Source organism: Schistocerca americana, chromosome X (assembly GCF_021461395.2).
Source record: "Schistocerca americana isolate TAMUIC-IGC-003095 chromosome X, iqSchAmer2.1, whole genome shotgun sequence".
In the NCBI taxonomy this organism is placed as follows: domain Eukaryota; kingdom Metazoa; phylum Arthropoda; class Insecta; order Orthoptera; family Acrididae; genus Schistocerca; species Schistocerca americana.
Window position 1 is genome coordinate 20,459,733 of NC_060130.1, and position 144,179 is coordinate 20,603,911.

At 40.1% G+C, this 144,179-nt stretch overlaps 1 protein-coding gene across 1 annotated transcript; it reads right to left on the reverse strand.

Annotated features, from left to right (window-relative positions):
* Positions 1–28,039: 28,039 nt before the first annotated feature.
* Positions 28,040–87,214, reverse strand: LOC124554905 (molybdenum cofactor biosynthesis protein 1-like). The gene is made up of 6 exons (XM_047128594.1): positions 87,151–87,214; positions 86,704–86,930; positions 67,217–67,441; positions 58,649–58,794; positions 53,681–53,766; positions 28,040–28,095 (listed from the first exon to the last, which is right to left on the reverse strand). Exons 1-6 carry the CDS (start codon positions 87,212–87,214, stop codon positions 28,040–28,042), a joined length of 804 nt encoding a protein of 267 aa, XP_046984550.1.
* Positions 87,215–144,179: the final 56,965 nt, after the last annotated feature.

Genomic DNA, 144,179 nt, shown 5'->3' on the forward strand with positions numbered 1-144,179 from the left:
CGCACAAACACTTTCTAACAGAAAACCATATTTAGCCATGCAACATATTCTCGAGGAGCAGACAGGAATGGTAGATGGTTTACTCCACAGAGGGAAGCTGGCAGCAGCTTTGGAATGCCTTTTGAAGTGGTGATTCCATCATAATAATAGCCTATGTGCAGGTACGGTTGGTTCTCCACGGAACAGAAACTACTGTACTGGTCCCAACGTGGCATTGACAGCATAAAGGACATTGCACAGGAAGGAAGTATATGAATTTATCAGAATAAGTTTAGATGACAGTGTCCTGTGTAAAATTAAATGCCCATTTAGCATGAAGTATTAAATCAAAATAGTGGCAGAGCAGTTTAAGTAGCAGAGCATTGGCTTTTTTCAAGTAGTTGCTTCTCTGTATATTTATAAAAATAAAATGATGTAGAACTGATCCCCTTGAATAATTATTAATGTGAGCAGATTAGTAGTAGATGAAAATGGTTGTTAGTAGTTCAGTGGCACTTCTCACTTACTCGTTTTACACCCCTGAAGGCTCTCATCAGTGATGGAGCTGTTGGAATATTACATGTGAATGAATGGCTGAACTCGATAATTTTCAAGGTATTCAATATTCTTGTACAGTGCATTCAAAACAAAGTTATATAAAAATGAAGAGGGATGTGTACTTCATAAACTGGCTTGACAACAAGCACACAACGAAGCAGTGTGATGTAGCTTACTCAAGCACCTCAGCTTCGCAGGAGACCCTGAGGCAAAAAGTACACGCATCATGTTTGCACACTGTTTTTTATTGCCTGTGCTCGAGCACAGTATGAAATGTATTAATTTCCTTCTCCAATCTGTGGCTGCTTCCCATCTCTAATTAATTTGTCGTTAACAGGATGTTAATTGTAATATTCCCTTTAATGAACTCATTTTCAGCAAATTGCTAAGCTGGTAATCTTCCTTTTTGTATTGAATAATAATAGTAACTCTGACATTTACATGAAGAGGCATACCAGCAGCAGCAGTTAGCTGTCTTTTAAACTTCATTTGATGCATCCAGAACATTGGAGATATACTGCAACGTCAGTAGGACATATTTACTGAGAAAAATCATACACGACACACTTGCCTCCACTGAACGCATCCACACCCATTAATGTACAGGCAAAAATCCACAAAACCTAACATTCTAGAAGTGGAACAAAATGAATAATATTTTTCAAATACAGTGCTTAAAAAAGTTTCACACTGCCCCCACAGCTTGCATACTTTGTTTGTAACCCATTTGTAGGCACATTTTTTGTAGCAGCCCTGTAAAGTTAATTGTTTTGGTATCATTTTAGAAGTTTCAACTAAATTTAATTTTTGATTATTTTATTTTTGTGATTTAGGAACAAAAAACTATAGTAGTAAGTATACTTCCCACTGTCTTTAGTAAGCTGTTATGAGTTACTACTACATGTGAAAAAAAGGAATTTTCTGTTTTTATTTGACTATCTATTTTACAATCCTAGAAACTTCATTTAACACTGCTTAAAGAAACGAGCTGAGACAAGTCACAATAGCATATATTGCAGAATGAAACAATGTGTTCTGTTGTAACAAGTGACAACAGCACTGATGTCATGACAAACAGACACCAGTTGTTTAGCATATTATCACAAAAGGTCAACCACATCCAGAGGAGGTACAACATTTTCCCAAGAGCATAGTAAAACAACTAAATTAGTGGTAAGTATGGTCAGTTGGTGGTAAGTATCTTTTCTGCAGTCCAAAAAAGAAATTAATTTTGTGGTAAGTATATTCCCCTTGTATCACGGAAAAATTACTTTGGTAGTAAGCATACTTCCCAGTGGCCTTCAAAACAACATTATTTGGTGGCACGTATATTTGCAACTGCTTCTGAAAGGAACAAGTGACATTTAATGACAATTAAAAGCTACATTTCATAACAGACAGAAAGTTCAGCTGGTGCAGCAAACTAACATCAGGTGCCAGGTGCATACAGAGCTCGTATGATGTGTTCTCAGGAATACAGTAAAGAAATACAGTTGATGGGAAGTACACTTCCCACATCCTGTGAAATGGTTAAATCAGGAACTTCTCTCAAAATATATCGAGCGAGGTGGCACAGTGGTGAGCTCACTGGACTCACATTCAGGGCAACTAACAGTTAAAGTCCATGCATTACTCTCCTGTGGCAACCTGTTCATCTCAGAGTAGCCCTTTCAACCTGAGACAATGTAGGTCGAATGAATGACGATACAGCTACAGTAGTTTGGTGCGTGTGGTAAACATAGCCGTTAAGCTTTACCACGTAGTCATTGCTATGCGTCAGGCTCTCCATCCATATTTATACTAGAGAGCCTTTTTCACGTGCGTCGTCTGGTTTGAATTGATTGCTTATTTTTCTTTGATCTGATAAGTGCCGTTCTCTTTGTTATAGGTGTTTCCGTCACTCTAAGCTCAAAACGCATTATCATACTGTGCCATGCATTGTTTGTCGCATTCTGATTATGCGTGTTTACGGCCTGTCGCCGCTCGCGTGATGGCTTGCTTTTGCGCACGCTACTGCCGCTTACAATTAAAAAAAAAAAAAAAGAGAGAGGAATCATCTCATCAGTGAAACAATGGCAAGAGACTGCTATTTGTTGTTACTTACACTGCTGGTTTCTTTGATAATGATCAACAAGAACCATATAATAGACTGCATATGATAGATGTTCCAAACGAAAGTTTAGCGAAAAATTTTCTCCGTTTGAAAATTTTTGCAGACGCCTCTTTAGTGCATTACATTCTGCACAGAAATTAGAGCCATCTTAGGTTTAAAAATCTAGTCAGTTGCCGTGCTTCATTTCTGACTGTATCACTATTCAGCATAGGAATAATACGAATATAAACATGACATGATATATATATTCTTCCGCGTTTGCTGTCGTCTCACTCTAGTTTCGTAGTTTATTAGGAAGACAGGATTTAAATGAGATAGCAGGAAACATGTAGGAATACATGGCAAAATGTTTACATTCGAATTATTCTTATGGTGAAGAGAATACTGGATGTGATTCACAATTCATAAAAGTTGCTATTAACAACCATCTCTTGTCACAGGTAGGACAAAAATTCAGAACATAGACTTGGCCATATTGACAAACATCCCAAACAGTCTTCCAGTCGGATTTTCATAGTACATTGAAAGGCTGCAACATTCGGAGATGAAGAATACGGAATTTGTATTTACTTCGTTGGATAAAGTATGGAAATGCAGTGGTTGAACCTTGGGGCAGAGAAAAAAGCTCGTCTTCCACCCCCACCCCTGTTTTATTTTAGTTTGTTTACTGACGCATAGGTTTTGGCGCCAGTATTTATCTTTGTGCCTGCAAAGCACGCCTGTGTAGTGCTACATATATTCGACGGCAGAAGTTAGTTGTGGCGGCACCTACCAACATTTTTCAGAACTTCCGCTTACTTTGCACTTGATTCTAAGCCGCAGGCAGTATTTTGGATTACAAAAACCGGAAAAAAGTGCAGCTTAGATTCGAGTAAACACAATTATGTCTTTTGTGAATCTCGGGAAGCATACTTGCCAACCACTTAGTGGTTTTACAAAGCTTTTGGGAATATATATTACCATCTGTAGATGTACCTGGTATCTTGTGATAGTACACTGTACCAGATGCATAAAAATTGCTACAACAAACAGTTTTTGTTTATTGTCAGATCACTACTATCGTCACTTGTGTAGTTGGAAAAAAAAATTGCCTCATTTTCACAGAGGAAAATAGCAGCTCACAAAAGGGCTCTAGGAGAAATACACTACCACTACAGTTTTTGTACTAAACCACAAAAATAAAATTACAAAAATAAATAAATAAACAAACTGATCACATGTCCAATATAACATCAAAAAATTTGACGTTGCAAAGGGATTAAAGCGTTAATGCTTAAAGACTGCCCAGGCATTGTTACTTTACAGTAAGAATGCTTGTCAGCATGGAAAGTTACCACACAATTGCCAAACGCTACAGCGACATCAAATGAACGTTCCACAGCCTTTGCAGTAACAAAATGTTAAAAATCAGCACTACAGAGATTGCTCAGAGCCAACAACAACTGACGACTGCTAACTTCAAATTATAGCTGACAGGTAGTACCTCAGGAACTTACTGTAACTGCACTGTGACTTTTTTGCAGATAATGGGGAGAGCTGTGTTGACTCACACGGTACACAACCATCTCGACACATTCAGTGGGGTCTCTAGGTGTCCATTATGTACTACAGTACAAACCCCCGAGGAATGTAGTGCACAAAGAATCGTGGTGTACATGGAAACCGGTGGATGGCAAGCGACAATCTTTTTAAGGAGCACTAGTGAGAAAATTTAGAGAAATGGCTGTTGACGCTGACTGCAGAACAATCTACTGCGACTAATAGGCATATAGACAAGTCATTTTGCCCTCACTCTGTTTGTGGTGCAACAGGAAAGGAAATTACTAGTGGTGATACAGGGTGTCCTCCAGCGGAACTTGGATCAGTGGTATTGTATTCCTTTCACAATAAGTGAAGCATTTCTTTGATACCTGATGATCCTTGTAGAAGGGTGCGGAAATGGCCAGGTACCAATGCATGTCTCAAGTGTGAAGACCCACAGATTCAGCACATAGTTGAGTCAGTCTGGTTTTGGTCTGGTGTCACCTATGGATATCAAATGCCTCTAACAACTAGTAAGTATAATTTGAGAGCTGTGCAGTATCAGAACTGAATCCTCCAACCTACTGTCTAGCCAACATAATGTCAAAATTTCAGCAATGGGTCTCGCGACTAATAGTGCACTATGGCATAGGTCCTGTTCTTAGCATGCATTTATTGTAATTTCCTGCTTAATGCAAAGTCCTAAGCAATTGGAAAAAAGCACGGTAATTCCTGTATATAAGAAGAGTAAAAAAATGGACCCACAACATTACAATCCAATATCCTTAACAATGGTTTGCTGCAGAATTCTTGAATGTATTTTCACTTTGATTTCCACAAGACAGAAAAGCTTCTGTTCACAAATCAGCACAGATTTAGAAATCATCGTTCGTGTGAAACTCGACTTGCCCCTTTCTCACAAGATATCCTGCAAATCAGCGATGAAGGGAACAGGCAGATTCCACATTGCTGCTTCCAGAAAGTGTTTGCCACAGTGCGCCACTGCAGACTGTTGATGAAGGTCTGAAATTACAGATTAGGTTTCAAGATATGTGAATCGCTCGAGATGACTTCTTGTGTAGTAGAAGCCAGAATGTCGTCCTTGATGGTGAGTGTTCATCAGAGGCAGGGGTATTGGGGTTATTCTCAGGAGTGCCCCGGGGAAGTATGATAGGATCACTCTCATTCTCTATACAGGGTGTTACAAAAATGTACGGCCAAACTTTCAGGAAACATTCCTCACACACAAATAAAGAAAATACGTTATGTGGACATGTGTCCGGAAATGCTTAATTTCCATGTTAGAGCTCATTTTAGTTTCGTCAGTATGTACTGTACTTCCTCGATTCACCGCCAGTTGGCCCAATTGAAGGAAGGTAATGTTGACTTCGGTGCTTGTGTTGACATGCGACTCATTGCTCTACAGTAACAGCATCAAGCACATCAATACGTAGCATCAACAGGTTAGTGTTTGTCAGGAACATGGTTTTGCAGTCAGTGCAATGTTTACAAATGCAGAGTTGGCAGATGCCCATTTGATGTATGGATTAGCACTGGGCAATAGCCATGGCGCGGTACGTTTGTATCGAGACAAATTTCCAGAACGAAGGTGTCCCGACAGGAAGACGTTCGCAGAAATTGATCGGCATCTTATGGAGCACGGAACATTCCAGCCTATGACTAAGCGACTGGGAAGACCTAGAACGACAAGGACACCTGAATGGACGAGGCAATTCTTCGTGCAGTTGACGATAACCCTAATGTCAGTGTCAGAGAAGTTACTGCTGTACAAGATAACATTGACCACGTCACTGTATGGAGAGTGCTACGGGAGAACCAGTAGTTTCCATACCATGTACAGCGTGTGCAGGCACTATCAGCAGCTGATTGGCCTCCACGGGTACACTTGTGCGAATGGTTCTCCAACATTGTGTCAATCCTCATTTCAGTGCAAATGTTCTCTTTATGGATGAGGTTTCATTCCAACGTGATCAAATTGTAAATTTTCACAGTCAACTTGAGTGGGCTGACGAGAATCTGCACGCAATTGTGCAATCACGTCATCGACACATATTTTCTGTGAACGTTTGGGCAGGCATTGTTGGTGATGTCTTGATTGGGCCCCATGTTCTTCCACCTACACTCTATGGAGCATGTTATCATGATTTCATACCTGTGCTGCTAGAACATGTGCCTTTACAAGTACAACACAACATGTGGTTCATGCACGATGGAGCTCCTGCACATTTCAGTCGAAGTGTTCGTACGCTTCTCAACAACAGATTCAGTGACCGATGGATTGGTAGAGGCCGACCAATAGCATGGCCTCCACACACTCCCAACCTCAACCCTCTTGACTTTCATTTATGGGGGCATTTGAATACTCTTGTCTACGCAACCCCGGTACCAAATGTAGAGACTCTTCATGCTCATATTGTGGACGGCTGTGATACAATACGCCATTCTCCAGGGCTGCATCAGCGCATCAGGGATTCCATGCGACGGAGGGTGGATGCATGTATCCTCACTAATGGAGGACATTTTGAACATTTCCTGTAACAAAGTGTTTGAAGTCATGCTGGTACATTCTGTTGCTGTGTGTTTCCATTCCATGATTAATGTGATTTGAAGAAAAGTAATAAAATAAGCTCTAACACGGAAAGTAAGCGTTTTCGGACACATGTCCACATAACATATTTTCTTTTTTTGTGTGTGAGGAATGTTTCCTGAAAGTTTGGCTGTACCTTTTTGTAATATCCTGTTTAGACTGGTGGTCCAAAACATTATGACCTGCTTAATAGCTTGTTTGTCCATCTTTGGGACAAAATACATCACTGATTCTGCATATCAGGGATCAGACAGCTTGTTGTTATGTTTGAGGAGGTATGAAACATTAGATGTCTACACACAGGTCTTGTAATTAACGTAAATAACATATCACTGATTTGCATACGTGGTAATGATGCTTGATAGCGATCCAGATGGGTTCTTTAGGTTTACATCAGGCAAATTTGGCCACGAAGACATCAACATGACGTCACTATAATGCTTTTCAAACCTCTGTAGCATGATTCTGGCTCTGAGACACAGACATTTACACTGCTGAAAGATTACATCGCTGTCGGGGAAGACATCAAGCATGAAGGGACATAGGTGATTCACAGCTGTCAGCATGTCTTCGATTACTACATGCAAGTGCAGGAGAATGTCTCCCAAGCATAATGCTGCTCCCACCGGCCAGCATCCGTGGTGTGCTGCACATTTGGAGCTGCCATTCACCTCAATGATGGTTTTTGTGGAGACACCTACCAACCTAGTGTAGCAAAAATGGGATTCACCCAAAGAGCCAACATTTCCATTGATTGATGGTTTAATCCGAATGGTCCTGTGCCCACTGCAATCACAACTGATGATGTTGTTGGGTAGACATGTGAACATGTAGGAGTGGTCTGCTGCGGAGCTCCGTGTTCCAGAATTTACAATGAACAGTGTGCTATGGAACACTTGTGTGTGCACCAGCATTGTGCTACAAATCACCATCTATCCACATTGCAGCCAGACATGCCTCCAAACCCCAAGTACTGTGAAGAGTCATGGATGTCTAACCATTTAGCACCTAGTGATAGATAGCTCATGAACATTTGACCAGCACTGCCGCTTTTGAGATGTGTGTCACAGGCTCAGCATAATAATAATCTGCCATTTATCAAAATCACTTATCTCAACTGATTTCCCCATTTGCAGCCCATATCTTCCCTAAAGTGAGCCCCCATCTGCGTCTGCTCTATTTACATATTTTTGTTACTGCATCACATGCCCCCAATGCCACCAGGCAGCATCCAACTCGCAGTGGGCAGTGGTCATAATGTTTTGGCTAATAAGTGTACATTAAGGATCTGACAGCCAACGTGGCCAGCACTATGAGGCTGTTTGCTGATGATGCTAATGTGTATGAGCAAATGTCGCCATTGAGTGACTATAGGAGGATATAAGATGACTTGGACAAAATTTGTGATTGGTGAGATGAATGGAAGCTTACTGCAAATATAAAAAAATGTAGGTTAATGCAGATGAGAAGGAAAAAAAATCCCATGATGTTTGAATACAGCATCAGTAGTATGCTGCTTGACAGTCATGTCAATTAAATACCTAGGCATAATGTTCCAAAGCAGTAAAACATGAAACAAGCAAAATTGGTTGTAGGGAAGGCAAATGGACAAATTGGTTTATTGCAAGAATTTTAGGAAAGTGTAGCTTATCTCTAAAGGACACAACACTAGTGTGACCCATTCTTTAGCATTGCTTGAGTGTTTGGAATCTGCACGACATTGGATTAAAGGAAGACATTGAACCAATTCAGAGATTTGTCACCAGTAAGTTTGACCAGCACATAAGTATTATAGAGATGCTTCATGAACTCAAATAGCAACCCCTGGAGGGAAGATGATATTCTTTTCACAAAACACCATTAAACTATTTAGGTACCTCGTACTTGAAGCTGACTTTAGGTCGATCCTACAGCGACCAATTTACAATTCATGTAAAGGCCACAAAGACAAGAGAAATTAGGGCTTGTACAGAGGTATATAGACTATCATTTTTCCTAGCACTATTTGTCAGTGGAACAGGGCAAGAAATTACTAAGGTGGCTTGTGGGGTATGTACATAATTTTAATCAGCATGATAGATACATTTTTGTACATGTTTACTTTCAAGGAACTTTGTTGTGCTGTTCTTTTTTAATAAAAACAAATACAAAGCTCATGTGGGGTATGTACATAATTTTAATCAGCATGATGGATACATTTTTGTACATGTTTACTTTCAAGGAACTTTGTTGTGCTGTTCTTTTTTAATAAAAACAAATATGAAGCTCGTGCTTATTCACTCCATTCCTGGCTGATGAAAGTATCTATTGTAATTATCATCTTTCTCATGTTCCCAGTACCTCGGAAACTCTCTGTCAATTGCATTTCTTTTTATTTGGCATTTATGGTGTGGACATCTTGGAATTCACGAGCATCTATTCTGTTATCAGAAACATTACATTCTCTTCAGACCATTCTGCTGCTCAAAGATCTTGAGTTGAAGACAAAAGTTCACTCATGAAACACCAAAATTTAGCTCTTTCTCTCCTGCTCTCACCAATGCAGAGATGATGGAGACTTCGTTTGACAGTTCATCGAAGGACTGATAATGGGCAGAACATGAGTGAACACCTGTGAATGCTAACCAAATGCAACAGAATGGTGTCTGCTTGTGCTCAGCTACTGTTCAGAGCCACAGAGAATTCTTGTTCATTTGTGTCCGCTCCAGTGAAAAATGAGTTTCAGACCTGCAGTCCAGTCTTTTAAGTTTAGCAGGCAGATGGATCAGTCATGTTTTGGGCCAGTATGGTATACAGATGTCTGACACATATCATTTCTAATGAGGCTATTTGAGGGCTGTGCAATTTGATGACAGGATCCTCGAAACTACTGACCTGTCATATAGTCGACATTTGGATGATCATTGGTTGTGTTTCAAGATGACAATGCACAAGTACACCATGGGATATGAATGATGGAGGAAATCAAAGTCTAAATGAGGGCAGCTCAGTCTGTATTATTGTAAAATATTAGGAGAGAGAGAGTCACGGACATGATATGCGAGTTGAGATGGTAATCACAAAAAGAAATACTTTTTTGCTGTGGCAAGATCTTTTCACAAAATTCCAGTCCCAACTTCATCCTCCAAATGCAAAAACATTTTAATTTTCATAGCACTCACCTTCATAGGGAAAAATGATCGTTATAATAAAACACAACAAATCAGAGATCACACAAAGCAATTTAAGTGTTACTTTTCCCCACACATTGTTCAAGAGTGGAACGGTAGAGAAACAGTATGAAAGTGGTTTGATAAATCCTCTGTCAGGCACTGATTTGTGAAATGCAGAGTAGTCATATAGATGCAGACATTTCATATCCCATAAGCACGGTGGTTGTGGTGGTCTAGTGGGTAGCGCACTAGACTCCAATCAGGAGGTCCTGGGCTCGATTCCCCATAAAACATAAAAGGTGGGGATTTTTCCTTGTTCCAGTGACTGCAGGATCGCCCCAGGTGACACCAACCTGCTATCAGATGACTCCTGGGGATGTTTCCCAGGGGTAAAAGGAAGCTGGGGTGATCGGCCATAACCCTCTCCCTCCTAGTGCCACGGTGAACAAAGGCTGCACCCTACCTGCTGTCAGGACAACAGCCCAGTCACTGCCTGCCATCATAGACCTTACTTTAACTTTTATGTTGTATGCGTCTGAACAATTACTTTAACACAGAACAAATACAGAAATGAACAAGACCAGAATAATTAACATACTCTGTTGGATTTTCTGTTGCGGCTATATCATAAATTAAACAACAACAGAAAGACATCTTCAATTAATTTTCTAAAATTCATGACATAAAAGTATTGTATAAATCATTAAAACTCTACTGTACTCTATCGAAATTGTAATACTCCTGGGTAGATGCCAACATTAGCATGCAGCTAGAGCCAGTGTTGACATGATTTTTAGGCTGTTGTCCACATCCAACTAGATGAATAGCAGACTGGTATGCACACCCCACATCAGTTACATGATCCTCAAACATTTTGAAAACATTCTCACACTTTCACACACGATAATATTAGATACATACAGATACAGGGTACATACCTTTCACCCTGGTGTGGGTTGGAAGGTTGGGGGGGAGGGGGGAGGTGGCATGGAAAGGGCATCTGGCCACAATTTACCACTAATACTGCCAAATCCACATTAACATGCTGAGACTGTGATAGCAGGGGATAAAGACTAAGAAAAAGAAAAAGTAAAATGTATCAAAGTTGTGAGGTAAAAGTTTGTGCCCACTGCCAGAAGAAAATTCACTCCAGATTTAATGTTGCAACAGTGCATATGGAGTACATGAAATGATCACATTTACAGATCAATACTGCAAATGCTTCTCAGCTAGCATGTATCGACCCATGCCAAAACACACACATTAGTATGTGGTGTAGCCCTCACTGGTGACAATGCAGGCACTGACTATAGCATTCAGTCGATAGTACAGATGGCAAAAACTGTCCTGAGATAAATTATGTCACACATGCTCAATCTGTTCAGATAGTTATGTAAGAGTTGTTGGTTGACAAGTTGCACGAGTCACTTCTCATCCCATGTCCCCACATGTGCTCGGTTGGAGACAAACTCGTAGAACATGGTGGCCCGGGAAGTCACTGTTCATCTTTCTGAGAACACTGAGTTTCGTGGGCAGTGTGTGGGTCAACACTGTACTGTTGGAACAGTACATTACCTTCCAGTTGCAAGAATGCAAAAATAACGGGTGTAACATCATTCTGTATGTACCAAGTGCAGAAACACCACAGACGAATGAGAGTTGTAGTTTATCGCACCCCAGACCATAAGGCCTGGGGTGGGGCCACTGTATCTTGGACTAATGCACTCTACAAGAGAGTGCTCACCAGATTTATGTCATTTGCTGATACGACCATCACTTGTCTGCGAGCGGAATCTGCTTTCATCACTTACAACCATGGCGTGCCATGCCATCCTCAAAGAGATCCTCTAATGGCACCACTCGAACCATGCATGTCAGTGCTGAGGCACGATTGGAAGACAGGATAGATGTGTGCATGTCCGTAACGCAACTGGCAATAACTGCTTCGCAATAGTTTGTGTTGACACATCTGGGGCTCACAAGACCTTTTATCTGTGCTGTGGTAGCCGTACGATCTGCAACTGCTGCCCTTTCAGTACAACAATCCTAGTGAGCATCTGTGCTGTGTGGATGTCCAGAACCTCGACTACGTGTGTGAGAATGTTCACGTGACTACTGATACTAGCAATGTTGCATAACTGACGCAGCACATCCAACTTGTGTGGCAATTCCCCCGAAAGGACCATCCTGCCACTTGGAAGCCCACAATTTGACCCCATTTTAAACTCACTCGTTGGCTATAAGAATCACGAGTGTGCCTTCCTGGCATGGTTGCCTGCTTGCTTCACATGTCTGCATCACACTGGCTGTGAGCATTTCCTATTAAAGGGTAGACACATATAGCACTCTGATAGCTATGCCATTACACTATCTGTTGGCGGATGACACTGAAACCATTGCAAGTACAGCTACTATTCCCAGGTGACATGTGTTGTCATCAGAACAAAATTGACATTGTGTTTCCAGGTGTACAATATAAGCTGTATCAGCAGAAACATGTGACTAAAAAGATGCTAGCCTTACATTATTCTTGCACATTATCATTATCTTTGATGTTAATATGACAAGAAACATGAAAAATGCAATATTGAAAGTGAAGTTCATGGGAGAGATCTATGAACCGTTCAAAGTAAAGACAGGAGTGAGGCATGAGGATGGCCATCACCCACTCTATTTAACTCAGTTTTGGAGAAAATAATCAGGACATGGGACAAAAGAGACAGATGGGTGAAGACTGAACTGTCGCCCTCCAAGTGCCGTGCCAAACAAAGACTGCACTCTACGTGTAGTCAGATCATGTCACACACCACACCATGACTTGCGAAATATATATGCACATGTAGATAAAATGTCTGGCCTTTGCTGATGATATAGCTATCATAACAAATAACAGAAAAGAAGACAAAAAAGCTCTACAAACTCTTTATCAAATCTCAATCAAAACGGGACTACAAATCTCAAATGAAAAAAACTTGTACATTGACACAATGTAAAGAGACAGACACCCACTGGTAACAAAGTATGGGAAGATATCACATGAAGAAAGTTTCCAGTGCCTGGAAGAGATTACACAGAAAATAAGACTGAACTCAACATCCAATGAAAAAAGAATCACAAAACTACATAAGGTATTCAGACTTATATGGAACAATTATAACAAAAGAAGTTTTTCCATCAATGCCAAATTAAGACACTGTAGTACAGTAGTTACCACAGGCCTTGTACACCTCAGAACAACAGCCATGAAGGGAAGAACAAAAATCAAAGAGATGGAAAAACAGAAGGAAAGATCTACAGGCCAGTTCAGAGAGAGGGGATCTGGATAAACATATTGACAAAAGAACTGTACAAATACAAACAGAGGATTAAAAACAACACCAGGTAAAGAAGGACAAGGTTCTAGAGACACATACAAATTATGCACAAAAACAGACTTACCAAGAATATTTTTTTTTATAGTTATGACTAATAAAGTGAAAACCAACTGGGTATAGGAAACCATGGAGGACCTCAAGAAACAAAACCTCTCCACAGAAGACATCACAGACAGGAAAAAATACAGAGTAAAAAACTGGAAAACAGAAATTTCAGCAGATATTGAAAGAGAAGAAAATGGGGAAGAACGGTACAGAAGAGAGGGAGAGGAATCACAATGAATATATGAGAAGTTTTTGAAAGACAAGTGAAAGAGACAGAAAAAAAGCCTTGAAAATTGATGGTGCTCTCCTTAAGGGGGTATTAATTAACAATAATTCAATATAATAATAATAATAATAATAACAATAACAATAATAAGAAGAACTAAAAGAAAAATATAGACAAAGATTAACAGAAATACTGAAAACAGAATTGACAGCAAGAAACAAGACAAAAGCTATAAATACTTATGCCATACCAATATTGACCTACTCATTTGGAGTAGTGAAATGGAGTAACACAGACCTAGAAGCACTCAATACACTTACACGATCACAATGCCACAAATATAGAATACATCACATACATTCAGCAACAGAAAGATTCACATTAAGCAGAAAGAAAGCAGGAAGGGGATTTATCGACAGAAAAAAACTACATTATGGACAGGTAGACAATTTAAGAAAATTCTTTCTAGAATGAGCAGAAACTAGCAAAATACACAAAGCAATCACTCATATAAATACATCGGCTACACCACTGCAACTTCATAACCACTTCTACAACCCTTTAGATCACATAACATCAACAGATACGAAGAAAGTAAATTGGAAAAAGAAAACACTTCATGGCAAGCACCCGTATCATCTAACACAGCCACACATCGATCAAGACGCATCCAACACATGGCTAAGAAAAGGCAATATATACAGTGAGACAGAAGGATTCATGATTGCAATACAGGATCAAACAATAAACACCAGGTATTACAGCAAGCATATTATTAAAGATCCCAATACCACAACGGATAAATGCAGACTTTGTAAACAACAAATAGAAACAGTAGATCACATCACAAGCAGATGTACAATACTAGCAAATACAGAATACCCCAGAAGACATGACAATGTCGCAAAAATAATACATCAACAGCTTGCCTTACAACATAAACTTTTAAAACAACATGTTCCTACATACAAGTATACACCACAAAATGTACTGGAGAATGATGAATACAAATTATACTGGAACAGAACCATTATAACGGATAAAACAACGCCACATAACAAACCTGACATCATACTCACCAATAAAAAGAAGAAATTAACACAACTGATCGAAATATCCATACCCAATACAACAAATATACAAAAGAAAATAGGAGAAAAAATTGAAAAATACATCCAACTGGCTGAGGAAGTCAAAGACATGTGGCATCAGGATAAAGTTGACATCATACCAATTATACTATCAACTACAGGAGTCATACCACACAATATCCACCAGTACATCAATGCAATACAGCTACATCCAAACATATATATACAAATACAGAAATCCGTAATTACTGATACATGTTCAATTACCCGAAAGTTCCTAAATGCAATATAACACATACCGTACAGTTAAAAGGAAGTGACGCTTGATCAAGGTCCGCGTCACTCCATTTTTAACCGGACTTAATGTTTGAGAAAGTAAAGAAACAATAATAATAATGACACTGTCTCTGTCTCAAGAAACTGATCTTCGAAGATCAGCTGAAGTTATCTCCCATGTCTTACTCTGCCTCTGTCCATGTGAATAACAGTAAAATTTAGGCTTATTTGGGAAAACAGCACCAAAGAAATTGTTTATTACAAATGGAACAACAGTATTATAGATTGCACATGACAAAGATTTATTGTCACAAATTGATGTTATCACCACTCTTGATAAATCCTGTTAATACAGTACAATAAAAATAACAACACCCGATAAATCTCTGTACACACGCCACATTACCACAAGTGAAAACTACATGGAGTGGATACAGGGAGATACTACGATGCAAAATTGTTTCCATCTTATGACCTTTTTGTTGTTGCTGTGGTAGTCTGAAGATTGGATTGCTGCAGCTCTCAATACTAATCTATCCTGTGCAAGCCTCATCACCTCCACCTCTACATATCTATTACAACACCCACCCATTTAAACCTGCTAGTTGTCGTGAAGTCTTGATCTATTTCTACAGTTTTTATACCCCTTCCCTTCCAACACACACACACACACACACACACACACACACACACACACACACACACACTAGCCACCAAGGAAGAGCCTACAGCTTTGATTCAACCTCCCCCCAGTCATACCCTCATACCTCCCTAACTATGCTTTGTTCATTACTCCATCTTCCACAATCACTACGAATTCCTCCATCCTCCACGAGATATATACATCCTAAGCACCAATCCTGTAAAACTGTTGTCAACCTTTCTGCCACAACTCTTAGCCCTGCAGAAGTCTTGGTACTTTCTAAAGGCCTCACCTTTAGCCCAAAACCTGAATTCAAGTGTGCTGGACTTGTAAAGGACCTTCTTTCCTTACCTAATCTCTGCAGCTGAAATTTCTTCAATGTGCATTAGAGAGGTATGAGGGTATGACTGGAAGAGGGGTGGGGGGTTGAATCAAAGCTGTAGGCTCTTCCTCGGTGGCTAGTGTGTGTGTGTTGGAAGGGAAGGGGTATAAAAACTGTTGAAATAGATCAAGACTATGCTCCAGACTGAATGCGGAAAGGCATAATCAGTCTTAAATGATGATGATGATGCATCCCACTAATAACAGCCAACAAAAACCTCACATAGAACCTTGCTTAAAACAGTTCCAGCCTCCCTCCCTCCCTGAACCTCCCATTCCAGCCAGTCATCTCTTGGTTATCTTTCAGGAATTCATCACTTCTAACCCGGCCTTACTTTCCTTTCCTAAATCCTCCCTAGTGAGACCAACATCACTCCTATGTAACACACAGCTACCCATATCCTTAAAATCAATCCGTGCCTTATCATCTTTCCTACAGATAAAAGCTTCATCACAGTGTTCATGAATCATAGTGACTATGTGGCTGAGAGTCTTCACCAACTTTCTAACACCTCTGCATACAAACCTTACAACCATGATCACATCCGTGAATTCCAACAAGACTCCAGCAGCTCTCCAAGACCTTAAGTCCATCCCATAACCTGACTCCTGGATCTATCTCCCTCCTCACACCACTCCTTCCTTTTTACCTATTCGCCAACCCAACTACACAGGTCTCTCCACTTGCCCAACTGTGGCTGGGTACAATCCTCCCACTGAACATCACATGCAAACCATTGTCTGTAACCTCCCATCCTACAGTGAAGACAATGCTTACTTCCTTCACCGCCTTTCTGCAGTTCCTGTTTTGCTACCACATGACTCCTTGCTGGTTACTATGGATGCAACATCATTTTACAACATCCCCCATGCCCATGGCCTCACTTTCCAAACATCCTCCTGATACCAAACCCACCACCTCTTTCCAAATCCCCTTCCCCAAACACATCCTGACCCACAATTATTTCACTTTCGAAGACCAAGTCACAGGGTGAAATGCCTAAAGCTCGCACCACAAGTATGAAGTGCTATTGATTTGCGGCTTTGACTGAATGGATTGGTAGACAGGGACTCATTACTGTTACCCAATCAACAGATTGTAAAAATCCTTTCTTGTGCAGATGTACACTTTTTAAATGAAACTGTGCTTACTGACATTAACAAACTAAAAATATGGTAAATCAGAATGTCAGTGGGGTTTGTTGCAGGATTCTAGTACAAGTTGTCAATGAGATACAGTATTTTTAAAAGTTTCCACACCAATACTAGTTTGTGCCACTCAATCTGGGTAGTTGCTAGGTATGATGTTGTTTGCTTACAGTGTGTTTGTGTGTGTGTGTGGGTAGTTGCTAGGTATGATGTTGTTTGCTTACAGTGTGTTTGTGTGTGTGGGTAGTTGCTAGGCAACCTCTTCAACCAGTTATGTGGAAGTCATAGCCTAACTCTTAGCAACATAACAGATGAAACAAGTAGTTGATCCACATGTTACCTCTTGCACAATCGCATGTGGAAATGGCATTAATCGGGCAAGTGTTCTATGCATTCTCCATTGATATAGGTTTATCCCTTTCTATAAAGAGCTGCATGGAATTGATCAAGAGAATTGTGTTAACTTCCATACATGGGCATTAAGACAGGATACTCCAGATGTATCATGTATCTTGTTTAGCGGTGAAGGAAATTTTAACAATCGTGGCCTGGTAAAGTGCTGAAATAAGCACAATTGGTCTGTTAACAATTGTCTTTGGCTGTGGCAGGTGGAATCTCAGCATCCTTGGAGTGTAAACGTGTGGTGTGAGGCAGTGAACCATCAGCTCATAGGCCCGTTTTTCTTAGAAAGAACACTGAATGCGCACAAGTATCACAGCCTCCTAACAAATCATCTTCCACGGATGCTAGAAGAGATTCCTCTGCAGACTAGGAGCAACTTGTGGTACCAATACGATGGCTGTACAACCCACAGTGCACGAAGTACAACATGGCTTCACAAACTGTTTACAAATCATTAGATTGGATGCAGAGGACCTGTATCTCGGTTGATCCATTCGCCAAATTTCATGCCTGGAGACTTTTTTTCTATGGTGGAAGCTGAAAGACTGTCTACAAGGGCATACCAACTACATCTGATGATATGCAATGATGTATTACTGCAGCCTGTCAGATTGTCCCTGCTGAAATACTGGTATGTGTGCAGCAGTCTTTCCATACCAGAATGGGAGCATATACTGGTGCTGCCAGTGGTCATTTTGAACACAGCCTGTGATGGTCAATTGTCTCATTACTGGTCACAATCCACATAACTAGTGTATGGACTTGCACTGTTCTTTGGTGTGTGCTACCGCAGCTAATGTACAAGTGTTGGTGTGGGAACTTTACAGCTAATGTACAAGTGTTGGCGTGGGATCTTTTCAAAATATGATATCTCATGAATGGCTCACACTAGACTCCTGCAACAAACACCGCTGATAGACTAACTTACCCTACATTTAGTTAATAACGATAGGCATAGTTTCATTTAAAATAGTTTATGTTTGCTCAAAAAATGCACTTTCTAATATCACTACAACCTGTTGGTTGGTTACTAGCATAAGCCCCCAACTACCAATCCATTCTGTGAAAACCACACATCAATAGCACTTTCCATTTCTGCAATGTTTGCGGTGCAGGTTTTAAGAGATTATCCCTGTATAAACAAATCTGTAGTACTGCCATGGGTACTCGCATGGTGCCATCCTATACCAGCTTTTATATTGGCCATCAGGAGAAGTCCTTCCTATCCTGTCAACACCTAAAACCCATTGTCTGATTCAGAGTAATTGAGACATTTTCATGATCTGGACTCATGGTATAGACTGCTTCTTCCATAACCTAAAAACCTACTCCCAAATCACCTTAACCTGATTATTCTCAACTCAATGCGCCATATCACTAGACATCGATATCCATAAATACATGTCAAGTGGACCAACCACCAACAGTACCTCCCTCCACTTTGACAGCCGTCACCCATTCCATGTCAAAAAGTCTCTTCCATGCAGCCTTGTCACACGTGGACTCACTATCCCCAGTGGAAAGCAGGAGTTGTCTAAATATGGCAATAGCACTACCAGAGCCACAGTATCCTATCCGTCTCATTCATAAATAGATCTCCCGTGCCATCTCCTCATTTCACACCTGTAACCCTGCTAACCAGACAATGGTCAGCACTCACCTAATCACCCAGGCCTTGAAAAGCTCAACCACATCCTTCACTGGGGCTTTGGCTATCTCAGATGGGGTATACTGTACTCAAGATACTACCCTATTCCTGCAAAGTAATGTTCCACTGCCCACACAATCTAGAGAACATCCTTGTCCGCCCCTAATCCTGTGAGTGACCCAGGTGCAAGACCTGTCCCACAGATCCACCCACCACCTCCTACAGCAGTCCAGTCGCAGGAATCTCCCACCATATAAAAGGCATGATCATGTGCAAAAGCAACCTGTTAAAAATCAGCTATGCTGCAATTACCATACAATTTTCCATGTAGGGATGACAAGTAACCAACTGTTCACTCGCAGTAATGTTCAGCACCAAACTGTGGCAAACCACAGACTTGACATTGCAGTTGCCAAGAGGCTGTACACCACTTCAACAACTGCTTCACTAGACATACCATTTGGATATTCCCTTCCAGTGCAAGTTTCTCTGACCTACGCAGGTGGAAATTGTCTCTCCAGCACATCTAGTGCCATCCACCTGACCTAAACCTCTGCTAATTTGTTTCCCACTGTATCACTTCACCTTTTCCCTTCTCTCTTCTGTACCCACCAATCTTTTCCCATTCAGACAATGTACTGTCTTCTCCAATCACTCTGCCCCCCCCTCCCCCCCCCCCCAACCCCCCCACCCCACCCCGTGCAGCTACTGCGGGTGTGTACATTTGGGTGTTTGTGTGGTTTCCAAACTAAACCATGTGCATTTTAGATATGTTAGATCCATATACTTTACCTGAAACTAATTCTCTGAGGTACTGAGACTACTGCTTCCTGGCTCTATTTTCAGCTAACACAGAAGTATTGTCTACAAACAAAAGTGTATGGGACAGGATATTTACCAGTGAATCATTCACACGGGACACCAAAAAGACTGTTGTGTGGCATGTAGACAACCCCCGAGATGGTCCACCAAGGCAGTGTGACTGCAGGAGCATACAGCAAAAACTCTACACAAAAGATGGTCCAGCACTTCTCAGAGCTTACAGTCAAAAATTATCAGGCAAGGTGTCCATATTATGCAAATTAACGTAGGATTAACAAGTTACAAATGCAGTTACCAAAGCAAATTAGATGATGAGCATGCCATCAGTATTATAGCTCTATAGGAAATGCATTTAGGTGATAATTCAGCAGCTACATGCAAGATTACGCAATATAAAGCAATATCAATACTCCTCTCAATTGTTAGGTGCTACCACAATAAATGAAAAAAGAAACAGCTCTTGGATTATGCTGGCTTAAGCTGTCAGAAAATTAGTGATGTAGAAGTAATTAGAATAAAACTCAAAGGCCTGGTTATTACATCAGTCCACAAATCACCTAACGGAAAGTGTCTGACACTAGTCTTACACACAGCAACTAGACAGCACGTATATGTTTAAGATTTTAATTCCAAAACACAACCCGGAGATACATAAATAGAGACAAAAATAGAGAACCATTGTTCGAATGGATCAACACACAAGAAATTATCTAAGTTTGATGCCAAGGAATTTAAAACGTTTTGGGCAGGCAGATGGAAACTGATACAAAACCTTACCCATCCATCTTTTCCACTGATGAGAACAAATTACCACTGAATCACTCAATAGTAGTACTGAAACATTTTTCAAGGAGTGTACATTGGCTCACAAAAGTTATCATTGGTGCTGAAATATCAGTTACAAAATACATTGATAAACCCACATGGAAATTTGAAAAAGCTAACTCGATACAATACACCCAGGAAGTGGCGTCGAGTATGCAAGCAGTAGTAAATCGTGCCGTAGAAAATCGTATTACATTTAGTTTAAAGTGCATAGTCTGCCAAAACAGTATTCATAGCGGTATTTGTTTGTGCTCTTTTTCACATATATGGATCCATCTATCGTGTATGAACAACAGAAAAGTGATAAATCCGAATTGTGTATGTGGCTTTGTTCAGTGCAGTGGTCGAAAAAGTGCAGTCAAGATGTATAATGCTGGTACTGAAGAACTCATCTCTGATGTGCTGAAAGAAGAACTCGCAATAGCTAAAAAATATATGAATGACATCGAATCGTTAATTAATTCTTTGAATGTCGATTTTAATCCTTTTGTGAAAAATGTACAAAGTGAAAACTACAACACTCTCAAAGAAACCGTTACTGAAATTTAAAGTGCTCCAATATCTGCTATAGTTACGAAAAACTCGTTTGTGCCCATTGCACAAGAGAAACACCGACAAATGAAATTATTGAGAGAAGACGAGACAAAACCAAAAGTTTATATCTTTGCAGACAGCCATGGACAAGATTTAGCCACTATTCTTACGAATATGCAATCTAAATTTTCCGTTACTGCCACAGTAAAACCCGGGGCTCCTTTCCAGCAAATAATTAAAGATTTAAGCCCTCAACCAAACGATGTTTGTGTAATTATTGCTGGAGCTAACGATGTTTATAAAAATGAGTCGAAAAATGCAATCACAGCATTGCGAAATGCACTGGAAAGAATCTCGCCAAGAAAAACAATCATCATTAGCATCCCATATAGACATGACCTAATAAACAGTTCATGTGTAAATAATGAAATAAAATTCACAAACAGAATGTTTCAAAAGGTATGCAAAGCATTCAAGGACGTGAAGTTTTTGGACAGTAATTCCGAAGAGAGAAACCATTTTACTCGGCATGGAATGCACAGGAACTGGCTAGGAAAACGTGTACTCGCTAAAGCATTATTAGCAGAAACATTCAAACTATTTGAAAACACCACTCCTCCAATCATTCTAAAAGCACCTGTGCCCATTGAAACTGTACCATTGGAAGAAATACATACAGTGTCGTCAAAATACTCCTTCAAACCTAATGGAACAGCTGAAGGGAAGACTTCATATGCAGCAGCACCTGTATGTGAATCAACACAAACAGGTCTTTTATACAAAAGCAAGACAGCACCAGCAGTTACAACTCAAGTGGGAAACGTTAGTCCACCGCCAACTTGTGAAGCAGCAGCATTTAAGGAGGAAGAACAGTCATCAATAGCAGAAACAGCAACACCAACCCCCACAGGATCAAGTGTACAAGCCGACAGTGTAGAAACCTCACCAACAGGAGATCCACCCTCTATGGCAAAAAGGAGCACAGTAGTGACTGCAGCTGCTCCACATAGGATGTGCCTGAGATCAAGAAAGTCCTCAGCTGCAAATGGGGATTTTTTATGGTACTGGGGCAGAAGGGGGAAGGTTCCAATCAGAATGTAAGTAATGTAGTTAATAACAACAAATGTGGGTGTTACCAGCACAACAGCTCCCTCTTCCCTGCAGAAAACTGTTCCTGTAATACTGGTATGTCAAAAGTAATAAAACTCAGTCCTAGCAATGGTAACACCACAACTAATCATGTAATTAAAAATGAGCTCAAAATTTTTCACCAAAATATTCAAAGCCTGCTCTGTAAGTTAGACCAATTTATTGTAAATATTGATGAACCAACAGGCGCAAATTGTGCTCATATTCTCTGTCTGACAGAACACCATATCACTTTTGGCATTGAAATGCTCAATATACCAAATTATGTTTTAGCTACCTCATTTTGTAGAAAGCATATGTGCAAAGGTGGGGCAGTTATTTATGTGAAAAACAGCCTGTCCTTTGATACAATAGATGTAGAGAAATATTGTGTAGAGAAAGACTTTGAGGCATGTGTCACAGAAATAGTAGAAGGTAACAAGAAACTGGTAATCGTAGCAGTATACAGGGCTCCATCTGGTAATTTTAAAGTATTCATGAAACAATTAGATTCTGTGCTATTGTATCTCACAAGAAAAAATAGGGACATTATAGTGACTGGAGATTTTAATATAGATTTCCTAGGAAGCTCATCTTCTAAGACAGAGTTTGCAAACTTAATGCATACCTACAACCTTGTCTCCACTGTCAGTTTTCCCACAAGAATTACTGCCACTTCCAGCACTCTAATAGACAATATCTTTGTAGATATGAGTAAAACTAATCACATCAAAGTTGAAAAAGTCATAAATGGACTCTCTGATCATGATGGGCAAATACTCACAATTGACAACTTTAATACAAATCAGAACAAAGCTAGTGCACAGTGGAAAACCATTAGAAACATGAATGAGGAAAATATCCAAAAATTCAAATCATGCATTCGGGAGACTGACTGGATGTATGTTTATCTTGCAAATGATGTTAATACAAAATATAATTTATTTACTGATGAATTATCAGGTATATTTGAAAATGTCTTTCCAAAAAAGGTCTGTAGACTACAGAACAGGCAATCAAGCAAAAAACCATGGCTCACCAAGGGCATAAAAATATCACGCCAGAGAAAAAGGGAACTGTATATAATATCTAGACAATCCAATAATCCCCTGCAGATGAAATATTATAGGACATACTGCAAAATCTTAACTAAAGTCATTAAAAAATCTAAAAGTATGTGCATGCAATCTAAAATTAACTGTTCAAACAATAAAATCAGAACGATTTGGAATGTAATAAAGAGGGAAACAGGTACTTCACCATCTGACAATGAAAAATCTGCTGTCCTAAAAATTAACGATTTGGAAATAACTGATAGTAAACAGATAGCAGACACATTTAACAACCACTTTCTAAGTGTCACCTCTCAAATAGGTTCAGTGGTGACCTAAGAGAAGCTTTAGATATTCTGAAACTTAACCTCCCACAATGTTTTAATGATATAAATGTAACACCCATAACTGTTAATGAAATAAAAAAAATAATTCACTCATTGAAATGTAAAGGATCTTCAGGTATAGATAACATCTCTAATAAACTGTTGGAAGCCTGCAGTAATGATGTAAGTGTAGTACTTGCTCACATTTGCAACATGTCTCTTTATGAGGGAGTTGTTCCAGAGAGAATGAAATATGCCACTGTGAGACCTCTTTTCAAGTCTGGCTATGCTACAGATGTAAAAAATTATCGTCCTGTCTCTCTCTTAACAACATTCTCAAAGGTTCTTGAAAAGGCAGTGTATAACAGGATTGTGGCACATCTTGATAAACTTAATATTATTAACCACAGACAGTTTGGTTTTCAAAAAGGGGTTTCCACAGAGTGTGCCATATATTCACTCACAAATGATGTCTTGGAGTCTATTAATAGTAAGAAGTCACCAGTTAGTGCCTTCTGTGATATTTCCAAGGCCTTTGATTGTGTAAACCACAAGATACTCTTGGAGAAGGTCTATCATTACGGAATCAAAGGGCCTATAGGTAACTGGCTAAAATCATATCTTCAAGACAGGAAACAAAAGGTGGTTCTACATGGCTGCAACAAAGGATCTCCTAATCTAGTGGATTCTGAATGGGGCAAAATTCAGCATGGAGTTCCCCAGGGATCTGTCCTTGGACCCTTGCTGTTTTTAATATATGTTAATGATTTACCCTTGTCCATTAGTAAAAATTGTGAATTCACAATGTTTGCTGATGATACAAGCATTGTCGTTGATGGTCAGTCTACTGCTGATATGGAGACTGATGTTAATGATATACTCAGAGAAGTTACAGCTTGGTTTTCAATTAATTCTCTTTCAGTTAATATTAAAAAAACTAATTTTATACAGTTCCACACAAAAATAAAACTCTAGAAAGTATAGTAATTGCTCATGACAACCAGGAACTAGAACAGGTGCAATCCACTAAATTCCTGGGGGTTCACATTGACAGTAGGCTCAACTGGGAACAGCATGTGTCCCTTACTCTAAAAAGGCTTTCATCAGCAACTTTTGCTCTAAGAATAATTACTCATTTTGGGGACATCAACATTTTAAAATCGTCTTACTTTGGGTACTTTCACTCATTAATGAGTTACGGAATAATATTCTGGGGTAATTCACCAGCCTCAAAAAAAATCTTAAATGCTCAGAAGAGAGCAGTCAGAATCATGTGTGGGGTTCCTCCACGAACCTCATGTAGAAAACTTTTTATACAGTTAGGTATTCTGACCACAACATGTCAGTACATATACTCTCTGATGAATGTAGTTAATAAAGACTATGCTCAGTATGAAACAAATTGTTCATACTATAACTACAATACTAGAGGTAAAGATGATCTACATGTTGAACTAAAAAATTTAACACTTGTACAGAAGGGAGTAAAGTATGCGGCTATAAAGACTTTTAATGCATTGCCTAATTATATTAAATGTACAATAGAAAATGAAACGCTGTTCAAAGGTATGTTAAAAAAATACCTGCTCGACCATCCACTGTACTCGTTAGATGAATTCTTTTCCAGAAGTAATGCCCTCCCTTAATAATAGATGTATTTAGTCTCTTAGTTATTAGATGGATGATACAATATTATGTTAATGTTATAGTGTTAATGTTATAGTTATAATGTTATATTGAGAATTGCTATACTAGTTTAATGACAGCTTGTAATATCTATATCATTGAATTATATTACTATTCTGTAGCATTAATTGTATTTGTACAATTGTATTGACACGTTCCACATCCAGGCGAATCACTCGCATGTACGGATCTATGGAATACGCATATCAAATAAAAAATAAAAACAACCCGCACTGGACACCTCAAAAGGCAGAACATTGGGAATTATTGTAGATGTAGCTAAATGGAATATCTGAAGGGAGGTAACAAAATAATGTGTACTAGGATGGGACAAACCTGCCCAAGTCCTCTACAAAGGATACCAAGGGTCTAAATAATGTTTTGATAACATTTTGTATTTAAAAATATTTGTGTGTATAAATTGTTCATGTTGATGTAAATTTGACAATTTAAGAAATGGTCATGCTTAGGAACAATGTAAGAAATAGGTGTTATGTAAAAGCCAGTGTGCTTTTGTTTGAAACGAAAATAGCTGTGGGGAGTGGAAAAGGTGCGAAAGGCGAATTGGCGTGCTACCTTGAGCAAGTGTGGGAAGTAAGTCACACAGTCTGTAGGCAGCAGTGATTGAGGTAACTCCTTTGTGGAGCAGAAGCTTTGCCTGCAAATTTTCATAAAAATGCCTCGGTTGAAGACTGCAAACAGCTTACAGCATAGCTGCGAGTTGTTGAGCTACTGTATGTAAAACTGAATGAAGCCAAGAAGAGAAATTGAGCCCATACAGCAAGAAACTTGCAGGCCATAGTGTGGGTAGTGTAGCCGTCATAACTGTTCGCCAAACCCAAGCCTGTAGCCACCAGATAAGATTTTTTTCTATTTTTACCTTTGTACAGCATGAACCATTAATTTAAACTGTGATTTAATAATCATTCTTGAAATTTACGGAAACTGGCTCACCCTGTCATTTCATCCTAATCATACATCTGTATAGGGTTCCTTCCTGGTGTTTGATTGATCCGAGTGTCCTGTTTTACAGACTTATGAAGTGCCAAGTTAATATAAAGAGGAACCATTTAAATTGCTTTAGTGTAAATAATAAAAATGTTTTCTTAACTATTGCAAAGTGTTATAGTTTGCTTACATAAAATTCAATCAGAGTGAAGTGCCAAGTTAATATAAAGAGGCACCATTTAAATTGCTTTAGTGTAAATAATGGAAATGTCGTGTGGCTAGGGCCTCCCGTCGGGTAGACCGTTCGCCTAGTGCAGGTCTTTCGATTTGACGCCACTTCGGCGAACTGCGCGTTGATGGGGATGAAATGATGATGATTAGGACAACACAACACCCAGTCCCTGAGCAGAGAAAATTTCCGACCCAGCCGGGAATCGAACCCGGGCCCTTAGGATTGACAGTCTGTCACACTGACCACTCAGCTACCAGGGCGGACAGTGTAAATAATAAAAATGTTTTCTTAACTATTGCAAAGTGTTATAGTTTGCTTACATAAAATTCAATCAGAGTGAAGCCAAGTTACTAGAACCTGTTACATGGCTATACAGAATTAGTTCAAAGAATAATAGCTTTTGAAAGTAAATTCCACCAAGAAAGAGGTTTTCTTTAAGTGAAATGTTCAGTTAAAAAGTGTGTGCTTTAGTGTCTAAGTATTTAAGTTTCTTGATTATGGAAAGTGCTTTTCTAAAGGTTGTTCCCCCCATCCCCGGCTAATTTTTTTACCTTCCTTGAAGTTATCTACTGGGCTTTTTCTTTTTTTAAATCATAATGTATAAAGATGTAGCCCAAAATTGTTTAAGTGGGGTAATTTATTCGAAGAGCCAAACTAAACAGTAGCAAGAAAGTAGGCAAAATTCACATTTCTGCTTCTCCAATACTTCACTATTTCATTGCCAGGATAGGTTGGTGACCATTAAGTACATGTTTTAAACCACTAAATGAACTTGGAAATGAGTTGTCCTAGCTTCAGTATATTATTATTCATACTGTGTTTCTATCTAGCCACTGGGTAAGATCTTAGGAAAAGAAGTGAACAGTCCAATTTACTTATCCATTAGACGGAACACACGGTAAATCCTGTAAGAAGGATAACTCTATTGATTATCTTTTCCTATAAACAGGACTATCCGTCCACAGTGTATTTTATTTGGAAACTAAACTAAATTTTAGTAAGAGGGTTATACGTGGCAACATAGAGACAGGGTTTCTGTTATTTACATAAAAGCATACTAATATCATAATGGTAGTGTTACGAGGTCCTATTAATGTGTGGTCATCACGTTTGTTAAATGTCTCACCACATTCCTATTGAAACTATTTACTCTTCTTGTAAATAACACCTATGACAAATTTATACAAATGTCCACTAAGACTTTGCTCGTCAACTTTCATTTAGGTAACAGCGATCTTTTAGATGTATTTAAATCAGTACTGTTAAGAAATACTGACTAGCTTTATTTTCAAGAATCTCAAGTTTAAGTTATACATACTGTTATCCTCCAATAAGAATCATTGGCCGATTCTTCATCTTTGACAGGTTCAGCATGCCTGCAATGCAAAACATTACCTTTTGTATTAACACATGAAATCCAATTTTTAAATTTAATAAATGCTTATACAAACATAAAGTTTCTTCAAAAAATGTATTTCTGACAACTTCCTGTCACAGATAATTTTCATTGAATGTTTCAACCCAGTTATATTGCTGATGAGAAGCAAATGTTGATCTTTTCCCTCTCTTCCTTCACCATCTCCTGTTTTGTTCACCTTGACATATTTCTACCAAAAAGACTACCCCAATGGATCCACTGCTTATATTTAACACACAGCAAATTCAGTGCAAATATTTCCTTAACACAGGATGTGCATTGACGAGCTTGAATTAATCAGAAAAATATAAACAGATACTAACCATTCCACAGCTCTTACAAAATACTTGCATTAAGTAATCATCAAAGCTACTTTTTGTACAGCAAGAGGACTAACAGTCAAAATGGTGCTACATGCTACAGGCAGTGCAATACAATTTATTTTACTCATTGCTACAGCAATAAATGTACTTATAAAAATATTCAGACTTAGACTATAATCAAATACAGAGAGAGAAAATATTCTAACTAAAGAGATATAGCAGCCATAGGCAGAAACAAATAAAAAAAGTGATACTAATCTTAGCTTTGAGGACCAAAAGTTTCTTCATCTGGAAAATGTAAAAAGAGAAATGAGACTGTTCAAGAAATAAGGATGAAAATTTAGGATCTTGAGTCATGGAAGACGGATGGTTAAATGAATGAAAAAACTAGACTGGACATGATGAAATTCAGATGCGAAAGAGCAGCAGATGATGTAATTTTAAATGCTGAGAAATAAGATCTCTTCAAGAGGAGCCACCAAAAGGTCAAATAAGTGAAGAACAAGCTGAAAATACCGGTAAATGGGCTAAAATGGTGGCAAATAGATAAACGAAACAGAAAGATAGTGCTGAAGAACAGGCAACCAAACAACAGCAACAATAATAATAACAGCACATTGTAGCAATATATAATAGCAGTCCCACAAAATCTGGAGGAAGATTTTCCACTAACAGAACAATAAATTCATGAAGCCATCAAATCATTCCAAAACTTCAAAGCAACAAATGAAGACTCCACTACAGCAAAATTATTGAAATAGTCAGAACACACAAATGATCTACGACTGCTGTTTGAGAACATTTGGAAAGCTGAAGAGATTATTGAAAGCATTAATCCACAGTTATGAAAAAAAGGGGACACACAAAATGTCAACAATTGCAGAGATGCCTGACTTCTGCCAGTGGTATACAAAATATTATCAAAAATTCTCTGGACAGAGTTGTAGAAACTTTAGACAAATAACTGGGAGAATCTCAAGGAGCTCTAGAAAGGGAAAACCCTTCACAGAACAGATGTTTATTAGAAAATTGATAATTCTCCACAGACTGTTAATCACCAAACCAATAGTAGTATCACGTATTGGTTTCAAGGAAACATTTGATTTGGTAGGCAGAGAAATTATGGGTAAAATCATCAAAGAATTTTGTGTTAAAGCAAACATAATCCTCAAAACACTAGCAAATAGGGTGACTGAAGCTAAATTTATGGGAGAAGTATCTCAACCATTTGAAATAAAAACTGGTGTTAGACAAGGGGACAGTTTATCACCTTTACTGTAACACTACATTCTAGAAAAAATAGAAAGTTATTGGAATTTGGAGAAAAAAAATCACAAAATTGAACCAATAATTTTAGGACGAAAAACAAATGGAATTAAGGTAAACTGCCTGGCTTCTGCAGATGATTCTGATATACTTTCAAAAAATCTGACAGACAGTTATTAAAAGAAATCTTTTGGAAGAAATAGCAAAGAGAGCTGGTCCCAAAATTTCAGCCGAAAAAACAACATTGATGACAATTTCAAACAATGCATCAACATTCTTAGAAAAACAAAAATGTAAAATAGCATTAGTAAGTAAATTTAAATATACTGGACAAACTGTACAACAAAATGGACTAGAAGAATTAACAGTAGATGCAAGAGTCAGCAAACTGGAGAGAGCAAATCGTTTGACAAAGGATATTTACAACAAGAAATGTACAACTAAAAAAAACAAATTTAAACACTATCCCACAATGGTATGACCAGGATGTTTACATGGATGAGGATGCCTAATGATGAACTATAAGCTGGACAGAACAGAGGTTCCACAAAGGAGCATTATTAGAAAATAATGGTTGCAATACAAGCTACAGATGGCTGGAAAATGAGAAGTAATGAGGAGATATACAAAAATTTTGAGAAAATATCAGAAGTAATGGCTAAAAGAAGATTAATCTTTTTTTAGAGACCTCTACTGAATGAGTAGTTCTGGAAGAAGGAATCAATGATAGCATGGATTACAGAAATAAGAAAGAAACAACATCAAACAATCAGAAATAATAGAAAGAAACCTTTTTACAGATAACATACTGAATGTAAAAGGATCATCACCTCTCCAAGATCAAAATTAATTTCATCCCTCTCAATAAGACTGTGAAAACCGGAAATAAATTTCATAAATATGATACTGCGAAGCTCAAAATCAATCAAAACGTATTGGAACAATGCCACCAGTAACTGACAGTTGAATCCCATAAATGGGCAGACATTGCCTCCATGATCCAACAAGCAGCTAATACTACAATCCTGACAGCTAAAAAGAGGAATCATACATGGTGGAATGAGGTTTGTGGTGAGGTGGTGGCCCAAACAGCAAGTGCATGGAAATAGTGGAACTCTACCAGGAGACCTGATGATTTTGATGTATTCCATGAAGTTCAAAAATATGCAGCCAGAACTCTACTGCATGAGAAACAGCAGTTAGAACAGATCGATCAGCGTTTCCAGATAAAGAATGTCAGAGACTTCTATCAGACGTTCAAATCGAATTTGAAAGGATACCAAGCCCCTAGTTTTTGTTTTAGAGACGAAAATGGAAAGCTCAGTGTTGTGTACATAGTTCCGCGTATTCAGCGCGTACACAAATTTCCCACTAGAGTGCACCCCGCTAAGCACAACAGCGCAGGCGCAGCACTCGTCCATCTCCCCACTATGAGATGGCGCTGCCATAGAGACGGACCAAATTCTGCTTCCGCCGATCCGCGTATTAATATGTAACGCAGCCAATGAGATTGCTGCTAACATAGAACACTTTCTCCTCGCGCATCACACTCACGCAGTGATACATGAACGTGCGAGGTATTATAACGGGTGTAAAGACCTTCGATCAGTCAGTCTGCATTTGTCTGCACCAGTCTGCATTAGTCTGTACCAGTCTGCATTAGTCTGTACCAGTCTGTATGAGTTCTACAATTGTCTGTGCCAGTCCATAGTCAAGATCCAGTCTGCACCTAATAAGATTACCATATTCCTGTACATAGCCATGAAGATAAATGTATAGACACTTTTGTCAAGTATTCGAGATATATGTAAGAATAGGATTAACGTACCAATACCAAAGGAACTTCAGATTGTCAATTGTAAATAGCATCCAGAACCAAGTTAAATAATTTTTATATTTGTTATTATTTTAATAAATGTGTGTGAAAATTAATCAAGTTCTATTTAAAGTTGGTCACCATCAATCTGCTACTCTAAGTGTGCAAGTGGCATTTCTATCGTCTGACCTAATGGCAGAAGATAAACATGCCATGATAAGACCACGAGACATATTGCTGACACTCGCTTACTTCGTTAGAGCAACAAGTCAAATAATCTGATGGTGTGTGTACTGAAGGTCTTACAGTACGCACACCACACTCGGCCTGACCAACAAAGAGAACTGCAAGATAATGTCTCGTTACTTTGAAAACCTACTTAATTGTGATGAACCGAAAGAAAGATTCCCTGTATGTGCCCCAATCCACAAACTACCCCTCATCTCCATCTAGTAAAGAGGAGACCAAAGAGATCATCAACAACTTTAAGAATAATAAGGCAGCTGGAGAGGATTCAATAGTGGTGGAACTACTGAAGCTGGCAAATAATGAAACTCTAGATATACTAGTCCAACTTTTTGAGGAGATCTGGAGAGCTGGGATGATACCAACTGAATGGCAGTCAGCTTTAATCCATCGTATACACAAAAAAGGTGATAAATAGAATGTCAATAACTATAAGGGTACCTCATTAGTATCTGTTCCATATAAGATTCTCTCCAAAGTGATACAGAATAGAATAGAAGATCATTGTAACCAACTGATTGGGGACTATCAAGCTGGTTTCCGAAAGGGCGATTCTTGCGCAGAACAGATCTTTAACCTGAAGAACATGATCAGGTACAAAAAAAATTGGAAAAATAACTATGTGGTCATATTTGTTGATTTTCAGAAAGTATATGACTCCATCGACTGACAGGCAGTAATGAATATTTTGGAAAAGTTTGGGGTGGATAATACATCAAGAAAGCTGATCAAACAAACTCTTACTAACACAGTGTCAAAAATTAAATTTATGGGTGAGGTATCTGAACCTTTTCAATTGTGTCTTGGAAAAGGTCATTCAAGAGTGGAGAAAGTTATTAGCCCAAGGAGAAACAAATGAAGAGTGGTTCAGACTTGGTCCTAAGAACAAAGGGGTGTGCATTGGCTGGTTAGATTTTGCGGCTGACCTAGCCATTTTTGCTAACAACATAGAGTCAGCAGTCAAAAAGATAAATAGGCTGTCAGAAATTGCTGAAAAAAGTTAGACTCCAGATCTCTATTCAAAAGACAAAACATATGACGAACATCTGTGATGGACCTGAATGGATGATAACCAACCTGGGAAAAAATTGGATGAGTTAAGAATTTCAGGTATCTCGGTGAAGTCATCCACCTGGAGAATGGATTAAAAGAAGAAGCAATTGTCGGGATGAGGAAGTTAGACCAAGCATACCAACTGACAAAGAATACTTATAACAAAAAGTCTATGAGTATATGGGCCAAGTTCCAACATTATAATACAGTTGTAAAACCTGAGGGCTTATAAGCATCCAAATCTTTGACCACAAATAGACAAGGTAAGCTGAGCGGCTGGAAAAGCGTGAGTGTAGGATATTAAGGAAAATCCTAAGGTAATAGATGGGTCGATGGACAATGGCGAATGAGAGCAAATGAGGACTCGTGCAGCAAGACAGAACCTATCACAGCATCCATTATGAAGAAATGATTGTTATTTTATGGTATCTCATGAAAATGGACGGTGATCGACTAACAAAAAGAATATGGAGTTTCATCCCATCTAAGAAAACGAGACCGAGATGGTTCAAAGAATGTGAAAAAGATCTTAAGCAGATTGGTATCTCAGAGAGAAATTCCTGAAAGGAACAAATTTAGAGGATTGGTGACCAACTACTAGGGTTTTAACATGGCATCAACATACGAAATACAGTGAGGACCATTATGTGAAGAGCATAAAAAGGCACTTCTTGGAGGGGCTCAGAAGATACTGGCAGGAAGTCAAAGCTGGAGCAAGAACAAGACCTGGACACTAGAGTGAAGTCGGTTGTTACCACGCAGTCCGTAGAGACTCACCTCAATAAAAAAAATAAGTAAATAAAAATAAAAGGCTTTCAATGCAGAAGAAATAGGGGATTGAGAACAACACGAATAGAATAAAGGGAGAAAAACATGAGGAGGAGATGGACGAGTACTGGAAAAACAGGAGACGACAAGGGAAGAAGAAGAAGTGAAGTTATTACATGATGAGAGATGGTGATTGGATTTGATTTGATTCAGTTTTCATTACATACACCGAAAAAATGAGATGATTCTCGAGGGTGTGGAACATGTCAGAATGTATAACACAAAACATTTTAATATAATGAATACTACCCTGATCATTTGTCATGAGATTGTCAAAATAGGTGAATACAATACAATAAACTGGAAAAGCTAATATTTACAGAATTAATACGCTGTCAGAATGAAACATTGTTATGCACTATTAATAAATTTATCATACACAAAATACCTAATTTTGACTGTTGCAACCAAGTGCTGTCAAAACTTATATCTAACATATTTTTACTTAAGCTGGCCTAACAGTCTCTGTTAGGATATTCATCTATAGAGTAGAAGGCATTGCCTATCAAAAAGTCATTCAAACTCTGTTTAAACTGTGCTTTATCTGAAACCAAGTTTTTAATGGTTGCTGGTAATTTATTGAAAATGTGTGTTCCTGAATATTGGACCCCCTTTTGGACCAACATAAGTGATTTTAGGTCTTTATGTAGATTTTTCTTATTCCTAGTATTGATAATATGTATTGAGCTACTTGTTGGAAATATAGATATATAACTTGCAACAAATTTCATTAAGGAGTAAGTATACTGAGAAGCAATGGTTGGAATTCAAAGTTCCTCGAATAGGTTCTACACAATGTTCTTCAAAGACTGGTCCCAGATACTCCATTGCGCCATTCACCGAACCTGATAACCCCGAGCCGTCAGTAACAAAAATTAAGTCTTGCTTAAGAGATTTACAACACTACATGCACTTGTTACCAAAGTCTCATTTACTTTTAGAGCTATCTGTTCCACTTTCTTTTTGGCCCCACTTCTCTCTGTCTTCACTATATCTGAAACAGTTCTTATTTTATTGCCCGATACAATTATCTTTTTCTCTTAATAAAGCTACTTCGATTTCTGGATTGCTTGATTCAATATTTTGCAGTATTCTTTGTAATGCATTACAATTCTAATATCAGAAACGTTCCTAGATAGTAGGTACAGTCTCCTTTTTGCCCCACATGATATCTTTATTCCTTGTATAATCCATGGTTTATCTTTTGACTTCTGTGTGATCTGAGTTACCTTTAGGGGAAAACAATTTTCAAAAGAGGAGGTAACTTTATTAATAAATGCTTTGCATTTTCCATTTGAGTCAGGTAAACATCTCTCCAGTTCATGTCTTTGAGCAATTTCCTGAATTCCTCAATTTCTGGCTTATTTATTATCCTCCTGTACTCAGATTTAATATTTTTTTATCCTGACAAGTTTTAACATTTAACACAAGATGCTGCACGTCGTGATCAGATAGTCCATTTACTATTGGTTTTGTGATATGACGTTTTTCCCCTAGATTTGTTCATAAAGATATTATCAATAGCAGTCTCAGAGCATTTACATATCCTAGCTGCAAAGTTCACAATAGGAACTAAATTGAATGATAGTGTTAAAAACACCAGCAACCACTATTTCCCCTTCTTTTGTTTTTTACACAAGCTATTCCTTTCGCTTTGTGAAATGAAGCACTGCCTAGTTCCAAAACACAGGACTACTATGACAAGGTGAAATGTTCTCAGAGTGCTACATGTATGATAGTAAATGTAATCAGCACTATAGTTGTTTTCTGAGTAGTTATGCTGTGTGTGTTTCATTCAATCAGATGAAATGGAATAAAATCATCTATTTATTTAGTTGGGCTCTTTATCACCAAGATACATTCAATGTTGGTTGAGGTTTATCTTTTGAATTCACTCCAGTGTAGATTGTCAAAATTTTATCAGTTGTCAATGTACTTGTAACACAGTTTCCGAATTTACTGCCATCCAGGAAAGTATCGCACTCAAATTATTCTCAGAGACTGAGAGATGGCTGAAACCGAGAGCAGAAAGCTCTGACATATTTAGTGATTAATGGAATATATATCAGAAAGGCAGGTTAGACACTGTAGGAGAGGGAGTGTCCATTGTCTCTATTGAGGTCAAAGCTGATTGTGACAGTGAAGTTATCTGGTTGCGTATAACAAGTCTAGATGAAATCACGTTAATTAATGGATAATCAGCCACCCAGTTCTGCTATGACAGTTTTGGAGCCATTCACAGAAAGTCTACAGACAGTAGCACGTAAATACCTAGATCATGCAATACTAGTTGGAGGTGAATTTAGCCCACTGAGTATAGATGGTAGCCTATGGCTTCATTGCAGGGGGTGCAGTCAATCTTGTGAAGCACTTTTGAATGTGGTTTTCGAAAATTGTCTTGAGCACCTAGTTTGCCATGCCACATGCAATGGAAATATCTTAGACCTTGTAGTTACAAACAGGCCAGATATCATCAATGACTTCAGCATAGAGATGGGGATTAATAATCATGATAACATCATAACAACTAAGGTTACAAAAATTAATAAATCAGTCAAGAAGGCTAGGAAAATGTTCATGCCAGAAAGAGCAGATAAGCAGATGTTAGCATCTTACTTAGACAGAACTGACACCACTTAGTTCCATTAAGATGGACGTAGAGAGATTATGGTCAAAGCTTAAACAGATCGTGAATTGCACTCTCAACAAGTCTGTACCTAGCAAACGAATTAAGGATGCAAAAGAGCCACTGCGGTTTAACAATGAAATTTGGAAAATACTGAGGAAGGAAAAGCTACTGCACTCTTGGTTCAAAAGAGAATGCCAAATGGCAACAAGGAAAGGTTACTACCACTGTCATACCTCAGCAAAAGATCTGGCTGAGAAGCAGGGGAATTTATTGTCCTATGTAAAATCACTAAGTGAGTCAAAGAATTCCATCAAGTCACTTGACCAGTCTGGTGTGGCAGTAGGAGATAAATGTTTTAAATTTTGCATTTAAGAAATCATTCATGCAAGAGAATCATATAAACATACCGTCATTTGACAATAGCACAAAGACACCTAACAACAATCACCACAGGAGGCCAGCACTAGCACAAGTTGTTCACATGATATTCGTTGGACTGTTGCCTGTAAACCCGTCCCATGTCAGTGCTCTTGGAAGAGAGCTGTGGCAGTGACACGGCTCTGTTGTTGTTCCTGTGCAGTGATCTGCAAAGACGCGACGGTACGGGACAGGGGGTCGGGTCGAGATTCAAGCAGTGATTAAATACTTCATAAAGAAAGGTATGAAAGTGAAGGACATTCATGCCGATTTCCAGAAAACACCAGGGGACTCTGCTCCTTTGTCTTCAACTGTTGCCAAGTGGATAAATGAATTTCAATTTGATCAGGAGAGCTTAGATGATGATCATCCATGAATAGGTCAGCCAAAACGTGTCACTACTCTAGAAATCATTGCAAAAGTCCGCATAATGATCAAGGAGGATCACCAATTTAGAGTGCATGAAATTGCTCACGCTTGCCAGATGTCATCTGAAAGGTATTCACAAGATGGGTGCCGCGACTCTTGACGCTGTGTCAAAAACGCATGAGAATGGACATATCACAACAATGTTTGGCCTGTTTTAGGAGAAACAAACAAGATCTTTTGTGCTGGTTTGTGACCACGAGGAAACTTTGGTTTACTACTATACCCCAGAGACAAAGCAACAATCAAGGCAGTGGAAACATGCTGAATCTCCGCCGCCAAACTCCTTCAGCGGGGAAGGACATGGTGTCAGTGTTCTGGGATGCGCCACCAAATTCCTTCAGCGGGGAAGAGCATGGCATCAGTGTTCTGGGATGAGAAGGGGATTCTGTTTGTACATTATCTCCCCACTGGGCAAACAATTACTGGAGAATACTATGCTAACCTTCTGGACAAATTGCAACAAATGATATGCGAAAAAGGCCAGGTTTAATAAGGAAGAAAGTTGAAACTTAATGGCAGATTAAAACTGTGTGCCCGACCGAGACTCGAACTCGGGACCTTTGCCTTTCGCGGGCAAGTGCTCTACCAACTGAGCTACCGAAGCACGACCCACGCCCGGTACTCACAGCTTTACTTCTGCCAGTACCTCGTCTCCTACCTTCCAAACTTTACAGAAGCTCTCCTGCGAACCTTGCAGAACTAGCACTCCTGAAAGAAAGGATATTGCGGAGACATGGCTTAGCCACAGCCTGGGGGATGTTTCCAGAATGAGATTTTCACTCTGCAGCGGAGTGTGCGCTGATATGAAACTTCCTGGCAGATTAAAACTGTGTGCCCGACCGAGACTCGAACTCGGGACCTTTGCCTTTCGCGGGCAAGTGCACTTGCCCGCGAAAGGCAAAGGTCCCGAGTTCGAGTCTCGGTCGGGCACACAGTTTTAATCTGCCAGGAAGTTTCATATCAGCGCACACTCCGCTGCAGAGTGAAAATCTCATTCTGGAAACATCCCCCAGGCTGTGGCTAAGCCATGTCTCCGCAATATCCTTTCTTTCAGGAGTGCTAGTTCTGCAAGGTTCGCAGGAGAGCTTCTGTAAAGTTTGGAAGGTAGGAGACGAGGTACTGGCAGAAGTAAAGCTGTGAGTACCGGGCGTGGGTCGTGCTTCGGTAGCTCAGTTGGTAGAGCACTTGCCCGCGAAAGGCAAAGGTCCCGAGTTCGAGTCTCGGTCGGGCACACAGTTTTAATCTGCCAGGAAGTTTCATATCAGCGCACACTCCGCTGCAGAGTGAAAATCTCATTCTGGAAACATCCCCCAGGCTGTGGCTAAGCCATGTCTCCGCAATATCCTTTCTTTCAGGAGTGCTAGTTCTGCAAGGTTCGCAGGAGAGCTTCTGTAAAGTTTGGAAGGTAGGAGACGAGGTACTGGCAGAAGTAAAGCTGTGAGTACCGGGCGTGGGTCGTGCTTCGGTAGCTCAGATGGTAGAGCACTTGCCCGCGAAAGGCAAAGGTCCCGAGTTCGAGTCTCGGTCGGGCACACAGTTTTAATCTGCCAGGAAGTTTCATATCAGCGCACACTCCGCTGCAGAGTGAAAATCTCATTCTGGAAACATCCCCCAGGCTGTGGCTAAGCCATGTCTCCGCAATATCCTTTCTTTCAGGAGTGCTAGTTCTGCAAGGTTCGCAGGAGAGCTTCTGTAAAGTTTGGAAGGTAGGAGACGAGGTACTGGCAGAAGTAAAGCTGTGAGTACCGGGCGTGGGTCGTGCTTCGGTAGCTCAGTTGGTAGAGCACTTGCCCGCGAAAGGCAAAGGTCCCGAGTTCGAGTCTCGGTCGGGCACACAGTTTTAATCTGCCAGGAAGTTTCATATCAGCGCACACTCCGCTGCAGAGTGAAAATCTCATTCTGGAAACATCCCCCAGGCTGTGGCTAAGCCATGTCTCCGCAATATCCTTTCTTTCAGGAGTGCTAGTTCTGCAAGGTTCGCAGGAGAGCTTCTGTAAAGTTTGGAAGGTAGGAGACGAGGTACTGGCAGAAGTAAAGCTGTGAGTACCGGGCGTGGGTCGTGCTTCGGTAGCTCAGTTGGTAGAGCACTTGCCCGCGAAAGGCAAAGGTCCCGAGTTCGAGTCTCGGTCGGGCACACAGTTTTAATCTGCCAGGAAGTTTCATATCAGCGCACACTCCGCTGCAGAGTGAAAATCTCATTCTGGAAACATCCCCCAGGCTGTGGCTAAGCCATGTCTCCGCAATATCCTTTCTTTCAGGAGTGCTAGTTCTGCAAGGTTCGCAGTAGAGCTTCTGTAAAGTTTGGAAGGTAGGAGACGAGGTACTGGCAGAAGTAAAGCTGTGAGTACCGGGCGTGGGTCGTGCTTCGGTAGCTCAGTTGGTAGAGCACTTGCCCGCGAAAGGCAAAGGTCCCGAGTTCGAGTCTCGGTCGGGCACACAGTTTTAATCTGCCAGGAAGTTTCATATCAGCGCACACTCCGCTGCAGAGTGAAAATCTCATTCTGGAAACATCCCCCAGGCTGTGGCTAAGCCATGTCTCCGCAATATCCTTTCTTTCAGGAGTGCTAGTTCTGCAAGGTTCGCAGGAGAGCTTCTGTAAAGTTTGGAAGGTAGGAGACGAGGTACTGGCAGAAGTAAAGCTGTGAGTACCGGGCGTGGGTCGTCCTACGGTAGCTCAGTTGGTAGAGCACTTGCCCGCGAAAGGCAAAGGTCCCGAGTTCGAATCTCGGTCGGGCACACAGTTTTAATCTGCCAGGAAGTTTCATATCAGCGCACACTCCGCTGCAGAGTGAAAATCTCATTCTGGAAACATCCCCCAGGCTGTGGCTAAGCCATGTCTCCGCAATATCCTTTCTTTCAGGAGTGCTAGTTCTGCAAGGTTCGCAGGAGAGCTTCTGTAAAGTTTGGAAGGTAGGAGACGAGGTACTGGCAGAAGTAAAGCTGTGAGTACCGGGCGTGGGTCGTGCTTCGGTAGCTCAGTTGGTAGAGCACTTGCCCGCGAAAGGCAAAGGTCCCGAGTTCGAGTCTCGGTCGGGCACACAGTTTTAATCTGCCAGGAAGTTTCATATCAGCGCACACTCCGCTGCAGAGTGAAAATCTCATTCTGGAAACATCCCCCAGGCTGTGGCTAAGCCATGTCTCCGCAATATCCTTTCTTTCAGGAGTGCTAGTTCTGCAAGGTTCGCAGGAGAGCTTCTGTAAAGTTTGGAAGGTAGGAGACGAGGTACTGGCAGAAGTAAAGCTGTGAGTACCGGGCGTGGGTCGTGCTTCGGTAGCTCAGTTGGTAGAGCACTTGCCCGCGAAAGGCAAAGGTCCCGAGTTCGAGTCTCGGTCGGGCACACAGTTTTAATCTGCCAGGAAGTTTCATATCAGCGCACACTCCGCTGCAGAGTGAAAATCTCATTCTGGAAACATCCCCCAGGCTGTGGCTAAGCCATGTCTCCGCAATATCCTTTCTTTCAGGAGTGCTAGTTCTGCAAGGTTCGCAGGAGAGCTTCTGTAAAGTTTGGAAGGTAGGAGACGAGGTACTGGCAGAAGTAAAGCTGTGAGTACCGGGCGTGGGTCGTGCTTCGGTAGCTCAGTTGGTAGAGCACTTGCCCGCGAAAGGCAAAGGTCCCGAGTTCGAGTCTCGGTCGGGCACACAGTTTTAATCTGCCAGGAAGTTTCATATCAGCGCACACTCCGCTGCAGAGTGAAAATCTCATTCTGGAAACATCCCCCAGGCTGTGGCTAAGCCATGTCTCCGCAATATCCTTTCTTTCAGGAGTGCTAGTTCTGCAAGGTTCGCAGGAGAGCTTCTGTAAAGTTTGGAAGGTAGGAGACGAGGTACTGGCAGAAGTAAAGCTGTGAGTACCGGGCGTGGGTCGTGCTTCGGTAGCTCAGTTGGTAGAGCACTTGCCCGCGAAAGGCAAAGGTCCCGAGTTCGAGTCTCGGTCGGGCACACAGTTTTAATCTGCCAGGAAGTTTCATATCAGCGCACACTCCGCTGCAGAGTGAAAATCTCATTCAGGAAGAAAGTTGTCTAGCATCAAGCAAATGCACGCTCGCATGCATGTACCATCGCCATGGTAAAATTACACAAACTAAGGTATGAATTGTTGCCACACGTGCCTCTTCCCTAAACTTAAAATTTTTCTTTGTGGATGAAGATTCACTTAAATGAAGAATTGATAGCCTGAGTTGACAACTATTTTATAGGCCTGGAGGAAAATCATTGTCGAGATGGGATCAAGGTATTGGAACACTGTTGGACCCAGTGAATTAATCTACAAGCAGGGTACATTGAAAAACAAAAAAGTTTCAGTGACATAAGTACATTTTTTCTATTCTGTTTCAAGAACTTTTCAAACCACCCTCGTAAGCATCCCCGACGCCTGAAATAATTAAAAACAAATAAGTCGCCAGTTGCAGATGGAATTTCAATTTGGTTTTACAAAGAGTGCTATATGGCACTGGACCCTTACTTAGCTTGTATTTATTGTGAATCTCTCACCCAGCAGAAAGACCTAGCAACTGGGGAAAAAAATACAGAGGCGTCTCCTGTATATAAGAAGGGCGAAAGTACAGACCCGCGAAATTACAGACCAATACCCGTATCATCAGTTTGCTGCAGAATTCTTGAACATATTCTGGGTTTGAATCTAATCAGTTTCATAGAGACCAATAAGTTTATGTCCACAAATCAGTACAAAGCATCGCTCATGGGCAACTCAGCATGCCCTTTTGTCATACGACGTCTGTTCAAAAAATTCCAAAACTTTGTCCACAAAATTTTCTATGCTTATCTTTTAATTACTATGGATTGTCTCCTTCGAAATACTCTCCTCCACAATTGATACACTGCTCCCAATATCATTTCCACTTCCAGGAGCAGTCTTGACACACCTCTTGCTGGGTCGCATAAAGTGCCGTCTGCGAATTTTCTTTTATCTCATCTACCATTGCAAAACTTCATCCTTTTCAACTTTGGAAATAAAAAGAAGTCTGCAGGGGTCATACTATTCTCGCAAGGAACATCTCATTCTCATTTGTGAGATCCAAAAGTTTTTTTGGTCTTGACTCATGAGCCGTGGAATGAACTTGGCGGCAACACAATGCATTCCAAGATGCTGTGTCATTTCATAACATGATCCAATTGAAATGTTACATTCTTCTACAATCTCTCAGACAGTGTATCTTCGACTGCCACACACAATTTCTTTGACGTTCCTGACACAAGCGTCATCAGGGGACATCTAAGAGCGTCCTGAACAAGGATTATTTTTGACTTTTGTAAAGCCATTTTAAAACGTGTGAATAATACATAACACCAAGTATGGCTTAAGCACTCATCGCTATAGGCTCCCTGCATCATTTGGTGTGTCTGTGTAAAGGTTTTCTTGAGTTTCACGCAAAATTTAATGCAGATGCATTGCTCCTCTAACTTTGCCATCACAAAATTCACAAACCCAGATTCCATATTTCTTGATTTCCGAGAAGCATTTGACATAGTGCCTCACTGCAGACTTTTAACAAAGGTACAAGCACATGGAATAGGTTCCCAGACATGTGAGTGGCTCAAAGACTTCTGAAGTAATAGAACCCACTACATTATCCCGACGGTGAGTGTCCATCAGTGACTGGGGTATCATTAGGATCATTCCAGGGATGTGTGATAGGAGCGCTATTACTCATATTTTCTATGTGCATAACTGATCTGATGGACAAAGTGGACAGTAATCTGTGGTTGTTTGCTGATGATGTTGTGGTGTATGGAAGGTGTCATCGTTGAGTGATTTAGGAGGATAAAAGATGACTTGGGCAAAGTTCCCAGTTGGTGTGATAAATGACAGCTAACCCTAAATGTAGAAAAATATAAGTTACTGCAGATGAGTTGGAAAAACTAATCCATAATGCCAGAATCCAGCATTAGTAGTGTCATGAATGAAGTCACATTGTTTCAATATCTGGACATAACGTTGCAATGTGATATGAAATGGAACAAACTTGTGAGGGTCATGGTAGGGAGGGCGAATAATCATCTTTCGTTTGTTTGGTGGATTTTACTACAGTGTGGCTCAGCTGTGATGGACATCACATATAGGATGCTAGTGTCTGGGATCCACAAGGTGTCGAATTAAAGCAGACATTGGGGTAATTCAGAGGCAGGATACTAGATTTGTTAACAGTAGGTCGAAACAACAACATACAAGTATTATGGAGATGTTTCTGGAACTCAAATGGGAATCCCTGGAGGGATTTTGAGGAACACTGTGTTGACTGCAGAACAATTCTGATTGCACCAACATACATTATGCGTAAGGACCACGAAGATAAGAGACGACAAATTAGGACTCATAGAGAGGCATATAGACATTCACTTTTTCCTCAATCGATTGGCAGATGGAACGGAAAAGGAACTGACTACAGTTGAAATAAAATTACTTGATAGTTGGCACTTCAAACGCCAATAAGAGTAGTCAGCGTCACACTTGAACTGTCTGCTGTTGCCAAACTCCACCAAAATTGGCCAGTCACTTCCAATTCCTGGTTCAGCATTCTTTCTTGATGTATTTGTATCCCGAATTACGAGCCCGACACTTTTATTATGTATTTCATGACACGCGATAGCTACACCAAAAACAACACACATTAACAATGCTAATGAAAGACACACATTTCATTCATAGCACTAACCAAACACTACCGAATAACTCAGCACAAGGTGTAATTCAGTATCATACATATAGTTATCATATTCACAGAGATCATCTTACATTAGATAAGCTTTTCACTACATTGTGTGAAACTGAAATTTTTAAGGTTGCAGTTCATAGTTGCAACTGGGTCACTACATTCACATATATAAATACTTCATGCAGTGCTGTGGCATAGCACAATGGTTGGCAGATTAATCTAATGTGTAGCATGTCGTAGGTTTGAATCTCATTAATGTAGCAAAATTTTTATTTCTAAATCTAACCAAAAGAGTGTGATTATTATTTTCATTCAATTAATTGGTTTAAATGTATTTTTTTATTTTGAATACTATGCTGCATCATTTTTCATCATTGTTTTGACTGTTCTATTTGGTCTTATTTTTCTTCCTGTCACTATTTCTTCATTTGGAATCTGCCTCAGTCATCTATAATCCACGAACAAGTGCCCACATGGACTGTTCACTGGTTTCTAACATGGCAGCATGTGCAGCTAGAGTAAGGATAGTTACAGGTAACAAATGAAACGGAGAAATTTTAATTTGCTTTCAGCCCTGAAATTGTGTTTTTGTTGTCTTGAGTTTACCCTTAAGCGTTAGCTTTAATCGCCATGAACAAAGCGATCATGATATTAGTACTGCTGCAGACTGTTGACCACAATTTTCTCGGCTGGGTTAGGACACAAGTTTACAGTCAGGGATACAAAACGGGTCGTCTTCCCCAGTTCAGTCACTGGTCACTTTAAATCAATAGTCGACAGAGTATCCAACATTTCTGACATACCTTGCACCAGCCACTAGAAAAATTGCTCTGTGTTAAACGTTTAACATAATTTGTGAAGTGAGCCGCTTGTTTGTTGTCACCTGTAACCAAACGGTAGCTGGTAGCCAATGTGGCAACATTGTTGCGGCAAGTGATTGATGTCAACTATCAAGTAATTTTATTCAGACTATTGTAGTGAGACAGGGTACCTTCTGCCATGCACCATATGGTGGCTAGTGGAGTATGTATGTAGATGTGGAATCAGTCTTTCCTTCTCATCCCATCTGGAAAGTCTCCCCTGATCTGCAGTTCTGGGTAACTTTCTCAAAATCTACAATTTTTCCTAGACCTATCCTTCACCCCTCTTCCTTCCACTTCAACCCTTCTGCCTGAAGAATGAGCTACTGGCTCTGAAAGCTTGCCTAATTATAATCTTCTTTTATGTGTGTGTTCTGCCGCCACTTAGCAAGTAGATTGTTTATCTATCCAATTCAATTATCATGTAACCAAAAGCTGCATTTAACACACCAAGTCTCTTTTACCAATCACTTTTAATATGTCCTACAGAATGTACTGTCTATCCTGTCCTTTTTTGAGATTACTGTTTTGTTGTACTTTTCTACAGGCATCATCTTACTTATTAGGAGTCAGTTCCTTCATGTTGTTGTTGTTGTGGTCTTCAGTCCTGAGACTGGTTTGATGCAGCTCTCCATGCTACTCTATCCTGTGCAAGCTTCTTCATCTCCCAGTACCTACTGCAACCTACATCCTTCTGAATCTGCTTAGTGTATTCATCTCTTGGTCTCCCTCTACGATTTTTACCCTCCACGCTGCCCTCCAATGCTAAATTTGTGATCCCTTGATGCCTCAAAACATGTCCTACCAACCGATCTCTTCTTCTAGTCAAGTTGTAGAGCTGCATGTACTCGGGAAAAATTACGGCTATAGTTTCCCCTTGCTTTCAGCCGTTCGCAGTACCAGCACAGCAAGGCCGTTTTGGTTAATGTTACAAGGCCAGATCAGTCAATCATCCAGACTGTTGCCCCTGCAACTACTGAAAAGGCTGCTGCCCCTCTTCAGGAACCACATGTTTGTCTGGCCTCTCAACAGATACCCCTCCGTTGTGGTTGCACCTACGGTACGGCCATCTGTATCGCTGAGGCACGCAAGCCTCCCCACCAATGGCAAGGTCCATGGTTCATGGGGGGAGTTCCTTCATAGTCAACAGTTAAGGAATGGGTGGCTGAATTCATATGTAGCATATGTCTCTGTAAGATGACTCATGAACAACTTCCTAGAATTACAATCAAATATGAAAATGCTGAGAAAGAACACAGTGTGATATTGCAAGATCAGTAATTAAAAAGATGTGCAAAACATTTGATGCCGTGGCCATACCAGGAAGTGTGTGGCATGTCTGTTGAAGCCTGACTACAACCCAATGTGAAAAACAATTTGGGACAATCTGACACACAACTGATTCTATGCACCAATCTGTTCCCGTGGATGAGAGATGACCGAAATGAAACAGCAGTTGCACAAAAATAGCCAAGGTGACTTCATCGGAGAGAAAGAGTGGTCATTGTTTTCTAGGATGCAAAAGGGATTTGTATTTTAGATTAGCTTGCAAGACTGAAACAATACCTCACAAATACAATGCAAGTATTCTGACTCAACTGGATGAAAAAATATGGAGCCAAGACCCAGGGGGAAAAAAAAAGTTTATTGTCAGTGAAATGCATATGGTCACAAAGGCACTTTCACAATAGGAAAACTGGGAGTTTCAAGTGTGAAGTCTTCAAATATCTATTCCATTCTCCAATTTTTTCACATTCTGACTTTAGCTTCTTCTTCTTTTCTTTTTGTATGAATGATTCACTTAAGACTACATACGTCACAGCTCAAAACCGTTTTGTGAGTCAACAACTGGATATGTTTTCACTGGTCTGTCTCTTGTAACTCCGTTGGACATGGAGGTAGCAAATGAGGATGTAGGATGTCCATGACATACTGCTGTGCTGTCAGAGTGACCTGAAGTCGTATCCGATGCTGCCCCACACGCCCTCTCCCTATGTCGTTGTCATACTCACTGACAACTGTCATCGCGGGTCTTGCAGAATGTGACTCACTGCTGGTCACATGACAGGTGCAGGTGTGAAAGGGTTACTATGTGCTCGGCGTACATTACAGCAATTCTCCCATGGGCTCGTCAGACACGGTAAACCAGAAGCTTGCTGACAAGCACACCACCCTTACGTTCCCAAGCAGTCCAACATGGGGCCACTACCACATCTGAATGACTCACAAATCTGCATATTGCATAATTCAATCAGCCTGGCAAATGGAGACACCCAATTAGGCCCCTTCAAATTTTGTTGCGTGCTGATAATGCTGACTCACAGAAGTACAGGGCATCTGTGTCCTTCACAGGGATCACTCAACATCTTACACTCTTCACATCTCTTATAGCTCCTACCATTCTTGGTAACAATCCGAGACACAAACAAAGCTAATGCAATCTGGTGGCCTTTGTATCCATTTCAGAGAGTTGCGACTCTCATAATTTACCACTGGTATGCACACTCGTGAAACTACGTTGCTTCAGGGAGCTTCCCTTTTTTTTCTTCAAGCTGTTTAGTTCTTTGAATCCATTTTTCTTGTAGCTCAGAATAATTATTTTATTGTGTAGCAAACTTACAGACTAGCATTCTGGTCTGAGCTGTCGGAGTTGGCGGTCATGTGTGTGTGAGGTGTGCTTGCTTGTGTGAATGAATGGTGTGTATTTCTATTTCTTTTTCTGATGAAGGTTGTGGCCAAAAGCTTATGTGTAAGTGTCTTAACTGTGCCTGTCTGCATTTTAACGTGCCATCTTTATGGTAATTAGCACTCTATCTTTTCCTACACTGCTGATATTCCAACCTGGAGTTTCCATTGTTTGAACTTACGGTCTACTGTTTTATGTTGCAGTGCACTTCTACAAGTGTAATACACAAATGTTGCCTTAGGAAAGAGTCACAATAACATCCATGTCTACCGTTTGCTATTTTTTACGAAATAGCACGTCACACTCGAAATTTAACTTAGCCAATGAAATAAGTTTGAAGATTTATTTTGTGTAAGAGACACGAGGGCCCACTGTGTGGGAAATGTGGGAAGTTCTGTGCAGAGATGGAGTTATCCACAGACGCAGTAAGTCTTGGGAGCTATACGGGTGTTTAAACATCGACACCTGCTGGGATGAGGGGCCACTTACTCTGAGGTGGCGCTGTGCCAGCAACGAGCTCGACCCATTGATTAGCACCACAGATGACAATGAGCAACCAGCTGCTTCTCTGTGCAGAGATATAAAATTTATCGATTTTGGACATCTTTTGACAATCTGTCACATGGAGAACAATGTTTACTCTGGCCATTTTAACACTAATCTAGTGTTCTGCAACATATTAATGTGAAATGTTGTCTATGATGTTGAAGAGTGTAAGTTAAACTGATATCTGAGAATTTGTTGTTTTTGTGGCATTATCTGGAAAATGGCCTCTCTTGCAGCTCCAAGCATAAATGTCAAGTGAAGAAGAATAATTAGCACAGCACACTGGAACCGAGTATGGATCCGGTTTACTGCTCGGCCACTAATTTAGCATATCGTGAGTACACCAGAAGAGACGCTGTACACACTTGCATATACTACATACACAAGTACAAGCATCGATCAAGCTACTGCGAAACTGCACTCTGTGTGACTCATCACTACATCAGAATACTGTAAATGTGGTGATTCCAATTTCTTAAGGTCTCTTCCTGTTTGTTTTCATCAGTAGGATCTTATTTTTCAAGTATGTGGGAATCCAATGAGCTGCCTGTTTGGATACATTCTTTCTGTATGTCCCACAAGTTGGATTCCTTGGAGACACATTGTAACAAGAGCTTTTAGGAATTTGCCTGGAGATTTCACACTGGGTTCTGTGTGATGTATCCCATCCTTTATTCTTGGACCTAAGATTTTTACTACAATTTTACATTCTTCTAATTCAGTTTGCTGTTTTCATGTCTTGTGTTGGACAAAGAGTCTCTCTCATGCATAAAGAAATTCTAATTTGATCACTGTTGTACAATGTTAGATTTTAGAGTTCCAGGAAAAATACTTTTAGTTAACTGAGAGACAGTTTGTACTTTCTGAAGTCTGGATTCTATGGCCTTCTTTTCATTATGATGTTCAGTGGTCTTTTTCACCAAATTATTTAAACTATTTAACACCAAATACTATGTCATTGCCTATATAAGTTCACCCAGTGCCATTTTGGTATCAGCCAAGAATTTTTTCTCCAGGTGAAATTAGTAGTCCAATTTTCCTAGCTTGCTCCCTTAATATTTCAAATTGCTTTAGCATATCAGTGATGTTTTTGTCAATTAGTATTATGTCATCGGTATAGGTTACACAATATAATTCTATCTTTAAGTTTACGTTCTAGTCAGTGTAATAGTGCACCTGCTCTTCTCCATTATCTTACAATTTTCTTAGGGGCATAGTTGAATAGCAATGTGATATGCCATCCCATTTTCATATTCTTATGTCTGTCTTAAATTACACTGCTTGAAAAAAAGTGAGACACTCAGAAGGTGGGGAGAAAACAAATTGAAACATAGCTAATTTAGAGGGTATGTGATGTTATTTCAGTGATAACAAAACAGAGTCAAATTTACACAGAACTTATCAGTTTGAGCCCACTTATCAATACAGCAATGCACCCTGTCTGGCCTGGACAGTGCGGGAGGATGTCGTAAAGCTGCTGCATACCCTCCTGAGAAAGGTGATCCACAACTGTTGTAACTGGACATTGCAATCATGGATACAGGCAGTGGGATGGAGTTGACATCCATGTTGGTCCCATAATGTTATATCGGGGACAGATATGGGGATTTTGCTGGCCACAGGAGTATATCAACATCACACAGACAATTTAAAGAGACACATACTACATGTGGACAAGCACCGGCCTGTTGAAAAATAGCACCACAATACTATTACACACTGCTGTACCATCAGAGTTCCCACGGCCATTACAAGCCGTGACCTGAAGTCATACCCAATGGCTCCCCACACCATGGGACTCCTTTGTGACCCACCCCCCCCAAAATGTGGAAGAATGGGACCTCTCCCCATCTCCCCGGGTCACTGTCAAACTTCTCCACGATAGTCATTTGGAGCAGTGCAGGACTGGGACTCATCAGTGAACATAATGTGACGCCATTCATTAGCAGTCCGTACTTCTTGATCATGGCACCACTTCACATGCAGTCATTTGCTTGGGTGTTAATGGCAGCCTATGCGCAGGACGGCAATTCCATAGTCTGGCTGCTCCTAGCTGTATGACACAGCATGTTGCAAGGAGACTATTACAGTGAACTCCTGTTTATCCGAAATGATCAGGACGGTGGTCAGTTCCGATAACGAAAATTCCAGATAAATCAAAGTCCCCCTGTTTTCACATGTGAACACTCCAAATTGCGTCAATATTGCGAAATACGATCGTAAAACGTGCGTAGGGTATGTAAAACATTACTGATATGGTTGCAAATAACCCTACACTTTTTTACTGAAAAAATTGTGTTGACATGTTAAAAAGGCACCAAACTATGATTGAAAACTCAAAGTTTTTAAATGCTGTATAACAAAGCTCGTTTATTTTGCATTCTTACAGAAAAAATCTCCCTTATTTGGCAGCAGGAAAAAACAGGAGTTTTAATTTTATTACCTACTCTTTTGAATAAAAAATAAACTACTGAACAAAATTATGAAACAAATCTAGAGATTACTCAAAGGAACGAAAAGTCTGTTCAGAGGAACTTTCAAGAAAAGTAAAAAAAAAAAAAAAAAAAAAACTTTTTAAGTTATGGACATAGAAGTTCTAGGATGCTTCATTAGAGTTTATTTTTTGGTAACGAAGTCACGAATGTCTTTTTTTCTTTTGTTTTTTTGCTTGAGAAACTATTGCTGCAACAATACATCTCCAACGTTGAAATCAAACTATTTCAGGACAAATCGTCTCCTCCTGTTGGCTGATGTACTCCAGGGCAGTTTGGATCACTTCGTAACAGAATGTGTGAGGAATATTTTTCTCTGATTCATCATCAGAAACATAGTCTTCTAACGCGTTATGATCGGTCACAATTTGGACGATTTCATCCTCAGTCACATGAAAAAATGCCATTTTCCATCCACTCTTCAATGTCTTCGAAGTGTGTGTCTTTACAACCAGCTTCTCCAGTAAATTCACCAAAATTATGTCAGCTTGAGTTTCGGTGTTGTCTCCTCCTTCCCACCACTTAGGTTGCCTTACGATCTAAGAGTTTTTTCCAAGACCTAACAAGAGGAACTGGAGGAATTAGATTCCAAGCTTCAGCAATCAGTGAATGACACTTAAAACATCGATTTTTTTAAGAGCTTCCACAAAATCATCTGCAGCATCAATCACACCTATTAAGTATTCCAGCATCTTGTGTCTGTAATGTTTTTCCATCGCCTCAAGAATACCTTGGTCCATCGGTTGACATAGAGATGTGACATTTTGTGGAAGAAATACAACTTTGATATCCCCATCTTGCAGATCACCTGGGTGAGAAGGAGCATTGTCCACAAGAAGTAGCGCTTTTCAAGGAAGTCCTTTTCCTTCCATGTAATTTACTACAGCTGGAACAAACTCTGCCTGGAACCACTCTCTGAAGATGGCACGGCACTGTTCATACATGCCTTAAGACTGATTCGTGTACCTCAGTGGCAAAGCTGGTTGGTTGGTGTCTAAATGCTCTTGGTGTTTTGGATTTGCCAATTAAAGTAAGACACAGTTTATGATTGCCAGTGGCATTACTGCAAGCGAGGACAGTAAATCTTTCTTTGATTTTTTTGTATCTGGAAGCCATTTCTTCTTCTTTAGAAGCAAGGGTTTTCGTTGGCAGCATTTTGTAATTCAACCCAGTTTCATCACATTTGTAAAGTTGATTGTCAGTATAACCTCCTTTGTCAATGATTGTGTGCAGTTTCTTCTTAAAATCAGCATAGCAGCTTCATCCCCAGATAATGATTTGGCACTGATGGCAACTTCATGGATGCCAAGCTGCTTCTTGAAATGATCGTGCCAGCCATTACTTCCGAGGAATTCTTGCTTCTTTCCTTCTATCAGCTCATTAGCTCATTTTGACAAATTAGAGGACCTGAAACTGACACACCTTTGGCTCTTATTTATTCGTGCCACAAAAATAATGCCTCTTCTAACTGAGGATGTGCACCTTTTCTCATTGTTTTTCAAGATTTCACTGCGCTGCCCAATGCTTGGATGGAACAAAAATTTTTCAATTCCTGATCGATTTGTCTTCCGATCAGTAATTGTACTCCTACTCTGCAGCAACTTTTGTGGGTGGCTCACCAGCATCAATTCTCTGCAAAGTGTGATGCTCTTTTCCCAACAAGATCACATTCATTTTATGTTACGTGCCCGTAGTCACGTTCAGTGTTCTTTTTACAGACACTCGACTGAGTCCTTTATGGTTTTTGGCCCCTTTTATCTCTGGACACTTTAAGGCACATAGTGGGAGCACAAAACCTCAAATCAGAAACACACAAATGCACAACTTGACAACACTCGAGATGCACTAGACAAACTTTTGATTTTTGAAACCAGGCTGTGGCAGCCATCAAATGAAAGCATTCGATACATCTATGCCATTTCCTCTGTTCTACCCAAGCCCACGTGGCAACACAACAGGGTGTTGTACATTCACTGTTAAACACTCAGCTTTGATGTACCGACAACAAGTGGAAAGTGTTAGGCGGCGCACTCTAATTGTCAGTTTCGACAGGCCTACGTTGCGCTCCATAGAACAATACTGTATGTACTGTACTTCCAAGGAGTTCCAATAGATGGCAGTGGCATGAAACCATGCAATACGAATAAGAAACGCACTAGAGCTTCAACCAACACACGCACGAATTGACGATACTTGGACTTTTGACACGCACCAGTGCACTGATTAGCAGTAGATTGCCAAAAAACACCAGCAAATGCTTGGCTCCAGGTGCACGCAAATTGAAACTTGTCAAGTGTCAATCTAGCTAGCCAAAAGTGTAGCTGCACGAGAGTTTACTGTACTTGTTCTCAGATGGCAGTCACAGACGTGAACAGGTTACAATGTACTCAGTACACTACACAGTGATGCTCCCTTGTAGTGGTCTCATGTAGTCAACTGGAACATTGATGATGAGTAAGCCCTTACTTTCCAACATCAGGCCACTGTCAGATCCAAATACTCCAAAAATACAGATGTTGCAAGGTTTAACCAGGGGACCAAATGGACATCCACAATGAGGTTTCTTTCAAACTCTCATCAGATAATGCTGTCTCACACCAATATGCAGCACCTTCATATCCTCCAGAGTGATGATTCAACATCTGACGCTATTCACATCCCTTATATACCACACGATGCTTGCTAAACAGCAATAAAAAAAAAAGAACACTATTGAATAATGAAGGAAAAGACAGACTGTTACTTACCATAAAGAAGATACCTTAGGCTGCAGATGGGAAGAATTAAAAGACACTAACATAAAGCTTTCAGCCACAGCCTTCATCAGTAAGTAGTAATCTGTCTTTTCCAACATTGTTGATATTCCTACTGGAGTTTCCATTGTTTCAAGGACACTGATGCTTTTCTGTGAGTGTTTGCTTTATGATGTTTTCTGCATTTTAGCTTTTTTTTAATAAAGAAAAAAAAAGAAAGAAAGAAAGAAAAAAAAAAGATTTGTTGCTGGAAAACTTCTGAAGTCCAATAAAGGAGTTACAACAGCCATATATGGTTATCTGGTGGACCTTGCAGAACCAAATTCTAGGGCTGAAATATACTGTTGACCAATGGGCATTAATCAGAATGAATACTAAATAAAAAATTAAATCCAAGTTTACACAAAAAACACAGGTTCTATCACTGTTGCTTTTCATTCTATTTTGCTCTTATGTTTGCTATGACTTGTTAAGCAGAAATTTTCTTTCTATCTACAGAGTTACATTTGCTGTAATGTATCTTACCTTCATGTTGTTTCTTCTTTCTTCTCACTGCTGCCCCAATCATGGCAAGCAAGTCATCCTCACTGCATTTGCTTCGTATTGCATCTCTGAAACAACAGTTAAAACACCCGTTGAACAGTACCAGGCAATTACCACACAGTGAAATGTTGGTACACTAAAAAGGAAGAAAAACTTTGCAGAAATCTTCAACAGTAATCTTGTAGTCTGCAGTAGGCAACAGCAGGATAACAAACCCACTGGACAAGAATGGGAAAGTCATGATAGAAGTTACTTTCATTTTTATAAATAAACAGGTATCTTACACAAATGCTCAAGAGTATACATAGGATCTCGGGCTGAAGAGGTGGAGCAGAAACTGACATTAGTTTTGTTGAAGAGGGAGTACTGGAACACAGCACAATTTCTTGCAAAATGAAGCCAAATTTATTGATAAACTCTTAATTAATTGCCAAGCTCACTAATGTGACCATTTTATAACAGGTACTTACTGCTTGGAGTATATGTGACTTTTCAGGCTTGCCTAATAGATCTGTTGCAAAAACACTTTGGGTTCCCCACCAGATAACATTATGCAAGCCCCTCCCTCAATATTTCAGTGACACAACGGTTTGGCATCTTCAGGTGGTGGTGATTTCCACCATCACTGCTGCAAGATGCAACTGGCAATTTCCACGTGACAGCTTTGAAATTTATCATGTGGATGACTATGACCATCATATTTAGAATTCAGAGGATTTCATAGAATACCTGAAGATGCTTAAACTAGAACTTTCAGATCTTTTAGTTAGCTCAAATGTTATATCATTACTTACAAAAGTGCCCCTGCAGCCCTCATTAGAGGTTATTAGCAGCAAGTTTGAGAAAGAAATTGTGATGCTGTTTAAACATGTGCATACCTCATCCTATTTCTTATGTAACACCAACTACTTTGATCAAGTGGACAGTGTTCCCATGGGAGATCCTCTATTTCCCTTAGTAAATATCCAACATTCCTCCTTCTGGCAGAATGCTGAAGAGACATTTGTGGTGTGGCCCACATAATACAGACACTACCTATGTTCCTGCAGCATTTGCACTCGCTCCATCTGAATATTCAGTTCACTGTGGAAGTACAAAAAGATAGCAGCTTACCATTCCTGGATGTCACGGTTAGAAGAAAAGCTGACATAGCACTGGGGCTTAGTCTCTACTGCAAACTGATACACGCAGAGTTATATTTGAGGTCCAAAAGTTGCCGTCACCCTGCACAATTTGGTAGTGTCTTACACTCCCTGGCACATAGAGCACACGTGATTTCAGATACCGACAGTCTGCCTGGTGAACTGTAACACCTAAGAACAGTGTTCCAGCAGAATGTTTATTCTTGTAAACAGATTTGCAATGTGTTCTGAGCAAAGCAAGTTCAGTGTAGGGATGTAAATGAAGATACTTAGACAAGCACTGCAAATGGCTTTCTTGCCATATTTCAGTAGCATGTTTTCAAAATTAAAAGAATCGCTAAGAGAAACAGAATCAAGTGTGTTTTTCGTCTACCAGCAAAACTAAGGAATTGTTTGTGTTCAGTTAAAGACAATCTTGACCTTAGAAAACACAGATCATATATAAGATCTGATGCCATTATGGGAAACCTTATATAGGGCAGACACCTCACATTGTGCAAGAACACTGTGTTCAACAGCGCTGACAAAAATGCCACCCAGTAAATTAATGGTAGCAGAGCACTGCCTGAATACAGGGCACCACACGTTTCCCAAGAGGACTGAAATTTTATCCTCAGCATCATCACTCTAGGACTGTGTTTTTAAGAATGAGGCATGTATCCATACGGTGGGCAATCTTACCAACAGGAATATGGAATTTTGACTAAACACTGCCCAGAATCCAGCACTGACTGCCATGAAATTAAAACAGTAGAAACCAGATCCTCCGATGTATGACCTGATGCAGTACCTTGCAGAGAGTTAATTCAGCTCTTAACCACACTAGTGTCCAGAAGTGCAGTCATTGCCCACAACACATAAGCAGAAGGCTACTATGAATGGCATTTACATCCAACTGGGAGTGCCTGTCCACACATTCGTACTCCTGCTTCTAGCCTGACAAATTTCAATTCTGCTGTGCGAATATCACCAGCCACATCTTGCAGCAGTGATGACAGGACCCACCACTACCTGAAGATGACGAACAGTTGTGTTGGTGAAATATTGTGAGGCTTGGACAAAGTTATTCAGTGGCAAATCTGAGAAGATTTGTATACATTATTTTTCTGTGACGCAGGTAATGTGCAGCAAAATGTGATAACTTTCTGCATTTTCCTTTTTGTACATTTCAAAATACCCCAAAAATTGGTGAGAAACACTGAACATATGACATAACCAGATGACACACCCCACAGCATGTGCAGCAGTCGGGGTTGAGTGTAAATGAATGATTGAGCAGTGCAATACTTTCATTTGAGCAAACAGAGCAAATTTCGAAAACATTTTGTAAATATGATCTGTTGTAAATGTAGATGTTAAAAATTATTGTCCCTGCTGTAATCAAGCAAAAGCAGTTCTGATTTTGTGTTTATTGCTTCTGTCCCTTCTCTTGTTAGTAAAGAAAACATAGGTCATTTAATGGCGATGATGCTATTCTGAAGTTTATACTCATCTACTTGTTATGCAATATGGTAGGTTTTCATTGTACTGTACTTTGCAAGAAATCAAGGAAACTGCAAGACCGGTAAATAAAATAATAAACTTCTATATATAAAAACAAAGATGAGGTGACTTACCGAACGAAAGCGCTGGCAGGTCGATAGACACACAAACAAACACAAACATACATACAAAATTCAAGCTTTCGCAACAAACTGTTGCCTCATCAGGAAAGAGGGAAGGAGAGGGGAAGACGAAAGGAAGTGGGTTTTAAGGGAGAGGGTAAGGAGTCATTCCAATCCCGGGAGTGGAAAGACTTACCTTAAGGGGAAAAAAGGACAGGTATACACACGCACATATCCATCCACACATAAAGACACAAGCAGACATATATATGTCTGCTTGTGTGTGTATGTGTGGATGGATATTTGCGTGTGTGCGAGTGTATACCTGTCCTTTTTCCCCCTAAGGTAAGTCTTTCATCTCCCGGGATTGGAATTTTACTATCATTACTTTTTTTTTTTTTTTTTTTTTTTTTTTTACTTGTACCACACATATTCCACACGGTTCATGCTCACTCCTTCACTGATACTGCCCATCCTTCTCTAGTGTGTGAGTTGTCCCTGCTTTCCTGCATGTTTGTTGGTTTAAACACCCTTGTTTCAAAAGAGAGTGACAGCTTAGAACAGTCTTGTCAACATTTTGTATTTTTATTTAGCAATTATTGTTTGAGCCTTATAGGTGAATGTCACAAGATATTGTCAACCACTGCATTCACTAGATTGGAATGGGGTTCATGGGCTTCATGGGGTTCATTTTTTAAGTTGCTGTTATCTTTTTCATCCTATCTTGGACTAGCTTTTCCATACTCCCACTCTATTTTACGTAGCCAAACAGTTATCTGCCCTTGCAAACTTGCTCCTTTACTACCAAGTCAACTAATACTGGGCAGCATAACAGAAGTTCCAATATCCAGTCTTTCACCACAATTCACCTACACACACTTTTCACTCACTGATTTTCTTTTTTCAATGTCATAAATATTTTGCTTTCACAGGCTGCTGCGCTTTGAACATAAAATTGTAGGAACATCTGCCTCACATGTCTTTTTTTTTTTTTTTTTTAATTAAAGAATATGTTCCTTGCTTATTCCTATTTGCTTCTGATACATTTCCATTCTCACTTTTATTTTGTTTTGATCCATTTCTTTTTTCTTTGATAGACAAGTCAAACAACAATGGCAATATGTTGCAGCCCCCTGTGTTTCACCCTACTTACTATGAACTTACTTTTCTTAGCTTCCAATATTATTAGTCATTTGGTTTTTAAGATACTTAAATTAATTGTTTGACCCTGTATTTTTATATCTTATTTTACCTTCGGTTGATAAAGGATTTCTGGTATGCTCACAAAGAGAGAGCTGATTCTTCCCACCCCTCACCCCCCTTACCATGTCCTGAAACAAACTTATCGCCAAGTCTTAGTCTAGTCATCAATTTAAAAGTGTCAGTTGTTGGTCCCATTGTCTAATAATTTGTACATTTATACACATGAAGTTCCAATTTTTATTTGGAACATATAGACTCTGATAATCATGAATCACAGTTGAAATGGCTCTGGGCACTATGGGACTTAACATCTGAGCCAAGGCAGGATTCAAACCTGCGACCGTAGCAGTCGCGCAGTTCTGGACTGAAGCACCTAGAACCGCTCGGCAACGGTGGCTGGCGAATCATAGTTACCATCGCATGGACAGAAATACTGTGTTAACTTTAATACAACACAGGGACATAGCCAAAAATGTCTTTACATAATTTCCAGTTCTGATTACTTTCCTTTAATTTAATCTCACAAATAGGTTAGTGTAACATGATGTTGACAGAGGCAAATTATATATACTCACAAATTATTTAGCTAGAGGTATCTGGTTTGTATGTCTGGGAGGGAGGAGGGTGCAAGCTGAAAACTTCAAGAAAAGATTACTCATTTCATACCTGCTGGATTTAACTGCAGTTTATCTCTTCCATATACCAACCACATACCTAATGTGCATGGCAAACAGTTTGAAAGTATTATTCTATACTCAGCATTTGGAACTATCAGTTCCTTAACGAGAGAGGAAAGAGGGATAAGTTTCTGAAGGTCTCAAAGGTCACTTGGACTCCATGACTAATGTGAGGACAAGAGGAACGAATGTGTCTATAAGAAGTTTTGGAATTTCACCTCCTGAAGGTAAAATACTGATCAGTCTGTCAGTCTTCTAGTAATTTTATGGTTTCCTCGCATGAATTTTCACTTGGACACGATTATTCTATGTTTCATCACTCACCTGAGAGATATCTCTGAATTCCCAAAGAGACACACCTCCAAATTGCCATCAGCTGTTATCTGTAAACGGTTGCACGTGCCACAGAAGTGTTCACTCATTGAGGTAATAAATCCCACACGTCCCTTGAAGCCCGGGACATGGTATGCCTGCAAAAAGAAATTGTAAGAAAATAGCTACTGCTGTTGTGTAAATACTATAAATGTGTTGCTCACCAAGTGGAGGAAAGAGAAAATGTGCATTAAGGGGAGTTTGAACGCCCTATCCTGACAATGTTAAATTTGGTGACTTAACTTCCCCGTATTTCAGGAACAACTGTAGCCATTGACAAGAAACTTTTACAGGACATTAAACTATATGTTCTGAGTCTTACAATAATTGCATTTCAGCCACTGCTTTTGGAAATGCAATTTTTTAATTACACAGTTAAAATTTTGTGTACTTTTTTGTATGTTATTCTAAATAATTTTATTTATGCATAATATTATGTTCTTCATTTAGTTCAGAAGACTCAGAATACGTATGTTATTACTCCCTGAAAATTGAATTTGCTACTCGAAGTAGTTTCTGAGATTTAGCGAAAAATGCAAGAGAAAATCTAAATTTTCGAGAAGAGTTTTTAAAGTTTTAATAGACTGTAACTCAATATATGCTTAACATTTTATTTTTAGTCACTCAGAAGCACCCTGCACCATACTGTATATCATCCTCTTGACCTTTTTTAAGTTTTTTCTTGTTTTCTTCTTTCTGGACTCCGTAGTGGCCAACTGTGCTGCATACAGTGCTTTACCATTGCAAACCTTGTCCATCCATTCAAATTCTCTGATGCAGTTTGCTCCAGAATTAATTCTCATATGTTGTAGCACTTTCACGCTACCAATGTTGCCATCATTAAAAGCAATAACAGCATGACTGACCCCCACTTTAGTGTCTTCATTACAAGAAAAACATTTTTTGGTCTACATCTACATCTACATCCATACTCCTCAAGCCACCTGACGGTGTAGGCTACCTTGAGTACCTCTATTAGTTCTCCCTTCTATTCCAGTCTCGTATTGTTCGTGGAAAGAAGGATTGTTGGTATGCCTATGTGCGGGCTCTAATCTCTCTCATTTTATCCTCATCGTCTCTTCGCGAGATATACGTAGGAGGGAGCAATATACTGCTTGACTCCTCGGTGAAGGTATGTTCTCGAAACTTCAACAAAAGCCCGTACAGACCTACTGAGCGTCTCACCCGCAGAGTCTTCCACTGGAGTTTATCTAACATCTCCGTAATGCTTTCATGATTACTAAATGATCCTATAACGAAGCATGCTGCTCTCTGTTGGATCTTCTCTATCTCTTCTATCAACCCTATCTGGTATGGATCCCACACTGCTGAGCAGTATTCAAACAGTGGGCGAAGAAGTGTACTGTAACCTAATTCCTTTGTTTTCGGATTGCATTTCCTTAGGATTCTTCCAATGAACCTCAGTCTGGCATCTGATTTACCGACGATCAACTTTATATGATCATTCCATTTTAAATCACTCCTAATGCATACTCCCAGATAATTTATGGAATTAACTGCTTCCAATTGCTGACCTGTTATATTGTAGCTAAATGATATGGGATCTTTCTTTCTATGTATTCGCAGCACATTACACTTGTCTACATTGAGATTCAATTGCCATTCCCTGCACCATGCATCAATTCGCTGCAGATCATCCTGCATTTCAGTACAATTTACCATTGTTGCAACCTCTTGATATACCACAGCATCATCCGCAAAAAGCCTCAGTGAACTTCCGATTTCATTCACAATGTCATTTATGTATATTGTGAATAGCAACAGTCCTACGACACTCCCCTGCAGTACACCTGAAATTACTCTTACTTCGGAAGACTTCTCTCCATTGAGAATGACATGCTGCATTCTGTTATCTAGCAACTCTTCAATCCAATCACATAATTGGTCTGACAGTCCATATGCTCTTAATTTGTTCATTAAACGATTGTGGGGAACTGTATCGAACGCCTTGCGGAAGTCAAGAAACACAGCATCTACCTGGGAACCCGTGTCTAAGGCCCTCTGAGTCTCGTGGACGAATAGCGCGAGCTGGGTTTCACACGATCGTCTTTTTCGAAACCCATGCTGATTCCTACAGAGTAGATTTCTAGTTTACAGAAAAGTCATAATACTCGAACATAATACATGTTCTAAAATTCTACAACTGATCGACGTTAGAGATATAGGTCTATAGTTCTGCACGTATGTTCGACGTCCCTTCTTGAAAACGGGGATGACCTGTGCCCTTTTCCAATTCTTTGGAACGCTACGCTCTTGTAGAGACCTACGGTACACCGCTGCAATAATGGGGGCAAGTTCCTTCGCATACTCTGTGTAATATTGAACTGGTATCCCATCAGGTCCAGCGGCCTTTCCTCTTTTGAGTGATTTTAATTGTTTCTCTATCCCTCTGTCATCTATTTCAATATCTACCATTTTGTCATCTGTGCGACAATCTAGAGAAGGAACTACAGTGCAGTCTTCCTCTGTGAAACAGCTTTGGAAAAAGACATTTAGTATTTTGGCCTTTAGTCCATCATCCTCTGTTTCAGTACCTTTTTGGTCACAGAGTGTCTGGACATTTTGTTCTGATTCACCTACTGCTTTGACATAGGAGCAAAATTTCTTAGGATTTTCTGCCAAGTCAGTACATAGAACTTTACTTTTGAATTCATTTAACGCCTCTCGCATGGCCCTCCTCACATTACATTTCGCTTTGCGTAATTTTTGTTTGTCTGCAAGGTGTTGGCTATGTTTATGTTTGCTGTGAAGTTCCCTTTGCTTCCGCAGCAGTTTTCTAACTCGGTTGTTGTACCACGCTGGCTCTTTTCCACCTCTTACGATCTTGCTTTGCGCATACTCATCTAACACATATTGTACGATGGTTTTGAACTTTGTCCACTGATCCTCAACACTATCTGTACTTAAAACAAAACTTTTGTGTTGAGCCGTCAGGTACTCTGAAATCTGATTTTTGTCACTTTTGCTAACCAGAAAAATCTTCGTACCTTTTTTAATATTTCTATTTACGGCTGAAATCATCGATGCAGTAAACGCTTTATGATCACTGATTCCCTGTTCTGCGTTAACTGTTTCAAATAGTTCAGGTCTGTTTGTCACTAGAAGGTCTAATATGTTATCGCCACGAGTCGGTTCTCTGTTTAACTGCTCAAGGTAGTTTTCAGATAAAGCTCTTAAAAAATTTCACTGGATTCTTTGTCCCTGCCACCCGTTATGAAAGTTTGAGTCTCCCAGTCTATATCCGGCAAATTAAAATCTCCACCCGGAACTATAACATGTTGGGCAAATCAACTCGAAATATTTTCCAAATTATCCTTCAGGTGCTCAGCCACAACAGCTGCTGAGCCAGGGGGCCTATAGAGACATCCCATTACCATGTCTGAGCCTGCTTTAACCGTGACCTTCACCCAAATTATTTCACATTTCGGATCTCCGTCAATTTCCTTCGATACTATTGCACTTCTTATTGCTTTAAACATGCCTCCCCCTTCACTGTCCAGCCTGCCTCTGCGGTATACATTCCAATCTGAGTTTAGAATTTCATTACTGTTTACATCTGGTTTCAGCCAACTTTCTGTCCCTAGTACTATGTGGGCATTGTGACCGCTTATTAATGAGAGCAGTTCTGGGACCTTTCTATAGACACTCCTGCAGTTTACTATTAGCACATTAATATTGTTATTCCCTGTTGCATTTTGTCTACTCCTACCTTGCCGCATCTCAGGAGGTGTCTTGTCGGGCCTAGGGAGGGAATTCTCTAACCTAAAAAACCCACATGTGCACTCCACATATACTCCGCTACCCTTGTAGCCGCTTCCTGCATGTAGTGCATGCGTGACCTATTCAGGGGGACCCTACATTTCTCCACCCGATAGCGGAGGTCGAGAAATTTGCAACCCAGATCTCCGCAGAATCGTCTGAGTCCCTGGTTTAAGCCTTCCACTCGGCTCCAAACCAGAGGATCACTATCGGTTCTGGGAACCATACTACAAATAGCTAGCTCAGATTCCACCCCGCGAGGCTTTCCGCCTTCACCAACTCCGCTAACCGCCTGAACGAACTGAGGATGACCTCTGAACCCAGACGGCAGGAGTCATTGGTGCCGACATGAGCAACAATTTGCAGTCGGGTGCACCCAGTGCTCTCTATCACTGCCGGCGCGGTCTCCTCCACATCTCGGATGAGACCCCCGGCAAGCAGACAGAGTGAACACTGACCTTCTTCCCCGACCTTTCCGCTATTTCCCTAAGCGGCTCCATCACCCGCCTAACGTTGGAGCTCCCAATAACTAATAAACCCCTCCCCCCATGTGCCTGCTCGGACCTTGCTGAAGGAGTGGCCACATGTCCACTCACAGGCAGAACGGGCGATGCCACACGGCCAGCCTCCACACTTACCCTCCGTCTCGTGCGCCGCGAACGCCGCTGAACCCGCCACTCCCCTTGGGAAGAGGGTGGCACAACCGCGCCCGGTATCCGCAAAGATGTGTCGACAGCAGGGTCAGTGGGTGAAGCATGTAACACCTGGGGTGTACCATGCAACGCACCAGACTCACCACTGCCTGAAGACGGCTAACCGCGGCCATCAACACGTTCAGCTGTTTGCGAACAGTGGCCAGCTCCTCCTGTGTCCGTACACAGCAGTCTCACATCCTATCAATCTTAAGAAATCAATTTACTGTAGAGAGTTAATCAACTTATAACTAGACTGCTAATTCACTAAAGGCGGCTGATAGTTGACTAAACTGTGGTTACTAGACACTTCCTGTAGAAAACAATGAAAATAGCACTACCTGTCTCTGGACTGTATTGAAAACAAACACTAGCACTACTGGCACTATGGCTGACTAAACGGACTTTCTCTGACTGTATTCAAAACAAACACAAAATTTCAACAGCTGCACAGGCCTCCGTACGACTAGTTGTCCTTCATAATATCTGTCACAGATATGCCCTTCTTCATTCCCTGATTTATACTTATAAGAATGTTTGGTTAAAATCTGGAAATCTATTAGCTTTCCAGTATCCACCACTGGTCACTGTAGCAACAGAATTCTTAGAACTTCAGCTGCGCTTCTACCAAGTGCCCCAAAAGCTACTGATATGTCAATCATACCATCGTTTATTTCAGCAGCTTCATTTGCAGCACCCTTAATTGACTCACATGCAGTGGATTTCACAGCAGCTCCAATAAATCCTGCATACTTGTCCATTTTACAAAGTGGGCGTGGCATATACATCACGACACACATTGTTTCTGCTGCAGTGTGTCCTTTGCCAATAGCTCTCAATCCATAAAACCACCTAACATTTATTTCAAAATAATTATCTTTACACTTATCAGAACTCCAAAATGAATGAGTATATTTACAACTGGCAGAATTAATGATAAGTTTCCTGGCTAGTCCATATGATACCTCAATGTCTTCATGTAAACTAACTGGCCCTCCACATACATACAGCACACACATTCACATAACACCCCTGTTACGATGTGTAGATGTATCAGAATATAACCTAACCTACCATTTACGTGAGTTTTGTTTTGAGATAACTGTGTTATCACTATGTTTTATTTTAATCTTCGAAGCACTAATGGGTGTTTCTCTAGATACTCATGAGTTTGCGAGTATTTCATTGTCTGTAACTTCACACACCACATGCTGAACACAATTTTTCTCTTTATTCAAAAATTTATTACCATGAAACCCACATTTCTTAAAAACACTTCATTTTGGAGTCATACTTTTTGAGAGATTTACCAGTCTATTCGTCACTATTCCTCGGAAAAATGTTAGCACTTCGATATACAAAGCATGTTTATACTATGAAAAGATACGATACTATTTTTGACAGTGCTACCAATACAAACATATAATTTAACCTTTATAACACAGCAATCCACAGCTTTCTACAGGGTGGTCCATTGATAGTGACCGGGCCAAATATCTCACATAATAAGCATCAAATGAAAAAACTACAAAGAACGAAATTCGTCTAGCTTGAAGGGAGAAACCAGATGGCGCTATGGTTGGCCTGGTAGATGGCACTGCCATGGGTCAAACTCATATCAACTGCATTTTTTAAAAATAGGAACCCCCATTTTTTATTACATATTCATGTAGTACGTAAAGAAATATGAATGTTTTAGCTGGACCACTTTTTTCGCTTTGTGATAGATGGGGCTGTAATAGTCAAAAATGGTTCAAATGGCTCTGAGCACTATGGGACTTAACTTCTGAGGTCATCAGTCCCCTAGAACTTAGAACTACTTAAATCTAACTAACCTAAGGACATCACACACATCCAGACTGTAGCGCCTAGCACTGCTCGGCCACTCCAGCCAGCTGCTGTAATAGTCACAAACATATAAGTATGTGGTATCACATAACATTCCGCCAGTGTGGACGGTATTTGCTTCGTGATACATTACCTGTGTTAAAATGGACCGTTTACCAATTGCGGAAAAGGTCGATATCGTGTTGATGTATGGCTATTGTGATCAAAATGCCCAAGGGGCGTGTGCTATGTATGCTGCTTGGTATCCTGGACGATATCATTGAAGTGTCCAGACCATTCGCCAGATAGTTACATTATTTAAGGAAACAGGAAGTGTCCAGCCACATGTGAAACATCAACCACGACCTGCAACAAATGATGATGCCCTAGTAGGTGTTTTAGCTGCTGGGGCAGCTAATCCACACATCAGTAGCAGACAAATTGCGTGAGAATTGGGAATCTCAAAAACGTCGGTGTTTAGAATGCTACATCAACATCGATTGCACCCGTACCATATTTCTATGCACCAGGAATTGCATGGTGGTGACTTTAAACGTCATGTACAGTTCTGTAACTGGGCACAAGAGAAATTACAGGACGATGAAAGATTTTTTGCATGCATTCTATTTAGCAATGAGGCATCATTCACCAACAGCGGTAACCTAAACCGCCATAATATGCACTATTGGGCAACGGAAAATCTATGATGGCAGCAACAAGTGGAACAGCAGCGACCTAGGCAGGTTAATGTATGGTGTGGCATTAAGGGAGGAAGGATAATTGGCCCCCATTTTATCGATGGCAATCTAAATGGTGCAATGTATGCTGATTTCCTGCATAATATTCTACCAATGTTACTACTAGATGTTTCACTGCATGACAGAATGGCGATATACTTCCAACATGATGGATGTCTGGCAAATAGTTTGCGTGCGGTTGAAGCAGTATTGAATAGCATATTTCATGACAGGTGGATTGGTCGTCAAAGCACCATACCATGGCCCGCACGTTCACCGGATCCGACGTCCCCGGATTTCTTTCTGTGGGGAAAGTTGAAGGATATTTGCTATCGTGATCCACCGACAATGCCTGACAACATGCGTCAGTGCATTGTCAATGCATGTGCGAACATTACGGAAGGCGAACTACTCACTGTTGAGAGGAATGTCGTTACACGTATTGCCAAAGGCATTGAGGTTGACAGACATCATTTTGAGCATTTATTGCATTAATGTGGTATTCACAGGTAATCATGCCGTAACAGCATGCGTTCTCAGAAATGATAAGTTCACAAAGGTACATGTATCACATATGGAACAACCAAAATAAAATGTTCAAATGTACCTACGTTCTGTATTTTAATTTAAAAAACCTACCTGTTACCAACTGTTCGTCTAAAATTTTGAGACATATGTTTGTGACTATTACAGCGCCATCTATCACAAAGCGAAAAAAGTGGTCCAACTAAAACATTCACATTTCTTTACGTATTACATGAATATGCAGTAAAAAATGGGGTTCCTATTTAAAAAAACACAGTTGATATCAGTTTGAGCTATGGCAGCGCCTTATAGCAGGCCAACCATTGCGCCAGCTGGTTTCCCCCTTCGAGCTAGACAAATTTCGTTCTTTGTAGTTTTTTCGTTTGACACTTATTTCGTGAGATATATGGCCCGGTCACGATCAATGGACTACCCTGTATATAAAAAATTACCGATTTTATTAGGTCTTGAAGTAATGCGTGTAAAAATTTTAACATTTTCAACTAGTGTAGATTATATTTTAGAAAATAAAATAAAATACTTCCCACGCAAGTTTATAAGTAATATACATATCATTTTATTTGGAAAATTGCAAATTTTATAATCAGGTAAAAACCCGAAAAAGTGAAAAAGAATGTTTTCCCCTTCTAACTCCCCTTAAAGTTATGGAAATGTGCAAGCTTTCGGAGCCAGTGGCTTCTTCTTCTGGCAGAAACAATGAAGGGGAAGGAAAAGGGAAGAAAGAAAAGGATTGTCAAGGTTTAGGAAATGGGGAGAGTTGTAGAAAAGCTGCAGAGAAACCCAGGCCAGGACAGACTTACTGAATGGGATGAGAAATATGTAACTAAACCAGTCCATCTCTCATACCACCAGCAGATGTGAAGTATTCTTGTGATTGGTAGTAAGTCATAAACATTAAATTATTTTCAATGTATGTTCATATGTAATACTGCACGTACCTTTGAGGTATCATTGGGCCCATTGGGCAGAGGATCAAAATTAGGCCACTGCTTTCTAATTATTTGGACCATTTCACTAAATGAGACCATCTTCCCATCATTCCATTTGTTGCCGCTGAAAGTCATGTACTCGATAAATCTTACATCAACATTTTTCTCTTTTGTTAACTCCACAAAACTGCACACTTCATCTTCATTAAAACCTCGCATTACAACACAATTTATCTGTGGAAGAAAGACACCATTAAAAACTTGGTATCAGATAAAGCATGGTTTAAACAGAGTTTGAAAGACTTTTTGATAGGTAACTCATCCTACTCAATAGATGAATATCTTAACAGTGGATGTTAGGCCAGCTTAAATAAGAATGTCTGTTAGATTTCAGTTCTGAGAGCACTTTGTCATAACAGTCAAGATTATGTACTTTTTGTTTGATAAATTTATTAATAGTGCATAACAATGTTTCAGTCTGACAGCGTATCAATTCTGAAAATATTAGCTGTTCCAGTTTGTATTGTATTCACCTAGTTTGACAATCTCCTGACAAATGATCAGGGTATTCAAATGTTTTATATTTTTTATGTTATACTTTCTGGCATGTTACTCACCCATGAGAATCGTCTCATGTTTTGGGTCTTGGAACAAAAGCTGAATCTAATCTAATCTAACCTACAAAGTAATGGTTCTACAAGTCTGTAGTTATATTTGTATACCTCACTGATTCTGTTAAATTAATCTTTTTCTCTCTTTTTAGAGAATGTCTGAATTTATCTTAGCATGCCAAGCTGTTAACCTTCTTAACAATTTATGAAAATTAAACTAAATACATCTCCAATCTTTTTCCCCACTCCAACGCACACATCTTTTGCTGAAAGTATTATTTTAACAATTACATGAAACTGTGCTGCCATTTGTGAAACAAAGTTGAAAGTGTTCTCAAGATAAAAGGTCTTCACAAAAGGAGCATTTAGTATCTCTGCAGGTGGTAATACTGACAGCCATCATATAAACAAGCCCAAATGGTAGAACATCCTGCTTTACACATACACGCAATGGCAGAAAAAAGGAAAAGAGCACACCTTTCATTCAAGCATTGAATATATAAACTGATGAGACAAAACACTATGACCTCCTGTTTGATAATGTGTTTGTCCACTGTTGGAACACAATACAGCAGTGATTTTGTGTGGGACAAGTTCAACAAATTTCAGGTATGTTCCCAGCATTATGTGAGGTATGTTCCCAGCATTATGCAGCACCGCATGTCTAAGCACAGGTCATGTAATTCCCATAAATTGCAGATCAGTGGTTTCTGGGTGCAGAACTGGTATCTGATAGCATCGCAGATGTATTCCATCAGATTCAGAAGGGGTGAATTTGATTCTGGCCTCGTGACACTGAAAGTCATATTGTTGAAACATGTCACCTTCATTAGGGACAGGGTGCGGACAGTGCACAATAATGTTCACACAGAACAAAGCTGTTATGGAGCCTTCAGTTACTACCACAGGACCCATAGAAGACCAGGTGAATGTCCTCCATAGCATAATATTGCTCCCACTGGCCTAAGCCTGTAGCAAAGTGCACCTTTCAAGCACCAATTCACTCTGTTGACAGTGTATGTGCACAAAACCGTCAAGTAGGTGTAATGCGAAACTCGAATGATTCAACCAGATGACACATTTCTATTGATTCACTGCCCAATCTCAATGCTCCTGAGCCACAGAAATTGTAATTCAACTGTGTTGTCAACATGGGAACATACAGGGGTTGTCTGCAGCAGAGCCCTATGTTTAACAATGTGCAATGAATGGTGTGCTCTGAAATACTCGTGCTTCCACCAGCACTGTGTCATCAGACATGCCACAGAAATTAGCTTCCTCAGCCGAATGTCATCTTTTTCAAAGGAACCATCCCAGCATTTGTCTTAAATCATTTAGGGAAATCAAGGAAAACCCAAATTTTGATGGCCCGATGGGATTCGGGTCCGTTGTCCTCTGGAAGTCAAGTCCACTGTCTGACCACTGTGGTGGCATGACCTAGTCTTAATTAAGCCAGAAAATCCTGGGAAATGCTGACATACTTATTGATTTAAGATATAACAATTTAAAACAATCCTCTCATGAATTTCACTACAATTTTCCGCTCTTTTGAAAAAAAATTTCTTTTGACTGTTTTGATGTTGTTTAGTATGTTTAAATAATGATGGCAGTCTCTATAAAAGGGCAGTTTGACTTTTAAGTTTAGTTATACTGTTTTAAACTACATCCTTCATCTATTTGTCCACCCAGAAGTGCTATAGGATATAACTTGAAGACTATGGTGAGGTGGTGGGGGACAGTCATGTGTTGAGAAGGAGGTGCTGCCAGAAATGAAGTGTGTGAGGTGACGTTATTGACACTGCATACAGGGAGAATAAAAATACTCTATTCCATATTCATTTACAATCTACGTCTGGCCCCCATATGGTTTTACTTTTCTCCAATAAGAAAAAAGAAATTGTCAGTAACTGTCTTTATAAGGTCTTAAAAGGAAACAAACAATAGAAATCTAGGATGGAGTAATGACCATATTATAAAAAAGATACATTGCTATTCACTGTATACAGGAGATGTTAGGTCACAGACAAGCACAACAAAAAGACTACTAAACACGTAAGCTTTCCATCAGAAAGTCTTCTTCCAAAGTGGACAAAAAACACACACACACACACACACACACACACACACACACACACACACACACGACCGTTGTTTCTCCCATGATGCACAGTTGCTCCCAGTCTGGCCCTAGCAGCCGGAGACAGTGGTCATGTATGTGTGATCTGCATTTGCGCGCATGTGTGTGCGTGTGCGTGCGTGTGTGTGTGTGTGTGTGTGTGTGTGTGTGTGTGTGAGGGAAAAGGGGGGGGGGGGGGTTGCACCAAAAGCTTACGTGTTTAATAATAGGTGGTGTTCCTTTCCCCCCCACCCCCCCCCACCCCCCCCCACCCCTGCCAGCAACACACCTACACTATACAGTGAGTGCCAATCTATCCTTTTCATAATACTGTCGTTACCACCTTGCCAAGAGGCATATTGTGGAGTAATCCGAAGGGCTCTACTAATTTGTACAAGAGGAAGGAGAGCACAATCTCAATGTAAGTTTTTAGAAAACTGGTATGTGCATTACTTCTGCAAACCTTTCAGAAAGGACACGGTATGCACTTCATTCAGCAAGATGAGTAATAAACAATATTAGCAATACTGCATCAAACTTGTTCACTTTCATCTTTGGATTAAACATTCGATTTCAGAGAGTACAGAATTTGGCAGAATCAAATTTTGGGGATATGTGGAACTGGGACAATGGCATATTTTTTACCCATTCAACAAACTAAGCACTGCTGATTGCTACTTTTATTGTGTCTGCTGCTGCAATGCATATATGAAACTATAAGTGCAGCATCTATGATGGAATAAAATGTTATACAAATGAAACATACAGGTACAGTGAAATAGAGTAGTATGGCTCATCATTTCGGTCTCACAGATTAGCAGGTGTTGACTTGAAATCTAATACTTAAGAAGTTGAATCCAAAGGAGAGGATGTACCGTATTTACTCAAATCTAAGCCGCACTTTTTTTCTGGTTTTTGTAATCCAATAAACCGCATGCGGCTTGGAATCGAGTGCAAAGCAAGTGGAAGTTCTGAAAAATGTCGGTAGGTGCTGAAACAACTAATTTCTGCCGTCGAATATATGTAGCGCTACACAGGCATGCTTCGTAGGCACAAAGATAAATACTGGCGCCAAAACCTCTGCGTCAGTAAATAAATTAAAAAAAAAAGGTGGAAGACAATTTTCATACATTATCCAATGAAGTAAATACAAATTCCGTATTGTTCATCTTCGAATGTAGCAGAACTTCAATGTATTACGAAAATCCGACCGGCAAGACTGTTTGGGATGTTTGTCAATATGGCCAACTCAATGTTCTGAATTTTTTCCTACCTGTGAGAAGAGACGGTTGCTAATAGGAACCTGATGAAATGTGAATCACATGCAGTATTCTCTTCATCATAAGAGTAATACGAATATAAACATTTTGCCACGTATTCTTTCGTGTTTGCTGCTATCTTATTTAAATCCTGTCTGCCTAATAAACTACGAAACTAGAGTGAGACAACAGTCAGAAATGAAGCATGGCAACTGACTAGATTTTTATATCCAAGATGACTCTAATTTCTGTGCAGAATTTGATGTACTAAAGAAGCGGCCACAAAGATTTTCAAATGGAGAAGAATTTTCACCTAACTCTCGTTCAGAACATGTTCTATCATACGCAGTCTATTATTTGGTTCTTGTTGATCATTATCAAAGAAAGCAGCAGTGTAAGGAACAACAAATAGTAGTCTCTTGCCATTGTTTCGCTAATGAGATGATTTCTCTCTCTTCTTTTTTTTTTTTTTTTTTTTTTTTAATTGTAGGCAGCGGTAGCGTGCACAAAAGCAAGCCATGCCACGAGTGACGACAGGCCGCAAACACGCACTATCAGAATGCGACAAACAATGCATGACACAGTACAGTAATGCATTTTCAGCTTAGAGTGACATAAACGCCTATAACAAGGAAAACGGCACTTATCAGATCAAAGCAAAATAAGCAATTGATTCAAACCAGATGAAGCACATGAAGAAGGAAGGGTACCAGTATAAATACGGATGGAGCGCCTGATGCTTAGCAAAGGCTACCTGGTAAAGTTTAACTGCAAAGCTTACGACTCGAACCAAACTACTGTAGCTGTATCGTCATTCATTCGACCTAAATTGTGTCTCATATTACAATGGACTGACTTTGTTTCGATTTGGAGGTGCGGCCTAAAACTTTTCTCTCCCCTTGAACTTCGAGTCTCAAATTTCAGGTGTGGCTTAGATTCGGGAATTTTTTTTTTTTTTTCTTTCCTTTATTTCGAGTCTCATTTTTCAGGTTTGAGTGCGGCTTAGATTTGGGTAAATACGGTAGGTGGTATTTCAACTAATTCTGACTATGAAATAAAACAAAGTACAGCAGGGAGCTCTGACGAATCAAAGAGCAGCGATGAAGATTCTGACGAATAGTAAAGTATGAGTTAAGAAATAAGATGCTACTGAGATCGTAAATTTTTGTTGTGTTGATGAATCTGTTAACAAACATATTCAAAAATGCACTGAAACATTGGCACATGTAGTGTTGGGAGGTGATAAACTGTCATTACTGTTAGAGGAGCTACGTATTTCTTGCTGTTCTACTCCTAAATGACACTGTATCTGAAGGTATAGAATGAATCTTCACTGGCTAGAGAAATGGGTAACACAATTTTACAAGTCTCTGCTGTCATGTAATCTCTTCAGGGAAATCATGACTGTACTAAGATTCGGTTTGTGGTTGACAAGGTCAGAGTCATTAAGAAATGCAAGGCAGCTACCATGTCAGTCCTAGAAGAGAGAGACGTAGCAAACTGTCAAAGCATGTACAGTCCCGGTCCATATGTTTGTGGTGATGTACTAACCAAGTAATACTGTGTGTCAGGCAGCGCATTACTCAAGAACCATCATGGAAAAAGGTGGAGTGGTAATTTATGTAAAAAACAACATATTTTACAATGCATTAGATTTAAAGAGCCATTGTATAGAGCAACAAATTGAAGTATGTGGTGTTGAGATTACTGTAAATGACTTCACGGCTGTAGTGTTAGCACTGTATAGATCTCCCTCAGGGAATTTGAATGTATTTCTTAAGCACTTAGATTCTTTATTATCCATACTGTACTCAAAGTCCAAGAACTTGATAATTACTGGTGACTTTAATGTTGATTTCCTAAATGAGAGCAATAGTAAAGCTGATTTAGTACATTTAATGGAGTCTTATAATCTGATGACAATAGTAGATTTCCCAACTAGGGTTGCTGTTAACAGTGAAAGTCTGATAGATAATATATTTATAGATAAGTCTACATGGAATGAGATCACTGTACATCCAATCCTTGGCCTTTCTGATCATGGTGGTCAATTGCTTAGGCTCAATTACATCAGTGTGTGCAACAGTTCCGAGCATTCTTGGAAATCTTTTAGGATAATAAATGAACAGGGCCTTAAAAAATTCAGTGATAGCCTAAAAGAGATAGACTGGAGCCGAGTTGATAGGGAAACAGATGTAAACAAAAAGTACAATTCATTTTTAAATGAATTCATGTCTGTATTTGAGTCCATCTTTCCCAAAAAAAGTAGTTAGAAATAGTCATATAGGCAATGCCAAGAAGTCTTGGATCACTACAGGGATAACAACATCTTGTAGAACAAAAAGGATGTTATACAGTTCTCTCAGGACTTGTAATGATCCAAAGAAATAACAACACTACAAACTTTACTGTAGCATTCTCAAGAAGGTTACAAATAAATCTAAAAGTATGTGCATAAAATCAGAAATTGAAAGCTCAGAGAATAAAATTAAAACTATAAGGAATGTAATAAAGAAGGAAACTGGCAGGACAACAGGGAACATGTCTCAGGTGGAGATTAAAACACGGGACAGTATCATAAAGAAACCTGAGTTGGTTGCAGAAATATTTAATAACCACTTTTTGAGAGCAGCAGAGAAGACAAGCTGTAATGGTTCTATGGAAGAATCATTGTCCCTCCTACAGAAAGCTATTAGCAACAGAATCCCACAGTTATCCTTATCTCCATTTACTGTAAGCGAAGTCATAAGAGTAATTAGATCATTAAAAAACAAAAATTCTGCTGGTGTGGACAATATTTCTAGTAAAATACTGAAACACTGTTATAAATTTGTTAGTCCCGCCTTATGCAACATATACAATGCATCCCTACAAGATGGGATTGTCCCTGACAGACTTAAGTTGGCTGTAGTGATTCCTCTCTTTAAAAAAGGGGATAAAAGCATTGTTACAAACTATCGCCCAATATCCCTATTAACTACCTTCTCGAAAATTCTAGAAAAACTCATGCACAGGAGGATTGTAGACCATCTCAAATTCCATAGTATCTTAAGCAAAAATCAGTTTCGTTTTCGTGCCGGTCTTTGTACTGAACAGGCAATATTCTCTTTCAGCAACCAAGTTTTGGAAGCCATTAACTAAAAAATGTCTCCAGTGGGTATTTTTTGCGATCTTACGAAAGCCTTTGACTGTGTAAACCACCAAATTCTTTGGAAAAAGGCAGAATACTATGGTTTAGGTGGTACTGTTGGCTTGTGGCTACAATCATATCTACAGGATCAGAAGCAGACTGTAATGCTAAATGGCTCTTCTGGAGAACCTGCCTCATCTGAATGGGGCATGATAACGTGTGGTGTGCCTCAAGGCTCCGTTTTGGGCCCACTGATTTTCCTCATCTTTATTAATGATCTTCCTCTTTGTTCTGAGACAAACAGCAAATTTACCCTGTTTGCCGATGATACCACAATTCTAATTGACGATTTGACTGATCATGATCTTGAAAAAACTACAACTACTGTTTTTAATGACATCTTAAATTGTTTCTCCTCAAATGGTCTCTCACTCAATGCAGATAAAACTCATTATATGAGGTTCCATACATCACAAAGTAATCCCAATGAAATTGACATAAAATGTAGAGATCAACCAATACAGAAAGTTGAAGAAACAAAATTCCTGGGTGCTTACATAGACAGTAAATGTAATTGGTCAGTTCACATTCTTCATCTATGTAAAAAACTTAGCTCGGCAACATTTTCACTACGGGTAATTTCTTCAGTGGCTGAAGTTGACACTATTAAGGTTGCCTACTTTGGCTACTTCCACTCATTGATGTCATATGCTATCATATTCTGGGGGAACCAACCACTTGCAAAACAAGTTTTCACCATCCAAAAAAAAAGCAATCAGAATAACGTGTGGGGTTAATCAAAGACACTCTTGCAGGCACTTGTTTCGGAAGATAGGTATCCTAACAACTGCCTCACAGTATATTTTTTCCTTGCTGACCTTTGTGTGCAAAAATTATTTCATCTACCAAGACAACAGTAAATTCCATGGTTATAACACCAGAAACAAAAACAATCTACATTTAGAAATGAAACGTCTCACTCTGGTACAAAAAGGAGTTTACTACTCCAGCATTAAGCTGTTCAATGCTCTACCACTACATATCAAATGTGTTCATACAGAACTGCCAAAATTTAAACGAGTTCTCAAAGATTACCTGACAGAGAAATCTTATTATACTGTGGATGAATACCTGAAAGAAAATGTATACCATCACTAAACTTATTGTGTCTAGAAGTAGTTCAATTGATTTTATTGTGCATTTGGGAATTAGCACACTTTTTGTAACAACAGATTGGCTGTACATGTATTTACTCTTGTAGGCCTAATATCTGATTTAACTTTGTGCTTTTGCCTTTAACCTTTATTTGAAACTCCTTTTTCTGTCAAATGGTTGTTATGTTATCTAGCTGATATTGTATCTGTTACTGTATTTATAGTATGTCTTACTTAAACTATGTACAATTTGCCATTGAATTGCCCTTGTATAGTTTAAATTGATACCTGTACAATTTGACACGTTCCATATCCTTGTGATTGACTCACTAACTGGATCTATGGAACAAGAAATAAATAAATAAATAAATACTGAAGTGTGATCCAAGTCGCACAAATATGGCTTTAATAATAACCTCCGAACAATATGCCTCTAAGGACTCAACAAGATCAACAAGACACAGAACACTGATGTGCACATTACAAACTACAATCACACAGAGAGTCAGTCAGCACTGTTCCACACTAATATATGTGCGAGTCACCAGCAGATGGCACGGCAGGGACCGCACGGCACGCTTGGCTCCCAGAGACGGCCTCCAGCAGCCAGCCTGCAATGATCAGTCGGTGACCAATTTAAAGACGCATGTACGGCAACACCACTCTCGGTGCACTCACACTGACATGTACTAGTAGCACGATACAGCAGTGATGAGTAGTAGTACCCCTCCTGTCTCGTGCGCCTTTTATCTGGCTCTACAATTTACTTTCCTAGACCCACACAAATGCCTGATCCTCCTAATTCAATTTGCTCTGCAGACTATTTAAAACTTTTGAAGAAAAAGGAGCCACAATTGCACTTTGTGTGCCAGTTACTTTCCAATACATTGGCACCAGCTGATCTTATTTAAGAACACTCAACTTTTGTAGCCATACTTACAGCACATCCTTTGCTTCCTGGCCTAAATCCAAGTTAACTCCCAGCCCCCCCCCCCCCCCCACACACACACACCCCTCTCTCCCCCCCTCGCAAATCAGCTAGTTGTGTGCTGTTATCTCACGTCACACCCTAGTCTATGAGTGCCCAGCTGTCTGGCACCTGACCCCTCTAACTGCACCCCTAGCTAGCCCACAGATGGCTCCCCACTCTCCCACGAGCCACTAAATGCTTCCCTCCAAACCCCTCCCATCTCTCTCCATCTCTCACATTGCCTCAACCCACCCCATCTTACCCCACTCTAAAGCCCCACCTCACTCCAGAACACTCACCGTGGGCCAGTAAAGAGCTGGCAGTTGAGCGACCACAGCATAAGGAGACATGCATGCGCATGTGAGAGAGTGTGTGTGTGTGTGTGTGTGTGTGTGTGTGTGTGGGCGCGCGCACATGTTTTCCCTACAGCTAGAAAAAGAAAGTGCATTCTGGAAGCTCGCCAAGTAACGTACCTTTTAGTTTGGAAGGTAGAAGACGAGGTACTGGTGGAAGTAAAGCTGTGAGGACGGGTCGTGAGTCGTGCAAGGATAGCTCAGCACTTGCCCACGAAAGGCAAAGGTCCCAAGTTTGACTCTTGGTCCGGCACATAGTTTTAATCTGCCAGGAAGTTTCATATCAGTGCACACTCCACTGCATGGTGAAAATCTCATTCTACATACCTTTTGTTCGTGTGCCTATCGATGAGACAGTGCTTCTGCCTTTTGGTGAGCCATCTCCTTTATTCCTAAATAATTCGTAATTTTCAACAGAAACATTCTGTACCTTATTGTTGCATCCTACATTACAATATGCAATTTCCACAATATGTGGTCATCTGTGAATATAATGGGGGTAACAACTGTAGGAGACCAAAAACTGACTGCAGTAAGCAAGTTCAAGTTATTGTACGCTGCAGTAGTTACCCAGAGGTGAAGAGGGTCACAGAGGATAAGCTAGCATGGGCAACTCCATGAAACCAATCTTCAGATGGAAGATCACAACAATAAAAACATTTGATTCAGCATACAACAGGCTCCAAACAGCATACACAACCTGTATGCTCAGAAACACAGAAAATCATATTGGTTCCATCAGCAGGAAACTTCAGCCCGTAATTGTTATGGAACACTGCGGCGATTTTGTTCATTAATAAAACCCAAAACTGGGGAGTAATAAGAGAGTATTGTTGTAACTTCTTATCAACCTGGTTACCAAAATACATATTAAGAAGACTGGTAAAGTGTTATTTTGAAGGGGTCACTCCAAAGCGCCACGAAAGTATTTGGGCAATGTATAAAATTAGAGAATCAGTGCACAATATTGAAAGCCTATCTACATTATCTATATCTGCATGACTAGTCTGTAATTCACAATTAATTGCTGGCAGAGGGTTCAGAGAACCACCCTCAACCTATTTATCTACCATTCCACTCCCCTACAGCATTTGAGGAAAACCAAACACTTCAATATTTCCGTACAAGCTCTGATTTCTCTTATTTTATTACAATGATCATTTCTCCCTATGTAAGAGGGCTCTAACAAAATATTTTCACATTCGGAGGAGAAAATTAATGATTGAAATTTTAAGAACCTGCTCCAGCAAAATGCTTTTGCTTTAATGACTGCCACCCCAATTCACATGCGATATCTGTGGCATGCACTTTCCTGTTTCCCAATAATACAAAATGAGCTGCCCTTCTTTGAACTTTTAAATGATGTCCTTTGTCAGTCCTATCTGGTAAGGATCTCACACCATGCAGAATACTCCAAAAGAGGACAGACAAGTATAGTTGTAGATAGTCTCTTTAGTAATCCTAACCTTCTAAATGTTTTACTATCAAATCACAGTCTTTTGTTTGCTTTCCCACCGCGTTATCTATGTGAGCATTCCAATTCAAGTTATTTGTAAATGTAATTCCTAAGTATTCAATAGACTTCACAGCCTTTAGATCTGCGTGAATTATCATGTAACCAAAATTTAGTAGATGCCTTCTACTACTCATGCGGATGACATAACAATTTTTATTATTTAAGGTCAGTTACCACTTTTTGCATCATATGGATAGGTAGCCTAAATCATTTTGCAGTTTGTTTTGATCATCTGATCACTTTACAAGACAGTAAATGATATGCAAGACTGTAAATGATAGCATCATCTAAGAGGACTGCTCAGATTCTCTCTTAAATTGTTAATGTAGATCGGCAACAGCAGGTGGTCTATAACACTTCCTTGAGGAATGTCAGATATCACTTTTGTTTTACTTGACGATTTTCCATCAATTACTATGAACTGTGACCTTTCTGACAGGAAACCACACATCCAGTTGCACAACTGAGACAATACACCATAGGCACACAATATGATTAGAAAATGCTTGTGAGGAACTGTTTCAAAAAGTCTTCTGGAAATCTACAAATATGGAATCAATTTGAGAGCCCCAGTCAACAGCACTTATTACTTTGTGTGACTAAAGAGCTAGCTGTGTTTTAAAAGGTCAATATTTCTGAATCTATCTTGGCTATTTATCAATGAATCATTATCTTTGAGATAATTCATAATATTCAAACACAATATATGTTCCAAAATCCTAATGCAAATCAACATTAGTGATATGAGTCTGTTATTTAGTAGATTACTCCTCTTTTCTTTCTTGAGCATTGGTGTGACCTGAGCAACTTTTCAGTCTCTAGGTATGGATCTTTATCAAATGAGTGGCTATATGTTGTTGTTGTGGTCTTCAGTCCTGAGACTTGTTTGATGCAGTTCTCCATGCTACTCTATCCAGTGCAAGCTTCTTCATCTCCCAGTACCTACTGCAACCTACATCCTTCTGAATCTGCTAAGTGTATTCATCTCTTGGTCTCCCCCTACTATTTTTACCCTCCACGCTGCCCTCCAATACTAAATTGGTGATCCCTTGATGCCTCAGAACATGTCCTACCAACCAATCCCTTCTTCTGGTCAAGTTGTGCCACAAACTTCTTTTCTCCCCAATCCTATTCAATACTTCCTCATTAGTTATGTGATCTACCCATCTAATCTTTAGCATTCTTCTGTAGCACCACATTTCGAAAGCTTCTATTCTCTTCTTGTCCAAACTATTTACCATCCATGTTTCACTTCCATACATGGCTACACTCCATACAAATACTTTCAGAAATGACTTCCTGACACTTACATCTATGCTCGATGTTAACAAATTTCTCTTCTTCAGAAACGCTTTCCTTGCCATTGCCAGTCTACATTTTATATCCTCTCTACTTCGACCAACATCAGTTATTTTGCTCCCCAAATAGCAAAACTCCTTTACTACTTTAAGTGTCTCATTTCCTAACCTAATTCCCTCAGCATCACCTTACTTCATTCAACTACATTCCATTACACTCGTTTTGCTTTTGTTGATGTTCATCTTATATCCTCCCTTCAAGACACCATCCATTCCGTTCATCTGCTCTTCCAAGTCCTTTGCTGTCTCTGACAGAATTACAATGTCATCGGCGAACCTCAACGTTTTTATTTCTTCTCCATGGATTTTAATACCTACTCCGAATTTTTCTTTTGTTTCTTTTACTGCTTGCTCAATATACAGATTGAATATCATCGGGGAGAGGCTATAACCCTGTCTTACTCCCTTCCCAACCACTGCTTCCCTTTCATGTCCCTCGACTCTTATAACTGCCATTTGGTTTCTGTACAAATTGTTAATAGCCTTTCGCTCCCTGTATTTTACCCCTGCCACCTTTAGAATTTGAAAGAGAGTATTCCAGTCAACATTGTTAAAAGATTTCCCTAAGTCTACAAATGCTAGAAACGTAGGTTTGCCTTTCCTAAATCTTTCTTCCAAGATAAGTCGTAAGGTCAGTAATGCCTCACATGTTCCAGTATTTCTACGGAATCCAAACTGATCTTCCCTGAGGTCGGCTTCTACTAGTTTTTCCATTCGTCTGTAAAGAATTCGTGTTAGTATTTTGCAGCTGTGGCTTATTAAACTGATTGTTCGGTAATTTTCACATCTGTCAACACCTGCTTTCTTTGAGATTGGAATTATTATATTCTTCTTGAAGTCTGATGGTATTTCGCAAGTTTCATACATCTTGCTCACCAGATGGTAGAGTTTTGTCTGGACTGGCTCTCCCAAGGCTGTCAGTAGTTCCAATGGAATGTTGTCTACTCCAGGGGCCTTGTTTCGACTCAGGTCTTTCAGTGCTCTGTCAAATTCTTCACGCAGTATTGTATCTCCCATTTCATCTTCATCTACATCCTCTTCCATTTCCATAATATTGTCCTCAAGTGTATCGCCCTTGTATAGACCCTCTATATACTCCTTCCACCTTTCTGCTTTCCCTTCTTTGCTTAGAACTGGGTTTCCATCTGAGCTCTTGATCTTCATGCAAGTGGTTCTCTTATCTCCAAAGGTCTCTCTAATTTTCCTGTAGGCAGTACCTATCTTACCCCCAGTGAGATAAGCCTCTACATCCCTACATTTGTCCTCTAGCCCTCCCTGCTTAGCCATTTTGCACTTCCTGTCGATCTCATTTTTGAGACATTTGTATTCCTTTTTGCCTGCTTCATTTACTGCATTTTTATATTTTCTCCTTTCATCAATTAAATTCAATATTTCTTCTGTTACCCAAGGATTTCTACTAGCCCTCGTCTTTTTACGTACTTGATCCTCTGCTGCCTTCACTACTTCATCCATCAAAGCTACCCATTCTTATTCTACTGCATTTCTTTCCCCCATTCCTGTCAATTGTTCCCTTATGCTCTCCCTGAAACTCTGTACAACCTCTGATTCTTTCAGTTTATCCAGGTCCCATCTCCTTAAATTCCCACCTTTTTGCAGTTTCTTCAGTTTTAATCTACAGGTCATAACCAATAGATTGTGGTCAGAGTCCACATCTGCCACTGGAAATGTCTTACAATTTAAAACCTGGTTCCTAAATCTCTGTCTTACCATTATATAATCTATCTGATACCTTTTAGAATCTCCAGGGCTATATATGATTTCTAATGGAGCTATTGTATCAGCATTCTCTGAAAGAAACATAACTGCTTTATGACACTGAGGAGAGCTACTACTAAGTTACTCACAGTTGCAGTTATTCTTGATTTGAATACTGCAATAATAACTTTGTTGTCTTTGGTGAAGAAATTTCAGAAATCCGTGTTTAGTAACCCTGCTTTAGTAGCACTGTCATCAGTAACATTACCACAGCTATTGCGCAGTGAAGGTATTGGTTGTGTCTTGCCATTGGTGTACTACACATGCAACCAGAACCTCTTTGGATTTTCTTCCAGATTTCAAAACGAAGTTTCACTATGGGAACTATTAAACACATCTTGCACTGAAACCCACCCTAAGTTTCGAGCTTCAGTAAAACATCGCTAATCTTGGAGATTTTGCATTCTTTTAAATTTTGACATGCTTTTTTTCATTGCTTCTGCAGCTGAGTTTTGACATATTTTGTGCACCACCCTTTTAATTTATTTGGTATCCTTTCAATTTATTTGGTATATATCTCTTAATTGATGTCGATACTATTTCTCTGAATTTAAGCCATGTCTGGTCTACACTTACAAAGTCAGGCTTGAAGGAGTAGAGAGTAAGTAGAGACCGTCTCCTTGGAAGGCATCAAGTTAATTTTTATATGCTTTCTCATTAAATGCCCTATTGTGTAGGGCTGAAAATTAATAGGGATAAGGTAAACAGAATGTGCAAAGTAAGTGGAAATTACTCGTCTCTTCCCCGATTACAGTGCAATAGAAGATAATACAAGATGTTGACAGATTGCCATATCTCGATAGCTTTATATGTAATAATGAGGTCACAGATGCAGAAATCACCAGCAGAACTGTAAAATCAGTCCATATGGAAATTAGGTCTGTAATATGCCAACAAAGCTTTGACTGCACTCCTTTATCGTTTATATGTGTGAGACTTGGAAAATGTCAGTAAAATCAGCACACAGTCTCCATGTTTTTCACCAACAATGCTAGAGATGAATTCTGAAGATGTTAACCCAACCAAGTTACAAACGATGAAGTGCTGAGAATAAGAGGTCTACACAGCCTGCACAAAATTATTGTTGAAAGAAGACTGAGGATTGCAGGTTATGTTCTACGCATGTAAGGTGGAAGAATCCCAAAATCAACACTGTTGTTGAAATCAATGGACAGATACAGATGTACAGGAAGACCTTTTAACACCTGGAACTTTTGCAATGAATCTTCAATCCATGGACACAAACTTGGAGGAAGGTGAGAACTTGGCAGCTGATCAAGTGAACTAGTGGAAACCAGTTCCTTGTATGGTACACAGCAAATCTGAGTAAGTTTGTAAGTAAGTAAGTAAGTAAGTAAAGTAAGTACAGGAAGACCTTTTAACACCTGGAACTTTTGCAATGAATCTTCAATCCATGGACACAAACTTGGAGGAAGGTGAGAACTTGGCAGCTGATCAAGTGAACTAGTGGAAACCAGTTCCTTGTATGGTACACAGCAAATCTGAGTAAGTTTGTAAGTAAGTAAGTAAGTAAGTAAAGTAAGTACAACTGGGGATTTTGCAAAACTGTTGGATGATCGATATTATTGTCTAGATTTGACACTGTTGGACTTCTACCTTTTCCTTGATGTGTATTCTTCAAATTGTGAGTTTTACGAGAAAGCTGATAGATACTTACCAATCAACCTTCCCTGACAAGAACTGACATTGTCTCTTTATAAATTCTACTGTGCTAACAATTATCTACTGAGAATCCTCGACTAGGTCTCCGCAGCTCAAATGAGCCAGTTTCTTTTAAATTTCTGTCTTTGGCTATAATTGTCTTCCAAGTATGGTGACACAACATCCTGTCATGAAACTTTTGCCTTTACACTTGTTTACTTTTCTGGACACTGCCTTTTTCTGCACTGTGCACTAAATACACTATGTGAGTAATGTCCAATCTCCAACAACCAATCGTGAACTGTAAACAGCTGTACACTCTACCAGGGCACATAACAAACAATTAACATTTGTGTTTTAGTGTTCTAAGCTGTGAGGTCATCAGCGGACAAATAATTTAGTACCTATTCCTGGACAGCCAGAGTGGCCGTGTGGTTCTAGGCGCTACAGTCTGGAACCGAATGACCGCTACGTTCGCAGGTTCGAATCCTGCCTCGGGCATGGATGTGTGTGATGTCCTTAGGTTAGTTAGGTTTAATTAGTTCTAAGTTCTAGGCGACTGATGACCTCAGAAGTTAAGTCGCATAGTGCTCAGAGCCATTTGAACCTATTCCTGACGTGCTGTTGTTTGGAACAACAACTGACATGATCCAAAATATTACTTTCTTTTATTATAGCTTCACTTTTATTTTGTCTAATGATTACTAATTTCAGTATCAAATTCCATCATCAAGCCACTATATGATCAGAAAGCATAGTGTATCGTTAAAATAATGTTTAATAAACAGATTACCATTATATCATCATTCCTTAAAGTAATGTCCAAAGTGGAAGGACAGATGATTAATTTTGAGTATATACTAAAGTCAGAGTACTGAACCGGATATGAAAGAAGGAAAACCAGAAGGGCAGTGAGAGACGGGTGCCTTCTATCACCTTACTTCCTTAATATGTTCATCAAGGAAGTAATAACAACAACAAAGAAAAGATGACCAGAATCAAAAGGTAATTTCTGGAATACGCCATGGAAATGTGATAGGACCATGACATTTACAATGTATATAAATGATCCAGTAGAAAGTGTCAGAGGCTCCTGAATATTGTTCACAGGTACTACACTTGTCCATCAGAAAGTAGCAATAACAGAAGACAGTATCAATTTGCACAATGACCTGCAGAGGATTGGTGAATGATGTAGGCTCTGGCAGTTGACCCTGCACATAAATAAATGTAACATATCACACACACACACACACACACACACACACACACACACACACACAGGAAAAGAAATCCAATACTGTACAACTACACTATTAATGACAAATTGCTGGAAACAGAATCTACCATAAAATATCTAGAAGTAACTATCCAGAGCAACCTTAAAGTGGAATGACCACATAAAACAGCAATAGAAAAGCAGATGCCAGACTAAGATTCACAGGAAGAATCTTAAATGAATGTAAATTACCCCTGTGTCCTTACCCAGTAAGACTGACAGAAGAGAGAAAGAAGATCCAATGAAGTGCGGAGTGTTTTGTCACAGGATCATTTAGTCGCTGTGAGATCATTACAGAGATGCTCAGCAACTCCAGTGGTAGATGCCATAAGAGAGCAGTTGTGCATCACGGAAAGATTTACTACCCAAATTTCGAGAGAGTAGTTTCCGAGAAGAGTCTGACAACATAATAGTTTCTCTCATATACAATTCACGAAATGATCACGAGAAGAAAATTTGAGAAGTTAGAGATAATACAGAAGTGTACTGACAGTCATTCTTCCCAAGCACTGTTCACAAGTGGAACAAGGCAGAGGGGATCAGTTGGTGGCATGAGACGTACCCCCTGCCACACACAGTTAGGTGGTTTTTGGAGCATGATGTCGATATGGAAACTTAATTGCATGCATATACACTGCAGATTGATGACATCGCAATAGTAAATCAGAGTAGGAACTAAATAAAATGTTTCAGGCCTTAAATCATGAAGTGGTAAAACTAAAGCTAAAAATGAATACAAAGAAGACAAAAGTTATGGCTACAGACAAGAAAGGAGGAGGAGGTAGGACTGACACAAGAACAGGCAATGAGCAACTCAAGAAAGGAACTGAAATTCAATATCTCAGTAGCATTTTGCAAGAAAACAATCAATATTTCAAGGCATTCAAGAAAAGAATAGCACAGGCGAAGAGTTCCTTCCAAAATAAGAAGAAGCTGCAACTGAATAAACATATCAGCTTCCACATTAAGAAAATATTTGTAAAGACCTTTGTGTGGAGTGTTCTGACACACAGATGCAAAATCTGTACATTAGAAAAGCCAAAGGAAGCTCGCCTCAAACCTGCTGAAATGTGGTTCTGGAGGAGAAGTACAAGAACTATCTGCATTGACAGAAAAATTAAAGGAAATAGGAGAGAAGAAAGAACCACTGAAAGTTATAGGCCAGGGCAAAGCAAAATACACTGGACACTTAACTGGAGACGATAATCTTTTAAAAAACATTTCTGAAGGCAAGATCGTAGGTAAGAAAACAAGGGGATGACTGAGAACATCCTACTTAAACAATATGATCAATGAATGGGATTTTCTTCACACATGGAGATGAAGACAACTGCTGAAGAGAGGAAGCTGTGGCTGCAGAGACAAGGTTTAACCTTTTGGAAGAGTAAGGACAAACTAATACAAAATATGAGTCTGCATGGTAGCTACATATGGAATAAATGACAACTTCTTGTGTGCAGTCATCAAGTCACTTACCTCAGTAGGTGTCTTATCTACTAAAAGTAAAGGTCACTGTTGTGCTTTCAATAGATGTGAACTGCACCCTGAAAATGATATGTCTAGTTTGCAGTTGTACAGAAGCTTTTTATTTTGCAAAATGGTTCAAATGGCTCTAAGCACTATGGGACTTAACATCTGAGGTCATCAGTCCCCCAGACTTAGAACTACTTAAACCTAACTAACCTAAGGACATCCCTGCCTGAGGCAGGATTTGAACCCGCGACCATAGCAGCAGCACAGTTCTGGTCTGAAGTGCCTAGAGCCGCTCGGCCACAGTGGTCAGCTTTTATTTTGCACAGAAATGTTTGATAATAAGATGAACTGATGCTGGCACTTGCTACTGAAACCAGTAGTACTTAGACACAACAAAAATGTGACTACAGAATTAAGAATAATTTTTCCAAACAATCGAGTATTTTTACCAAAACAACACCACAACAGTGGAAACTTATTTTAAACTAAAGACACAAAAGAAAAAAAGAGAAACTGTAAAGATCTTGAGTCTCATAAGACTCTCTTGGGAGGAAAATATAAGATTTTTAATTGGTAAACTTGCAAGGCATCCTTTTTATGTTGTATAAACTACGAAACTGTTAGCATCGTCAGCTAAAATTTACTTCTTCTGTCTTAATATACCTTCCTTCACTTACAGCTGCAGTGTGGAGACAGCGGTGAGGGTGGGAGCGGGGATGGGGGCGAGGGTGAGGGCATACTGCTTTAAAATGGTGATTCTTGTATTGATATTCTTAACAACAGATTTATATCTTTTGTTTATGAAAGTCTGCATGCGATGACAGCTGCACTAGTAATACCTTCACAGGGTCGTATTCAAGTTGCAAGGCTAGATCTATGCCAACCATGACACGCTCCCAGCCTTTCCTCCTCGTGATCTGGTTGTAGCGTTGGGACTGCAGGGTGTCTAAGCTGATGTTCAGACCGTCAAGCCCTGCCCTCTGCAAGGCAACCAGCTGTCTTGTCAACATGAGGCCATCGGTTGTCATTAAGACACTTTCGAGATCTTTCATTTCCTTCAAGGCACCTGTAAAACAGCAAATTATTCTAAAGAAACTGAAACAAATAATTTGTAACATTGCTGCTGCATATGAAACAAAACTCCAGTTGATAAATTGAAAATACAAATTCCTCAAAAGTTAATTGTACATTTGCCCTAATACAAAGAGATAAGAAGGGTTAATAAACTGAATTGAAGAATGCAAGTTAAGATAGCAATGAAAAAATAATTAGAGGCATAAGATCACCTACTGCAACAGGGAAATGGGAATCAATATGAACCATTACCCAGCTACTGTCAACTGATTCCATGTCTCCATGCACACTGTATAAACCACTGTGGGTTTGTCCGACAAAGTACATTGTTGTACCACACATTATGGTTTATCCCCATTCAATGCTCATGTGGAGTGTGGGAAGAATGATTCTTTAAATGGTTCTGTGCATGCTGTAATTAATCTTGCCTTCATGGTCCCTATAGGAGTGATACATATGCGGTTATTGTATAATCCCTAAATACCTCACTTAATACATGTTCCTGAAATTTCATAAGTTAGGTTTTGTCATATATTTGGCGTCTATCTTCACTTGTCTGGCATTTCCAATTTTTAGTAGCTTCTTGATGCTCTCCCATGCATCAAATAAATCTATGATCAATCATGCTACACTATTTTGTATACATTCAATGTCTGCCATTAGCCTTATTTGTTATGGGTCATACTTAAGCAATATTCTAGAATGGGCCACACAAGTATTTTGTAAGCAATGTCCTCTATAGACTGATTGCATTTTCCAGTATCTTACCAATGAATTGAAGTCTGCATTCTCTTTGCCTACAAGTGAGTCTATGTCACCATTTCATTTCATCCAGATATTTGTATGAGTTGACCAATTAAAACTGTGATTATTTGATAATGTAGTCATACAATACTGTCTTTTTTTTGTTTTGTGATGTGCTCCAATTTACATTTCTGAAAACTTAAACTCAGTTGCCTATCTTTGGACCAAATTGAAATGTTATGATCTGACTCAAATTTGTGCAGATTTTTTTCAGGCAATAATTCATTATAGACAACTCTATCATCCAGGAAAAGTATGAGGTTCCTTATAATATCGTCTTCCAGAACATTAAGGTACAACATTAATGTAATGGTATAAATTACTATAACTGTATAAATAAGTTTATAAGTGTGTAAAATACATTGAACTATTTGTTACAACAAAATATTGTACCGGTATACTCAGCAAGATGTTAAATCAGCAGATAGCTACATTTTATGTTCAACATTTTGTGTACAGCATATATGCTGGAAAGGATTTATACCCAAATTAAATAAATCTGAAGAAATGGTAGTGTGTGTCTGGAAAAAAAATCCGTAAAAACTCATACAGTCCAATTTGCTATTATGTCACTGTTACTGAAATATAATACAAAGTAACTGAATTCGATGAACATTCTCAGAGTGCAATATGCCTCAGAGTGAAATGCACAGTAACGTCAACATTATTTTTTAGGCTATGTTTGTGAAAATGGATGAAAGCAAACCACACATTTTGTTCTCAATCTGCGGAAGCATTATGCACTGTGAAACACTGTACTGCTGTTATACATAAAAACTGTCTCATTGCCAACATCTTTCCCCTGCTGGCTGTTCTACACTTCTCATAACTAATTCAACACGTTGTAAGATATTTTATGCTGTATGACACCACAGTCCAATCTGGTTAGGATAGCATAAAAATAATATATGAATTTCAGTATTGAAACTGGAACAGCAGAACAGCTCTCATCACACTGGATATCAAATCGAGGTTGGACTACAGCCATGGGTACATCATTTCATGCTACTCAACTGAATGTCATATGTCAGAGTTCTTCAACTGTAGTGGCTGGTGACTGGTGGCTGGCGACTGGTGGCATACCCATCTCTTGGCATCCTGTGAACAGACGTTCTCCACAGGTGACAGATTTGAAGAAAATGCTGGATACGGCAACAGTGGAACACTCTCTGTATCGAGGTAGCTCAGTACAGCTCAGGTGATGTGTAGTCTTGCATTATCTTGTTAAAAGATAACATCAAAGAAAGACTTGTAAGGGATAGAACAATTTATCAGCTTCCTGAACATCCTTCCAACAGCGAGGAAAACAAAATAAACAAGAAAGAAGAACGAAAATACAACGCTGCTGACATTCCTAATTTAAACTAGAGGTATGTGATGCTGTAAATATGATTCCCAATTACCAAATCGTGAATACGCCCGATTTAAAAATTTATCACCATAATGTGCAATCCCTGCGTAATAAGATCGATGAAATTAACATTCTATTAACACATGAACTTAATGATATCTCAGTGTTATGCATTTCTGAGCACTGGCTTAACCCAGAATTAATCCAGAATACTAAAATAAACAAATTTGTCTTGGCTGCTTACCACTGCAGGAAAAACAGCAGACAGTGTGGGGTAGCAATTTACACAAAGGATAATGTAGATTTTATTACACTACCTGACTTAACTAGGGCAAATGTCGAAAAGGATTATGAAATTGCAGCTATAAAAATTACTCAGTTCAACCTGGTTATTGCTACAGCTTACCGATCACCGTCTGGGAATTTTGAACTTTTCTTAAACAAAATGGAGTCATTGCTAAATAAAGTAAATAAAATGGATTGTGAATTTATAATCTGTGGTGACTTCAATATTGACTTCCTCACGAATAGTGGAAATAGGGAGACCATTTTGAACCTTGCAACGTCCTTCAATTTAAAGGCTGAAGTAAAAGCAGCTACCCGAGTATCAGAAACTTGTCAAACAGCTCTTGATCAGTTTCTAGTAAATAAGAGTTTACACAACACCTCACTAAAAATTTTCAATGCAGGTTTTAGTGATCATCTTGCTCAAATATTAAGCATAAAAGTACAAGGCAGTATTATTAACAACATGTCTTTTAGAACAGCATATCGAAGCTATAATCAGCATAATGTGAACTACTTCAACAACTTATTACACAAAGAAAAACGGCTAGGAGTGTACAAAATGAATGATATAAATGAAAAATTCGACACTTTCATTGATACATTAACCCATTTCTTTGAACTTGCATTCCCACTGAAAACATTACCCATACGGGGAAACTCTAGAACAAACAGCTGGAGCACAAAGGGAATAAGGGTTTCATGCCAGAAGAGAAGACTACTTCATGAAATATGTAACTCGAAAAATTCCTCACCTGTAGTACGCGCATACTATAAAAAATACTCCAAAATATTAAGAAAAGTAATAAAAGCAGCAAAAATAATGCATAATGATGAAATCATTTATAATTCAGCTAATAAATCAAAGGCTATGTGGAGTGTTATAAAAAAAGAATGTGGAGAATACAGACAACCTTGGAAAAATATAACACTATCACATAAAAATAAAAAAGTAACAAACCCCTTAGAAGTAGCTAACACATTTAACAACTTTTTCACAGGTGTTGCTGAAAATATGTTACAATCAAACTTTAAGAGCATCCAGGCAAATGAATATAAAATAAGTACATGTAGAGGATCAATGTACATCGGTTCTGTTTCACAAGATGAAGTAGCTAAAGCAATAAAAGGACTAAAAAATTCCAAATCGGCAGGTATTGATGGTATACCTGCAACAGTGTTAAAGAAGAGCGCATCAAACCTAACTGAAGTACTCACACATTTATGCGACTGCTCACTTCAGGCAGGCACTTTCCCTGATGTGTTAAAAACATCAAAAGTTATTCATGTATATAAAAAAGGGGATAAAGACAATGTAAATAACTACAGACCCATCACAATTTCCTCCTGCATCTCTAAAGTACTGGAAAAAGTTATGTATGAGAAACTTATGAAATTTATAAATAAAAACAGCATCCTATGTAATGAACAACATGGATTCAGAAATAAGAGGTCAACGACAACTGCTGTCTATGAGTGCATCAATTTCATCCTAAACCTGATGGACAAAAAACAGGAAACAATAGGAGTCTTTATTGACTTGTCAAAAGCTTTTGACATGGTGGACCACAAAATTCCGCTATCAAAGCTAGAAAGATATGGTATTCGAGGTCTGTCCAACAAGTGGATCAGTTCCTTCCTGACAAATCGTATGCAGGCAGTGTGCGTCAAGCACACAAATATTGAACTAAAAACTGTATCTAATCACTTATCTGACTATAAACAAATAAAATGTGGTGTACCCCAAGGATCCGTATTGGGACCCCTTCTGTTTCTTCTGTACATAAATGATCTAAGCTTAAATATTGATGCACACAAATCAATCATATTTGCAGATGACACCACGATTCTACTAAAAGGAGACGACGATGAACAGTTACAGCAGACAGTAAACACAGTCACGAAACAACTTAGCAGCTGGGCACAGAGTAATCGGCTTGTAATAAACAGTAAGAAAACCGTTGCTCTAAAATTCCACAATGTTCCTAACAAGGACATGTTTATCCCATCAGTCTCTATCAATGACGAACCAGTTGGTAACAGTACTGAAACCAAATTCTTAGGACTTTGGCTGCAGAGTAAGATCAGATGGAACAAGCATATTGAATGTCTCAATGCAGAACTGACCAAAACACGTTATCTTCTTTGTTCATTAAAATCATGCTGTAGTGAGAAAACAGTATTGAATGCATATCATGCGTACTTTCATTCTCGTCTTAGATATGGGGTCACCTTCTGGGGAAACTCTAAAATAGCTAATAGCACTTTTAAACTACAAAAAAGGGCCATTAGAATCTTGTTTGGGTGCAAGCCTAGAGACTCTTGTAAACCCCTGTTTAATAAATCTGGTATTCTCCCATTACCGTGTGTATACATTATGGAAACCCTTCTGTTCTTTAAATTAAATGTAATAGGCAAGGACCAGAGGCTAAAAAAAACTGTGATATACATGAGCACTTTACCAGACAAAACAGGAACTTACGTATGACTCAAATCAGCATAGCACTGTGCCAAAAAGGTACTTTTCACATGGGAGTTAAGCTTTATAACAAACTTCCTGAAAACATAAAAGCTATCACTGAGGTCAATACATTTGGAAAATCTCTAAAGTCATATTTACAGCATCACTGCTTTTATTCCATTGAAGAATATTTAAATTTATGAAATGTGTTATACAAATACTTGTGTGTAAAGTGTATTATTGTAAGCTTAAATATGTATGCTTTGAAATTACTTTCAGCCTGTATATTTATAACTTGACTTGTCCAATGTCTTATGCATAAGCTGCTATGTAGACAACAGGACCAATAAAATACAATCTACAATCACGGAGCCCTTGAAAATAGGGCACAGCGATAGGCCTTAACAAAACACAAATGCAATGACTGCTGTCCAAATTACTGGATATGTGAACCAGAAGTTGTGACATGTATCCAGTTGCACCCCATACCATCACATCACATGCTGGACCCGCATGAGAATGACAGGTACAATCTGGCCAGGTCTGTTGGCATCAGAGCCTCCAAACACATGTACATCAATTGTGACGATGTTGCAGAACCGAGACTCGTCTGACACGATGACACAGTGCCATTCCTGTGTCTGGCATTGTTGTCAGTTGCACCGCTGTCAGTTCACCTCTCTCTAGAGCTGCATTAAGGGCTTGACAGTCTGTGCTGCTCCAGATGCCATCACATTGTCTGTGTGGATATCTGTCTCACTGTATACAAGCCCACTTCCTGACTAAATGTACACAACTTCACTGCAGGATCACGTACGCATGAGCGAACACTTGTCTGCCCTCTCAGGTGCTAGTTGGGTGGCACTACTGAGGCCCTGCAAGGCATTTAGCATGGCCCTCCTGAACCTACCAATTCTATGTTTGCACAAAATGAGATTCTGAGCAATGCAAGCAGCAATATAGTGAAACAATAAACCAGAGTCTCAGCAGACCATGAGCCTGCCACTGCCAAATCTGGAATGCTGATAAACATTTCTCCTTCTTCCATTATGCTTAACACGGTCTTCGTGTAAACAACCAACACTGAAATAGAATTTCTGAATGAGAAACCTGCTCCATAAGCTTTTCTTGCATACAGAATATGCATGAGAGTGCTGAAAAGTAATGCCTCTGAATTTTTTATTCTGTTCTCAATATTGGTCGAGGTATGACACGTCACGCATATTACTTGGTCAACTTTCCCACTTCACTGACTCATGGCACACCCACCTCCCGCAAACAGATGGAGTCGCAATAGGCAGCCCACTCTGACCAGAGATTGTGAATATGTTTACGGTGCACTTCGAGGAAGAGGCCCTGATGTCAACCAAATGGAAATCCATCTTCTTCTTTTCTTCTTCTTCTTCTTCTGTTATGTGGATAACACACTTGTCATCTGGCCTCATGGAAGAGACAAACTTCTTGACTTCTTTGTACATCTGAACTCCACACGCCACAAAATCAAATTCACTATGGAGACCAAAGAAGAAGGAAGACTACCATAGCTGGACATCATAGTCAGGAGAATAATGGACAGCACCCTGTGCCACAGCGTGTATCTGACTCTATAAAACACATAAACTCAGTTCTCCCTATGGCACTGTGAATAATTTCAATAACAAAGAGTGAGATGAATGTTGCAGCTTACATTTAATTTCCACTTTGGCTTTGTATTCAAGATCAGTCTTACCTGAGAGTGCAACATTACATCTTTAGTTAATTTAATTATATGTTCATTAGATTTTGGTTATAAGGCACGTTTTGCTGCCTAATGTTTCATCTCCAAATACTGGAAACAATCCATGGAGGAAGAGGAGTATGTAAGACATTGTTGGACCAGGTTGGAAGAATCTGTGAATTTCAATACTCTGTAGAAGAGCTCAATCATTTGAAAATAACTTTCAGACCTTGTGGCTATTCTAACAGATATACATAGGGCACTACATTCTAAAATATTTGCATCTTTCAGTGAAAAACAAGCAACTAGAGGAAAAGTTCTCTTGCCACTTGTAAAAACAGTCGCAGATCGCGACCTCTGAGTGCTATAAAGAGAAGGTATTGACGCAGTGCTTAAACCAAACAGAAGACCACAACTGCAGCCATACTCAAGCAAATTGCTATGCAGTAGTTTCAGTGAATTTGACAATGATGTGGCTGCTTTCATAGTGGCCCAGTCATATTGTGGGCTACGGAATGCCAGTGACAGGGCTGGAATTGTAGGTGACAGATGGGTTTTTGGCAAAGCCTTGTATCAATACCTCCTTAATTATTGAGCTGAAAAACTGTAAAAAACATTCATGCAGTAAAATCACACAAAAAAAATTCCTATTTCTGCAGGTATTGTGCCTTCTGGTTCTTTTTCATTACAAAAACATATTGATTCAAGTTTATAAAGTCACAACTATGTCACTGTGATTTGTGTAACACACATTCTGGAACATGTTCCAGGAATGTCATGAAACAGACAGCTTTAAATAATTACTGTAGCTCATCTTTCAAGACTTGCATACCAACAACAACACCATCTATCCAATCTCTTTTTATTTCACTTTCATGAAAAGATTTCTCCACAAAGGATATCATCTGCCATGTAGGTAGTGCAAGAGGAAATTCCACACTAACATTTGGGTAATCAAGTGGATTCTGTGTCTTGTCAGAACCAAGTACAATCAACCCAATTTCATCTTTACCACTGGTAAATATCTGGAAACATATTAAATGGTAAAAATAAGTTTTGTTTATAACAAGTTGTATACCAATAAAAACATCACACACAGATACTCTTTATAAAATTATTTAATTGGATAGATAAAAAATCTACTCACCAAGCAGTGGCAGAACACACACATAAAAGAGTGTTGTGATAGGCAAGCGTTTGGAGCCAGTGACTCCTTCTTCAGGCTGAAGGGTTGCAGGGGAAGCAAGAAGGGTGAAGGAAAAGGACTGGAGAGGTCTAAGAAAAGGGGTAGATTTTGGGAAAGTCACCCAGAACCATGGGTCATGGGTGACTTACCGTACAGGATGAGAAGGAAAGACTAATTGTTGGGGACTGCATCGGGCAAGATTCGGAAACCTGAGAGCTTAAAGGTCGAAGACAGGGTAATATGCAAGACAGAGATTACTACTAAAACTGTATATGGTTAATAAGAGTGAGAAGGTAAGTGTATTGTATGCAACAGTTGTGGGAGGGGGCAGTGAAAATAGACGGGAAAGACAATGAAAGATGTAGAAAGCTAAAATGGAGTGAAGCAGAGAGTAATTACAGTGAAGAAAAGCTGAGACAGGAGAAATTAACGTAAATTAAGGCGAGTTGGGTGGTGAGAACCAAGGACACGTTGTAGTGCTAGTTCCCACCTGCGGAGTTCTGAGAAACTGGTGTCTGGCGGAAGAATCCAGGTGGCATGTGTGGTGAAACAAGTGCCGAGGTCACATATGCCATGTTGTAGAGCATGCTCTGCAACAGGATATTGTGAGTTTCCAGTATATACACTATGCCTATGCCCACTTATCCTAACTGATATTTTGGTGGTAGTCATGCAGATGTAGAAAGTTGAACAGTGTTTACATAATAGCTGGTATATGACATGTGTCGTTTCTATTTTTCGCCTAATCCGAAGTTCTGGGTGACTTTTCCAAAATCTACACCTTTTCCTGGAACTCTCCAGGCCTTTTCCTTTACCCTTCTTCCTTCCCCTTCAACGCTTCTGTCTGGAGGAGCCACTGGCTCCGAAAGCTTGCCAATCACAAATAATTTATTGTTTTTGTTGTTATAGTTACTCTTTATAACCTACTTAAAATACATCACGTACCCTCCTCTCCACAATTCTTCGAACACATAGTTTTGCCTTTTGCAAAAAATCACTGCGTTTCTGTATAACATACTTGGAGTCAAAGTGTCCAACATCTATTACAATTATAAACAGAAGAAAGAAAGTCATTGTATTTATTGGCAGTATTACGCAATCAAATATTTTGAAAGAGTTCCAGTGGTATAAATTTACAAAATCTTACAAATAAATATATACGTTTATTCTTTAAATCAATTCTTAGCAATAACATAATAGTATAAATTGCAGAATCAATATAGCCAATTTTAATGTAATGACTGCAATACAAATACAATATAACAGTGGTAAGTTATAACAAATGAGAGAGAGAGAGAGAGAGAGAGAGAGAGAGAGAGAGAGAGAGAAAGAGAGGCATTTAGACAATGTTTCATTACAGTGTGAAACTTATTAGAATTAAAATGAAGCCATAGTGAATTATTACATTCCAAAACTAATAATTATTGTGTTCTTTCACCCCAAAATAATACATTCATTAGGCAATGTATACTTTTAATTTCAGAAATTTTTACAGCTCTGAACTTCACTGCTTCGATGAATTTATTACATGTGTCAATGAATGAGGGTTGATAACACTGCTTTAGTCATTCAATTGTTCGTCATGTGATATTCGCAATGTTCTTAATAACTTCTTATGTAAAGTTCTATCATCAAAAAGATAATCTACGTAAGTTTTAAAAGTCGCGAATCTTTAAACAACAACTTGAAAATGGGTATATCAGTATTTTGTATACATTCTAGCATTGCTAGATTTACTTTTAAATTTTAAAGTATATGAGCAGATTGAGCGACTTTCCATCCAGAAAATTTGCTGTTGGCAAGACCTCACTACAAAGAAAAATGGTCTTTCTGGAGTCAAATGCTAAAAAATTCATAAATACCAGCATTGTAAGTGATACAAACAGGTATTAAGCACCGGGCATAAATATCATTCTGCTTGACGAGAAAAAAAGTAGGTAGATGAAAGAGTAAATTGGGTGCAAGGATTGAACATAAACTAACCCAAATTGCACAAAAAAAAACCATGAGGATCACTGCTCAAGAATTGAGAACTGCCCCCCCCCCCTTTCTTTTACAGGCTTGCTTTCACATTTCAGATGAGACCATGTCCCCCATATGTGAAGAAAATAGCCAATATGTAAAGAGAATTACAGATAAAGAGTTTTCTAAAATGAGATTTTCACTCTGCAGCATAGTGTGCACTGATATGAAACTTCCTGGCAGATTAAAACTGTGTGCTTGACCAAGACTCAAACTTGGTGATCGTAGCCCCAGACCTGTGTTGCCGTTTTGGGAGGTAGATCTCATATCTGGAAAGAGGAGATGACAGTTAGGGTACTATGGGTGAGCAGCTGCCATCAATTTTTGATGGTGCAGAACCCACAATAGTGGAACTGCTGCCTAGTCCAAAGGCACCTGTTACCAGTCTTACCCCACAATAGTGTATCGAATCCAGACGTAATGTCGAAGCTGATAAAAAGTCATATGAGAGATTCCTGTAATCTAGGTGTGACTGCACCAATGCTGCATACAGCCATATCAAAGTAGAGTGGACCACACCGCTGAGGCATAGAAGAGCATTCAGGTGCGACCTACATGTCTGCTTTAGTTGGCAAAGACGGGGAAGCCATGTCAACTAGGCATCAAAGACCGGACCTAAAAAACACGATGACAGAAATGCATAACGTAGGTCATGGCAGCCAAAAAATGGATGCTATGAGTGAAAGCCCAGGATTGTGCTTGGTGTATTGCTCCCTGCATTCTGCCTCCAGCAATAGCCGTCGCGGACGAACAAAAATGATGGGGACAAAATATGTCATGCAGCTGCCGCCAGATCATTGATAGCCACAAAAAGGAGAGTGACACTCAAAACAGAACCTTGTGCAAGCCCCTTCTCCTGCAGGGGAGGGATGCTACAGGAGGCACCAACCTGTACCCAAAAAGTGTGACATGGAAGAAAGTTCTGGATAAAAATCAGGAGTGGGCCATGGAGGCCCCACTCCTTTAAGGTGGCAAGGACGTTATGGCACCATGTGGTATCATAAGATATACATGCAGATCAATGAAAACTGCAACAAGGAACTGATGCTGAGCAAAAGCTGTTCAGATAGCACACTTCAAGTGGACTAAATTATCTTCAGTAGAGCGCCCTTGGCGAAAAGCACCCTGGATCGAAGCCAAAAGATCCGAGGATTCAAGGACACAATACAGCCTTCAACTAACCATATGTTCAAGTAACTTGCAGGACACTGAGTAAACAATCTGGACGACAGCTGTCCATTTGAAGAGGCAATTTATGTGATTTCAAAATTGGAATAACGGCATTTTCTCGCTACTGGGAAGAGAATTCTGCATTGCCCCAGGGATGGTTAAAGAAAGGCCAGGTACACTGACGGAAAAATTTGCAACACCAAAAAGTAATTAATGTAGAGTAATGAAATACCAGGAATATATTTGTTGAGACAACGTATGTAAAGTGATTAACGTTGCAGGATCAATGGGAGTGTGAGACAAGCCACTGCAAATGTAAATGCAAATGCTGGTACGCTATTGTACACGTGTCATGTGTCAGTTTGTGGGATGGAGTTCCATGCCTGTTGCACTTGGTTGGCCAATATAAGGACAGTTAATGATGTTTGTGGATGGGTTGAAGCTGTCATCAGATGATGTCCAATATGTGCTCGATGGGAGGTAGAGCTGGTTATCGAGCAAGCCAAGGAAATATGTTGACACACTATAGCATGTTGGCTTACAACAGCAGTATGTGAGCAAGTGTTATCCTGTAGGAAAACACCTCCTGGAATGCTGTTTGTGAATGGCAGCACAACAGGTCAAATAACCAGACGGACATACAAATTTGCAGTCAGCGTTCGTGGGATTCATACAGACAGTTTTGTCAGTGGAAAAGCGAAAGCCATTGTCGATGCTCCACGAGTAAAGACAATCAAGACATCGCTGAAGATGCCACTAAGTGAGACAGGTTCATAGAGAATTGCAATAGAAGGCAAAATCGTCAAAAAAAAAGAGAGCCGGAGATGCCCAGTGGGAGACAGGCCATTATAGGGTTTATGGTGATAGCAAAGAGAATGACACTCAGAATGGAACCCTGAGACACACCATTTTCCTGGATAAAGGTGTCCGACAAGGCAGACCCTTCATGCACCTGGAAAACTCGGTCTTTTAAAAATGTCTGAAGGAAACAGGGTAGGTGGCCACGGAAGCCCCACATGTGAAGAGTATGGACGTTACTAGCTCTCTAGCAGGTGTCATAGGCCTTCTCCAAATCGAAAAACACAGCGACAATCTGGGATTTCTGCAGAAAACCATTCATGACATGGGTGGGCAAAATAATGAGACGGTCCACTGCAGAATGCCGTGTTGAAAGCCACACTGTGCATTCATAAAATGTTGTGAGACTCGAGCCACCATATCATCCGAGCATGAATCATATGTCCCATCACCTTGAGAACACACTGGTAAGAGAGATGGAGTGGTAGCTAGAAGGAAGAGTGTGTGTGTGTGTGTGTGTGTGTGTGTGTCAGAGAGAGAGAGAGAGAGAGAGAGAGAGAGAGAGAGAGAGAGAGAGCTAATTTCGGCAAGAGCTAGATTTCCATCAATAAACTGAGTTGAAGCTGCTGTTGTGGTCTTCATCCAACTACTGCTTTGGTGCAACTCACCAGCCTATTCCTGCCTTTGTAAGCCTCTTCATCTCTGCATAGTATTTCAGCCTAAATCCACTTAGAATGGTGAACCACCATTCAGAGAATAACTTTTTAACAACACAGTTTGACTTCTGTAAAGGCTTCTATACTGAGAATCCAACATAATATCTCACAAATTCAATTCCAGTAGAATTAAGTAGTGGAAATTATCCCCTCTGTCATCTTGCCAAAGCCTTTGACTGTTTAGATTAAAAAATTCTGAGAGGGGAAGCTAAAATAGTATGGCATTAAAAGTCTTCCCCTTGCATGGATTGAGATGTACTTTAACTACAGAAAATGGAAGGTCACATTAACAAATGATAAGACAGGAATAAGATTAAACTCAAAAAGGGAGAACATAAAATATGGTGTGGCACACAGTGTTTGCTGCCAAGTCCACAAAAATGATTTACTTGGGGCACTGGAGGGCTTTGGAAAAACTCTAATGTTTGCAGTGTCACAAACTTATTGATGCAAGATCTAAACTCATCCATACCAGAAACATCCAGGAGAATAACAGAACAGGCTTGTATAGATCCACAGGTACCAGCTTAATGCCTAAAAACTTGTATTGTGCAGTTCTAAAGAAATAAAAGCGACTTACAGATACGAATATCAAAAGTAGGGATAAATGGGCAATTAGGCTCCCGTGTTCTAAGTTCCTCGGAATGCAGATACCAATCAGGTGTGAGACCAGCATGTGGGTCAGTTAACCGAGAAGCTCAGTTCCGCCCATTTTGTGCTTAGAAATCTCTTACTGTATCAAACTGGACAAAGGATTGCTAACACACTTTCACTCAGTTTACTCATATGGCTTAATCTTCTGAGGTACTTCAGCTAAGCGGAAAAAAATATTTATTCTACATCTTGAAAAAGCTTCTTCAGGGACCCATGGATTCTCACACTTACATGCCTATAGAAGTTATATTCCCTAATGGTATATGTGATTAATAACAAGATTTAGTTTAAGATGAACTCAGCAATTCAGAACTGCAATACTAGAAGCAAAAATAATTTCCATATATAAAAACCTAAAATCAGGTTTGCCACAAGTTTCTCCAAGTGAAATTGCCTGATATTTCTCTGATTCCACAGACACGTTTTAGAATTTTTCCCCGACAAATTTTGAGGTCTCAAGGGGAGGTAAAGACATAAGTCGACAAAAGAATGTAAGGGCTTTGTATTTCTCCCCCATTTTGTTTTAGGGCGCAAAAACAACTAGGGTCATATGTGTCCATGCCAAAACTGTGAAACACAAAGATGAAGAGAGGAGTTAAAAATGATTACATGTCAACGTTTAATGACGGAAGATAGGACAGCTAGAAACAGGGACGTGGAGAAAGGTCTATGAAGTACGCAATAGTGAAATGGAGGCCCAGAACTAAAAATTAAATGGCCTTCACTATATTGCTACAACTGATAAAAAGTAAAACAGAGTCGACAGCCCACGCATTGTTCACTAAAATGGCCAATAACTCAGATGGCAAACCCAAAAGGGATTGTAAACGGTAAAAAAAAAAAGGGCATCCCCTCAGGAAACGGCAGACAGTTAAAAGTTGGGTGCAATGTGCAAAAAGTAGTAGGGGAGCACCACTTAACAAATGGTGATGGCTAAAAAGGCAGTGCCCAATATGCAACCTAGTTAAAATGACCTCCTCGCCACAGGAGGACTGAGAGGAGGTTGTCCAAGCCACTGGGAGAGGCTTAATAACCCAGAGCTTATTCCTATGAATGGAGGACCAGTGGCGATGCCAAAGTGACACCACCTCCTGACAGAAAGTAACAAGAGATCATCAGAGGGAATGCAAGAATTATTGGGCTGAAGTACGAGGAATGCAGCCTTGGCAGCAGTGTCAGCAACCTCTTGGACCGATATGACCTGGAACACACATAAACATCACAGTGGCTCCATAAAAAGTGAGCAAGTGGAAGCTTTCCTGGAACCGGTGCACTAAGGGATGGACAGTCTACACTGCACAGAGGCTTTGAAGGGTGCCAAGAGAGTCTGAGCAGTGACACAGTGAAAAGAGTATGTCAGCAGATGTACTCCATGATCTGATACAAGGTGAAGAGCTCTGCTGTAAATACTGAGCAATGTGCCGGACGTCAGTACCAAAAAATGTTGGTTGACGTTGAAAGCACACCCGACACCATGGTCAGTCCAAGAGCCATCAGTGTACACAAAGATACTACTGCAAAATTCCATGCATAGGTCGTGAAACTGAAGGCAATAGACCGAGCCTGGTGCAGTGTCTTTAGAAAGTGAATGAAGGTCAAGGTGAAGATGGGCTGCCGCACGAAGCCAAGATGGTGAAGGGTTCACACCCATCGAAAAAGCTGCAGGGAGCATGAAGTGGGAGGACCAAGATAGTTTTGTATAAAGCAGGAGCCTCAGGAATTTTGTAGTTTCAATGAATGGAAGAGCAACAGGCCCAAGATGTAAAAATGGTGGGAGAAACCAGCTGTGCTGCCAGAAATTCATACAAATGTTTTTGGCAGTAGAAAAACTTAAGCCACTGTCCATGCTCCATAAGTAAAGACGATCAAGACATTGCTGAAGACACCACTCAATGAGACAGGTTCATGAAGAGCAGCAGTAGATAGCAAAATTATCAACAAAAAGAGAGCCGGAGATGCCCGGCAGGAGACAGGCCATTGTAGGGTTAATGGCGACAGCAAAGACGACAACACTCAGGACAGAACCCTGAGGTACACCATTTTCCTAGATAAAGGTGTCCGAGGAGGCAGACCCCATACGTACATCGAAAACTCGTCTTTTAAAAATTCCTCAAGGAGATGGCGCAGTTGGCCACATGTGTAGAGAGTACAAACGATACCAGTCCTCCAACAAATGTCGTAGGCTTTCTCCAAATTGAAAAACAAAGCCAGTCTGGGATTTCCACAGAAAACCATTCATGACATGGGTAAACAAAGTGGGTGATAGCCAGAAGGAAGTTGTTTGTCCTTACTGGGCTTAGGTGTGGGTATGACAGTGCCTTCACAACAGTGGCTGGAAAACATGCCCTCTGCCCAGGTCCGGTTGTACGTATTAAGCAAAAAGTGCTTGCCCACAAGGGAAAGGTGCTGCAACACTTGAAAGTTAACAGTGTCTGGTCCAGGGCGGAGGATTGAGATGAAGTGAGAGCGTGGTCTAGCATCCTCATAGTAAAGGCAGCACAGTAACACTCAGGATTCTGAGAAGAGATGTTATTGCCCGAGTCTTCTCTGCTCATCTCCAATAGAGGTAGGCAGGATGATAGTGGGAGGAGCTCAAAATTTCTGCAAAATGGCGACCCAAGGTGTTGGAGATAGCAATAGGGTACACGATGATATTGTCTGCTACTGTCAGGGTGAAAATTGGGGAATGGATCTTGCTCCCAGAGAACCGTCGGAGGTTGGTGCACACGATGGAAGAGGGGGGTGAAACTGTTAAAAGAACTAGTGAATGAAGTTCAGCTGCCTTTTTGGTTATCCCGAAGAATGCGAATTGCATTGCAGCTGGCTTCAGTCCACCAAAGGACTGGGACACAGCATGGTAAAGAGGAAGTGTGAGGAATGGAATGTTCTGCGACGGTAAGGATAATGTTTGTAGGAAATACCACCTGGTCATGACAACTGCGGAAATCGTGTTCGTTGAAGGTCACCAGGGAGGAGTAAAGTCTCCAGTCAGCCTTAGTGAGCTGCCATTTCGATGTGCACGGAGGTGGGGTAGGAGTTAGCAAATGGATAGCACACAGGAAATGGTCGCTCGAGTAGGTGTCAGAAAGAATGGACCATTCAAGATGATGTGCAGGACAGGCAGTGAAGAAGGAAAGGTCCAAATGGGAATAGGTGTGTGACGAGTCTGAAAGCAACATGGGTGCTTCTGTGCTAAAGAAGGAAAGGTTAAGTTGATTAAGAATGGCAGCGAAGGGGGCACCTCTCAGATAGGTTCTGGAAGAGCCCCAAATGGGATGGTGTGCATTAAAGTCCCCAAGCAGCAGAAATCAGCAAGGAAGCTGTCCAATAAGCTGGAGGAAGTCGAACCTGGTGACATCGAATGACGGAGGGATGTAAATGGTAGAAAGGGAAAAGCTCAAGTGAGGAAGGAATAGACAAACTGCAACAGCTTGATGACAGGTAGTCAGGGAGATGGATGGGTTGACTATGAATGTCATCCCATAAGAGCAGCATGACTCCCCCATGAGACAGAATGCCAACCTCGAGCGGAAGGTCAAAACAGACCAGGAAGAAATGTGAAAGCTCAAAGCAGTCGTGAGGATGAATTTTGTTTCCTGAAGGCAGAGTACAAGTAGAAGCTGCAATCCTAAAAGCAGTCATAAATCCTCTTTGTTGGATCAAAGGCTGCAAAAGTTCCATTGGAGGACAGTCACGATGAGGACAATAGGAAGGGGTGTCACCTCGGCAGCTGCCGACTGCCAGTCTGCGAAAACTCACTGCTACAGGGCACAGAGGCAAGAGGATCCTGCTCCATGTGGTCCTACAGAAGTGTCGGCTTTCTTCTGCTGTCGACATGAGGAATCCAGGGCACAAGAAAGGTTGGTGGGGCACACTGGCGAAATGGTGGCCGGCCAGGAGAAGGTATCACATGGCGACACCGTCAAAGAGGATCTTTGGGTCAGCGAAACAGAAGACCATTTGCCTTTGTTGGACTTTTTCGAGCCTTTCCAGTTGGCAGAGGGAGACTCATGTGTTGATTGGCTGGAGGGATGTAGCAAGTCTTCAAGGGAGTCTTCCTTCTGTCCTTTCCGGCCTGCCGGTTGTGTAGCTGGTGAGTTGCACAAATACTCTGAGAATCAACGCTAATGAGGATAGTAGCAACTCACGGTAAAGATGATTGCTGAGCCACATCCAGGCATGTAAAAAAGACAATAACATTCTCACAACTAAACTTCCGCCATACCCTTTGTCAGAAAACAAGAGCACACAGATATTCAGACAGTCACCCAGACACAACTCATGTATACGTGATCACCACCTCTGGCTGCTGCGTCAACAATCTCTGAGAATCAGATTCAAATAACCACTCCTCCTGCCTCCCTGTCTCTTGTCGATAGCTGCTAGGCTAGTAGCAAGAAGTGGTGGTGGTACTGATTGCAATTCGAGGGGAGTGGTATAAAGGGGAGAAGCAGTAAGAATAAGGGAGTACGGAAGTTACGCACGTACTCAGCTGCACCCAGCCAGTGATGACACATGACATCTCAGTAAACAAACCATTTCATCTACTGAGACAAAAACAAGATTTTTCCAGTGCTCTTTTCAAAATTCCCTGATACATTTGAAATTCCCTGATTTCCAGAACATGTGGCAACCCTGGAAATACACATGATTGATGTGCCATAATAATATTTATTTCATATTAATAACCATCTAAGCTATATTATTACACATTTATTGTGTTATGACCAGATTTGTTCACTAAACATATTCAGGTGGCCTACATGTGCAAAGTCATGACACAAATGGGCAATTTGAAGATGTTCAATCAGTGAAACCAACTGCAACATGATAAATATGTAATAACACATATAATCATTAATATTGGTCTCAGCTGTGGTGCTCAGCATGATCAAAGTCATTTATTTTACAGTTCGATATGAATCAGATTTTGGCTTTTTTGGACATCATCAGAAATTGTCTGAGGATGGCACAGAATGCCAAAAGCTGGTTTATAACTGACTATAAAACAAATACTATTGTGGAAAATCAATGATGTGAATTTAAGCATTAATATATCTATGTTCCCTCAAGTACCAATGGCATATTTCCATGTAGACTGTGCACCTCTCCGTACGGTTCAGATTACAGCTTTATATTCTGCTAGAAAAGTGTAACAGTATGACAAGAGACGGACAGGCAAACAAAAATCCCCAAATCCTTAAAAATGAAGTAAAAAAATACCCCATGAGACAAGGTGTCCATAATTTATAAGAATACCTGGGCTCCAGAATGTAAATTCTGCATACTAATACTATTATATAGATCCTGACTTTACCCATATATAGAGAGCTGACAGTAGTCTGCGTCCCATTACATGAATGTTTTGTTTGAAGTATTATATAAAAATAGCAGCTAAATAGTATAGGACGAGCAGTGGATATTTTCAAAATCGCTGTTTTACCCCTGACATAACAAATCTACAAGTAATTTCATAATTATCAATTCGAGCAGAGTAGCACTAGCCATAATTTGTTGTTAGCATATTTTACAGACATAGGCAGCAGGGGATTACCAAAAGTTCTTGTTCTCTTATTTGCTTTAACCCGTGGCATCTTCAAGATGGTGACACTCCTATTTCAAGCGTTTTCAATATGGAGACCACGACATCTATCACTACACCCATGAACAAACATAAACAGGCCCTAACAAGTGGAACATTTAACACCAGAAATAAAGTGAAACTAATGGGGGAACCGCTCAAAGTAGGGGTTTTGGGCAGTGTCAATCACCACACACAACAATAAGGATGATGACACCATTCCAAAATATATATCAAACCAAAAATTATGCACACAAAATCCTCAACAAACCCTCAACAATCATCCCACCCCAAAACTGCGAATAACAGCTATTGGTATCATACATTTTGCCTGAACTAAACAGCTCCAATGAAGACAGTGATACTAGAAACCCACACATACACTGAAACTTTCACTTGGTCTATACGGCTCAAACATAGCCAGAGATACCATGAAACCAGACACAAAAACCTGGTACTGCAAATTTCACTTGACCTATATAGCTCAACCAAGGTGCACAATACTACCAACTGCCACAAATCAACAACACCAGACCACACTCCATAAAACCCACCGATATAAGCAAATAAATACCCCCAAAAAATAATACCAAATTAATCAAACATAAATTACCTCAATGAACCGTAAACAAATCCACTACATTACAAAAAGGAAAAAGGTCTTACCAACCACAGTTTCCCCCCCTCCACTCTCTCTCTCTCTCTCTCTCTCTCTCTCTCTCTCTCTCTCTCTCTCTCTCTCTCTCTCTCTCACACACACACACACACACACACCTAAGCACCACTTACCAAACAACTGATGCCCATCCCATACATACATACACACATACACACATCAAAAAATGTTTTGCATCCCCTCGGTTCCTGAACCTGTGCAGAAATTTGCAATAGAGATCAACATCGTTTCCGCCCTTTCTATTGATCATGAAAACCACACAGTGCATGTTGTACCACCATACAGCGAGACTCTCAGAGGTGTTGGTCCAGACTGCTGTACACACGGGTACCTCTGATACCCAGTAGCACGTCCTCTTGGATTGATGCATGCCTGTGTTCGTCGTGCCATACTATCCACAAGTTCATCAAGGCACTGTCAGTCCTGATTGTCCCACTCCTCAACGGCGATTCGGCGTAGATCCCTCAGAGTGGTTGGCAAGTCACATGCCCATAAACAGCCCTTTTCAATCTATCCCAGGCATGGTCGATAGGGTTCATGTCTGGAGAACATGCTGGCCACTCTAGTCGAGTGATGTAATTATCTTGAAGGAAGTCATTCACAAGATGTGCACAATGGGGATGCAAAATGTCATCCACAAAGACGAATGCCTCGCCAATATGTTGCCAATATGACTGCACTATTGGTCGGAGGATGGCATTCATAAAACTTTGAACATAGCTGCTAAGGTTCAGTGCCCGTGTCAGAATTATATTAGAACAAATAAGCCCTCGGTCACAAATATTAAGTCAAAATTGAGCAGGTTTCGATGCTACTATGAGCGTCGTCTTCAGAATTAGCCTGACTGTTCTAAAACATATTAGGTATATAATACATTCATAAAATTAAAGTTTGTACTTCATCTTTTCCAGTCAGTACAAACTTTAATTTTATTAATGTATTATATACATAATATGTTCTAGAACAGTTAGTGTAATTCTGAAGACGACGCTCATAGTAGCATTGAAACCTGGTCAATTTTGACTTAATATTTGTGACCGAGGGCTTATTTGTTCTAATATAAGGATGGTATTCACTTATAGCACAGCTGTCATGGTGCCTACCATGACCACCAACAGTGTGCATCAGCCCCCCATAATCCCACCCAAAACAGCAGGGAACCTCCACCTTGCTTCACTCATTTGACAGTGTGTCTAAGAGTTCAACGTGACCGGGTTGCCTCCAAACACATCTCTGACAATCGTCGGAAGGCATATGTGACACTCATTGGTGCAGAGAACGTGATGCCAATCCTGAGCAGTCCAATTCAGCTTGTTATTGGGTTCATCTGTACCGTGCTGCACGGTGTTGCAGTTGCAAAGATGGACCTCGCCATAGATGTGTGGAGTGAAACTGCACATAATGCAGCCCATTGCACACAGTTTGAGTCGTAATGTGATGTAAGGTGGCTGCACGAAAAGCATTATTCGACACAGCGGCATTGCCGTCAGGATTCCTCAGAGCCATAATCCGTTGGTAGTGTCACCCACTGCAGTAGTAGCCCTCGGGTGGCCTGAGCAAGGTATGTCACCGACAGTTCCTGTCTCTCTGTTTCTCCTCCATGTCCGAACAACATTGCCATGGTTCACTCCACGATGCCTGGACACAACCCTTGTTGAGAGTCCTTCTTGGCACAGTGTAATAATGCAGATGTAGTCAAACTGCAGTATTGATCATCTAGGCATTGTTGAACTACAGACAACATGCCCTGGATTCCTCATGTCGACAGCAGAAGAAAGCCGACACTTCTGTAGGACCTCATGGAGCAGGATCCTCTTGCCTCTGTGCCCTGTAGCAGCGAGTTTTCGCAGACTGGCACTCGGCAGCTGCCAAGGTGACACCCCTTCCTATTGTCCTCATCGTGACTGTCCTCCAATGGAACTTTTGCAGCCTTTGATCCAACAAAGAGGATTTATGACTGCTTTTAGAATCGCAGCTTCTATTTGTACTTTGTCTTCAGGAAACAAATTTCATCCTCACGACTGCTTTGAGCTTTCACATTTCTTCCTGGTCTGTTTTGACCTTCCGCTCGAGGTTGGCATTCTGTCTCATGGGGGAGTCATGCTGCTCTTATGGGATGACATTCATAGTCAACCCATCCATCTCCCTGACTACCTGTCATCAAGCTGTTGCAGTTTGTCTATTCCTTCCTCACTTGAGCTTTTCCCTTTCTACCATTTACATCCCTCTGTCATTCGATGTCACCAGGTTCGACTTCCTCCAGCTTATTGGACAGCTTCCTTGCCGATTTCTGCTGCTTGGGGACTTTAATGCACACCATCACATTTGGGGCTCTTCCAGAACCTATCCGAGAGGTGCCCTCTTCGCTGCCATTCTTAATCAACTTAACTTTTTTTTCTTTAGCACAGAAGCACCCATGTTGCTTTCAGACTCGTCACACACCTATTCCCATTTGAACCTTTCCTTCTTCACTGCCCGTCCTGCACATCATCTTGAACGGTCCGTTCTTTCTGACACCTACTCGAGCGACCATTTCCTGTGTGCTATCCATTTGCTAACTCCTACCCCACCTCCGTGCACATCGAAATGGCAGCTCACTAAGGCTGACTGGAGACTTTACTCCTCCCTGGTGACCTTCAACGAACACGATTTCCGCAGTTGTCATGACCAGGTGGTATTTCCTACAAACATTATCCTTACCGTCGCAGAACATTCCATTCCTCACACTTCCTCTTTACCATGCTGTGTCCCAGTCCTTTGGTGGACTGAAGCCAGCTGCAATGCAATTCGCATTCTTCGGGATAACCAAAAAGGCAGCTGAACTTCATTCACTAGTTCTTTTAACAGTTTCACCCCCCTCTTCCATCGTGTGCACCAACCTCCGACGGTTCTCTGGGAGCAAGATCCATTCCCCAATTTTCACCCTGACAGTAGCAGACAATATCATCGTGTACCCTATTGCTATCTCCAACACCTTGGGTCGCCATTTTGCAGAAATTTTGAGCTCCTCCCACTATCATCCTGCCTACCTCTATTGGAGATGAGCAGAGAAGACTCGAACAATGCCTTTCTCTTCTCAGAATCGTGAGTGTTACTGTGCTGCCTTTACTATGAGGAAGTTAGATCATGCTCTCACTTCATCTCAATCCTCCGCCCTGGACCAGACACTGTTAACTTTCAAAAGTTGCAGCACCTTTCTCTTGTAGGCAAACACTTTTTGCTTAATATGTACAACCGGATCTGGGCAGAGGGCATGTTTCCCAGCCACTGTCGTGAAGCCACTGTCATACCCACACCTAAGTCCGGTAAGGACAAACAACTTCCTTCTGGCTATCACCCACTTTGTTTACCCATGTCATGAATGGTTTTCTGTGGAAATCCCAGACTGGCTGTGTTTTTCAATTTGGAGAAAGCCTATGACATGTCCATCCCTTAGTGCACCCGTTCCAGGAAAGCTTCCACTTGCTCACTTTTTATGGAGCCACTGTGATGTTTATGTGGGTTCCAGGTCATATCGGTCCAAGAGGTTGCTGACACTGCTGCCAAAGCTGCATTCCTCGTACTTCAGCCCAATAATTCTTGCATTCCCTCTGATGATCTCTTGTTGCTTTCTGTCAGGAGGTGGTGTCACTTTGGCATCGCCACTGGTCCTCCATTCATAGGAATAAACTCTTGGTTATTAAGCCTCTCCCAGTGGCTTGGACAACCTCCTCTCAGTCCTCCTGCGGCGAGGAGGTCATTTTAACTAGGTTGCATATTGGGCACTGCTTTTTTAGCCATCACCATTTGTTAAGTGGTGCTCCCCTACTACTTTTTGCACATTGCACCCAACTTTTAACTGTCTGCCGTTTCCTGAAGGGATGCCCTTTTTTTTTACCGTTTACATTCCCGTTTGGGTTTGCCATCTGAGTTATTGGCCATTTTAGTGAACAATGCGTGGGCTGTCGACCGTGTTTTACTTTTTATCAGTTGTAGCAATATAGTGAAGGCCATTTAATTTTTACTTCTGGGCCTCCATTTCCCTATTGCGTACTTCATAGAGCTTTCTCCACGTCCCTGTTTGTAGCTGTCCTATCTTCTGTCATTAAACATTGACATGTAATCATTTTTAACTCCTCATTTCATCTTTGTGTTTCACAGTTTTGGCATGGACACATATGACCCTAGTTGTTTTTGCGCCCTAAAACAAAATGGGGGAGAAATACAAAGCCCTTACATTCTTTTGTCGACTTATGTCTTTACCTCCCCTTGAGACCTCAAAATTTGTCGGGGAAAAATTCTAAAACGTGTCTGTGGAATCAGAGAAATATCAGGGAATTTCACTTGGAGAAACTTGTGGCAACCCTGATTTTAGGTTTTTATATATGGAAATTATTTTTGCTTCTAGTATTGCAGTTCTGAATTGCTGAGTTCATCTTAAACTAACTCTTGTTATTAATCACAAATACATTCTTTTGTCGACTTATGTCTTTACCTCCCCTTGAGACCTCAAAATTTGTCGGGAAAAAATTCTAAAACATGTCTGTGGAATCAGAGAAATATCAGGGAATTTCACTTGGAGAAACTTGTGGCAAACCTGATTTTAGGTTTTTATACATGGAAATTATTTTTGCTTCTAGTATTGCAGTTCTGAATTGCTGAGTTCATCTTAAACTAACTCTTGTTATTAATCACAAATACCATTAGGGAATATAACTTCTATAGGCATGTAAGTGTGAGAATCCATGGGTCCCTGAAGAAGCTTTTTCAAGATGTAGAATAAATATTTTTTTCCGCTTAGCTGAAGTACCTCAGAAGATTATGCCATATGAGTAAACTGAGTGAAAGTGTGTTAGCAATCCTTTGTCCAGTTTGATACAGTAAGAGATTTCTAAGCACAAAATGGGTAGAACTGAGCTTCTCGGTTAACTGACTCACATGCTGGTCTCACATGTGAGTGGTATCTGCATTTCCAGGAACTTAGAACACGGGAGCCTAGTTACCCATTTATCCCTACTTTTGATATTCGTATCTGTAAGTTACTTTTATTTCTTTAGAACTGCACAATACAAGTTTTTAGGCATTAAGCTGGTATCTGTGGATCAGTACAAGCCTGTTCTGTTATTCTCCTGGATGTTTCTGGTATGGATGAGTTTAGATCTTGCATCAATAAGTTTGTGACACTGCAAAACATTAGAGTTTTTCCAAAGCCCTCCAGTGCCCCAAGTAAATCATTTTTGTGGACTTGGCAGCAAACACTGTGTGCCACACCATATTTTATGTTCTCCCTTTTTGAGTTTAATCTTATTCCTGTCTTATCATTTGTTAATGTGACCTTCCATTTTCTGTAGTTAAAGTACAACTCAATCCATGCAAGGGGAAGACTTTTAATGCCATACTTTTTTTGCCCCCCTCACAGAATTTTTTAATCTAAACAGTCAAAGGCTTTGGCAAGATGACAGAGGGGATAATTTCCACTATTTAATTCTACTGGAATCGAATTTGTGAGACATTATGTTGGATTCTCAGTATAGAAGCCTTTACAGAAGTCAAACTGTGTTGTTAAAAAGTTATTCTCTGAATGGTGGTTCACAATTTCTAAGTGGATTTAGGTTGAAATACTATGCAGAGATGAAGAGGCTTACAAAGGCTGGAATAGGCTGGTGAGATGCACCAAAGCAGTAGTTGGATGAAGACCACAACAGCAGACTTCAACTCAGTTTATTGATGGAAATCCAGCTCTTGCTGAAATTAGCTCTCTCTCTCTCTCTCTCTGACACACACACACACACACACACACACACACAAAAACACACACACACACACACACACTCTTCCTACTAGCTACCACTCCATCTCTCTTACCAGTGTGTTCGCAAGGTGATGGGACATATGATTCATGCCCGGATGATATGGTGGCTCGAGTCTCACAATTTTTGATGAATGCACAGTGTGGCTTTCAACAGGGCATTCTGCAGTGGACCGTCTCATTATTTTGCCCACCCATGTCATGAATGGTTTTCTGCAGAAATCCCAGATTGTCACTGTGTTTTTCGATTTGGAAAAGGCCTATGACACCTGCTAGAGAGCTAGTAACCTCCATACTCTTCACATGTGGAGCTTCCGTGGCCACCTACCCTGTTTCCTTCAGACATTTTTAAAAGACCGAGTTTTCCAGGTGCATGAAGGGTCTGCCTTGTCGGACACCTTTATCCAGGAAAATGGTGTGTCTCAGGGTTCCATTCTGAGTGTCATTCTCTTTGCTATCACCATAAACCCTATAATGGCCTGTCTCCCACTGGGCATCTCCGGCTCCCTTTTTTTTGACGATTTTGCCTTCTATTGCAATTCTCTATGAACCTGTCTCACTTAGTGGCATCTTCAGCAATGTCTTGCAGTGGCTTATCTCACACTCACATTGATCCTGCAACATTAATCACTTTACATACATTGTCTCAACAAATATATTCCTGGTATTTCATTACTCTACATTAATTACTTTTTGGTGTTGCAAATTTTTCCATCAGTGTACCTGGCCTTTCTTTAACCATCCCTGGTGCAATGCAGAATTCTCTTCCCAGTAGCGAGAAAATGCTGTTATTCCAATTTTGAAATCAGATAAATTGCCTCTTCAAACGGACAGCTGTCGTCCAGATTGTTTACTCAGTGTCCTGCAAGTTACTTGAACATATGGTTAGTCGAAGGCTGTATTGTGTCCTTGAATCCCCGGATCTTTTGGCTTCGATCCAGGGTGCTTTTCGCCAAGGGCGCTCTACTGAAGATAATTTAGTCCACTTGAAGTGTGCTATCTGAACAGCTTTTGCTCAGCATCAGTTCCTTGTTGCAGTTTTCATTGATCTGCGTGTATATCTTATGATACCACATGGTGCCATAACGTCCTTGCCACCTTAAAGGAGTGGGGCCTCCATGGCCCACTCCTGATTTTTATCCAGAACTTTCTTCCATGTCACACTTTTTGGGTACAGGTTGGTGCCTCCTGTAGCATCTCCCTCTGCAGGAGAAGGGGCTTGCACAAGGTTCTGTTTTGAGTGTCACTCTCCTTTTTGTGGCTATCAATGATCTGGCGGCAGCTGCATGACATATGGTGTCCCCATCGTTTTTGTTCATCCGTGACGGCTATTGCTGGAGGCAGAATGCAGGGAGCAATACACCAAGCACAATCCTGGGCTTTCACTCATAGCATCCATTTTTTGGCTGCCATGACCTACGTTATGCATGTCTGTCATTGTGTTTTTTAGGACTGGTCTTTGATGCCTAGTTGACATGGCTTCCCCGTCTTTGCCAACTAAAGCAGACATGTAGGTCACACCTGAATGCTCTTCTATGCCTCAGCGGTGTGGTCCACTCTACTTTGATATGGCTGTATGCAGCATTGGTGCAGTCACACCTAGATTACAGGAATCTCTCATATGACTTTTTATCAGCTTCGACATTACGTCTGGATTCGATACACTATTGTGGGGTAAGACTGGTAATAGGTGCCTTTGGACTAGGCAGCAATTCCACTATTGTGGGTTCTGCACCATCAAAAATTGATGGCAGCTGCTCGCCCATAGTATCCTAACTGTCATCTCCTCTTTCCAGATACAAGATCTACCTCCCAAAACGGCAACACAGGTCTGGGGTTACGATCACCAAGTTTGAGTCTTGGTCCAGCACACAGTTTTAATCTGCCAGGAAGTTTCATATCAGTGCACACTATGCTGCAGAGTGAAAATCTCATTCTAGAAAACTCTTTATCTGTAATTCTCTTTACATATTGGCTATTTTCTTCACATATGGGGGACATGGTCTCGTCTAAAAAGTGAAAGTAAGCCTGTAAAAGAAAGGGCGGGAGGGGGGGGGGGGGGCAGTTCTCAATTCTTGAGCAGTGACCCTCTTTTTTTTTTTTTTTTTTTATCCTTTGCAGTTTATGTTCAATCCTTGCACCCAATTTACTCTTTCATGTACCTACTTTTTTTCTCATCAAGCAGAACGATATTTATGCCCGTTGCTTAATACCTGTTTGTATCACTTACAATGCTGGTATTTATGAATTTTTTAGCATTTGACTCCGGAAAGACCATTTTTCTTTGTAGTGAGGTCTTGCCAACAGTAAATTTTCTGGATGGAAAGTCGCTCAATCTGCTCATATACTTTAAAATTTAAAAGTAAATCTAGCAATGCTAGAATGTATACAAAATACTGATACACCCATTTTCAAGTTGTTGTTTAAAGATTCGCAACTTTTAAAACTTATGTAGATTATCTTTTTGATGATAGAACTTTACATAAGAAGTTATTAAGAACATTGCGAATATCACATGACGAACAATTGAATGACTAAAGCAGTGTTATCAACCCTCATTCATTGACACATGTAATAAATTCATCGAAGCAGTGAAGTTCAGAGCTGTAAAAATTTCTGAAATTAAAAGTATACATTACCTAATGAATGTATTATTTTGGGGTGAAAGAACACAATAATTATTATTTTTGGAATGTAATAATTCACTATGGCTTCATTTTAATTCTAATAAGTTTCACACTGTAATGAAACATTGTCTAAATGCCCCTCTCTCTCTCTCTCTCTCTCTCTCTCTCTCTCTCTCTCTCTCTCTCTCTCTCTCTCTCATTTGTTATAACTTACCACTGTTATATTGTATATGTACTGCAGTCATTACATTAAAATTGGCTATATTGATTCTGCAATTTATACTATTATGTTATTGCTAAGAATTGATTTAAAGAATAAACGTATATATTTATTTGTAAGATTTTGTAAATTTATACCACTGGAACTCTTTCAAAACATTTGATTGCGTACTACTGCCAATAAATACAATGACTTTCTTTCTTCTGTTTATAATTGTAATAGATGTTGGACACTTTGACTCCAAGTATGTTATACAGAAACGCAGTGATTTTTTACAAAAGGCAAAACTATGTGTTCGAAGATTTGTGGAGAGGAGAGTACGTGATGTACTTTAAGTAGGTTATAATGAGTAACTATAACAACAAAAACAATAAATTATTGATAAAATTATTTAATTGAATAGATAAAAAATCTACTCACCAAGCGGCAGCAGAACATACACATAAAAGACTGTTGTGATTGGCAAGCTTTCGGAGCCAATGGCTCCTCCAGACAGAAGCGTTGAAGGGGAAGGAAGAAGGGTAAAGGAAAAGGCCTGGAGAGTTCCAGGAAAAGGTGTAGATTTTGGAAAAGTCACCCAGAACTGCGGATCAGGCGAAAAATAGAAATGACACATGTCATATACCAGCTATTATGTAAACACTGTTCAGCTTTCTACATCTGCATGACTACCACCAAATTATCAGTTAGGATAAATGGGCATAGGCATAGTGTATATACTGGAAACTCGCAATATCCTGTTGCAGAGCATGCTCTACAACATGGCATACGTGACCTCGGCACTTGTTTCACCACACATGCCACCTGGATTCTTCCGCCAGACACCAGTTTCTCAGAACTCCGCATCTGGGAACTAGCACTACTACGTGTCCTTGGTTCTCACCACCCACCTCGCCATAATTTACGTTAATTTCTCCTGTCTCAGCTTTTCTTCACTGTAATTACTCTTTGCTTCACTCCGTTTTAGCTTTTTACATATGTCATTGTCTTTCTCGTCTATTTTCACTGCCCCCTCCCACAGCTATTGCATACAATACACTTAGCTTCTCACTCTTATGAACTCATGTACATTTTTAGTAGTAATCTCTGTCTTGCATATTACCCTGTCTTCCACCTTTAAGCTCTCAGGTTTCCGAATCTTGCCCGATGCAGTCCCTAACAATTAGTCTTTCCTTCTCATCCTGTACGGTAAGTCACCCATGACCCACGGTTCTGGGTAACTTTCACAAAATCTACCCCTTTTCTTAGAAATCTCCAGTCCTTTTCCTTCACCCTTATTGCTTCCCCTGCAACCCTTCAGCCAGAAGAAGGAGTCACTGGCTCCAAACGCATGCCTATCACAACAGTCTTTTATGTGTGTGTTCTGCCACTGCTTGGTGAGTAGATTTTTTATCTATCCAATTAAATGATTTTATAAAGAGTATCTGTGTGTGATGTTTTTATTGGTATACAACTTGTTATAAACAAAACTTATTTTTACCATTTAATATGTTACCAGTGGTAAAGATGAAATTGGGTTGATTGTACTTGGTTCTGACAAGACACAGAATCCACTTGATTACCCAAATGTTAGTGTGGAATTTCCTCTTGCACTGCCTACATGGCAGATGATATCCTTTGTGGAGAAATCTTTACATGAAAGTAAAATAAAAACAGATTGGATAGATGGTGTTGTTGTTGGCATGCAAGTCTTGAAAGATGAGCTAGAGTAAGTATTTAAAGCTGTCTGTTTCATGACATTCCTGGAACATGTTCTAGAATGTGTGTTACACAAATCACAGTGACATAGTTGTGACTTTATAAACATGAATCAATATGTTTTTGTAATGAAAAAGAACCAGAAGGCACAATACCTGCAGAAATAGGAAATTTTTTTTGTGTGATTTTACTGTATGAATGTTTTTTACAGTTTTTCAGCTCAATAATTAAGGAGGTATTGATACAAGGCTTTGCCAAAAATCCATGTCACCTACAATTCCAGCCCTGTCACTGGCATTCCCTACCCCACAATATGACTGGGCCACCATGAAAGCAGCCACATCATTGTCAAATTCACTGAAACTACTGCATAGGAATTTACTTGAGTATGGCTGCTGTTGCGGTCTTCAGTTTGGTTTAAGCACTGCGTCAATACCTTCTCTTCATAGCACTCGGAGGTCATGATCTGCGACAGTTTTTACAAATGGCAAGAGAACTTTTCCTCTAGTTGCTTGTTTTTCAGTGACAGATGCAAATATTTTAGAATGTAGTGCCTTATGTATATCTGTTAGAATAGCCACAAGGTCTGAAAGTTATTTTCAAATGATTGAGCTCTTCTACAGAGTATTGAAATTCACAGATTCTTCCAACCTGGTCCACCAATGTCTTACATACTCCTCTTCCTCCATGGATTGTTTCCAGCATTTGGAGATGAAACATTAGGCACCAAAACGTGCCTTATAACCAAAATCTAATGAACATATAATTAAATTAACCAAAGATGTAATGTTGCACTCTCAGGTAAGACTGATCTTGAATGCAAAGCCACAGAGGAAATTAAATATCCGCTGCAACATTCATCTCACTTTTTGTTATTGTAATTATTCACAGTGCCATAGGGAGAACTGAGTTTATGTGTTTTATAGAGTCAGATACACGCTGTGGCACAGGGTGCTGTCCGTTATTCTCCTGACTATGATGTCCAGGAATGGTAGTCTTCCTTCTTCTTTGGTCTCCATAGTGAACTTGATTTTGTGGAGTGTGGAGTTCAGATGTACAAAGAAGTCAAGAAGTTTGTCTCTTCCATGAGGCCAGATGACAAGTGTGTTATCCACATAACAGAAGAAGAAGAAGAAGAAGAAGAAGAAGATGGATTTCCATTTGGATGACATCAGGGCCTCTTCTTCAAAGTGCACCGTAAACATATTCACAATCTCTGGTCAGAGTGGGCTGCCTATTGCGACTCCATCTGTTTGCGGGAGGGGGGTGTGCCACGAGTCAGTGAAGAGGAAAAGCTGACCAAGTAATATGTGTGACGTGTCATACCTCGACCGATATTGAGAACAGAATAAAAAATTCAGAGGCATTACTTTTCAGCACTCCCATGCATATTCTGTATGCAAGAAAAGCATATGGAGGAGGTTTCTCATTCAGAAATTCTATTTCAGTGTTGGTTATTTACACGAAGACTGTGTTAAGCATAATGGAAGAAGGAGAAATGTTTATCAGCATTCCAGATTTGGCAGTGGCAGGCTCATGGTCTGCTGAGACTCTGGTTTATTGTTTCACTATATTGCTGCTTGCATTGCTCAGAATCTCATTTTGTGCGAACATAGAATTGGTAGGTTCAGGAGGGCCATGCTAAATGCCTTGCAGGGCCTCAGTAGTGCCACCCAACTAGCACCTGAGAGGGCAGACAAGTGTTCGCTCATGCGTACGGGATCCTGCAGTGAAGTTGTGTACATTTAGTCAGGAAGTGGGCTTGTATACAGTGAGACAAGTATCCACATAGACAATGTGATGGCATCTGGAGCAGCACAGACTGTCAAGCCCTTAATGCAGCTCTAGAGAGAGGTGAACTGACAGCGGTGCAACTGACAACAATGCCAGGCACAGGAATGGCACTGTGTCATCGTATCGGATGAGTCTCGGTTCTGCAACATCGTCACAATTGATGTACATGTGTGTGGAGGCTCTGATGCCAACAGACCTGGCCAGATTGTATCTGTCATTCTCATGTGAGTCCAGCACGTGATGTGATGGTATGGGGTGCAACTGGATTCATGTCACAACCTCTGGTTCACATAGCCAGTAATTTGGACAGCAGCCATTGCATTTGTGTTTTGTTAAGGCCTATCGCTGTGCCCTATTTTCAGGGGCTCCGTGATGTTATCTTTTAACAAGATAATGCAAGACTACACATCACCTGAGCTACCTCGATAGAGAGAGTGTTCCACTGTTGCCGTATCCAGCATTTCCTTCAAATCTGTCACCTGTGGAGAACGTCTGTTCACAGGATGCCAAGAGATGGGTATGCCACCAGTCGCCAGCCACTACAGTTGATGAACTCTGACATATGACATACAGTTGAGTAGCATGAAATGATGTACCCATGGCTGTAATCCAACCTCGATTTGATATCCAGTGTGATGAGAGCTGTTCTGCTGTTCCAGTTTCAATACTGAAATTCATATATTATTTTTATGCTATCCTAACCAGATTGGACTGTGGTGTCATACAGCATAAAATATCTTACAATGTGTTGAATCAGTGATGAGAAGTGTAGAACAGCCAGCAGGGGAAAGATGTTGGCAATGAGACAGCTTTTATGTATAACAGCAGTACAGTGTTTCACAGTGCATAATGCTTCCGCAGATTGAGAACAAAATGTGTGGTTTGCTTTCATCCATTTTCACAAACATAGCCTTGAAAAATAATGTTGACATTACTGTGCATTTCACTCTGAGGCATATTGCACTCTGAGAATGTTCATCGAATTCAGTTACTTTGTATTATATTTCAGTAACAGTGACATAATTGCAAATTGGACTGTATGAGTTTTTATGGATTGTTTTTTCCAGAGACACACTACCATTTCTTCAGATTTATTTAATTTGGGTATAAATCCTTTCCAGCATATATGCTGTACACAAAATGTTGAACATAAAATGTAGCTATCTGCTGATTTAACATCTTGCTGAGTATACCGGTACAATATTTTGTTGTAACAAATAGTTCAATGTATTTTACACACTTATAAACTTATTTATACAGTTATAGTAATTTATACCATTACATTAATGTTGTACCTTAATGTTCTGGAAGACGATATTATAAGGAACCTCATACTTTTCCTGGATGATAGAGTTGTCTATAATGAATTATTACCCGAAAAATATCTGCACAAATTTGAGTCAGATCATAACATCCAAAGATATGTAAATTGGAGCACATCACAAAACAAATAAAAGACAGTATTGTATGACTACATTATCAAATAATCACAGTTTTAATTGGTCAACTCATTCAAATATCAGGATGAAATGAAATGGTGACATAGACTCACTTGTAGGCAAAGCAGAATGCAGACTTCAATTCATTGGTAAGATACTGGAAAATGCAATCAGTCTATAGAGGACATTGCTTACAAAATACTTGTGTGGCCCATTCTAGAATATTGCTTAAGTATGACCCATAACAAATAAGGCTAATGGCAGACATTGAATGTATACAAAATAGTGTAGCATGATTGATCATAGATTTATTTGATGCATGGGAGAGCATCAAGAAGCTACTAAAAATTGGAAATGCCAGACAAGTGAAGATAGATGCCAAATATACGACAAAACCTAACTTATGAAATTTCAGGAACCTGTATTAATTGAGGTATTTAGGGATTATACAATAACCACATATGTATCACTCCTATAGGGACCATGAAGGCAAGATTAATTACAGCATGCACAGAACCATTTAAAGAGTCATTCTTCCCACACTCCACATGAGCATTGAATGGGGAAAAACCGTAATGTGTGGTACAACAATGTACTGCGGTAGCACACACCAAAGAACAGTCCAAGTCCATACACTAGTTATGTGGATTGTGACCAGTAATGAGACAATTGACCATCACAGGCTGTGTTCAAAATGAGCACTGGCAGCACCAGTAAATGCTCCCATTCTGGTATGGAAAGACTGCTGCACACAAACCAGTATTTCAGCAGGGACAATCCGACAGGCTGCAGTAATACATCATTGCACATCATCAGATGTAGTTGGTATGCCCTTGTAGACAGTCTTTCAGCTTTCCCCATAGAAAAAAAGTCTGCAGGCATGAAATTTGGCGAATGGATCAACCGAGATACAGGTCCTCTACATTCAATCTAATGATTTGTAAACAGTTTGTGAAGCCATGTTGTACTTCGTGCACTGTGGGTTGTACAGCCATCGTATTGGTACCACAAGTTGCTCCTAGTCTGCAGACGAATCTCTTCTAGCATCCGTGGAAGATGATTTGTTAGGAGGCTGTGATACTTGTGCGCATCCAGTGTTCTTTCTAAGAAAAACGGGCCTATGAGCTGATGGTTCACTGCCCCACACCACACGTTTACACTCCAAGGATGCTGACATTCCACCTGCCACAGCCAAAGAGAATTTTTAACAGACCAATTGTGCTTATTTCAGCACTTTACCAGGCCACGATTGTTAAAATTTCCTTCACCACTAAACAAGATACATGATACATCTGGAGTATCCTGTCTTAATGCCCATGTATGGAAGTTAACACAATTCTCTTGATCAATTCCATGCAGCTCTTTATAGAAAGGGATAAACCTATATCAATGGAGAATGCATAGGACACTTGCCCGATTAATGCCATTTCCACATGCGATTGTGCAAGAGGTAACATGTGGATCAACTACTTGTTTCATCTGTTATGTTGCTAAGAGTTAGGCTATGACTTCCACATAACTGGTTGAAGAGGTTGATAACATCATACCTAGCAACTACCCAGATTGAGTGGCACAAACTAGTATTGGTGTGGAAACTTTTAAAAATACTGTATCTCATTGACAACTTGTACTAGAATCCTGCAACAAACCCCACTGACATTCTGATTTACCATATTTTTAGTTTGTTAATGTCAGTAAGCACAGTTTCATTTAAAAAGTGTACATCTGCACAAGAAAGGATTTTTACAATCTGTTGATTGGGTAACAATAATGAGTCCCTGACAACCAATCTATTCTGTCAAAGCCGCAAATCAATAGCACTTCATACTTGTGGTGCGAGCTTTAGGCATTTCACCCTGTGACTTGGTCTTCAAAAGTGAAATAATTGTGGGTCAGGATGTGATTGGGTAGGGGGATTAGGAAAGAGGTGGTGGGTTTGGTATCAGGAGGATGTTTGGAAAGTGAGGCCACGGGCATGGGGGATGTTGTAAAATGATGTTGCATCCATAGTAACCAGCAAGGAGTCATGTGGTAGCAAAACAGGAAATGCAGAAAGGCGGTGAAGGAAGTGAGCATTGTCTTCACTGTAGGATGGGAGGTTACAGACAATGGTTTGCATGTGATGTTCAGTGGGAGGATTGTACCCAGCCACAGTTGGACAAGTGGAGAGACCTGTGTAGTTGGGTTTGTGTAGTTTGGCGAATAGGTAAAAAGGAAGGAGTGGTGTGAGGAGGGAGATAGATCCAGGAGTCAGGTTATGGGATGGACTTAAGGTCTTGGAGAGCTGCTGGAGTCTTGTTGGAATTCAAGGATGTGATCATGGTTGTAAGGTTTGTATGCAGAGGTGTTAGAAAGTTGGTGAAGACTCTCAGCCACATAGTCACTATGATTCATGAACACTGTGATGAAGCTTTTATCTGTAGGGAAGATGATAAGGCATGGATTGATTTTCAGGATATGGGTAGGTGTGTGTTACATAGGAGTGATGTTGGTCTCACTAGGGAGAATTTAGGAAAGGAAAGTAAGGCCGGGTTAGAAGTGATGAATTCCTGAAAGATAACCAAGAGATGACTGGCTGGAATGGGAGGTTCAGGGTGGGAGGGAGGCTGGAACTGTTTTAAGCAAGGTTCTATGTGAGGTTTTTGTTGGCTGTTATTAGTGGGATGCATCATCATCATCATTTAAGACTGATTATGCCTTTCCGCATTCAGTCTGGAGCATAGTCTTGATCTATTTCAACAGTTTTTATACCCCTTCCCTTCCAACACACACACACTAGCCACCAAGGAAGAGCCTACAGCTTTGATTCAACCCCCCACCCCTCTTCCAGTCATACCCTCATACCTCTCTAATGCACATTGAAGAAATTTCAGCTGCAGAGATTAGGTAAGGAAAGAAGGTCCTTTACAAGTCCAGCACACTTGAATTTAGGTTTTGGGCTAAAGGCGAGGCCTTTAGAAAGTACCAAGACTTCTGCAGGGCTAAGAGTTGTGGCAGAAAGGTTGACAACAGTTTTACAGGATTGGTGCTTAGGATGTATATATCTCGTGGAGGATGGAGGAATTCGTAGTGATTGTGGAAGATGGAGTAATGAACAAAGCATAGTTAGGGAGGTATGAGGGTATGACTGGGGGGAGGTTGAATCAAAGCTGTAGGCTCTTCCTTGGTGGCCTGTGTGTGTGTGTGTGTGTGTGTGTGTGTGTGTGTGTGTGTTGGAAGGGAAGGGGTATAAAAACTGTAGAAATAGATCAAGACTTCACGACAACTAGCAGGTTTAAATGGGTGGGTGTTGTAATAGATATGTAGAGGTGGAGGTGATGAGGCTTGCACAGGATAGATTAGTATTGAGAGCTGCAGCAAACCAATCTTCAGACTACCACAGCAACAACAAGAAGGTCATAAGATGGAAACAATTTTGCGTCGTAGTATCTCCCTCTGTTTCCACTCCATGTAGTTTTCACTTGTGGTAATGTGGCGTGTGTACAGAGATTTATCGGGTGTTGTTATTTTTTATTGGACTGTATTAACAGGATTTATCAAGAGTGGTGATAACATCAATTTGTGACAATAAATCTTTGTCATGTGCAATCTATAATACTGTTGTTCCATTTGTAATAAACAATTTCTTTGATGCTGTTTTCCCAAATAAGCCTAAATTTTACTGTTATTCACATGGACAGAGGCAGAGTAAGACATGGGAGATAACTTCAGCTGATCTTCGAACATCAATTTCTTGAGACAGAGACAGTGTCATATTATTATTGTTATTCTTTACTTCCTCAGACGTTAAGTACGGTTAAAAATGGAAAGTGACGTGGACCTTGATAAAGCGTCACTTACTTTCAACTGTATGGTATGTGTTATATTGCATTTAGGAACTTTCGGGTAATTGAACATGTATCAATAATTACTGATTTCTGTAGTTGTATATATATGTTTGGATGTAGCTGTATTGCATTGATGTACTGGTGGATATTGTGTGGTATGACTCCTGTAGTTGATAGTATAATTGGTATAATGTCAACTTTATCCTGATGCCACATATCCTTGACTTCCTCAGCCAGTTGGATGTATTTTTCAATTTTTCTCCTGTTTTCTTTTGTATATTTGTTGTATTGGATATGGATATTTCGATTAGTTGTGTTAATTTCTTCTTTTTATTGGTGAGTATGATGTCAGGTTTGTTATGTGGTGTTGTTTTATCTGTTATAATGGTTCTGTTCCAGTATAATTTGTATTCATCATTCTCCAGTACATTTTGTGGTGCATACTTGTATGTGGGACTGTGTTGTTTTATAACTTTATGTTGTAAGGCAAGCTGTTGATGTATTATTTTTGCTACAATGTCATGTCTTCTGGGGTATTCTGTATTTGCTAGTATTGTACATCCGCTTGAGATGTGATCTACTGTTTCTATTTGTTGTTTGCAAAGTCTGCATTTATCTGTTGTGGTATTGGGATCTTTAATAATATGCTTGCTGTAATATCTGGTGTTTTTTGTTTGATCCTGTATTGCAATCTCGAATCCTTCCATCACACTGTATATATTGCCTTTTCTTAGCCATGTGTTGGATGCGTCTTGATCGATGTGTGGCTGTGTTAAATGATACGGGTGCTTGCCATGTAGTGTTTTCTTTTTCCAATTTATTTTCTTCGTGTCTGTTGATGTTATGCGATCTAAGGGGTTGTAGAAGTGGTTATGAAATTGCAATGGTGTAGCCGATGTATTTATATGAGTGATTGCTTTGTGTATTTTGCTAGTTTCTGCTCGTTCTATAAAGAATTTTCTTAAATTGTCTACCTGTCCATAATGCAGGTTTTTTATGTCGATAAATCCCCTTCCTCCTTCCTTTCTGCTTAATGTGAATCTTTCTGTTGCTGAATGTATGTGATGTATTCTATATTTGTGGCATTGTGATCGTGTAAGTGTATTGAGCGCTTCTAGGTCTGTGTTACTCCATTTCACTACTCCAAATGAGTAGGTCAATATTGGTATAGCATAAGTATTTATATCTTTTGTCTTGTTTCTTGCTGTCAATTCTGTTTTCAGTATTTTTGTTAGTCTTTGTCTATATTTTTCTTTTAGTTCTTCTTTAATATTTGTATTATCTATTCCTATTTTTTGTCTGTATCCTAGATATTTATAGGCATCTGTTTTTTCCATCGCTTCTATGCAGTCGCTGTGGTTATGCAGTATGTAATCTTCTTGTTTAGTGTGTTTTCCCTTGACTATGCAATTTTTCTTACATTTGTCTGTTCCAAAAGCCATATTTATATCATTGCTGAATACTTCTGTAATCTTTAGTAATTGGTTGAGTTCTTGATTTGTTGCTGCCAGTAGTTTTAGATCATCCATGTATAGCAAATGTGTGATTTTGTGTGGGTATGTTCCAGTAATATTGTATCCACAATTTGTATTATTTAGGATGTTGGATAGTGGGTTCAGGGCAAGGCAGAACCAGAAAGGACTTAATGAGTCTCCTTGGTATATTCCACGCTTAATCTATATTGGCTGTGATGTGATATTATTTGAATTTGTTTGGATATTAAGTGTGGTTTTCCAATTTTCCATTACTATGTTCAGGAACTGTATCAATTTAGGATCTACTTTGTATATTTCCAATATTTGTAGTAACCATGAGTGGGGTACACTATCAAAAGCTTTTTGGTAATCAATGTATGCGTAGTGTAGCGACCTTTGTTTGGTTTTAGCTTGATATGTCACCTCTGCATCTATTATCAGTTGCTCTTTACATCCTCGTGCTCCTTTGCAACAGCCTTTTTGTTCTTCATTTATAATTTTGTTCTGTGTTGTATGTGTCATTAATTTCTGTGTAATGACTGAAGTTAATATTTTGTATATTGTTGGTAGGCATGTTATGGGGCGATATTTTGCTGTGTTTGCTTGATCTTTAGGTTTCAGACAAGTTATTCCACGTGTAAGTGTATCAGGGAATGTGTATGGGTCTGCAATGTAACTGTTAAATAATTTAGTTAGATGTGAATGTGTTGAGGTGAACTTCTTTAGCCAGAAATTTGCTATTTTATCTTTTCCAGGGGCTTTCCAATTGTGAGTAGAATTAATTGCTTGGGTGACTTCATGTTGCAAAATTATCACTTCAGGCATTTGTGGTATCATCTTGTATGTGTCTGTTTCTGCTTGTATCCACCGTGCATGCCTGTTATGTTGTACCGGGTTTGACCATATGTTGCTCCAGAAGTGTTCCATGTCTGTTATGTTTGGTGGATTGTCTATTTTAATGTGTTTGTTATCTATTGTCTGGTAAAATTTCTTTTGGTTTGTGTTGAATGTTTGGTTTTGTTTCCTTCTATTTTCACTTTTTTTGTATCTTCTGAGTCGTTTGGCTAATGCTTGTAATTTCTGCTTCTTTTCGTCTAATTGCTCTGTCGCTTCTTGTTGTGAGATTTTACCCAACCTTTTTCGTTTTCTTTCCGAGATTTCATTTCTTATAAATTGTGTTAGCTGTCCGATGTCTTTTCTCAGTTTTTCTATTTTGATCTGTAGCCTGTGTTGCCATGCTGGTTTTGTGGGTTTCTTGTGTGTGTTGGTTGGTTCTGATCTCTGCCTAGTGTGTATATTTAGTGTAGTGAGTGCTCCTGTATAAACCAGTAGTTGTAACTCTTCCATAGTTGTGTTTTCATTTATTTTGTTGTGTATGATTGTGTTGATAGTTTTTAACGTTGTTTCGACTTGGGGGTTATTTGGCGGTCTTTGCAAGAATGGTCTAATGTCTGTATTTGTGTCTTTGTATTCTATATATGTCAGCTGAAATTTTTCTTCTATATCTAACATGTGTGTCACTTCATGTTCTATTTGTGCTTGTTCTGGTGGCTGTCTTAAGATTTCGTTTTCCTCTGATTGTTTAATTGATGCGTGTTGTTCTTTGTTTGTTTGCTCTGGGATGTTTGAGTCCATTACTGTATTTTCTTCTTCTTCTGATTGCACATTATTTTGTTCCAGTATTTTTTGTACTTGTTGTTTGATGTTTTCTAAAGTACAACAAATATTATTATTATTATATTGAATTATTGTTAATTAATACCCCCTTTAGGAGAGCAGTAAAGCACCATCAATTTTCAAGGTTTTTTTCTGTCTCTTTCATTTGTCTTTCAAAAACTTCTCATATATTCATTGTGATTCTTCTTCCTCTCTTCTGTACCGTTCTTCCCCATTTCCTTCTTTCAATATCTGCTGAAATTTCTGTTTTCCAGTTTTTTACTCTGTATTTTTTCCCGTCTGTGATGTCTTCTGCCGAGATGTTTAGTTTCTTGAGGTCCTCCACGGTTTCCTATACCCAGTTGGTTTTCACTTTATTAGTCATAACTATATTAAAAATATTCTTGGTAAGTCTGTTTTTGTGCATAATTTGTATGTGTCTCTAGAACTTTGTCCTTCTTTACCTGGTGTTGTTTTTAATCCTCTGTTTGTATTTGTACAGTTCTTTTGTCAATATGTTTATCCAGATCCCCTCTCTCTGAACTGGCCTGTAGATCTTTCCTTCTGTTTTTCCATCTCTTTGATTTTTGTTCTTCCCTTCATGGCTGTTGTTCTGAGGTGTACAAGGCCTGTGGTAACTACTGTACTACAGTGTCTTAATTTGGCATTGATGGAAAAACTTCTTTTGTTATAATTGTTCCATATAAGTCTGAATACCTTATGTAGTTTTGTGATTCTTTTTTCATTGGATGTTGAGTTCAGTCTTATTTTCTGTGTAATCTCTTCCAGGCACTGGAAACTTTCTTCATGTGATATCGTTCCATACTTTGTTACTAGTGGGTGTCTGTCTCTTCACATTGTGTCAATGTACAAGTTTTTTTCATGTAAGATTTGTAGTCCCGTTTTGACTGAGATTTGATAAATAGTTTGTAGAGCTTTTTTGTCTTCTTTTCTGTTATTTGTTATGATGGCTATATCATCAGCAAAGGCCAGACATTTTATCTACATGTGCATATATATTCCGCAAGCCATGGTGTGGTGTGTGACATGATCTGACTACACGTAGAGTGCAGTCTTTGTTTGGCACGGCACTTGGAGGGCGACGGTTCAGTCTTCACCCATCTGTCTCTTTTGTCCCATGTCCTGATTATTTTCTCCTCATGCCTCACTCCTGTCTTTACTTTGAACGGTTCATAGATCTCTCCCATGAACTTCACTTTCGATATTGCATTTTTCATGTTTCTTGTCATATTAACATCAAAGATAATGATAATGTGCAAGAATAATGTAAGGCTAGCATATTTTTAGTCACATGTTTCTGCTGATACAGCTTATATTGTACACCTGGCAATACAATGTCAATTTTGTTCTGATGACAACACATGTCACCTGGGAATAGTAGATGTACTGGCAATGGTTTCAGTGTCATCCGCCAACAGATAGTGTAATGGCATAGCTATCAGAGTGCTATATGTGTCTACCCTTTAATAGGAAATGCTCACAGCCAGTGTGATGCAGACATGTGAAGCAAGCAGGCAACCATGCCAGGAAGGCACACTTGTGATTCTTATAGCCAACGAGTGAGTTTAAAAAGGGGTCAAATTGTGGGCTTCCGAGTGGCAGGATGGTCCTTTCGGGGGAATTGCCACACAAGTTGGATGTGCTGCGTCAGTTATGCAACATTGCTAGTATCAGTAGTCACGTGAACATTCTCACACACGTAGTCGAGGTTCTGGACATCCACACAGCACAGATGCTCACTAGGATTGTTGTACTGAAAGGGCAGCAGTTGCAGTTCGTACGGCTACCACAGCACAGATAAAAGGTCTTGTGAGCCCCAGATGTGCCAACACAAACTGTTGCGAAGCAGTTATTGCCAGTTGCGTTACGGACGTGCACACATCTATCCCGTCTTCCAATCGTGCCTCAGCACTGACATGCATGGCTCGAGTGGTGCCATCAGAGGATCTCTTTGAGGATGGCATGGCACACCATGGTCGTAAGTGATGAAAGCAGATTCTGCTCCCACACAAGTGATGGTCGTATCAGCAAATGACATAAATCTGGTGAGCACTCTCTTGTAGAGTGCATTCGTCCAAGATACAGTGGCCCCACCCCAGGCCTTATGGTCTGGGGTGCGATAAACTACAACTCTCATTCGTCTGTTGTGTTTCTGCACTTGGTACATGCAGAATGATGTTACACCCGTTATTTTTGCATTCTTGCAACTGGAAGGTAATGTACTGTTCCAACAGTACAGTGCTGACCCACACGCTGCCCACGAAACTCAGTGTTCTCCGAAAGATGAGCAGAGACTTCCTGGGCCAGCATGTTCTACGAGTTTGTCTCCAACCGAGCACATGTGGGGACATGGGATGAGAAGTGACTCGTGCAACTTGTCAACCAACAACTCTTACATAACTATGTGAACAGATTGAGCATGTGTGACATAATTTATCTCAGGACAGTATTTGCCATCTGTACTATCGACTGCATGCCACAGTCAGTGCCTGCATTGTCACCAGTGAGGGCTACACCACATACTAATCTGTGAGTTTTAGCACGGGTCGATACATGCTAGCTGAGAAGCATTTGCAGTATTGATCTGTAAATGTGATCATTTCATGTACTCCATATGCACTGTTACAACATTAAATCTGGAGTGAATTTTCTTCTGGCAGTGGGCACAGACTTTTACCTCACAACTTTGATACATTTTACTTTTTCTTTTTCTTAGTCTTTATCCCCTGCTATCACAGTCTCAGCATGTTAATGTGGATTTGGCAGTATTAGTGGTAAATTGTGGCCAGATGCCCTTTCCGTGCCACCTCCCCCCCCCCCCCCCTTCCAACCCACACCAGGATGAAAGTTATGTACCCTGTATCTGTATGTATCTAATATTATCGTGTGTGAAAGTGTGAGAATGTTTTCAAAATGTTTGAGGATCATGTAACTGATGTGGGGTGTGCATACCATCTAGTCGGATGTGGACAACAGCCTAAAAACTATGTCCACACTGGCTCTAGCTGCATGCTAACGTTGGCATCTACCGAGGAGTATTACAATTTCGATAGAGTACAGTAGAATTTTAATGATTTATACAATACTTTTATGTCATGAATTTTAGAAAGTTGATTGAAGATGTCTTTCTGTTGTTGTTTAATTTATGATATAACCACAACAGAAAATCCAACAGAATATGTTAATTATTCTGGTCTTGTTCATTTCCGTATTTGTTCTGTGTTAAAGTAATTGTTCAGATGCATACAACATAGAAGTTAAAGTAAGGTCTATGATGGCAGGCAGTGACTGGGCTGTTGTCCTGACAGCAGGTAGGGTGCAGCCTTTGTTCACCGTGGCACTAGGAGGGAGAGGGTTATGGCCTATCACCCCAGCTTCCTTTTACCCTGGGAAATATCCCCAGGAGTCATCTGATAACAGGTTGGCGTCACCTGGGGCCACCCTGCAGTCACTGGAACAAGGAAAAATCCCCACCTTTTATGTTTTATTGGGAATTGAGCCCAGGACCCCCTGATTGGAGTCTAGTGCGCTACCCACTAGACCACCACAACCACCGTGCTTATGGGATATGAAATGTCTGCATCTATATGACTACTCTGCATTTCACAGCTCAGTGCCTGACAGAGGATTTATCAAACCACTTTCATACTTTTTCTCTACCGTTCCACTCTTGAACAATGTGTGGGGAAAAGGAACACTTTAATTGCTGTGTGATCTCTGATTTGTTGTGTTTTATTATAACGATCATATTTCCCTATGAAGGTGAGTGCTATGAAAATGAAAATGTTTTTGCATTTGGAGGATGAAGTTGGAGACTGGAATTTTGTGAAAAGATCTTGCCACAGCAAAAAAGTATTTCTTATTGTGATTACCATCTCAACTTGCATATCATGTCCGTGACTCTCTCTCTCCTAATATTTTACAATAATACAGACTGAGCTGCCCTCATTTTGACTTTGATTTCCTCCATCATTCATATCCCATGGTGTACTTGTGCATTGTCATCTTGTAACACAACCAATGATCATCCAAACGTCGACTATATGACAGGACAGTAGGTTCGAGGATCCTATCATCACATTGCACAGCCCTCAAATAGCCTCATTCGAAATGAGATGTGTCAGACATCTGTATACCATACTGGCCCAAAATATGACTGATCCATCTGCCTGCTAAACTTAAAAGACTGGACTGCAGGTCTGAAACTCATTTTTCACTGGAGCGGACACAGATGAACAAGAATTCTCTGTGGCTCTGAACAGTAGCTGAGCACAAGCAGACACCATTCTGTTGCATTTGGTTAGCATTCACAGGTGTTCACTCGTGTTCTGCCCATTATCAGTCTTTCGATGAACTGTCAAACGAAGTCTCCATTATCTCTGCATTGGTGAGAGCAGGAGAGAAAGAGCTAAATTCTGGTGTTTCATCAGTGAACTTTTGTCTTCAACTCAAGATCTTTGAGCAGCATAATGGTCTGAAGAGAATGTAATGTTTCTGATAACAGAATAGATGCTCGTGAATTCCAAGATGTCTACACCATAAATGCCAAATAAAAAGAAATACAATTGACAGAGAGTTTCCGAGGTACTGGGAACATGAGAAAGATGATAATTACAATAGACACTTTCATCAGCCAGGAATGGAGTGAATAAGCACGAGCTTCGTATTTGTTTTTATTAAAAAAGAACAGCACAACAAAGTTCCTTGAAAGTAAACATGTACAAAAATGTATCTATCATGCTGATTAAAATTATGTACATACCCCACACGAGCTTTGTATTTGTTTTTATTAAAAAAGAACAGCACAACAAAGTTCCTTGAAAGTAAACATGTACAAAAATGTATCTATCGTGCTGATTAAAATTACGTACATACCCCACAAGCCACCTTAGTAATTTCTTGTCCTGTTCCACTGACAAATAGTGCTAGGAAAAATGACAGTCTATATGCCTCTGTACAAGCCCTAATTTCTCTTGTCTTTGTGGCCTTTAAATGAATTGTAAATTGGTGGCTGTAGGATCGTCCTGCAGTCAGCTTCAAGTACGAGGTATCTAAATAGTTTAATAGTGTTTTGTGAAAAGAATATCATCTTCCCTCCAGGGGTTACTATTTGAGTTCATGAAGCATCTCTATAATACTTATGTGCTGGTCAAACTTACTGGTGATAAATCTCTGAATTGGTTCAATGTCTTCCTTTAATCCAATGTCATGCAGATCCCAAACACTCAAGCAATGCTAAAGAATGGGTCACACTAGTGTTGTGTCATTTACAGATAAGCTACACTTTCCTAAAATTCTTGCAATAAACCAGTTTGGCCATTTGCCTTCCCTACAACCAAATTTGCTTGTTTCATGTCTTACTGCTTTGCAACATTATGCCTAGGTATTTAATTGACATGACTGTCAAGCAGCATACTACTGATGCTGTATTCAAACATCATGGGATTTTTTTTCCTTCTCATCTGCATTAAGCTACATTTTTTTATATTTGCAGTAAGCTTCCATTCATCTCACCAATCACAAATTTTGTCTAAGTCATCTTATATCCTCCTATAGTCACTCAATGGCGACATTTGCTCATACACAATAGCGTCATCAGCAAACAGCCTCATAGTGCTGGCCACGTTGGCTGTCAGATCCTTAATGTACACTTATTAGCCAAAACATTATGACCACTGCCCACTGCGAGTTGGATGCTGCCTGGTGGCATTGTGGGCATGTGATGCGGTAACAAAAATATGTAAATAGAGCAGACACAGATGGGGGCTCACTTTAGGGAAGATATGGGCTGCAAATGGGGAAATCAGTTGAGATAAGTGATTATGATAAATGGCAGATTATTATTATGCTGAGCCTGTGACACACATCTCAAAAGCAGTAATGCTGGTCAAATGTTCATGTGCTATCTATCACTAGGTGCTAAATGGTTAGACATCCATGACGCTTCACAGTACTTGGGGTTTGAGGGCATGTCTGTCTGCAATGTAGGATAGACGGTGATTTGTAGCAACTCTGCTGAAAGAGCACAATGCTGGTGCACGCACAAGTGTTCCATAGCACACTGTTCATTGTAAATTCTGGAACACGGAGCTCCACAGCAGACCACTCCTACATGTTCACATGTCTACCCAACAACATCATCAGTTGTGATTGCAGTGGGCACAGGACCATTCGGATTAAACCATCAATCAATGGAAATGTTGGCTCTTTGCTACACCAGGTTGATAGGTGTCTCCACAAAAACCATCATTGAGGAGAATGGCGGCTCCAAATGTGCAGCACACCACGGATGCCGGCTGGTGGGAGCAGCATTATGCTTGAGAGACATTCTCCTGCACTTGCATGTAGTAATCGAAGACATGCCAACAGCTGTGAATCACCTATGTCCCTTCATGCTTGATGTCTTCCCCGACAGCGATGTCATCTTTCAGCAGTGTAAATGTCTGTGTCTCAGAGCCAGAATCATGCTACAGAGGTTTGAAAAGCATTATAGTGACATCACATTGATGTCTTGGTGGCCAAATTTGCCTGATGTAAACCTAAAGAACCCATCTGGATCGCTATTGAGCATCATTACCACGTATGCAAATCAGTGAAATGTTATTTACGTGAATTACAAGACCTGTGTGTAGACATCTAATGTTTCATACCTCCTCAAACCTAACAACAAGCCGTCTGATCCCTCATACGCAAAATCAGTGATGTATTTTGTCCCAAAGATGGACAAACAAGCTATTAAGCAGGTCATAATGTCTTGGACCACCAGTCTATACAGGATGTTACAAAAAGGTACGGCCAAACTTTCAGGAAACATTCCTCACACGCAAAGAAAGAAAATATGTTATGTGGATGTGTCCGAAAACGCTTACTTTCCATGTTAGAGCGTATTTTATTACTTTTCTTCAAATCACATTAATCATGGAATGGAAACACACAGCAACAGAATGTACCAGCATGACTTCAAACACTTTGTTACAGGAAATGTTCAAAATGTCCTCCGTTAGCGAGGATACATGCATCCACCCTCCATCGCATGGAATCCCTGATGCGCTGATGCAGCCCTGGAGAATGGCGTATTGTATCACAGCCGTCCACAATATGAGCACGAAGAGTCTCTACATTTGGTACCGGGGTTGTGTAGACAAGAGCATTCAAATGCCCCCATAAATGAAAGTCAAGAGGGTTGAGGTCGAGAGAGTGTGGAGGCCATGGAATTGGTATGCCTCTACCAATCCATCGGTCACCAAATCTGTTGTTGAGAAGCATACGAACACTATGACTGAAATGTGCAGGAGCTCCATCGTGCATGAACCACATGTTGTGTTGTACTTGTAAAGGCACATGTTCCAGCTGCACAGGTATGAAATCATGATAACAAGCTCCATAGAGCGTAGGTGGAAGAACATGGGGACCAATCAACACATCACCAACAATGCCTGCCCAAACGTTCACAGAAAATATGTGTCGATAACAATTGCGTGCGGATTCTCGTCAGCCCATTCATGTTGACTGTGAAAATTTACAATTTGATCACGTTGGAATGAAGCCTCATCTGTAAAGAGAACATTTGCACTGTAATGAGGATTGACACAATGTTGGAGAACCATTCGCAGAAGTGTACCCGTGGAGGCCAATCAGCTGCTGATAGTGCCTGCACACGCTGTACATGGTACGGAAACAACTAGTTCTCCCGTAGCACTCTCCATACAGTGACGTAGTCTACGTTACCTTGTACAGCAGCAACTTCTCTGATGCTGACATCAGGGTTATCGTCAAGTGCACGAAGAATTGCCTCGTCCATTGCAGGTGTCCAATGAGTCGCATGTCAACACAAGCACCGAAGTAAACATTACCTTCCTTCAATTGGGCCAACTGGCGGTGAATCGAGGAAGTACAGTACATACTGACGAAACTAAAATGAGCTCTAACATGGAAATTAAGCATTTCCGGACACATGTCCACATAACGTATTTTCTTTATTTGTGTGTGAGGAATGTTTCCTGAAAGTTTGGCCGTACCTTTTTGTAACACCCTGTATAGAGAATGAGAGTGGTCCTATCATACTTCCCCGGGGCACTCCTGAGAATAACCCCAATACCCCTGCCTCTGATGAACACTCACCATCAAGGACAACATTCTGGCTTCTACTACACAAGAAGCCATCTCGAGCCATTCACATATCTTGAAACCTAATCTGTAATTTCAGACCTTCATCAACAGTCTGCAGTGGCGCACTGTGGTGAACACTTTCTGGAAATAACAATGTGGAATATGCCTGTTCCCTTCATCCGTGATTTGCAGGATATCTTGTGAGAAAGAGGCAAGTCAAGTTTCACACGAACGATGATTTCTAAATCTGTGCTGATTTGTGAACAGAAGCTTTTCTGTCTCGTGGAAATCAAAGTGAAAATACATTCAAGAATTCTGCAGCAAACCAATGTTAAGGATATTGGTTTGTAATGTTGTGGGTCCATTTTTTTACTCTTCTTATATACAGGAATTACCGTGCTTTTTTCCAATTGCTTAGGACTTTGTATTAAGCAGGAAATTACAATAAATGCATGCTAAGAACAGGACCTATGCCATAGTGCACTATTTGTCGAGAGACCCATTGCTGAAATTTTGACATTATGTTGGCTAGACAGTAGGCTGGAGGATTCAGTTCTGATGCTGCACAGCTCTCAAATTATACTTACTAGTTATTAGAGGCATTTGCTATCCATAGGTGACACCAGACCAAAACCAGGCTGACTCAACTATGTGCTGAATCTGTGGGTCTTCACACTTGAGACATGCATTGGTACCTGGTCATTTCCGCACCCTTCTACAAGGATCATCAGGTATCAAAGAAATGCTTCACTTATTGTGAAAGGAATACAATACCACTGATCCAAGTTCCGCTGGAGGACACCCTGTATCACCACTAGTAATCTCCTTTCCTGTTGTACCACAAACAGAGTGAGGGCAAAATGACTTGTCTATATGCCTCTGAATGAGCCCTAATCTCGCTAAACTTGTCTTCATGGCCCTTACATGGAATGTACATTAGTCGCAGTAGATTGTTCTGCAGTCAGCATCAACAGCCATTTCTCTAAATTTTCTCACTAGTGCTCCTTAAAAAGAATGTCGCTTTCCATCCATCGGTTTCCATGTACACCACGATTCTTTGTGCACTACATTGCCTGGGGGTTTGTACTGTAGTACATAATGGACACCTAGAGACCCCACTGAATGGGTTGAGATGGTTGTGTACCGTGTGAGTCAACACAGCTCTCCCCATTAGCTGCAAAAAAAGTCACAGTGCAGTTACATTAAGTTCCCGAGGTACTACCTGTCAGCTATAATTTGAAGTTAGCAGTCATCAGTTGTTGTTGGCTCTGAGCAATCTCTGTAGTGCCGATTTTTAACATTTTGTTACTGCAAAGGCTGTGGAATGTTCATATGACGTCGCTGTAGTGTTTGCCAATTGTGTGGTAACCTTCCATGCTGACAAACATTCTTACTGTAAAGTAACAATGCTTGGGCAGTCTTTAAGCGTTAACGCTTTAATCCCTTTGCAAAGTCAAATTTTTTGATGTTATATTGGACATGTGATCAGTTTGTTTATTTATTTATTTTTGTAATTTTATTTTGTGGTTTAGGACAAAAACTGTAGTGGTAGTGTATTTCTCCTAAAGCCCTTTTGTGAGCTGCTATTTCCCACTGTGAAAATGAGCCAATTTTTTTCCAACTACACAGGTGACGATAGTAGTGATCAGACAACAAACAAAAACTATTTGTTGTAGCAATTTTTATGCATCTGGTACAGTGTACTATCACAAGATACCAGGTACATCTACAGATGGTAATATATATTCCCAAAAGCTTTGTAAAACCACTAAGTGGTTGGCAAGTATGCTTCCCGAGATTCACAAAAGACATAATTGTGTAATACCGTGTTTACTCGAATCTAAGCTGCACTTTTTTCCGGTTTTTGTAATCCAAAACACCGCCTGCGGCTTAGAATCAAGTGCAAAGTAAGCGGAAGTTCTGAAAAATGTTGGTAGGTGCCACCACAACTAACTTCTGCCATCGAATATTTGTAGCACTACACAGGCATGCTTTGCAGGCACAAAGATAAATACTGGCGCCAAAACCTCTGCGTCAGTAAACAAATTTAAAAAATACGGGGGGGGGGGGGGGGGGGGGGGGTGGAAGACGAGCTTTTTTCTCTGCCCCAAGTTTCGACCACTGCATTTTCATACTTTATCCAATGAAGTAAATACAAATTCCGTATTCTTCATCTCCGAATGTTGCAGCCTTTCAATGTACTACGAAAATCCAACTGGAAGAGTGTTTGGGATGTTTGTCAGTATGGCCAAGTCTACGTTCTGAATTTTTGTCCCACCTGTGACAAGAGATGGTTGTTAATAGCAACTTTTATGAATTGTGAATCACATGCAGTATTCTCTTCACCATAAGAATAATTCGAATGTAAACATTTGCCATGTATTCCTACGTGTTTCCTGCTATCTCATTTAAATCCTGTCTTCCTAATAAACTACAAAACTAGAGAGAGACAACAGCAAACGCGGAAGAATATATATATCATGTCATGTTTATATTCGTATTATTCCTATGCTGAATAGTGATACAGTCGGAAATGAAGCATGGCAACTGACTAGATTTTTAAACCTAAGATGGATCTAATTTCTGTGCAGAATGTAATGCACTAAAGAGGCGTCTGCAAAAATTTTCAAACGGAGAAAATTTTTCGCTAAACTTTCGTTTGGAACATCTATCATATGCAGTCTATTATATGGTTCTTGTTGATCATTATCAAAGAAAGCGGCAGTGTAAGTAACAACAAATAGCAGTCTCTTCCCATTGTTTTGCTGATGAGACGATTCCTCTCTTTTTTTTTTTTTTTTAATTGTAAGCGGCGGTAGCGTGCGCAAAAGCAAGCCATCCCGCGAGCGGTGACAGGCTGTAAACACGCATAATCAGAATGCGACAAACAATGCATGGCACAGTATGATAATGCAGTTTGAGCTTAGACTGACGGAAACACCTATAACAGAGAGAACGGCACTTATCAGATCAAAGAAAAATAAGCAATCAATTCAAACCAGACGAAGCACGTGAAAAAGGCTCTCTAGTATAAATACGGACAGAGAGCCTGACACATAGCAATGACTACGTGGTAAAGCTTAACTGCTAAGTTTACCACACGCACCAAACTACTGTTGCTGTATCATCATTCATTCGACCTAAATTGTCTCATATTACAATGGACCAACTTTGTTTCGGTTTGGAGATGTGGTCTAAAACGTTTCTCCCCCTTGAATTTCGAGGCACAAATTTCAAGTGCGGCTTAGATTCCAGAAAATTTTTTTTCCTTGATTTCGAGTCTCATTTTTCAGGTGCGGCTTAGATTCGAGTGCGGCTTAGATTCGGGTAAATACAGTAAGTGTACTTCCCAAACCATTTTGAGAAACTATTTTGATGGAAAGCATATTTTCCAAGAGCCATTAAAACACTGTTATTTGGTGGGCTGTATACTTCTCACAGCCCTAAAAGCTATGTTTCATAACAAAAAGAAAGTAAACTGGTGCAGCGGACTATCACTGGATGCCAGGAGCATGCAGAGTGGTTCAATGTATTCCCATAAATGCAGTAAAGAAACACAGCTACTGCTAAGTATATCTCTCATGACCAGTAAAAGCCTTAAGTGACTCTTTGCAGCAGGTCGACAGACTGTACGGCCCACGTGAGTCACACTGTCCCATTAACGAATGGAGACACAGTGCACTCTGCTAAGGTAAATGAGAGTGCAGGTTCGCTTTCACCTACATTACACAGTCAGTTGTACTTAGTGATTTCTGGTAGACAAAAGAATATTGAGAAAGGAGAAATGAAGGAAGATAAGTGTTTAATGTCCCATAAACATTGAGGTCTTTAGTGTCTGAGCACAAACTCTGATTGTTTCAAGGATGGGAAGGCTATTTATTGTGCCCTTTCAGAGAAACCGTCTCGGCATTTGCCTATACTGATTTAGAGAAAGCTCAGGAAACCCAAGTCTGGGTGGACTAGATGGAGCTGTAGAGAGCAAAAACTGTAGAGGAAAACAGAGACTGGAATACATCCAGCAGATAATTGAGGCTGTAGGTTGAAAGGGCTACTCTGAAATGAACAGGTTGCCACAGGAGAGTAATGCATGGACTTTAACTGTTAGTCGCCCTGAATGTGAGTCCAGTGAGCTCACCACTGTGCCACCTCGCTCGATATATTGTGAGAGAAGTTCCTGATTTAACCATTTCACAGGATGTGGGAAGTGTACTTACCATCAACTGTATTTCTTTACTGTATTCCTGAGAACACATCATACGAGCTCTGTATGCACCTGGCACCTGATGTTAGTTTGCTGCACCAGCTGAACTTTCTGTCTTATGAAATGTAGCTTTTTATTGTCATTAAATGTCACTTGTTCCTTTCAGAAGCAGTTGCAACTATATGTGCCACCAAATAATGTTGTTCTGAAGGCCACTGGGAAGTATGCTTACTACCAAAGTAATTTTTCCATGATACAAGGGGAATATACTTACCACAAAATTAATTTCTTTTTTGGACAGCAGAAAGGATACTTACCACCAACTGACCATACTTACCACTAATTTAGTTGTTTTACTATGCTCTTGGGAAAATGTTGTACCTCCTCTGGATGTGGTTGACCTTTTGTGATAATATGCTAAACAACTGGTGTCTGTTTGTCATGACATCAGTGCTTTTGTCACTTGTTACAACAGAACACATTGTTTCATTCTGCAATATATGCTATTGTGACTTGTCTCAGCTCGTTTCTTTACGTAGTGTTGAATGAAGTTTCTAGGATTGTAAAATAGATAGTCAAATAAAAACAGAAAATTCCTTTTTTTCACATGTAGTAGTAACTCATAACAGCTTACTAAAGACAGTGGGAAGTATACTTACCACTATAGTTTTCTGCTCCTAAATCACAAAAATAAAATAATCAAAAATGAAATGTAGTTGACACTTCTAAAATGATACCAAAACAATTAACTTTACAGGGCTGCTGCCCTTTATGCTGTCAATGCCATGTTGGGACCAGTACAGTAGTTTCTGTTCCGTGGAGAACCAACCGTACCTGCACATAGGCTATTATTAAGGTGGAATCACCACTTCAAAAGGCATTCCAAAGCTGCTGCCAGCTTCCCTCTGTGGAGTAAACCATCTGCCATTCCTGTCTGCTCCTGGAGAATATGTTGCATGGCTAAATATGGTTTCTGTTAGAAAGTGTTTGTGCGTTGTGTATCTGAGGTGGGACAGGTAGGTAAATTCACATATCCAGGTAAATTATTGGTGGACTGGCTAATAAAACATTTTTTACTTTAATTTTGAATATTTGGGGATTTCCAGATTGCTCCTAATGTTGGCTGGCAGATGTTAAAAGGGTGTTGCACCTGAATATAAAACAGTTTTCTTAACCCTAAGCTTCAATGCATATTCTCTATGGAAATTATTTATATTGTGATTGTTATGGTTGCAAACTTTGCAATTAATGCTAAATTCTCTCTTGTCCATTTGAGCAGCTCAGAGGTCAGCATATCTTGCTGCTATGTGGAGGACCCAGGTCCAATTCGTGGTAATGCCTTTTTCTTTAAAGGGCGAAGCTACTCCACACCCACACTGACATGGTGACCATCACCAAAGTTCTACCATCACCTCCGTTTGCTTCGTTACAATTGAGAAGTGAACAGGATGTGGGGTCATTATGTTGTCCGTAGGATTACCCACTAATACAGGCACTTTGAGGCGATAGAAGTGGTCAAGAAGTGAGCAGAACGTAGCAGTTATAAGGGCAGAGGGAGAAAAGTGCCGAGGCAAGCACCAAAGGAAAAGAACTTCTGCAGTAGTCTGGACAGATAGTAAGAGCAGTAGCAGTTTCTTTCTGTCTGCAAGGGTGAGGTTGTCGTTAGTTTTGGGTATCGTGCGATGCTCAATACCACTGTCGCAGCTTAAAACACTCTTTACGAGTGTCAGTCCTATTGAGGAGGGGTACTCCTGGGCTGTGCACCTGAGTGTCTCCTGGGCCACCTGCAGCATCTGTACTTGTAACATGCCAAGGTCATTATACAAGTGGTCAATTGGCCATAAAGAGGTTTGGTTGGATATGTTTATGTTTAGTGTGCAATACTGCTTTCCCGTATTGCCAGTTGGTCAGCTAGATATTTGCAGCTGGCAATGCCATTTAGTTTTGCTGTAATGCAGGGATTCACCAGTGTTTATTTTGTCTGTGAGCTTGTGCTGTCCACAGGTGATTAATTGTCCCTAGATAGAAGTGTTTTTCAGCAGTTGTGTTTTCACCCATGGTTGTGGTCGTAGTTTCCCAGGTTAAGAATGAAGTGATTGTCAGAGTGTCTCAAGTTCCTGTACAGTCGTGTGGTGAGTTTTTTGAATATCTGTGTGTGAGTCTCAAGGCAGTATTCTCTGTGAAGGTCGACAGTGTGTGTGTGGACTGTGGTGCACTTCGTTCTGTATCACCTGTAGGCGGCACAGGCGGTCAGAGCCACGTAACCCCAGACTGCAGCTGCATGTATCATCATGGGTCTAATCAGTATCATGTACACGGACCTCGATACCCTCCTATTCAGTGTGCTTTACCTGCTGAGCTTAGAGTAACACTGTTTGAGCCTTGCATTTGCTCAGTTGGCCTGTCACTGAAGTGTTTGACTTTCACACTGAAACGTATCGGGCGTGTGTGTAGTGTTATTCGTCTGCAGTCTTAATGTGGGGTCCTGCCCACTCATCTCGTATAGGGTGCCTAAAGGATGCTGCATTCTCAAAATGCTATACAACAATTCAAGCAAACAACATTAATAGTTTTTATTACAAATAAGAAGCTTGACAATGCTTAACCTGGAATTTACAATGGTGTCGCAAGCAATAGGCGACATGCAGTATAAATCCGAGTCCTTTGCTATATACAATGTTCGTGCAAGTTTGACACACAGTTTGTGGATCACTAATAACTGTTATTGTACCATTCTGCGCTAGGCCTGTCCGTATACTGTCCTAATCCTGTCCAAATACTGAGTGGCCGAGGCTGGCAGGAGCGGCACTTATATTCTCTTGGTCTAGGGGCCTGCTCCCGTCGTGGTGTGGTCCTTGCCAATGGGCTATTGGCTGCCTTCTTTGCTCTTGCGATCTTAATTTTCATTCCAGAGCTTGTGGGTATGCCAGAACACTTAATGTTTGAGCAGTTGTTATGGCTTGTCAATGAACAGAACTGCTTCACACTTGTCAGCATTTGCTTTAACACACTGTCATTCCAGCTAGGCAGTTTTGCTTGCAGTTGCGAATTATGCCTGATGGTTTCCAGTCTTGCACTAGGATGGTAGTGTCATCTGCGTAGATGGTTGCCATTGTGTTTTGTTCAGTTGGAAAGTCATTGACGTAGAGATTAAACAAGAGGGGCCCTTGGATGCTGCCTTGGGGTACTCCCACTTGTATACTGTGTTGTGTTGACTGTTTGCCCTGAACGTCGGTGTTGAAGCTTCTGTGGGTGAGATATGAGTGTGTAAGATGTATGAGCTCGTCGGAGAGACTAGCAGTGCAGAGTTTGCGAATGAGACGATTGTGCCGTAGATGACTGAAGACCGGGAACAGTGCTCCTGTAGCTTTGTTGGTGTTGGGGGTGTGTGTAATATGTTCTACTACGCGGAGGAGTTGTTGTGTTGTGGAGTGGTGATTGCTGAATCCAAATTGCTCCAGTCTCAGCGAGTCTTGGTGTTGCAGTGCACAGTAAGATGTTTGAGAATCATCTTCTCAACAATCTTATTTAGGGAGCTCAACAGGCTGATGGCTCCGTAATTTTGTGGTAGGGAGTGGTATTTCCCTGGCTTCCTGAACATCAGGACAGGGAAGTGTTGATGTTGTAGAATGGTATTCGTCATATGTGTGAGATGCTCTATAGCTTTATTCATGAACTCCTGGGTGACACGGTTTTGAAAGTGATTGGGACCAGGAGCTTTTCTAGCTGTTTTGTGCTTAATAACCTGTGTAATTTCATGTGTAGCAGTATGTATTGTTACACTGCACTTGGGCTGGGTTACAAGCCATGTAACCTCCTGGTCCATTTCAAGTAGCAGTGCTGGATTGGAAGGAGCCAGATTCAGTGTGAATGATGTTGCTAGTGTTCTGGTCATCAGCTCATGCTTCTCCTCCATGGAGTATGCTGGTCTGTAAGGTATTTGTAAACTTGGTGTGTAGTATTTCTTCTTGGTGGAGTGGACAGCTATTTGCCACACTCCAGGTCATGTGGTGTGCAGCCCTGCGAGTGTATTGTCCCAGTTTGTGGTTTTAAAAGTTTTAATTTAGCCTGTATGATCCCCTGGAGCCTGCTAATATTCTGTTTGTACAGCCAGTATCTCCCGAGATGATCTCTCATTGACATCGGCCCCTGTATTTCTGGGAGCAGGGCCATTGAGCATTCTTGTGGTATAAGTACTGTAATGGTACCTGCTATTGCATCCTGAACTGCGGTGGTAAGGGCTTTGACAGCTTCAACAAGTTTCCTGCTTTGTGTAATTTTGGGAATTTGTGGGATACGACTTTTCAAGCATTTCCTTGAACAATGCCCAATTCACATGCTTGTAGCTCAGTATCCTGTGAGATTCATCATACTGCTGTGTTTCTTCCGAGTAAAGTATTACAGGTGTTTGGTGAGGCCAAATCATGTAACTAAAGGACGTTCTGAAATTCCCGCTTTTTTCCATGCAGATGCTTCTTGTGATAATCAGAGGCTGATTTTGACTAGTTAGAAATACTGCCAACTCCCCAATGAAATGTTGGTTGTGGTCAGATTTATATGTAGCGTAGCTAGAGTATGGGTTGCTCCAGAGTGGTTAATTTTGTTTTACCTTGTACGGAAGCAACAAAGAGCGTCCAGTGGAGTTAAATACCCTTGGCAGCAGAAATAAGTTTCACATGAAGTACACACAGCCTATCCTGTCTCAAACGCTTGACAGCTACACAGCGAACATTATTCAAATGTAGATGGCAGCTGTACCTTGAAAGTAAGCGTACCTCATGAGTATATCAGCAGTACATCTTCTGACATGCTTGATGTGAATGTGAACATAGAATAATAGTTAAAAACAACTATAGAATTGGTCAGCAGAATCACCATTTGAGGTTCCGTAAACGTCCCCATTGGTTGTTTTCATGTCAGGTCTCCAGGTGGAACACATCGTCATCTGGTCACAATACTATGGCT

Excerpts from the sequence above, each read along its gene's own strand:
- LOC124554905 (XM_047128594.1), bottom strand. The coding sequence starts at position 87,214 with ATGGAATCAGTTGACAGTAGCTGGGTAATGGTTCATATTGATTCCCAT. Across the intron at positions 86,931-87,150 it reads CCATTTCCCTGTTGCAGTAG|GTGCCTTGAAGGAAATGAAA; the intron begins GTGATCTTATGC and ends GCTGTTTTACAG. Across the intron at positions 28,096-53,680 it reads AAAGAAGAAACAACATGAAG|GCATGCTGAACCTGTCAAAG; the intron begins GTAAGATACATT and ends TTTGCATTGCAG.